The sequence below is a fragment of the Solea senegalensis genome, linkage group LG13, assembly GCF_019176455.1.
Source record: "Solea senegalensis isolate Sse05_10M linkage group LG13, IFAPA_SoseM_1, whole genome shotgun sequence".
NCBI lineage: Eukaryota > Metazoa > Chordata > Actinopteri > Pleuronectiformes > Soleidae > Solea > Solea senegalensis.
The window spans coordinates 9,476,545-9,599,734 of record NC_058033.1 but is presented as its reverse complement, the minus strand read 5'-3'; the positions used below and the strand labels follow the sequence as shown (position 1 = coordinate 9,599,734).

General features: G+C 40.9%; 6 protein-coding genes and 2 long non-coding RNA genes across 14 annotated transcripts; 5 read left to right on the top strand and 3 right to left on the bottom strand.

The window, feature by feature from the left end:
• Positions 1-6,472: 6,472 nt before the first annotated feature.
• mark4a (MAP/microtubule affinity-regulating kinase 4a) lies at positions 6,473-30,612 on the top strand. 4 transcript variants are annotated; one of them, XM_044042219.1, is made up of 18 exons: positions 6,473-7,386; positions 11,881-12,078; positions 14,243-14,296; positions 18,908-18,956; positions 19,380-19,445; positions 20,651-20,721; positions 20,812-20,868; positions 21,402-21,638; positions 23,258-23,377; positions 23,482-23,581; positions 23,689-23,798; positions 24,477-24,663; positions 25,058-25,269; positions 25,489-25,592; positions 26,317-26,601; positions 29,495-29,577; positions 30,059-30,103; positions 30,201-30,589. In XM_044042219.1, exons 1-18 carry the CDS (start codon positions 7,333-7,335, stop codon positions 30,263-30,265), a joined length of 2,097 nt encoding a protein of 698 aa, XP_043898154.1. In that variant the 5' UTR covers positions 6,473-7,332; the 3' UTR covers positions 30,266-30,589. The 4 variants fall into 4 exon arrangements, with proteins under 4 accessions (XP_043898154.1, XP_043898153.1, XP_043898152.1 ...); XM_044042218.1 differs by having other exon boundaries at positions 6,474-7,386; positions 25,043-25,269; XM_044042217.1 differs by lacking the exon at positions 29,495-29,577 and having other exon boundaries at positions 6,475-7,386; positions 30,201-30,612.
• Positions 30,613-35,133: 4,521 nt separating this feature from the next.
• On the bottom strand, positions 35,134-38,369 carry ckma (creatine kinase, muscle a). The gene is made up of 8 exons (XM_044042890.1): positions 38,281-38,369; positions 37,040-37,247; positions 36,775-36,929; positions 36,532-36,664; positions 36,224-36,395; positions 35,994-36,117; positions 35,715-35,904; positions 35,134-35,632 (listed from the first exon to the last, which is right to left on the bottom strand). Exons 2-8 carry the CDS (start codon positions 37,230-37,232, stop codon positions 35,454-35,456), a joined length of 1,146 nt encoding a protein of 381 aa, XP_043898825.1. The 5' UTR covers positions 37,233-37,247; positions 38,281-38,369; the 3' UTR covers positions 35,134-35,453.
• A 10,552-nt stretch (positions 38,370-48,921) lies between these two features.
• nccrp1 (P1, F-box associated domain containing) lies at positions 48,922-52,760 on the top strand. Its single transcript, XM_044041315.1, has 6 exons — positions 48,922-49,167; positions 50,805-50,885; positions 51,142-51,238; positions 51,335-51,430; positions 52,157-52,295; positions 52,378-52,760. Exons 1-6 carry the CDS (start codon positions 49,032-49,034, stop codon positions 52,522-52,524), a joined length of 696 nt encoding a protein of 231 aa, XP_043897250.1. The 5' UTR covers positions 48,922-49,031; the 3' UTR covers positions 52,525-52,760.
• Positions 52,761-54,074: 1,314 nt separating this feature from the next.
• slc8a2a (solute carrier family 8 member 2a) lies at positions 54,075-83,280 on the top strand. 2 transcript variants are annotated; one of them, XM_044042913.1, is made up of 13 exons: positions 54,075-54,209; positions 56,474-56,570; positions 69,644-70,062; positions 70,365-70,502; positions 72,024-72,251; positions 72,338-72,595; positions 74,014-74,448; positions 75,606-75,967; positions 77,696-77,799; positions 78,773-78,885; positions 79,880-79,979; positions 80,783-81,055; positions 81,446-83,280. In XM_044042913.1, exons 3-13 carry the CDS (start codon positions 69,712-69,714, stop codon positions 81,820-81,822), a joined length of 2,739 nt encoding a protein of 912 aa, XP_043898848.1. In that variant the 5' UTR covers positions 54,075-54,209; positions 56,474-56,570; positions 69,644-69,711; the 3' UTR covers positions 81,823-83,280. The 2 variants fall into 2 exon arrangements, with proteins under 2 accessions (XP_043898848.1, XP_043898847.1); XM_044042912.1 differs by lacking the exon at positions 56,474-56,570.
• A 1,517-nt stretch (positions 83,281-84,797) lies between these two features.
• On the top strand, positions 84,798-94,806 carry hnrnpl (heterogeneous nuclear ribonucleoprotein L). Of its 2 annotated transcripts, none has more exons than XM_044041475.1 (14): positions 84,798-84,915; positions 85,822-85,940; positions 86,172-86,409; positions 86,813-86,898; positions 87,018-87,114; positions 87,219-87,291; positions 91,619-91,654; positions 91,871-91,939; positions 92,030-92,280; positions 92,809-92,930; positions 93,049-93,250; positions 93,343-93,400; positions 93,993-94,088; positions 94,197-94,806. In XM_044041475.1, exons 1-14 carry the CDS (start codon positions 84,802-84,804, stop codon positions 94,253-94,255), a joined length of 1,620 nt encoding a protein of 539 aa, XP_043897410.1. In that variant the 5' UTR covers positions 84,798-84,801; the 3' UTR covers positions 94,256-94,806. The 2 variants fall into 2 exon arrangements, with proteins under 2 accessions (XP_043897410.1, XP_043897409.1); XM_044041474.1 differs by having other exon boundaries at positions 93,972-94,088.
• An 874-nt stretch (positions 94,807-95,680) lies between these two features.
• Positions 95,681-99,570, top strand: LOC122779296 (interferon regulatory factor 2-binding protein 1-like). The gene is made up of 2 exons (XM_044041473.1): positions 95,681-97,745; positions 98,690-99,570. The coding sequence occupies exon 1, from the start codon at positions 95,930-95,932 to the stop codon at positions 97,718-97,720; it is 1,791 nt and encodes a 596-aa protein (XP_043897408.1). The 5' UTR covers positions 95,681-95,929; the 3' UTR covers positions 97,721-97,745; positions 98,690-99,570.
• A 66-nt stretch (positions 99,571-99,636) lies between these two features.
• LOC122779299 lies at positions 99,637-111,671 on the bottom strand. The gene is made up of 2 exons (XR_006361552.1): positions 111,639-111,671; positions 99,637-100,074 (listed from the first exon to the last, which is right to left on the bottom strand). It is a non-coding gene; the product is annotated as an uncharacterized LOC122779299 (long non-coding RNA).
• Positions 111,672-114,836: 3,165 nt separating this feature from the next.
• On the bottom strand, positions 114,837-116,051 carry LOC122779990. 2 transcript variants are annotated; one of them, XR_006361634.1, is made up of 3 exons: positions 115,913-116,051; positions 115,295-115,404; positions 114,837-114,904 (listed from the first exon to the last, which is right to left on the bottom strand). It is a non-coding gene; the product is annotated as an uncharacterized LOC122779990 (long non-coding RNA). The 2 variants fall into 2 exon arrangements; XR_006361635.1 differs by having other exon boundaries at positions 115,295-115,385; positions 115,913-116,045.
• Positions 116,052-123,190: the final 7,139 nt, after the last annotated feature.

The window sequence follows — 123,190 nt, the reverse complement described above, 5'->3', positions numbered from 1 at the left end:
AAAATTTGTATATAGTATAGTCCTTTTATTGTCATTGTAACCTGTACAACGAAATTTAAAAAGTGCCAGACAGTAAATAATAAATAAATAATGATTTGCATCGTATCTGATTGTTAAAGCCAGTACTTACAAATAGTGGGGTGGGCCCCCCTGGGAGGGGGGGGCACCGTGAGCTGTCAGGGGGGCTGTGAGAGGCAGGGCAGGACAACTAAAATAAAATGATCAGGTTCTCAATACTATTTCAATTTGTCCTCAGAAATATTTTCATGCCCCCATGCTACAATATATTAGGTACCAACTGTACTTTAAATTCCCAAACTTAAGTTTTGAAAATGTCCATCTCATTCCTGTTAGTTCCCACAAATTTCCCATGGAAAGTTTCCAATTTTTTTTTGCGAACAACTGTTTTATTAGTATACCTTTACACATCAAGGCCAAACATTACCAACAGTACAAACAAGTTGCAACCCCAACTTTACCAAATACAGTCTTTCTAGTGTTTATTTGGGTCAATTTAAATATGCAATTTTAACATGGAGTATTAACACTTGCTTTGGACTGGATTTCAATGTGACAGACACGATCACCACATGAAACTGCTTAATGTGTTTGGGTTGTTTTCCTTCCAAAAGAAGACGCCACTTGAAACCATAATGGCTAAAAAAAAAATAAAAAATACAGAGATTGACAACTAGCAGTGTTTTTCCCTGCTGTGTCTCATCTTGATGCCGTAAATGTCCTGGGATATCGTCCATGACAACATGTTGTTTTCTGCTGTTGAACAAAGGTGATGCACTGTTTGAGTCACATCAGCTCCAGTCTTCATGACTTTTTTTTTTTTCTTCTTTCCTTCTTTGTCATGTTCTCCTCTACCTGCCAGTAAGCTGTCTGTTCCCTCCTGGTAACAAGAAATTTACTGTCTCAGGCCATTAACAGAGAACGGAAACTACTTTGCATCGCAACAAATGGTACTGACGCTAAACAATGGTTCCAGTTGTGAAATATTGCAAGAGGGTCTCACCTTTGGCTCCATGTGCCTTCTCCCCCCCGGCTTATTTACGTAAGCAAATTGTGTTCTCTACTTTAGGAAGGGTTAGGGTGTTGCAGGAAAACCAAGTCTGTGGTAGGATTTGGAGGGAACTCATAACATTAGACCCCAAAAGAGAGCTTATCTGATGTCTGAGCGAGGTGAGGGAAAGGCCAAACACAAGTGTGACCTGTGCTACCAAAGATTCACTCGAGTGAATTTTGATTGCAGGTTTTTGTTGTTTCCCTCATTGTTGAGAGGTTGTGCTGACCTGCAGGACAACCTGTTTATGATGTGTTGAATTCCAGATATACCAATTATCACCAATCTGTCTTTTGAAGACTTACGTGGCAAAGATAATCTCCTGTAAATGTATTTTCTGATTTAAAAAAAAAGGTTTTTTTCTACATAAATGAGGACATTTGCATTTGATTTAAATTATGTAAGAGGCTAAAGTAAATGTTCATAATTGCCCCTATATTTATGAAGAAATTCATCAATAATCCTAGAGATGGCTCATGGTTTTGTGGAGTGTGGTTGTGTGAGGTTTTGCCACATTATCAACTTTGATTTTACACTAATATTTAATGATAAAATGTTAATAAAATGTGTATATATATATATATACTATATATATAGAGACTGATTGTTTCACAACATTTTCAGTCAGGACACACTGTCTAATGGTGAGGTAAAGCAGCAAACATATAAAATAAAACACTTGATGACCCTTTTGTTAAGTAGCCAAATATCTGTTTAACCTTCTGTCTCTTTTGGCGGCCATGTTGCCATGAGCGAACATTCATGGAATCAGCAACACACGCTGCAGTGAGATTGTCAAAAACCGTGCATGCGCTCTGATCTACTCTTACTTCTTGGGCCCCTTTTAAAGCAGAGGTTCTCAATTTTGCTCTCACATACAAGAAAATAAAACAATTTGACAATATTCTGTTAGACTTGAGAGTGTTTTCTGAGCTGTTTCCTCTTTCACATACAGTGTACGCCTCGCTGCATAAGATTTATATAACCTCTGCCTGTATTTATTTTCTTTGTTATTCATCTTCATCTGACCTGGAAGAGATATTAAGTGACTGATAATTAGATTGTAGAAACATAAGTATTGTTCTTGCAGTAGCCCCAAATGAGTTTGAATGTTTTCTGAGCGATAAACACTAGCAAACAAACTGTGAAGGCAGCACAAGGCCACAATGCACCCGCTCACCCCTTTATGAACCCTCCATCCATCTTTCAGCAGCACAGAGTCCAAGTTTGAGTTTAATGACTCCACACATCCTCTCCGGCCTCCTGCTGACTCTGCTCTGCAAACCTGCCCTCTCACACTTTACAATTGGCCTGTTTCACCTTTGGCACATGAACCACCTCCGCATCTCGCTTCACATTCTTCAATGCGTTCTCAAGAATACATCTCTCCCGTCTGCGTTACGCAACCGGTCACAAGTACTGAGTGGTGTGGAGCATGAAATCAACTCCAGGATAGTGGAACACCTGTGATGCAGAAACACTCTGGAGGCTCAGTAGTTTGTTTTAGTTGATTTATAGAAGTCTAGAGATCTGTAGCATAACAAGGTAGCATGACAACAATTGTCCATACTATATTTATTTTTGTGTATTGTGTCTCATCAATAGGAATGTATATACCATATTTACTAAGTGCTTAAACTCGCAGTTTACATGTGTGTTCAAGTGAGTGAATACAGGCATCAGGTAAAACCTATAATCAAATGTGTAACCCAAAACTCAATAGGTGTATTGTTCCATTCAATTTGACTTATGTTTAAAGGTGAGAAACAATATTAGTTGCACATTGCTTCCCTCTAGTGGCTTGGGTGGTGTATCACAGGTCATAAAACCTGCAGTGACGATGCACGGCAACTTTGACCTGCAGATGTTTAATGCAGTTATGGTTAAGCTGTATGGCGTAATACGTTGTAAAATGATTTAAATCTAAGAAGTTGTGGTCGTGAAGTCATTTAAATCTGATACTCCATGGATCCAGTCATATATATCTGTAACTGTCTGGTCTCCCTGTGACTTTTGGCATTTGGACGGTTAGGCTGACAATGAAAGATGGAAGACGAGGACATTGGAGAGTGGAAAGAAAGACACCAAACACTAGTTGGTATTGCTGTTTCCCATCATATGTGACTGTAAAGGGAGAAGCAAAAGGTTTTTTGACTTTATAGGGCTGTTTATTGATTGTAACATTGTAAGGGAACGTATTGGATGTGATGGATTCAACCAAGCATTGATGCTTAGGAAAATAAATGGATTTCATTTCTCCGTTCAAGTTCACATGTAAACAAATCAGTGTCGGCTATAAGCTGCAGTGAGTAATTATTTTATTATTGAGTTTGGTCTGGGGTATATGAAGTGATAGTCTGTCTAAAATCAAGCTGTTTTAGTTGGACTAACATACCTGGATAATGTGATTCATAATCTGATTACTCCTGCGTGCCTGTTCTGCGCATGCACCGACATTTCCTCCCCAGTCTCTGACCCAGAAGTAGAAGGAGAAGATGTATAAACTGCAGTTCTCAAACAATAAAATGTTTTGCTTGTTAAATTTGAAATGTGAACAGTACAAAACATGTTTAAAGTAACATATATTTGCGTTTTTGTCTCAATGTCCAAAATCTAACGACGTGATGTCTGTCATCATCGCCTGAAACTTGACGTCTGTGTCTATAAGGAGATGCCACTTTCTGTCAGTCAAATCTGTAACACTCCTTTTGGACAACTTTTCTTGTAGTCTAGCACCATCATCAGGTCAGTTTTTTTATAATGATAAATTCACTATCCTCAGCTGATAAGCATTATAGCATGTTAGCATTGTCACTGGTAGGCAAATAATACACTACAGAAAACACAAGATGGACCTAGGCTGCAGCATCTAACCACACAACGTTTACTGACTCATTTCCTTCTAAAGTAAAGGAATCCTGCAGACAGGGTGAAAAGGATGTGCTTGGCAGGAAGATCACAGTAGCTATTAGAACGTCAGTGGAAATTAGAGACTACAGGGTTTCTTGGGAATGTGTGGGGGAGTGTAGGTGTAGGAAACACAGAAGTAGACTAAACGGCATCTGAAAGTCTGCGAAATGGCATCAACCGAGGGGGAAAAAAAAAAAAAAAAGCCTTCATCCCCTGAAAACAAGAAATGACCAGTAAAGGTGTGTACGTGGAGACCAAAGTAAAACCTGGCCCCTGACACGATCTTAGACAGAGTTGTGAGAGGATTATCGGATGTAAAGTTGTACAATGAACAGTAAAAAAAGTATAAGGGGTTGGAGGAAGATGTGAAATGGCCTCTGGTCAAAGAAGGTCTTTTTTTCTTCTTCTGCTCCAACTGGTCTTTTGCTTGGTCTTGAGCTAAATCGGCTGGTGGAAGATCAAGTGCTCTATCTTTTCTTGGCATAGGGTTTTCTCTCACATGGTTAGAGGTTTCCAACCATGGTGTCATTGCATAAAAATCTTCTGGGTTGCCAAACAAATTCCTTGCACCATTGTGGGTGATGGTGGCTCAGTGGTAGAGCAAATCGTCTTTCAACTGGAAGGTTGTGGGTTTCATTATCTGCCCTGCTCGTCTACATGTCCTTGGGCAAGACACACGTTGCCTCCTGTGGCTGACGACCATTTACCAATAACTCCATTGGCTGATGATATAAATCAAGTGAGATTTATTTTCCCATAGACTTCTGTTCAAATGGAAATCTTTTTGCTTCCATCCTGTTATTCACTTTATCAAACCAGAAGACTACATCAGTTTCTATATACAGTCGATGAGTCATTGCAGTCCCCTGTACGCAGCTGATAATAACATTTACTTACAAAATCATCTTGCTGTAGACTGATAATGTGTTCTCGGGTTGCCCAAGTACTCGGGCCTTAGGCAGTCGCCTGATTTGCTGGCCAGAAGCAGACATGATGTTAAGACAATAAAAGCAAACTGAACATGTCTCTCGTCTATATGTCAGGTCCAAACCTGAACAATGAGTGCTCGCTCTGGATGAATGTTATCAAATGTGGCTGCCCCCAGAGCAGAGCTTCTAATCGCCACGTTGGAAAACTCCCGGAACAGGCTGTATTTTGTCCAAAATTAAGCTTTTACAAATCAAGCGCCTCATGAATCTTGTGTGGTCCAATAACAAACGACCACTTCATCACAACTACACCGTCTGTCCCCATTTTCTCTCTGCCAAATCCCAGAGCGGACCCCTGGAAGTTAGAGTGGGTCATCACATGACCCCCACCGGCCAGAACTACAAGGACAGAGTGAAGACGACAGTATCTGTAGGAAAATGATCACTCCTGGAGATGTTGAAGCAGGGATTTGATTTGTATCATGAGCCCCAAAGCTTCATTGTGCAGTTTTCAGGATGTGGAGGAAATGATTACTATAAACCAGAGGTCTCAAACATCACTTAACATCAAGTTATGAGTTACCTCTGTTTGTATTGTGAACTGTACATTGTTCCATGTGTTGTTATGGCAATATCATTAAGGAATATTGTGACGCAATTTTCAACTCATATCGCCCACTACTATTGAACGGTTGCTTTTCCCCAAAAAGTTGGACTTGTTTTCACTTGACCAGCCGCCTACTGACCCGAGTAGACGCTCAGTGGCCCCCAGGGTTATTTGAGATTGAGACCCCTGCTATAAAACCCTTGAAGTTGCAATAATTTCTTAATTATTAGGACTAGATGGTAACATAACAGTGTTATACAATCCATCTCATACTGTTTTGAGCATTTTTGCAGTGTTTCTGTACAGTTTCAGAAGACTAAAGCGTCACAGAAATGCTGTATAAATGATTTGCTTCATATGAGAGAACAACCTTGGCAGCCACGGTGTATACCTCTTCTGTCAGTGTAGGCATGTCACAAAAAAACCCAAAACACTCTTGTGAGTCTCTGCGCTTCAGCCATTTTTGGAGACTTTATGATCTTTTACGCACAGACTTACGCTGGTGGAAACGGCAGCAGTGGAGCTGTGTTGTGTTGGACCTGTCAGCACATCTCTGATGTGACGCATCTCAACTGCGTCAAGTGAAACTGGGCTAGACTGCTCGGACAGGAAGTGAGAAGATGTCGTCTCCAAAATAAAATGGTAATACTAGGGGGGTAATACTTTGTGCTTGTGCAAAATATGATAATTATAATAATGTACTTGCATGTGTGACATTCTTTTTTATAAACTTTGCATTTTATTTGCATAGTTTAAATAACATTTTATTTTATTCAAACTATTTAGACCTGTGTAAAATATTAACAACAATAAATTAAAGCCACAGACAACAAGTAAGACACAATTTAAGTTGTGATTGCACAGACAGACTGCCTTGGGAAAATTCCAGTATCTAGTGACTCACAAATAAAACATAAAAGAAATTCAATAAATGAACAATGAATACCAAAGACCTTGGAAAAAAAACAGGACTTAGAGTCACTGAAAACATGTTCAAATACATTATATGCATTATATAATTTAATGAGAAAATAAAATAAATCCAAACTAAATTGTGATATTTATATTTAGATAATTTATTGTTAATGATGCGGTCCCCCCATTGACATTGAGGCTTTTACTTTGGAACTGACCACCGGAAGTGCTGTTCCGGCGTCTCCTCGCTGACCTGACGCTGGTGCGCATCTCACCGACCGGGAACACCGATCAGTGAACACTCGGGCCTTTTTCCTCCGCTGCGCCGTCAGCTGTGTTTTCCTGCTGCCGCCGCTTCCACCACTGCCGCCGCCGCCGCTGCAGAGGCGACTACCGCCGGTGACACCATATTTGCAGCCCCTCGCTCAGTGTAATGTCACACGGAGATGACACGCATCCAGGAGGAGCCCTGTTTGTTTTGCACGGAGAAATGAGGCAGGGGGAGGAGAGTCGCCACAGAGACGCTACTGGGCTGCGGCCAAACGTCGCCGCATTTTAGCGCTTATTCCCATGCTCGGCCTTTGCATTGCACTGCACTTGCTGCATCGTTGATTGGTCGTATATTCTGCAAAAAGTGCATGGTGGAAATGCAGCTTGTTTGAGGACAACCCCCCCCCTCCCCTCCTTCCCCCCATCCTCCAGATGTCCATTGCTGCCATGATAGGCAGAGGTCTCCTCTCGAGCGCGGCTCAGCCGGTTGGAGAAGAGGCAGATTGATTCGGGACGGTGGGTCGCATCTGCGTCTGCGGAGGCTGATAAATATCATCCGCGCGCACACGCTGTGGTGATTCTCACTCAGGGAAATAAAAAAAAGGAAGAGGGGAGAAGGAAAGAAAAGCAACATGTCATCTCGGTCTGCATTACCGTCTGGAAACGACAGGAGCACCGGAGACCATGTAAGTGCAATTACAGCCTATAGCCTCTATATATATGTGTGTGTGTGTGCGCGCGCGCATGTGTGTGTGTGCAGAAGATGAATGTGCATCCCTTAAATAACACAGGAGCTCCTCATCATATATGTGCGCCCTGTGGCATTCATTCATTCATTCATTCATTCAGTCAGTCATTCATGCACTGGCTTTATTCTCAGTGCGCACCGGGGTCACACACACATGGTGCTGTTATTCCTCATTAGGAGAAAGGACTGTGGGGATTATTATGAGGGAGGGAGGGAGGGAGGGATGTTTTAGCAGAACAGCCTCTCAGGCTAAACGGGCTAACCTTGAGTGTGTGCGCAGGGAATGTGCCGATGGCAGGCGCACAGCCCGGGACTGTAATAACACTCAGCGGATATGCGCAGAAACCCTGAAAACCAGCCGTCACCTCTTATTATAAGACTGTGGAGAGAGAGAGAGGGAGCGAGTGATGTCACATTATAGCTACACCTTACTGCTGCTGCTTCAGTGTGTGTGCGTGTGTGCGTGCGTGCGTGCACGCCCCCCCCCCTCCGAAATCTGATGGGTGGCACAGACGAGCACCAGAAGGCCGACATAAATGCACAGAGACGGCGGGGAATATGTGGGTTGTTGTTCGCATGTAGCGAGAGGATTACTGCGTAAAAAATGATGTGCAGTCCATTGCTGCGCAGTCTACAAAGCGCCCAACCCCAGAGCCAGTGGGTGTCAGACAGCAGCGTACATTGCACAGAGGCAGGCCTGCAGAAAAGGAAGGAATCCAAGAGGGTTTATTCACTGGAGACGGACAGAATAATAAGATCCACACATTATCTAATATGTCTGTCTATCTTATGAATATGTATCAGAAATGTTTTTTGGAGTGATTGACATTGCATTCTGTCATTTCTCTGCCTTAAACACTTCTGGCTCGATTCCCTCCATCTGTTTGTTAGCAGAGCTCTCAGCACAGAGGGGATGGTTAAGCCACAATATTTCTGTGTGTGTTTGTGTTTTGCATCTTTGCTCATGTTGTGAAGACCCAAATCTGTTTACACACTTGCATTAGTGCATGTTAGAGCATGATAGGGACGTGTCACCCCAATAATAATTGACATTTTTCAAATTTTAAGAGGTTAGGTTTGAGTAACTCACCGTAAATAAAATCTTCCAGGAAATGAGTGTCATGTGAAGTTACACAGACGAGGCTGTGTGTGTGTGTGTGTGTCTTTGTGTGTTATTTTTTTCTTCTATTGCATGATTGATTCTGAATACTTCCATTAGAGTGGACCTCGACGTGCTGTCACCGCTCAACAATTAAGCCACGATGACAGACGCGTGAATTGACTTGGCCTGAATATTGTGTTGCCATATTGGCACAGGTGAGGTCTGGCCTGACGAGCGCTGTACAGTCGGTGGATTAATGTACTCGGCCGCACACTGTGAGAGCCTTCAGCACTCTGGGCTGGGACAACCGTTGATGTGTTGAGTGGATGGTAGAGAGAGGGAGAGAGAGAGTGTGAGTCCAAATTGGCTGTAGGTGGGGCGTGGGAACAGGAATGGAAGCGGCGTCTGAAGGTGGGGCCTAGGACTGTGTGGTTGTGTTTGCATTTGTGTGTGTGTGTGAAGTTGAGAGCAAAATGGCATGCTGGGGGGATGGAAGTGTAATGCCTCAGGGCGAGGTACTGGCCAGGGACCACTGTGCCAGCATCTGCTCCTTTTTACGCTTCCCTTCTACATTGCTCTTTACACTATTTGTTTTTTCCCTTCTTTTTTTTTCTCCCCGCTTCTCCATCTTGGTTCCTCCATCTCCTGGTGTCGTCTCATGTTTTCACTCCCTCCCTTCACCATGTATCCTCTCCGTCTTTCCTCCTCTATCCCTGTTTTGTCACATGACAGGTCGCTGCTTCAATACTGCAATACATCAAGCTTTGTTTGTGTAAACGCACATTGTTGTCCTCCTTTTTCTCTCCTGCTCTGCTTCCCTGGCTGAAAATGATATGTGACTCAAGCTTTAGACTCCATCATGGCTGCACAACAATTCTCTGAAGCACTGGCCTCCAGATTTAAGCAGCTGCGGTGCTGTGCAAAAAAAATCTTAAAGCACCAGCAGATTTGTTGTTTTTGTGTCTGTCAAATTCAAAACCTGGTGTAAGAGCCCTTTTTTCACAAGCAGGTATTTGACATGAAAAAGTAGAACAAATACCGGTTATATACCAATTACATTAATTAGGGTTCCAGTCCAGTTTAATAAAGGGTTGTGCTATTGTTCCAAGTGTAAGGACACGTTAACCTTTGAAGAACAGTATTGTACCTCACGTTGCAGTGAAATAGCTACTGTTATATTGTGGTATAGTGCATGGGGATACTTTTAAACGGCTCAGTCAGCATTCTCATTTTTTTTCTCAGGCTGACAGTAGATTATACTGTGTATAATCTGGGCTGCTCGTTGTAGGTCTGCTCTTGTGAGACACGACACAGACATGACACAGTACAATAAGAAGTTCTCTGCATCTGTGTCTTAGTTGTTTTCCCTGAAATCATCATGTTGATGGGAAAAGTAGAGGTACACAATGTTTAATGATCATCATGCACTTAGTTTCAGTCTTATACCTTCTATATAGTCATGTTTATGAAGTAAAGTCAAGTTTATTTATATGGCATATATATGTGTATATATATATGTGTGTGTATATATATGTGTGTGTATATATATATGTATATATATATATATGTATGTATATATATATATATATTTATCAATCAATGGTAATTGCTCTAAGACAGCAAGGGAAGCTCAGCTCATTCCAATATTAACACGATTAGAACGATTATTCCCGTAGCAGCCTCCGCGTTAAAACCACTTGAAGCTCAGCTTCAGCTGTTCTCTATGGGAAAAATTGTCACTTCCAGGGAAGCTCAGCTTCTCTCGGAAACCATTGGAGCAGTGGGCGGGCGTGGACGCTGGGACTTCTGCATGGTGATAGGAGGAACTGTCTGAAAGGCTGGGAGAACCCATTTTTGATGGACAGCGTTGCATAAATGTGTATTAAAAGACCAGTCTAAGGGGTCTTAAGAAATGCCTTGGAAAAGCCTTAGGGGACAAGAAAAGCATTGTGCATTGCTCTTGCTTTGCCTTCGTATTCTGATTGTCCCTGCGCCTTCATTTGGGGGTCATAGGTTAGAGGTCTTATTTAAAAATTAAGGAATCTATACAGATTTCCGCACCAGCATCACTGTATAATAGCTGCGTGCTCATGGACAGGCGTCATGTGAGTGCTGCACAGACACACCCATTGCCATCAGCAAACTGCAGAGACTGGCAGAGTAGTTCTTCTAAAATAATTTTCCACAGGCTGTACGCTGAGAGGTGTAATGTTGCCCTCCGTGGTTCAAAGTTCTTAATTCACAGTGCAAAATCCTTTCAAACTCGCAATCTTTGTAGGCTATAATGGCCTTGAAGATTTGAAGTAAGATCAGAACACAATTTTTTTTTGAAAAGTGCAGTCTCCTCAGAACTGGCTGGCCAGGATCATTTGTTCCATAGAAAACAGTGTGTTCTTGAAGTCCTTCACCTCAAATTAATTACCTCACGACTCCTCGTGGCCATGGTTCTCACCAAAATGAAGATTACGTGAACAGAACTAGATGATGAAGTCGACAATGTTTTAATGTCGGATACAGCAGTGGAGTGATAGTAACTCCTTGAAACCCTGTATTTTATCTTCTTATTGTATTCTTCAATTAAGCCTGCCCCACACGCTGAGAGAAGAGGAAGATCTTTCCACACGCGTTTAATCAAAACATTTCAGGGAGGAGATTCCAGGGATTTGGGGTCTCACAGAAACTTGCGTGATTTAGCTTGACTTCAGAATATAATCGGACTGTTGGCAGTGTCAGTTAATAGCTGTTGTGTGTGTGTGTGTATGTGATGTTTTGTGTTGAGAAATGCAAAAAACTGGATGAAGTCATGGCCGAGAAGACGGAATCAACTTGGCTTGTACAAGTTACGGTTCTAAGTAAAAGTGTGCAACATCATTTCCCAGTCGACTCGCTCTTATTGGTCATTGCGGGGTCCAGTCACTGTTCCGCCGTAAAAATATCAAACGCACGTTTTGAAATCGGGAAGACATTGATGCATCCGATGTTGTTAAAGTCACGCCTGTTAATCCCTCACACAACAGGATAATTTGGCCAGATAATCTGTTCAAATCATGATTTAGAAAAATCTGGCCAATTGTCCTCCAGTGTCGGGCAGACTTTAGACAGATATTGCAAGTGTCTGTTAATAACCTTGTAATATGTTGATTATCGCAGGATGGCTGTATTGCGATTTTATCCGTATTTTGAGATATTCATCGCGTTGTATCAACATTTCTCAACCCTTGTGCAGAGAGCCAAATCAGTTCGTAGAAACAGAAGTGGCTCATATTTTGCCTCATGTGGACCATCCGAGCTGCTGCTCTCTTTAACTCCCTGCTTCTCGTTTTCTTTCAGCATGTGTCGCTTGGGGCCAGCCGCTCAGACAAGGCCACCAGCCAGTCCAGCCGCTCACTGGGCGCCCGGTGCAGGAACTCCATCGCCTCCTGCTCCGATGAGCAGCCGCACATCGGCAACTACCGTCTGCTGAAGACCATTGGCAAAGGAAACTTTGCCAAGGTCAAGCTGGCCCGCCACGTTCTAACGGGCAGGGAGGTGAGACACAGACACAGAGACTGATGTGTGGATGAATAATGACAAGGTGATGTTTAAAGAAGGGCGATAGAAGAGCAAGAATCAGCTGATGGTTCTGGTGTCTTTGAGATCTAATTATCTGACCTCCTAATTAAACTATTTGCTTGTAATTTGTTTTTTTTGTAATGTTTGGTAATTGTTGGAATGCTGAATCAGCAATTCCCAGCTTTTCTCTTCCTGTTTATTTATAATTCTGTTGATATATTATCTTCCACCTTTCTGTGGTCGGGATATTATATTCCTCGTTCTTCATGTGCCATTGATCTGTTCATAAGTACAGTTTTATGCCAAATGCACGAGGGTTCCATCTTTCTTCTTCTTCCTCTTTTATGGGGTATAACGGCAGCTTGCATCCATGATATTGCATTACTGCCATCTTCAGGAGTTCGAGGACTCCAACACTACCCAGTGCTTTATATTCTTTTTTTCAGTCCTGGTACCCCAAGCCGCTGTATTTGATCTGGCCTCAGACAATGGTTGATATTTAAAAAGGTATAAATAGCAGGAAGTATGTAATATGATAGCATGAATTTAAAGGACAAGAACTGACTTAATCCCCAAATCTGCATGTCTTTGGACTGTGGGAGGAACCTGGAGAAAACCCACGCACACACACACACACACACAGAGAACATGCTAACATTTTAAATAGCTTGTTTCTTACAAGGTCACAATTAAATGGTCATTTGTTACAAGTCGAGACAAATTTATTTACATAGCCTAACATCACAAACCCCGTGATAAAAGAGTTCAGACTTGAGTGATATGATCATGCACGCAATGCGTCTTGACACAGGTTTGAGGGCGCATTTGTCCACATCCTTGATCTGAATCATCAATCAATCAATCAAGTTATCATCCCTTCAAAGACAAAAAAATTAAAATATAATGCAAATGTAGCAGAGGAAACTAAAATTAGGAAACAAGGAAGTGAGGAAATCCTATGTTTGATCACACCTCTGTTGCCTTAGGGCCCTCTAAATTGACCAGAAGTGTGTGAATGGTTGTCTGTCTCTGTGTGTTGTCCCTGCGATGGACTGGTAACCTGTCCGGGGTGTTAACTCACCTTTTGGAATTGGCTCCACCTCCCTCCTGTGACCCTCATGTGGAGGATAATGAATATACAAAAACACTGGGAGACTAAAAGACTAATGAATTACCAAAAACTGCATGAATAATAGAGAGATGGATGAAAATGAATACATATATTAATACATTATCGTAATACAGTACAAAGTTAAATTAAGAAAGCTAATCAAAGGGTAAACTGATGGGGCAAAATAGATGTAAGTACAAGGCAAGGCAAATTTATTTTACATATATTATTATTTCAACAACAAGATATTTTAAAGTGCCTTACAATACAAATAAATAGAAATACAGCAGCAGAACATATTATGTTATATGGTAAAACACAACAAAAACATGTATATACAGAGGTAAGAGAGAGAAAGGGAAAAAAAGGCATTGAAATAATAATTCAATTTGTATTTAAACGCAGTGGCAAACATGTAGGTTTTCAGGCTTGAATTAAAAGAACTGATTTTGCAGACCTGCACTCTTCTGGGAGTTTGTTTAGTCCTGGTTCTGGGGACACAGAACAAACCTGACCCAGATGACCTCAGTGGTCTGGATGGTTCATAGTGAACCAGCAGGTCAGACATGTAATTTGGGCCTAAACCACTCCACAGTGTGTTATAGACAAACAGCAAACACAGTTTTGTTTTTGGAATAAATGAGCCATAGGGATATACTGATTTATCAGCTGTACATTTTAATGTCACAAGTTAGAAGTTAATTTATAATTATGAATTAATTTAGAGTATTCATCTTTAAAGAGTTTGGTTATTTCATACTGATTTATTTTGGTCCCTGCAGCAAAAATAAAAACTAAAGAACAAGTCAGTATCGGCTATTGACCAAATTGTCCAGCCCAGAATTTCATAATCAGTGCATTATCAGTATATTTTATGTTTTACTTTGAGCTGGGATTGTTACAGTCTTAAATAGACTCAGTAAAGTTCAGTTTTGTTTTGTTTTTTTGACTCAGTCACACTGTGTAGGGAAGTGATTATTCAGAATGGTGATGTGTGTTCATGACAGTCTTGTTTGATGTCTCTTCCAGGTTGCAATAAAAATCATTGACAAAACTCAGTTGAACCCAACCAGCCTGGTAAAGGTAAGTTCTTCCTTTTTTTTTTATTCTGAGTCATACTGTGTGTACAAAATGTTCAACATGAAACACGTGCAGCATTCTCTGAACCTCCCGAAAAACACTGATATAATGCAGATGATCTGGTCACAATAATGTAATTCTGTAGAGCATTAGTGCGCTGCTTTTGTGAGGTACAGATTTAAGCCTGGGGTGGGTGAGAGATGTGCTTGTGGGATGAGATGCTGTTTGGCAGGTGTGAGGCTCTGGATGGCAGCAAGAGAAGAGAACCCTTCTCCAGAGACTAATCACTGTCCAGAGAGTATAGAGTGACACGTGTTGGGAGTCGTCCAGTCCATCCTTTCATGTGCAATTTATGTTTTTAATTTCCATTCCACGTTTCTGTAATTGTTTTAGTGTGTAAAATTGAGCGATGTTCATTGGTGGAGTTACTTCTCTTCCAAGTGTTGAAGAACCTACAGTACAGTATGTAGACTTTAGTTAACCCTTAGAACCAAGAGCTTTTTTTCCATTATGTTAAAACGTGTAGTCAATACAGAGGCTGCAAGAATGTGCAAGTGTTTTATATCCTTTACTATATAAACACACCTGAGCAAAAAGTACGCAAAATGTTAAAAAATCGGATTGAATTTGAGACTTTTGGAAATACATCATGGAAAAAAGTGATGTATTTTGTGATGTCTGCACAATTATCGCTATGTTATATCACCACCTAAAATATGATACAAAATGAATCATAACATTGACTCAATAACACATAAGAAGATGAAAATAAAAAAAGCCTGAATATGTGACCTATAAAGACACCCCCAGGACGTCCATATAAGGAGTTGTGTATTATTCCCACGGCAATTTACCCTGGGGTGCACCTGTGGCACGTGAATACTAAGGGTTAACCCTAAAAATTTAACCCTATTCAGTTTTGTCCATTGTCTGCTATTGTAAAAAAAAACATGGTTGTCCAAAACAAAAAAAATTATTTGAACAAAATTTTAGTAGTACTTAGAAATTACACAATGTTGATTATTTCTCAGTAGAATGGGGTTTAAATTTCAGGTCATGCAACGTGGTTCCAAAATCTGGGCTGCACTCACAGCCTGCGTGTTAATGACGCATTTCGCGCCATGCACACATGCGCACAAGTATACCTGTGCCTTTATAAGTCAAGAAAGATGGTAGCAACATCGTGCTGGTAGAGCGAGATAGCTGCTAATAGATTGAAGTATAAAATGTCAGAAGTACCGTTTGACTGGACAAACACTTCCTGCCCCCACCCGCCCCTGTGTCGCTGGTATCTACACAAACACACCCTCACTCAGGCTTGACAAAGCCCATTTTCAATTGAAGGACACCGCTTACAAATCATGTTCCCGTCATAGCATCATTAACAAATATCACCAAAAAGTTATGCACCACAGCCATTTTTAGTGGTTTGTGTACAGTAAACCACAAGGAGGGCTTTCTGATGGGCTGGCTTCTTCTTTTCTGCTGGTCAGCAGCAGCAGCAGAGTGTTGAGCCTGAGTGGTGGACACTGGAGGTTTGTTGTGCATGAAGGTCAGTGACAGGTACAACAACAACAATAGTGGACACGTCGGCTTTAGCAGCCGTCAAGCACAACCTCGGAGAGGTGCAGACACACTTGACTCAGATACAGAACATGGTATTTAAGAAGACATCTAAAGCAGGAGACTGGGGGATGTTTAATATGCAGGGACACAACATGGCTGACACCCGATCACATGCAACACACATCTCCATCTTAGCTGCCATCTATAGGAGTCAACTTTTCTGCCTTGTCATGTTTGTCAGAGGTGAAGAAGCAGGTTGTGGGTGAAGAATGACATGAGTGCAGATATGTGCCTTTAATGCTGCTTATATACATATATATGTATACATGTTGGCCAAAGTGACTCCCTCTTTGAGCCATATGTCTGTCTCTCTCGCTCTCTCGCTCTCTCTCTCGCTCTCTCTCTCTACTCTTTCGACCTCGCTCGGCCTGCCTGAGCTGCTCTGCCTCTGGGCAAGAAGTGAACAGACCAGAAGAATCAAATCAGAGCTTTATATGTGTATAGTGTGCGTGCATGCGTACATATATGTGTGTGTGTGTGTGTTTGACCATAAGATGTCTATATATGCTGTTACATGTGGTTAAAACTTTTTTTTAGAATTAAAGCCGCAGTGTTCTATATATAAACAAAATAATAATAATTAAAGAGAATCTTCCTTTTTAATATATTTTTTTTCTTTCTGGTTACTTATGTTTTGCTTACTGTCTGTAGCAATAGCAGAGTTCTTCACAGTATTAAGTTTTTTTTTTTTTGGACCATAAAAGCGAGATCTCATTGTTTCCTTTTTCCCAGAGCCATCCGCTGCCATTTTGATCCCTTCCTTCCTGTAATCCTCATACTTGACTCATCATGTGCTTCTAGTGATTTTATCGCGACATAAAATAATTGAATTAAACCCCACTTGGTCTGATTATTGGATACTCTAGCAGAAGCTATACATTCAACATGTACATGGTGCTCTTCTTGGACTGGACTTTGATCTAGGACGGAGAATTGATGAGGAAGATGAAGGGATTGGCCACTGATTGGAGAGAATACCGTACAATTGCCGGTGATGATCGCAGTTGTGAAAAAGCCCATGTTAGCATAATCCAGGGTGGTGAGGTATGTAGAGGGTTTTGTATAGGGTTGGATAAAAGGAAGAGGATGGAAGGGAGAAGAAGAAGGATGTGATTTCAAACCTCCATCATCCACGAGGAACAAGATTACCCAGAGGAACATTCTGAGAAAAGACTACACTGTCCTCTGTGTTGGTGCAGGACACATGAAAGCAAAACACGTGTTTAATTGTATCATATTGTATATAATTGTGATGGAAGCCAGGAACAGTAAAGCCTCAGTGCATCATCATGCGTTTCCCTTGTCGGCTTCATCACAGGCAGTCGTTAACAATGGCCGTGGTCGAACATGTTGTCTGGGGAGGATTGTGTGTTGTTTTGACGGGTCGGGCCACTCGGTGCTGCCGGAACAAGCAGAGAATTAATGGGACGCCGGGACGGCGATGATGATCATGAGCTGTTTCAGCCGTACGCATGTATCCCAAGATTCCCTCTAGCACCGCTGGAGAAGCGGGGAGAGAGAGCCCGGTCTTAATACCTGGGTCGCTATGGCAACAGTGACGTTGGGGCACTGCTAGAGGAGAAGACTGCCAGAGCAGTTGAATGAAGGAGGAGGGAATAGGGGGAGACGCATCAGAAAATAGGAGAGGGGGAGGATTGAGAAAAGAGGATAGAAAAGCTTATCGCACCATCTTTCTTTTTTTTTTTTTCCCCCCAGTTGGAGTTGAGGACGTGGAGGAGAGGCACTGGTTTGTCAGCAATGGCTTTTTTTACTGAGGGACCGTTAACTGTTATTTACAGGAAAGCAAGGGAGCTGGCTCATATTTAGCTTCCTGTACAGAAATATCACACGCAGCGAGACGTGCTCGGACAGAGTGGAAGTTGGGTCTCGCTTTGGCTGCTGATTCACACATTTTGTGCGTGGGCCGTTTGTCGTTTTTAACTGGTCGTTGTCACCCTCGGTGATTCTCACAGACACGGAGGAAGTGATACAGAAGTATAAATTGTATCAGTTAATTCTGCCGTTTGGACCGGTCTGCCTCAAGTGTCTCTTAGTGTCAGCAGTAGGACAGTTCAATAATGGACAGTTTAAAAAAGAATGTATTTAAGTCTTTCTTAAATTTCCCTCAGTCCAACAGTTTAGTCAGACATGAAGTGGTAAAACTGGTGAATTTACCCTTAAATATGCACATTTCTGTGATTAATAAGTATTTCTACCTGGGTGATGATCACAGTTAGGGCTGCAACGATTATCCAATAAATCATTTATTAATCGATTCATAAATTAATCGTCAACTGTTTTGATAATTAATAGGTTTAAAGTGTTTTTTTCAATAATTGAAACAAGCTTTTGGATTGTTCAGCTTCTTAAATATGAATATTTTCTGGTTTCTTTGCTCTGTATAACAAAGAAAGCACTAAAACTGAATCATTTTGGTTTGTGGACAACAGGAGACACCATCACATTTTCTGACATTTTATGGACCAAACACGATTAATCAAGAAAATGATTAATCGATTATGAAAATAATCGTTATTTGCAGCTATTATCACAATATTATTTTCCTAATATGGCAATTATACATATTGTGTGAACACCTTGAAACATGACTCATTATTTAAGATTTTGTCTCACTGATGTTTTCTGTTTATTTACAAATTTTTATGTACAAATAAAATGTTGTTTTTTTTTCTTTCATCTGATATTTATGATAATTCATAATGTTTAATGACCCGGCCCCAGCAGTATGTACGTACATTCCTAATGCTAATTTATTTTTTGGCGTATGCGCTGTTGAGCAACTCCAACCAGGCGGGTGGTGCTCTATCGTTCAGTTCTTATAATATATCCATGTTCCTACATCACTACGAGTCACAGCGCAGATTTACTGCAGTGGAGATAATGTTCAACAATCAAAGGCATTAATTGCAGTTTATTTTCTAAGTATTATGTCACTAATAACATGCTTCTTCCTCTTCGTCTTTGCAGCTCTTTCGGGAGGTACGAATAATGAAAACCTTAAATCACCCGAACATAGGTAAGGAACATACATGCATATAAGTCCACCACGTGTTGTTGTGAGTTTATTTGTGACCTCCTTTTCTGGCACAAACACTGACCGTGACCGTCTAATGAGGCAGAACGTAATTTAAGGTGAAGATTTGTGTTGTGTGTGTGTGTGTGTGAGATTTGCCTCCATGTGTGACCCAGTAGTGTCCTGAAAACGCTTGACAGCAGTCGCTGACTGAAGTGCGTCTCAGGCTTCATACAGAGGTCACGAGGTTGGATTTTCTAAAGCTGAAATGTCATATGGATCAAAAACCCCCCACAGAACTAACAGCAGGTTCCTCTGTACGCAGAGTGACAGGCAGCCAGCTGTGCTATTATTTATAGTGTGAGCAGGATTTGTTTATCTATATTTGAATTTAATCTGTGTCTAATTCTGTTTTCCGTGTTACAGTGAGGCTGTTTGAGGTGATAGAGACAGAAAAGACCCTTTACCTAATAATGGAGTACGCCAGTGGAGGTGGGTACATGTGCCGTCAAATTCATTGTTTTAATTGTTTGCTTTATTTTTGAATTATGCATGGAACATTTTGAGCATGTGATTGGTTTCTGAATTATGATGCAGTTGAGTTGTTCCATGTGGGGATGCATAGTGAAACATGATGTGTCTAGTGTTGCTTCATTTTAGTTGCTTCTAATAACACTTTATTTTGGGATGTAATAAATTTCCAACATCACTCCGGTACATTAAAGTTAGATTCTCGTAGCTGAGGAAAAACAACTAGTTCCGTATCTACTAGGGCTGAAAAAATCGTAACACAGCATACAGCTATTTCCAAATCGCAGGAGGTGCAATCTTTGTTAAAGCCGAACTGTGTGTCAAATGATTCCGTTTCAATGACTTCTTTATTGTACGACACCAGAAAGTATTCAGCCGAAAAATCAGAGAACTTATTTATTTAATAATCGATTAATGGTCGCTCAAGGGATTAATTGTGGCTGATGAAAGACGGGATGAATTAAAAATGACGGCAGCCTCTTCTTTTAATAGACCTCATACAGGAGGATTATGTTTATAGATTATGGAACCACAGCATAAATAACTGAGCAGTCCCTCTGCTGTGGTGGTGCAGCTTTTTAAACAGATGTTTAACACACACTCAGGCGTAAAAAGCAGCTCACTGCATGTAGAGTTTACACCTGTCCATTTTTCTATATTTTCTGTGGACAAGACAGTTAGTTTTAGGGAAAACAGGGTCTTTGGTTTAATGTTACGTTTTTTTTTTATTTAGCTACACTTTGACATGTTGGAAAATACACGTATCGGCCGTCTTTCTCAGAGTTATGTGAAATGAATGACATTGCTCTGGTCAATTAGCATAGCTTAGCATTATTGCAGGAAAATGTTGTTTATCTGTAATGCTATGGCGCACAGTCCTTTCTCTGATTCTGACAGGTATGAGAGTGGTATTGATCGTGTCGTGTCTAGGCAAGAGAGAGAGAGAATGAGTGTATTTCCCAAAATGTCAAACTATTCCTTTAAGTCTTTCCTCTTGAGAATAAAGTTGAAGCTGACACCTTGATAGCACTCATAGCCTCGCCTTTATAAATATTAAAAACTCAATTGATGTGAATGAAATCGATTGTGTGTATCGGTGATATATAATTAAACAAGCAAACGACTGTAATGCCTCGTGCTTCTCTGCCGCGCTCGCTCGCTCTCAGGTGAAGTGTTCGACTACCTCGTGTCTCATGGAAGAATGAAGGAGGTTGAAGCCAGAGCCAAATTTCGACAGGTACGAGTTCACCGCCCTCACCATGAACACACTTACACCGCACATTGAGTTGTCAGTCCTTAACGTTTGTCTGTGTCCGCGTGTTCACAGATAGTCTCTGCTGTCCACTACTGCCACACCAAGAACATTGTCCACAGAGATTTGAAGGTGAGGAAAAATCTCAGAAGATGTTTTTGGGGTTGCTTTTAGAGAGGAGGGAATTACGGGCTCGTCCAATACTAGCGCGTTTCTTTTGTTGCTGACAGATTACACTAAATGGAAAGTTATAATCTGGGACTAGTCCTAATCTGTGCCTCAGTGTAAAGGGCCCTTTGGTGCATGAAGCCTTCTTTTTTATTATTATTATCAAGCTGGGAAGATTTCTGGCTTTTATAGATTACAACATGAAATGTGATCACATGTAGTGACATATATACAGTATGAGTCATGTCCAGTATTTATGATGTTGGAAAACATGCAAACACCCCCCCATCTGTCCCTGAATCTCACTCTTTTTTTCCCCCCACTCTTTTCCTTCATTACAATCCCTGTTATTGTGTCCTCCTACTCTCATTCCTCTTTCCTCTCCCCTCCTACCATTTTCTCCACTGCTCTCCCGTTCCTTCCTTCCCTCATTGTGTTGTTCTCTCCCTTTCCCTTCTGCGCATCCCTGCCTCTGCATCAACGTATGAATGATTCAGGCGGAGAACCTTCTGCTGGATGCCGACGCCAACATAAAGATTGCCGACTTCGGCTTCAGCAACGAGTTCACGCTGGGGAACAAGCTGGACACGTTCTGTGGCTCGCCACCCTACGCTGCCCCCGAGCTTTTCCAGGGCAAGAAGTATGACGGGCCTGAGGTGGACGTCTGGAGTCTGGGAGTAATCCTCTACACACTGGTCAGCGGCTCGCTGCCCTTTGACGGGCAGAACCTGAAGGCAAGTGGGTGGGAGCAGTGTTTGTCTGTCTGTCTGTCTGTCTGTCTGTGATGTTATTGCAAAAAAAAAAGTAAAAATAGTACCTTTATCCATAATCCAGCAGATGGCAATGGAAGCCCCTGAGAGCTCGAGCAGAGGGTGGAGACAAATGTGTGTTTAACCGCTCACGTCTACACAGACTCATTCAGTTTTATTTATACAGCACCAAATGACAGTATGCGTCAATTCAAGGCACAAAGTTTGAGGAAAAACTGTCACATCACACTGATGAATCCAACAAAAAAATGTAAGAGTGGACGTGTTGTTACTGTAGTGAGTAACACGTACAGTGATGGACCAGTCTGCCAGTTGTCAAAGTTATCAGAATTTCCTCTACACAGTTGAATTATTACTTGCTGTGACTGTTGCCTGTTGAAGTACTGCACTGCCACTAGGGGTGCAACGGTTCTCCAAGCCCACAGTTCGGTTTGTTTTGAGGTTTTCAGTTGCACATTAAGGAGAGGAAAAACATTTGAAATGGTCAGTCTCGTTGTATATACTTCCAGAGCAAAATAAATTCAGCCAGTCGTGGCACTACATGTAAATAAAAAAGTCACATTGTTTATGGTTTCATAGCAATCAAAAATACTTCCAGTACGGATACATTTTTCTCTATAAACTATACATTCTGTCTTTAGTGGCTTTACTTGAACTGTATATGAAATTGAATCTCTGCTAATCTCCTTAAATTTGGCTATGAACAGGCTTACAGCGTTTGTTATTTCTTTGTTTTTGTCTGAATTTGAGTTTCACTGTGGAAAAAAACGTATAAACACAGTTGCACACACAATCCAGAATGCAAGCAGACTCTTTTTATAGAGTGTAGACATACACACATTTAATGTACTTAAATATTGCACTTTACACCTCCTAACCGAATCGTGGCTTGTGCTTTTGAGCAGTTCAGCTTTTCGTCCCTGAGTGCTACACACATTTACACACACATAACAGATAATCAAATGATTGTGTTATTACTTTAAATAAAACCAGACTTTTTAAGTGCATTACCTTCATTTGGACCTGAGTTGGACTTGAGCCTTCTGCTCATGCGCCACAGTTCTCACCCCTTGGTTTAAACATGGAAGAACCCGGTACACAGCAGAATAAGACATTAGTGACAAAAGCTGGTGCAAGGAGACCAATTTTTTATGCTCTGACAGCCTTAAGGACTTGATGTTTTTAAGTTAATGGATTGTAGGCAGTCTTGGAATGATACTCATCTTGCTAACGGAAACTGTCTAATGCTTACAGGCTGAAGGGGGGTGGGGCGTTTTGCCCCCGAGCAAAGAGGAAGCAGACATACATCACTCAATATGTCAATACCCTGCCAGTGCTTTTATACTGGGACAAAGGCAGTAGTGGTGTAGTGGAACTACAACTGTAGCTTCACTTAGTAGTAAATCGAAACGTACACACATTGTGCATGGTGTCTGTGTGGGGGCAGTATTACGATCTGGGGTTACTTTAATTCGTCCAATTTTTGCGATTAAATATTTTAATCGTTTGACAGCACTAATATAAATGTGACATGTGCATTGTGTTTCGTCATCAAATATGTTTCACACTGACGTGGCCAACAGGAGCTGAGGGAGCGTGTGCTGCGGGGAAAGTATCGCGTGCCCTTCTACATGTCTACAGACTGCGAGGGGATCCTCCGCCGATTCCTGGTGCTCAACCCCACCAAGCGCTGCACCCTAGATGTGAGAAGTCACAAAGAGCATGCAAATTAAACATTTCACATTGAATTTGGAAATGGCCGCAGCTTCTTCTTCTTCTTCTTCTTTTTCCTTTTTTGTGACTACAGCAAGTTATGAAGGACAAGTGGATAAATGCAGGGTACGACAACGAAGATCTGAAGCCCCACATAGAACCTGTCGAGGACTTCAGTGATCCGGCTCGCATAGGTGGGGGACACAACCATGTCACAAGGCACAACACTGTCGTCAAGATACAACACAATGTGTTTTGTCACTGTCTCTTTCTTACCTTGGATTGTGTGTGTGGTCTTCAGAGGTGATGGTTGGAATGGGCTTCACTTCAGAGGAAATCAAGGACTCTCTGCTCAATCAGAAATACAACGAGGTCACAGCCACCTATTTACTGCTGGGCCGCAAAGGAGATGTGAGTTACATATATAAATCTGCTTGATATGGTATATTACAGGAACTAGGAATGCGCCAATAGTGACACCAGATTCGGGGTCCAATGCTTCTCTCGTGTACTCATACTTGTATTCGTAAAAAATACTCCGACACTGCACCTGATACTACTTTACGCATCTTCAAGTGAGCCGAGCAGGTGTGAGGTGATAAGCGGATGTGTCGCATTGTCAGCAGTTTGGAAATATTTTAAGATAAGCGATGATGACAAAAGTAGAGCGGACTGTAACCGGTGTTCTGCTAGACTGTCAAGAGGAGGAGGAGCGAAAAGTAGCTCCTTCAACCCAAGTCATTTGATCAAATTTATACTAGTTCAAGTCTACAAACGAACTTATCTTCTAAATTGTTTAACATACCTGGATATAAAAGCTGTAATACTGATCTCTTATATTCCAACCTAAATATTTTAAGTGTACAGCGAAAATCTAGGAATTGGCTTCACTCTTCCAATACTGTCACCATCAACTGGTGCTCATTGTATTTACTTGTAAGAAAAACAAAGAAACGACAAGGGTATGCAGAGAGGAGGAAATTATTATTATTTGTTAAAAGGGTGTTGCCCCCATGAAATAATGATTCTAATCTAATTCTCCAAAAAATTTGACTTTCTGACACGTTTCTGTCCACTATGACATCACAGGAGGGCAGCGAGGCTCGTTCAGCCAGTAGCCTGTCTCTGGCAAGGGTAAGACCCAGCCCCATTACCAACGGGACCAACAAGCACTCGTCAGCCACCGGCTCCTCTTCCTCTTCCACCTCCTCCTCACACAGCAAGACCCAGCGCAGTGCCTCCACTTACCACAGGCAGCGACGGCACAGTGACTTCTGTGAGTCTCTATTCTAACATGGTCATTCCCAGAGACTGGGTCAGAAACCCACAGACGGGTTTCAAGGAGTTTTTGGAGCTAAGATGCTTATCACTTATACCAGATGTCACACTCTGTCATTTTATCTTTCTTATATAACAAATTTCTTGAATTAGCTGTGAATAATACATTAACGCTGCATTGGTTCACAGTAGCTTATCCATACTGTAAAATATCCAGGAAACACTGCTGTAACCTCTTCATTTTTGGCTTGCACAGATCTATCAGGGCGACACTACTGCAAAATATGCAAATCACTGCAGGGTTCATCGTGCACTGCACGTGCAAACTCTCTGCAGAATACTCCTTATATGAGTTTCTGTGTTTCTTTGCTCTGCTGTCCTCCACAACAAAGGTGGGCCTTCCATGCCCGTCATGCACCCCAAGCGGAGCCCGACCAGCACGGGCGAGCGGGAGCTGCGCGAGGGACGGATGCCCTCTCGTAAAGCCAGCTGCAGCGTGATGGGGAGCCACAGCCTCCCTCCCTCCAGCCCGATGGTCAGCAGTGCCAACAACCCCAACAAGTCTGAGATCCCTGACCGCCGCAAAGACATGACTGCCACCACAGTAGGTCCTTCTCAAGTAGTGAAGGGAGACAGTGTCTCAGGATCAGTCAACAAATATCACGCAGTTCTGATCTGTTTTTATCCTGATATTAAATAGGAGTCATAGATAGATACCTGTATGAATCAGAGAAGGCAATGTATATTTATTGCGGATTTCCCTGCACTGAAAGCCAAAGTAATCTTATCTAATCTGCCTCTGACTTAATTCCACTTTCTGTAGAATAACATCCCTGGAAGCGCCATGACACGCCGGAATACATACGTGTGCACAGACCGTTCCGGAACTGACAGACACTCTCTTCTGCAGAACGGCAAAGATAACAGGTATGGCTTTGCATTCAGATATTTTGAATGTTTTAATTGACAAAAGTGGAGCTGCATCTGAAGAAATCATCAACACAAATCACACTCAGACGAGTGCACAATCTCTCTCCTCGCCACCAGCTTATTTATTCTTTGGAGTAGTAATTCCAAATTTAGGAATGCCATTTTGACTTTTTTTGAAAATCATCTGAAGTATTATTTCCATCCATAGATTATTTATTGTAGGAACAAGCAGAAAATAACTTTTGAATCAGGCCCTTACAGATCTAGAAGATCTAGAGCGGCTCTATGACTTATCCCTAAATTGGCCATTATAATCGTTGCACATGGACATTATAATTGGCACCAGCAACCCTCATGTGGAGGATAAAGCGGTAGAAGATGAGTTAACTGAAGCAACCATTCTATTTGCTCTTTTATGACTGCACACCTGCAGTACCTCCATGATCCACAAGGTGGATGCAGCTCAGACTTGTATCACCGTGTAATGCTGAGGTTGAGGACTAGAGTTAGGGTGTCAGGACCCGTCGGCCACAAAAATGAATCATTTCATACCATGTAGTGTGTCTCAGTGAACAAGGACAGACGTTGACCAGTGAGAGCACAGAACACGCTGTCATATATTATGTAGTACCCTTTAAAGCTGACGACTAACTGTTACAGAACATCTGACTCGGGGTTATCTGGAATCTAAAAACATGGCTTTCTTTTCCCTTTTTTGCAGCTCCTTGAGCCACCGCATGCCCGCCGCTTCTCCCTCCACGCTCAGCATCACTGGGGCCGGAGCAGCCTCCTCCTCGTCTTCTTCAGACAGATGCCGCCTGACCCGAGGCTCCACGATCCGCAGCACCTTTCACGGGGGACAGCTGAGGGACCGCGGGCCTCCGGTTTACTCGGCCCCACCCACTTCACCCACTCTGTCCCACCATGAAGCTAGTCCCCTGCCCCACGCCCGCACCAGGGCAACATCCAACCTCTTTTCCAAGCTGACCTCGAAACTCACTCGCAGGTAGATGTCTACACTTCATGTCATATGTCTTGTGGACAGGCCCAGGTCATGTTTGTGAACAGGACACTGTTCTCGGCCTCCAAACACCAGAAGGACATCAGTGTTTGACGCGGTTATTATTGTGTACTTATGTAGAATCTATTCACACTCCAAAAAGTACTGACAGATGCAGTGAATATCGAGCTGAATCCAACAATTTTCGGCATTTATTTCATATTTAAAAAATGCAGATGCAATTGATTGGGGGGGGGGAAACTCGGCAGATTTTTTGTGCATCTTTAACAATGTCGTGGGAGCACCCTCGATAAGATAAAGAATCGATCTGGCAGGACAACATGAGGAAGTGGCCTAACACACAAGGATATTTTAAATTATGTTGTGCCGTGTGCGGACAGTTGAATGAAATAATGAATTAATAAAACTAGGCAATATAACTCGGTTTTAATTACACAAGCTGTAATTAAGACTTTGCTTTGGAAGTTTTACCGGTGGCGTTTCATAGCCCGGCTGATCATCTGTAGGCTTATGGTCAACAAAGTGAAACAAATACATCACGCCACAGCATGTGTCCTCGTTCCTTGGCGGCGCTTTCATCCGCATTCCCGTCTTGTTGTGCGGCCGATGATCAAAAGATTCCTGTTACATTAAAGCCATAAACCAACTGTTATAGGACACACAGTACTTTTCTTTAGTTGTTTTTCGAGCCTGCTGTGTGAAGCTGGCCAACTTCTGACCGGTAGTTTGTTTGTTCTGGTCCAAATCAGTCTACAGACCAAAACCACATGAGAACGTTAACTCTGCTTATTACTGAGGATACACAGGACACATCCTTGTCCTCGTCCATGATTCTGTGACAGAAACGCTGCTGCTACTTCTTTATGTCTGCCCAGAATGTTCAGGCTGATTCACCTGGTAACTGGATCAGAGTTCTCACCTAACAAGACTTTGTTTAGGAAGAAACCAGAACCACTTACTGGTTCCAGAGGGAAAAAGAGGTCAGGTGTCGACCTTCTTATCTGACTCTCAATAAGACGGGTTAGGGTTAGGACTTAGAAGACGGGGAATATGGGGCTGAAATTGCCAAAATTACATTAGATAGATTACATACATACATAAAGAAGTATATGAGATAGCCTTTTCCATTACTACTCTGTATTTATTTATTTATTTATTTATTTTACCTACTGGGGCGTTTTGTTAATTTATTTGTTTGTTTCGACGTTTGGCTGTTTTTGGACACGTGATGTCCTGCGCCCCTGGCGCTTTTAAAATCTACAAGGACACGTCAAAGCTCGCCCCCTCGTGTTGTGTCCCTCATTTATCCATGAAGAACGACACTTTGTGGACTAGTTGGCGACATTCTGACACGATGCCTCATTTTGATCCGCGGCGTCTGTTCTGTGACACAAACACACACACACTTATGCAAGTACTGCTGTTGCAGTGGTGACTGCGCCATACGCACACACGATGGGTGGCACCAACTCGCCTTTACAATAATGATGTCTGTCTGTCTGTCTGTCTGTCTGTCTTTTGTTTTTTGTGTCTCTAAACCCTTCACATGTGTTTCCATTGCCACAGTATTGAGTTGATACTTTTATCTCCTTGTGCACAGTTTTGTACGGAGGCCCTAAAGCCCTGGAAAGAGTTTTTTTTTCAAATATATTCAAATATCTCTTGCACACTTTATGAAGTCTATAGGTGTCCTTTGATGTGTGTGTCTGGTGTGTGTGCAGGGTTCTTCTGTATGTGTAAGGTGTGAGGTGATCTTAATGCACGGGGCTCTTGTGACTGTCCGAGGCAAAACAAACAGATGGACTTGAATAAAAAAATGTATTATCTGCTGTATTTATTATTAAATCTTAGGCCTCAGATTTTGAACTTTTGTTTTTTTACACTTGTTTTTTTATAATTTTGTAAAGATTCTACTGCAAGCGGCTGCTTTTAAAGGTCACTTCTTTCTAGCTTTGCGGCTCCAACTGTTGACAATCTACACACGTTTTTCCCTTTGAATTACCAAATAAATGTTTTCTAATTCCCGATCAATGACCTGAAATAGTAAAAATGAGCATATATGATGGGATTGTGGTCGTTAAAATGTATGAGAAATCACTGGATTTGGGCTTTTATGGCCAAAAAATGGCGCTGCTAAAAACAAATCGTAAAGGAAACACTGTAACATGAATATATCTTCTAATTATAACGTACCAACATCAGGAGTTTAACACCATTTTTCAAACCATTGATTTTCCTAGGGAGCATGTGTTCTTTCTATGCACTGGAATTTAACATTATTCAAAAGGATTAACCCTGTCCCCCCCCTTTTTCTTCCGACAGTATACTAATCCATAAAGGTAACTCAGTTGTTACAAACTCTGTAAACAGTATAATTTTTATTTCATGTCTGTATGAACATTAACATTTTCAGGCTTGTTTCAGACTTGGGAGTGAGATTAAGATTCACTTTAAATAAAACAAAATAATCTAATAAATGTATATGAAATCATTTGGCACTGTCATTATCACTTCCTGCCTTTCAGCTTGGGGGCACAAGCCCATGTATGGACCCGTGCTTATCAGATCATTTTAATTCACCAAGGGCTTTTTGGCCAGCCCTTCTGTAGCCCTGGATTATCCTCTGCTCCTCTCTCTCTCCCCTCCCTCCCTCAGTCGTCATAATCACACATGTCTAATCTTATCAAACCTCAGCTTTATCCTTGCCAATCAGCTGCTGTGCTGCGCTCTTTCTCACCACTTGCTCTCCTGTGATTCAATTATCTTCTCTCTTACTCCCCCCCCCTCCCCCCCGCTCTTACCCTGTGTTCCCTCTTCTTCTTTTTTTTCTCTCCATCTCTATCTTGTTCCGTTTTTTCCCCCCCTGTCATGGCATCAGGGTCAACCTTGACCCGTCCAAGCGCCAGGGCTCAAACAAATCAGTCTCGGGTTGTACTCTTCCACAAGGATCAAAAACAGTTAGTAAGTTCCCATGACTCTTGCTTCTTTCTTGTCTTACCTGTGCCGCCCGCCCCAGTCTGTCTGCCTGCCTCCTCAAGCGGGGAATTTGCTCTGGTCCATATGAATGCCTGCCTGACACGTCCATACTTCTGTCTATAAGGGATTGCTCGTCTGCATGTTTTGTCATCGTCGCATACTTAGTTGTAAGCATGGTTACAGTCGAGGACAATTCATTTGTCTCATTTCCAGTGTGAAATCATCCCAAATGTTCTCAAGCCGACTTGTAGGGAAAAAATAAACGGAATGGAAAGGAGGACGTTACGTCTGCATGCTTTGAAAGTTGTGAGTGAGGATACAGAAGCGTGGAGTGGTGGGAGACACTCTTGCTACACATCACATGCTTCTTGTTGTTGATGTTGCTTGGTGTCCACCGCTGAATGCCACCTCATTTGCGAGTTATGGGAAAAAAACCACCTCTTAACCGAGTGTGTTTGTCTTGCAGGGTCACAAATGAATCTGAGGGAATCAGGAGATTTGCGCTCACAAGGTCTGTCCTACTTGTACTTGTACTCATATTTGATTTTATAGTGTGATCCAAGCATCTGAACCTCCCCCCCCCCGGTTTGCTTCACCTCTCCCTATAGTTGCCATTTACCTGGGTATCAAAAAGCGTCCGAGCCCTGGTCCATCGGACGTGGCTGGGATCTGAGAGGCGGCGGGCGGCGGGACCCTGCGGAGGTGGTACTGGCTCTGCGGGAGGCAGCGCTCGGGTGTGGCTGCCAGGTCCACCATGCCGGCCCTTTTCTGCTCTCCTGTACCCACGGCGTGGCAGGGGGTCGTGTGGCTTTCGAGGCCGAGGTGTGCCATCTTTCTACAGGCAACTCAGAGACTTCTAATGGGGTGCGCTACACGCGACTCTGGGGGGCGCCGTTAGCTTTTCGGGACATTGCCACCCAAATCTCAAAGGATCTCGAACTTTGAACAGATAGAGGGTGTGTTTGCATAATATGAGTGTGTGTTTTTTTGTGTCGAAGCGTGTGTCTGTCCGTGTGTGTTTGTGTGTATGTGTGTGCAAATGGGGGAGGAGGAGATCACTGAAGGCAAAAAAAAAATCCCAGAAGGGGTGAGGGGCTGGACCCAAGAGAAAAGACTTCTCTTTCTGTCTCTTTCATGACATACACCCCTCTTGTGTGTACACACACACACACACACACACACACACATACACATTTCTCACGCACGTACACACACACACACAGACAATCTCACCCATAAAGTCACATAGACTGAGGCACCTACACTCACCACACTTATCACCCAGCTCACTGAGCTGCTGCACCCACTGGACCTGGATCAGATGGAATCTAGCATATTTTTATCGCTACTCTAGCCATAATGACTCTTAATTTTCTTATTTATTTCTCTGATATAATATGTTTTTAAACCCACTGTCACTTTCGCCACCGCAGAAAAACTCAATGTCTCGTGTGGCGAATGTCATTGACAAGCTAGTCTTTTTTTTCTTTTTTTAATTATTCTTTTGTATTTCACATTCAGGTATGCCGGGTTTTTTTTGGTTTTTTGGGGTTTTTTTTCTCATTGCCTGGGGACAATAACGTGCACAAGTGTGGGAAACGGTCCAGTTTTAGTGAGGAGACTATAGCAGCTGACGTGGATTTGATTCATGTATTTACAGTAGGGACGAGGATTAAGGTCAGTGGGAGCAGAGTTGACAGGCATTTGAAATGTCCAATCAGAGGCCGACTCTGAACCGGTGTTGTCAACGTCACTGTGTCCCAATGAGACTGGAAAATAAAAAATATAGATGAAGTTTACTGTAAAACAAAACTGAAATGTCACGATGTGGCATCGATAATTGGTTCAGTAATGTATAAATGTACTACATGCTTCTCCCTGATTGGCTGGATTCACTGCCTGTCCTCATTGTTTTGGCGACCGTAAAGCTTTTCTGAGCGTTTGGACTTTCCAACCTTTTTCGCCTTTTTCCCGCACCTTAACCTTTTCATCGAGAGCATTGTGCTGAAAACACAACAGTCTTAAAGCCCTCGAGTGTTAAAGGATCTTTCGAGGGAGCGCTTAAAGCGAGAGGGTCAGATGTAGTCAGTTGTCCCGCCACAGAATAAGAGACGCTGTGAAGGTTTTTTGGGTTTTTTTCCCAGTGCAGTGCAAAAAATTCCGTTTTGTGCCATGTGATTTTTTGCCTCAGTCACCATGTTAGTATATTGACAGGACCCCCAAAAAAAAGTGAATGAGCCAACCAGTGAAACCTCTGAGATTACACACTCACAGAGAAACACACACACTCCTGAGTATCCTCCTTCCTCTTTTTTGTGGCACAGTACATTATATAAACTGGTCTGTCCATGACTGATGACTGTAAGGACCTGGGGGGGGATGTTCTGAATTTGAAAAAGGCACAGTGAAGGCAGTGTGGATGGGATTTTCTTCTGTTTTCGTCCGTTGCCTTCAAAGTGACCAACCCCCCCCCTCCCCGGCACCTTCTTACAGTGTGCAAAGTGTAATGTGAAAAGAAACTGAGAAAGCTTTCTATTCTCCCTCCCTGTTTTTAGTGAGTAACATACTGTGGTATTTATGTCGGCTCTACAGCTCACATTGTTTGGCTGCTAATTTACTGTTAATACGATCAGTTGTGGATCACAGTGACCCGAAAACACCCCACACACCCTACTGCAACCCCATTTCCTTTCCCACCCAGTGGTAAACCCCTCCATCTCTTAAAAATCTTAAAGGGACATGATTTTTTTAGCATAACTGTACGTCCCTCCCAACTTTACTTGTGTCGTCACATCGAGCGAAAAACGGTCGTCCTCTGCTTTGTTCGGAGGTCGTCTTTTCTCACAGGGAAACACTCTCATCGTCCACACTCTCTCACATTGTCAACCCATGTATGGCATCTGCTCACTTCCTGTTTGGTGTGCGGTGCTTCGTGAAGCCCAGTGGGGGAGGGAGGGGAGGGCGGCACTGACCTGTCCTCCCCCCTCAGGGTGAGAAGCAGAAAACAATGTGGGTCTGTCGTTGTCCTCTCTCTGGACATTTCTCATTGTGGTGTATATTGGCATCAGGTAATATAGACCTCAATGCACTTTGCTTTGACTTGAATCAGCTCCTTCCAGTGTACCTGTATAGGTAATACCCAGATTTAGCCACTGGAGGGCGCCAATGTCTTAAATGTGAAACACTTCAATTTGTGGATATTTGCACAGTTACTTTATTTATTTTTTAGAATAATATCATTAAAAAAAATAACAGGATTTATATCAGTCAGTTGATGGCTGTATATAAAATATATGAATATAGTATATATCTTAGAGCTCAAGGTTTATTTATAGCTAGAGCAAGGGGAAGTAAATCTAGTCTAAAGCAGTTTCTGTCGGTGACAATGGGGGAACAAAACCAACCTGCAATCCTGCATGACTTCAGAGTTTGGGTTTAAGGGTAAAAAATAAATAAATAAAAATAAACAAAATGCACACCTAGGATCAGAAGCTTTGTCAGATGCAGATTCAGTTTTTAGATATGAGTTGATACAAAGAAAACGGTGCTAAATGTAGCACCATATCGCCCTCCCCCCCTCCCTTTTACAAAAACAGACGAAGTACAATGACTTCACTCCACCTGGTGGGCTGAAGGATCCATTAGGTACGGGCTTCTAAGCTCCGAGAAGTATTTAAATATGCCATAAGATATGCCACAACATACAGTGTGTAAGGTAAAAAAAAGTTTTTAGTGACAACACTTGGGAAGAAACAGTGCAATCATCATTGCCAGTTCTGCAGTATATATATCGAATTGAATTTTACAGTAAGTCTCTGAAAACACATTGAAAGCCCTGGGTTGCATTCAAGCCATAGATATATGACGCGGCTGTCTCCTGATTGCAAATATAAATCAGGTCTGCAAACATTTCAGTGGAGATTATTGATGTGAAACGGGCTGAAATGCAAAATAGCTTTGTGTAAAGACAACTCGGTTTTAGCATTAAGAGGGATTAATATTGTCCTAAGGTGAATTCTACTGTGAAAAATTCTTGAAAAGAGTTGTTTGTTTGTTTTTTTTTGTTTGTTTTTTTAAACTGCGTGTTGAGTAAATGCTTGTATACCTGCTTAGAGACAGTGTGTCATGTCACTGGTCTGGTTCAATTGGTGAATGGTACAGTATAATGATCCCAGGGGGCTCAGTATTTAACCTGCACCTGTATGAGTAATTTTACCCTGCTCTACTGGTTACTCCCTCCCCTCAGAAAGAAACTGTAAACTGAGATTGTGTCATTCTCGTATTCTGGTTAAGGGAGAATATGGAGCTGAAGATAAATAAAATTCACTGATGTTGGCATCCCCCCCCCTTTCATTTTGTTGTCCTGGTTTCACAGTTAAAGCACAAGATCGTAATATTTGTTAGATTTTAGTGCACATCATGATAAAAAAAAAAGTTTTCATTTTCAGTTTAATTGTGAATTAGGGAAACTGTCAATTTCCATATTATTGACTAGATATGTACTGAAGTCCAGAGTAGGGCTGCAACAATTATTGGATTAATAAATCAATCGTCAAATATTTTGATAATTGATTAATTGGCTTAAGTGGTTTTTTTTTTCAATAATTAAAACAAGTTGGGTTTTTTTTCCAGCTTCGTAAATGTGAATATTTTCTGTTTCAATTAGTTCTCATCAGCCAGACTTGATGTTAGAACATGGCTTTACATGTTCAGGATATCTTGATAATCCTAGAGTGGCAATATGGGATTATAAAGATCACTCATGGCAGAATGAGCCCGATGGAAGCAACAAAAACTTTAAGATCCTGACCATGTACATCCTAAATAACACTAAGGTCATTTAGTGACATGTTTAAAATGCCCTGCAGGTGATACTAGGAGCACATTATTTATAATTATCTTACTTAAGGAATACTTCACAATTTGTATTTCTAGAATAGGGGTAGTATTTTTGAGAAATTGCGCTTCCCAACCTCAGTTTCTCCTGAGTCGAGAAATCTCTTGTCCTGTTTGCGTAACTGTTAGCAAAGATGGCAGACACTGTTTACATTCTGGGAATGTGGTCCCTCCCCCCTACAAGTGGGTCTAAAAAGTGCAGAATTAGCGTTGCTGTTTCAAGCCTCGAACCAAGTGTCACTGGTGGGCACATACAAAAAAAAAGAATGAAGATATTTCTCGACTCGGGGGAAACTGAGGTCGGGAAGCCCAATTTTTAAAAAATACTACCCCTATTCTTGTAATACAAAGCTAAATGCAAATCGGTGAAGTATCCCTTTAAGAAAAATGTTTTTCACTTTAAAATCTTAACTATATGTATCTTACCCGTGACACAAACATATTTCTGTCTTATCTAAATAGTACAGTATAATTATATCCGTTCATTGTAGTTTTTAATATTATTTAAGTTGTTGCAATTATTGCAATGGTATTGTGAATTTCAAATATTTTAGTTAGCACAATAATGCCCAGTGAGTATTAACATGTGACGAGTATACCGTACTAAATTACAGTTGTGTTGCAACATAAAAGACCAGAATGAGCTTGTTTCATGGGGCACTTTTTATTGAGCAGTATGAACAGCTTCCATAGTCGTCACTCTTAATAATAAAAAGTGGGTGATGCCACGTCTGCCGGGCAAAGCCCAGCTCAGTGGAGGCTGATCCCAGGATGTTACCAACCAACACAGAAGAACGTGAAAAAAAAGGACAAAGGACAGAGAAAAGAAAAAAAACTGGAAGAAGGAAAAAAAGAGGCCAGCAGAGGTAAGAGTCTCTAGGTGAGCAGCTGCTCCCTCTGCATGCCCTTCAGCTGGCTCGATTGCACATGAATGGTCACAAGGAAAAAAAAAAGATTGTCCCTCTTTACTTCTGGGCAGGGATCATGCTGTCAATGGCCTCTCCCTTCTCCAGCTTCTTCTCCATCTCAACCATGAGCTTGACACCGTCAACCACCAGCTGGACCTGCTCCACTTCGGAGGAGCCCAAACGGTCAGCGTTGGAGATGTCAAACACTCCGCCCACGGAGGCAGTGTCCACACCACCTAAAGAGGACCGAGGACGGGGGTCATTACCAGCCCTGATCTACAGGTGTACAATTTAAAAAAAGTGTTCATGAGCATATACCTGTGCCACGCTTCTGCAGACGCAGCCTGGTGAGGATCTCCTCAAACTTGGCGTGTGTGCTCAGCTTGGGCAGCTTGACGTGGACGCCACCACGCAGACCGGTTCCCAGGTTGGAGGGGCAGGTCAGGATGTAGCCGAGATGCTCGTTCCACATGAAGCCGCGGTTGTGCTGCTTGAAGATTTCCTCAATCTGGCCAGAGGAAGGAGGTGAGTTAGAGGGACACCCAGCAGCACTCACACCACTTTGACAGAGTCAAATCATTGCTTGCTTTGACTTACCCTCTTCAGGCCAACGCAGAAACGTCTGAAGACCTCCCTCATGTTGCCGCCCAGCTGCATGGAGATGACACGCAGGTGATCCTCCTCATTCACCCAGACCAGGAAGGTCTTGTTCTCGTTGTGCCTTGGGAGATGGGTGCAAAGCGTTAACATGGAGCAACACAGGTAACACAGATACACAATGAAAGCATGTATTCATACTGATGCCTGTCACGCCGGGTCATTCTCACCAGATGCCTCTGGCATCGGGCCAGTCACGGGCCATTCCGGCGCAGGTCAGCAGGGGGGAGACGGGCTTGTCAAACAGGAAGTGATCATTGATCAGCTGCTCCTGCTCGGCATCAGTCATAGACTTCAGGGGGTAGTACTTGCCCTTGAACTCGCCATCCAGGCTGTTCAGAGCTACAGGGATAGATGTACCGTTAGGAAACCACACGTTCTTCTGTGATTGAATAGTTTTTAAATCTTTTCTTTTGGACAGCCCATAGTTGAGGATTAGCGTATAAGTGCAACTATATTCAAGTTTTTTAATTCTCACCCTCAATGGACAGCTTCTCAATGGCTCTGCGCTCGCCACGGCTGTTGTGGGGAGGCAGGGTGAATCCCTTGATGCTGCGGCCAGTACGGACGCGGCTGGACAGAACGTAGTTGGGGTCCAGGTCATCACCACCCTATTGAGAAAAATATCACACAGTTGAAGACAATCCTTAATTTTTTTTTACCAAAGACCTCTAGGCTCTTTGTTTAAGAACCCCCCGAGTATAAGCACGGAGTACTGCACCTTCAGGTTCTCGAAGTTCAGGTCGGTCCTGTGCTTGTCGGTTGGCTTGTATCCACCATGACGGTCGGAGATGACGGGGTCCAGCAGATCCTTGAAGACCTCATAAGACTCCTCATCACCAGCGACGCAGCCAACAGTCATGATGAAGGGGTGACCTGAAGGCGAGCAGCACATAAGGATGCGGATATTAGAAGATGTACACCTAAATGTATGCAGATTTTACAAATCCAAATTTGTCTAAATTGGGAGTATCTCAGGGACTTACCAGGGTTGTCAATACCAGTCTGGATGACGTCATCCAGGGTATAGCCGCTAGGTGTTTGCTTGTCTCTCAACTTGCCATAGATCTCCTTGGTCAGGACCTTGGCCATATGGTTGTTGTGCTTCCTCAGGTCGGGAAACTCCTCCTCAACCTTGTAGTTGAGTTTGTAGTTGTTGTGGGTGTTTCCGAAAGGCATCTTTGCTTTCTAACACTGCAGAGAGAGGAAAAACACAGTTAAGCTGAGGCTCAGAGGCGTCATAAATCAATTCACTCCAATTTAATTAATATTTCTTTTTCCGGGATATTCTGCAAGACAGGTGCAGATTTGAGGCCGTGTCAGGCACAGGAATCTTGGTAACAAGTGTCGCTCAATTCTCAAAAGCTTAAATGTCCGACTGAAATAGAGAAGGGGTGGAGGAATGCGTGTTTGCTGTTTATTTTTAGCACCAGGACATCTGACTTTAAAGCCTTTCTTTAAAGTGTCCCCAGCATGTACAATTAACACATCAATCCTCTTCACACACACACGCATTATGCCCCCCGTCTCTGGCTTTCAAGTTAGCATGGATACTAACGTCTTTTACACACTCTTTTCAAAACACTCTGCAGTCTTTATATCACACTTGTACGCCCAGTTACTCCGTCAATGAAATTGCCACTGATCTCCGTGGAATCCCTTACTTACATCAATGCATATGAGCGAGAAAAGGAAGCGCACATGCAACAACACACGTAATACATTACATGATGTGAAATGGATTAAACCTTAAAAATCTATCATAAATGTGAATCTTCAATGGCTAAAATTAGTATCACGACATTCAGAGCCTCCTCCGGCTGTTGGTCTCCCTTACATGTGTCAAAGTGAGAACCACCTGTCAACATTAATCACTGTCCATTTCCACAGAGCAAGAATATATGTATAAAAGTTTACAATGTAGCTACTGCTACCCCGAAACAGCACACTCGGGCCACTTAATCTGACAAAATAATGTAATGTATTTGGATCATTGGATTTCACAGGACTGTGGATCCAAAGCCATTTATTCCAAAAATCCAAAAATTTGATGTTTCACAAATTCCAAATCCTCCATAGGTTAAATTATAAAGTTTCCGTAAATACATATACATATGTATATATATATATGTATATATATATATATATATATATATATATCTATATATATATATACATATATCCTCCTATTTATTCAATTGTGTCATTTGCTGTGATAATTCTTTACCTTTCACACCAGACAAGAACAGAGGTAACAGTCCTTGGGATCAGATCCTGTTCACCACAGCCAAAATAGGGGTCACCCAACTCTGCCAGTGTCTGCCCCATGTTTATATACCAGGCAAGCGCTCAGCCATTGGCCCGACCATTTTAGTGCCTGCTGTGCCCCCATTGGCCAGAGCCTCTGTTCTGACATGTTGAACAGTTTATGAAAGGGACACATTTACATCTCGGTCATTCAAGACGGACACTGCGGCTATACCCTTGCAACCCCTCACCCACCCTTGGCCCATACATAGCTCCAGTTGGACTCGGAGGGGGGTGGAGGGTCATGAAGGTGGGTGAGGGGTGTGTCCAGGGTGGGTGGTGAGTCGAAGCAAATGGAAAAAGACTGAGCTTCCCTTCTGCTTAACACACCATAGAGCTCAGGAGTCTCTTGGAAATGGTTGGTCATTTTACCACTGATCAAATATGCCTGCCATGTGGAAACAGGGGACTTGGGTAGAATTTGATGGATGCCTCAGTCAGACTCATAACCAGGTCCAACAGGAGCGAACACATCTTACTGGTCTTAAGATCACTACACTGGCTCCCGGTCTTAGATAACCTACTGACCATTGAGCTGAGATCTGGGGTGGCAGATCGTCTTCTTTTAGAAAGATTCCCTATTCCAGGAGAGCATGTGCAGATGTTTGTGCTTATTCACCATGCAATGTTGCAATGTTGACCCCCCCACCAACCTGCAGAGGAAAGTGAATCAAACCGGCCATGACACTTCCAAACTGATATACCAATGATCAGACACGGAATCATCACTGGTAAAACTGATAGTGAAATCGAACGTTGAGGACGTAATGTGATGCCATGTTTGACATTAGCTTCGATAGGGCAGTTCTTTGACACCACAGCGTCTCAACTTTCATGACACCGTGTCACTGGTGTCTTGTGCTCCGCAACCACTTTTTACATACACGTGAAAGAATGTGTCTGAAAGAATTGAGGGATCGTAATCCATGCAAGTTGTGCTATTTCTTTCTGGGGGTTGTCTTTTTTTTAGTTAAGCTAAAATCAACATTTGAAATACCATGCCATGTCTCTTAAATTGTTATCATCTGATTAACATTCTATTTCCCTTTTACATATTTTCTGTTATGGTAAGTGAACAAAAACACAAAGTGTTCACTCAGCATTTGCGACCAACTATTAAAGGAACGAGCCACACCACCAGTAGGAACAGTCAATGGATGTAAGCAGTCTGATGGTACATTACATTACATGTCATTTAGCAGACGCTTTTATCCAAAGCGACTTACAATGGAATCAAGTACAATTAGCCAGGGGTGGAATCGAACTTGCGACCATGATGTCTTTGGTACCCAAGGCAGGGTCTTAACCACTGAGCCACTCCACCCCCACACACTTTATATGACATTATTACATCACATACTGTATGTGCAACACATAAACAGCTACAAATGGCTCGAGATTTTGTACATTTTGTACAAGTACATTTTTATTATACAGTATGACCGAATTTAAAACTTATTTGTGTGGTACTCTATTGTAAAAAAAATGATGGATTAGTCTCTCCGTAATGAAACAATAACAGCTTTTTATCTCCCTTAGAAGAGGACTGTTCTCCAACCCGTCAATATTGCTCAGGAATCCATGTCTGCAGAATCTTTGAGATAAGTTTCATCACGCCCACACATTTCAGGAACTAAAATGTGTTTATATCAGGTCTCAAACTTGCGGCCCACTGCTTAATATCAAGTTATCATATAGGTAGCTTTAATATGTGTAACTATAATAATATAGTTTTTTTTAAGTTCATAGATTTATCATGGATTTTATTATGAAATACATATTGGTCCATATCAATACAGCCACTTTTTTGAAATTGTGTGAAATATCATCACAGATATTGTTCATGAGATAAACTCACATCGCCCACCCCTACTGGACAGTTGCTTTCTCCCAAAAATGTGGACTATTTTTTACTTGACCGCCCTCCTCCTGACCAGACTTGATGCTCCGTGGCCCCCAGGACCTTTGAGTTTGAGACCCCTGGTTTGGACACTTGATGATGATGTTGCCATTAATGTGTGAGAGATTCTTTAGGTGTATCAACATGTTAAATATTGCCTCAAAGGTCGGTTAACATAGGCACCATTCCAAAAGAGGTCGAGGTTGGAGTTGGGGGTGGGGCATACCAACATGCATTCGTGTCTGTGGGATGTCCCGGCCAACTCTGCCTCACACCTGCTCCTTCCAGTCCTACATATCATTACCTTCCCTCTGTCATTACAAACAGCCTGTAAAACAACCCCTCCACCTCACAATCTTCACGCCTCCCGTTTTCTATGCTCATATTCACTATTGTTGTGATTTGCTCGTCTCGCTCCTATTTTGCATTTGCCAATGAAAGTCAAAGTGCGAAGATATTGGAGTGAGGTGTGTCCGTTGGTCACAGTGCCCTTGCCCCCGAATTGAAATCATGTCTCCTGTTACACAGCTGTCTGCTGCCTGTCCTCCCCCGAGTGGGAGGTTACCAAATTAGTCTCTGTGCAAGTTCCCACATTTCATTCTCATTTTATTTTCGTTTTCCTGGGGTTTTTATTATGTCAGACAATCAAAACATAGAAAACAAGATGGAAACAAATGCACAGAAATTAAAGCAGGCTGATAACTGAATTATACTGCATATACGCTGAATTTGCATTGGAAAAGACTCAATTTTCTAGTTCATTATCCATCCATTTTCCACCACTTTATCCTCCACAAGAGGGTTGCAGGTCACTGGAGCGAAGCCCAGCTCACACAGGGCAAAAGGCGGGGTCACACCCTGGACAGGTCGCTGGTCCATGGCAGGGCCAACCCACAGCTCCACGGGCGTGAGTGTTCAATTAACCTCTACTTGTTTTTGGACTGTGGGAGGAAACCAGAGACTCTGTAGAAAACCCACGCACACGTGGAGAACATTCCAGTCTTTTTGCTGGAAGGCAACAGTGCTAACCACTACTCCACCTCATCGCAATTAATTGCAAAACCTGACAGACTAAATATCTTCTAATCCCCCCCAGGTGCTTGTCACCATGGAAAGACCTGCAGTAACCTGACATTCTCAACTTTCTGATAACCTTTTCCTCATCCTGCTCCAGAGGACGGTTAGACATTGCAACAATGCTCGTAGCATAAACAAGCCTATTAGCGTTGCAGTCTGTAAGCGATATGAAGCGATCGCTACACATGGGATCTTTAGAGATCAGATAAAATCCTCTTCTCTTTGCTTGTCCATGATTGTTTTGTCCTCCCAGGGCTCAACAGCTATCTGCATCTTCACCGTTTATCGATACAGAATGGCTTCCTGCCAAAATGGTGTTGTTTTGACGGGATTGCATGACATCAGTGACCAGAGCTCTATAGGCTTGGCTACCTTTTATTCTCTAGATGGGACGTGTATCACTCACTAGTCTGACACCAGATAGGTCTTCTGTCGTTTCCTGCTGCCATTTCACATAGAGTGGTTCAATGCCAGTGTGGAACAGTTATGCAACAGGGATGGTGCATGGTGATGCACCCACTGTTTGCCAGTGTCGCCAACTGGCTTCCTCAGGCTTTATAAGATCCTGAAACCCCATTCACACACACACACATAAGGGTATTCACGGCTTGGGCATTTGTTGAATGTGGATGTGTCTGTTTGTGTAAAAGTTTGCATCTTGAGTGATAAATATTTGTGAGATAGATATGGTGTCAGCGTGCTGTGTCTATTTTTGAAGATGAACTCGAACAATTTCTGTCCTCTTGTCTCTGCATTTGTAAAAAGCAGTGATTGTGTATGTGTGACTAAACCCTTGCAGGACATTTTCCCCACCCCCATCTTAAAAGTAGCGTGGCTGCATATTTGGATGTATTTTAATTTCTTAATTCCTCAAACCTTCCTGCGTTTAAAATGTTGCTTGTCTGTTTTATGACGACCCCGATGGTGCCTATAAGTCACTGGCTGCAGTATTGATGTCTCAGACCACTTTCCTGAAACGTATAAAGCTTAACCCTTGGCAAGGAGTCCATGTCAGCTGCAGTGACCTGTGTCAGAATAGCTCCATGTCAACCTGCGGCAGTGTGTTTCAGTTTCAGGTTTGAGCAAATTATTGGTCGAGAGAGAGAGTGGAAATGTGCAATTTCAATACCTCTGCCAGTGTGAGTGCGAGTCAGCCAAACCAAAACTATTTCACTGATTGGAAAAGTCACATTATGTACTTGGCAACTAAATACAATGACGCTGTGAGCCTCTATAAATAACACCTTTATGGCAGACTATTTAAAACTTGTCTCCCACATTAAATTCTACACCTGCCCTTAGAGAATTTGCAAGGGGATATAGATTTTTGCACTGAATATGAGTGAAAAGCAAAATTAAGTTCTTAAAGATTTGTTTTGAGGGTACAAATGAAACAATATGTGTTGTCTACTCACTGCCCAAAAACCCTTAAAACCCTGAATGTGTGCTTAAGAGAAACCCTTTGAATGATAATATTGCAGATGACAAATTAATTATTGAATATTATGCTAGATTAAGTGCAGGTCTCTGGTGGCAAAGTGGTTGCAGAGCTTGTGGAAGCACTGCTGGTGTAGGTCTTACTCCATTGGCACTGAGGCCACGAGTGTCATGTGTACATAGTGTGATCAGGGGGGAAGGCTAAAATTATACCACACTGGCTGGTCCCTGTCAAACAGGAGTCCCCGCCCCAACTGAGACCCTGATTCAATTTCAATGAGTCAGTTTTCCATAAATCTCAGACTTGACCACACATCTCTAGGCTTTGGTGAAACCTGCCATTTACACGACCTTGCATGAATACTTTATCACAGAAATTGTGTTGTGTTACTCAACAAAGTATGTTTTCTTTTTTTACAACAGCTTGAAATTTTATTTTATTAAATTGAAACAAAGCATCAGTAGCTATCAAAATGTGAACGTGCATCGTTGACATTTGCAGCAGACCTACGTTTTAAACAGAAAATGGTGGCGCTAACTGAGGATAAAGGATGTGGCATTTGTCCTTCAGTTTATCCCTTCGCCACACAAGTGAGTCATTCAGGTGCTGTTGCCAAGCAAATACAGTAGGTCTGGCCCTCTCAATAGGATTAACTGGACCAAAATAAATCAACACAGTGTGCTCTATTTGGAAAATGTTCATTTGAGTGTATTAAATATGTTTCAGTGCACCTGAATGAATGAAGGGTAGATGCTTTGAGTACAGTATGTGACCGTGGGTAGATGCACATGTGATGTGACTGCAAATAACATGCATCTACACCTGGCACTGAGCCATGACCGTGGAAGGGAAAATACACGTATTGTAAATCTAGTGCTAAGTTCAAGTTTCACATTGATAGGTTTGCCCTCAGTTTGTATTACATTTTAGTTGCTTGCACATTTGTCTGTTTGCGTGAGTGATTATCCATTAAAAAAAAGGTGGTTTGATCAAAGTAATGAGCAGGTTTACAATAGGGTCTTTCAGACTTTATGTCCGGGCTTCCATTATGAGGACACAAAAAGAACAGGAGGTGTGGTCGTGGCCATGTTCCAGGGCCCGCAGCATGTGACGAGCTCGCAAAGTGATTGGTGGGGCATACAGAGGAATTTCCATTTCCTGTGATCGTTGTGAGACATGTAGACAAACACTTGCATGTATTTTACCTCACTTTAACCCAGTGTTTCTCAATCCTAGTCCTGTGGACCAATGTTTTAGATGTTTCCCTGCTCCAGCACACCTGATATAAATGGTGAGCTCGTCAAAAAAGCTCTGCAAAAGTCTGGTAGCAAGCCAAGCCAAGCAGGGAAACATCTGAAGCAGGGGTGTCAAACTCAAAGGACCTGGGGGCCAATGGGCATCTAGTCTGGTCAAGAGGGGGCCGGTCTACAGGAAAAAAGGTGGGTAAAACCAACTGTTCAGTAGTGGGTGGACAATATGAGCTTAAAATGGTTACACAATATTCCATCTCGATATCACAATAGAGATTTTTAGCATGATATTTTAGAGAATTTCAAAGTAAAAGTGCTTGTTTTAATATAGAAGGATGCATACGTGAGGTATGCATGCATAAATAAAACTACCTAGCTACCTGGACAGCTGTAAATTAGGACACTTTAGTATTACATTCTGTCTAAAACATGCATGGCAGTGTGTCCTCAGGACCAGGATTTTAGAAAAAAACTGCTTTAACCTTAAAGGAATACTATTACTATTCACAAATACTACAGCTATTCTAGTAATACAAAGCTAAATGCAAATTTCCTTTAAGGTTATCCCCAGCTGTTACAATTATTATTCCAAGAGAAACACAGCAACAACATGCACAAACAGTGCATAAATGGACAATCTCATTCTTGCTGTGTTGCCAGTATCAGAGGATGTAGTCACAATCAAACTCAAAATCAGTAGAAGCCAGCCTTGATATCCTGGCTTCATCCCCTGCATGCTTCTAAAATACTGAAAACTACAATTCCAACAATGTAACTTCTCTTGGTGAACTCTGACCTACAGATTTACACCACTGACAAATATTTCGCCCTCCAGACAACGCTGACCTTTTAGGTGACAAAGATGATTAATTGAGATCTGCCACATTTCCTCTGGCAGATTCAATCTGTATAAAATCACTGGAGCTCCACTTTAAAGCTGCACACTACTACTATTATTATCATCATCCTCTGAGAGCAAAGCTAATGTGTGTGTCACCTCTCCGAACTATTTTTTTCAACTGCTTTACCACTTGACTGGATTAATTTGAGAATTACAAGCAGCCAGAGCGCACCTCTAATACACAGCGGCCAGTAAGCCCACAGTGGACAGCAGCACAAGGGTGGACAACAGGTGTCGCACATTTTTTTGGGTCTAAGTGTATTGCTTGATTGCCTGAGTTTTGCAGACGCAACATACAAATAAAGCAACGTCATTTCTGTTCATGAAAAAAGAGAAGCAGAATAATAACATCAACGGGTGCATTGAGACCAGCCCTTCTTGTATGTACAACCAAACTCTGATGTGCACCAAAGAAGCGAACTCTGGTCGGCCTAAAGATGTAGGTCTTGGTTCGCTTCAAGTCAATCAAATGAACCCAGGGAACAACGTTACGTCACTTCCAGCACTGGCACCCACCACAGCCCTCTGAAAAATCTGTGATCCGATAGCCGGCTGAGCCCATTGTTGCAACATATATGTTCAGTATGTGTTTCGCATAAAACAAATAAAAAAAAACCGAGACAGTCAAGATTTGATGCTGCTCTTATGTGGCAGAAACCAAAGTTGTCCTGCATTAACAAATAGATGACCGAGTTTTCTTGTTCATCGTTTGTCTTGTATTCTCCTTCAGTAATTCTTGATCCAGCGCCACCTCAGGCGAAGAGGGGAATATGTTATTCAAAAGGTTTGGTTCGTTTCACCAAAGTGCAAAAGTGTGAAAGCAAACTTGGGCCGGCTGAATGTCGCAACCCCCAATCGTACCGAATCTAGTGGATTATTATAATATATATTCTTATTATAACGACCAACAATAACACTAAAAAAACACTATACTTTGCAGTGCACTGCAGCTTTAAGCTACCAACAGACAGCTGAGTCAGACTGTAGAGGCTTTCATACGAGACACCTGTCATTACAGTAACACATGTCCAATCACTGATCGTTGTGCTCACGTTACTAAATGTCTGTTACATAACCTTACTCCGTACTCCTGTCCTGCTTTTCCAGCACAGCCTGTGACTTCAATCGAAGAACAGACAGACACTGAAACATTTCATTACTTCGATGCACCAGTGCTTGAATAAGCGCATCATTTGGGACTGTTTCACCACAGCAGAGCATGTCGTGCCACAGCTGCTCTGTCTTCAGACACTGTGTCTGCTTCCCCATGTCGCTTCTCTGGCTCATGAACCCTGCTGGCTCTGGGTGCTTCTTCTTACGTCATCATCAGCTGAACTGTAAATTAACCTCCATGGCATAAGATCAAGTTATATCTGCTGCTTTTACTTGATGTGTTTCAAGGATATACAATTGCCTGAAATTGGCTTATATTCTTTATGGCTCCTAAAAATGTACAACATAGAAATATTCTAATATCTTAAATACACTATTTTACAAGTTCAGTCCATAGATGTTGTGATAACAAATTATAAATGCCTTCATATTTATACACATATAAACAAGAAAACTTGGAAAAGGACATATTTACATTGAGATATGATACTAAAATATTTTTGTTAACATCATGACAGGAAGTGAGGTTGTTTATTTTACATATAATTAATTAATAGAAATGTATGCTTATTTGCATTCTAGTCAAAGGTATGTCTGTACAACAGGTGGGGGTTAGTTGTGATTAGATTAGCACAGAGACTGGGAACAGGGCCCATCTGTGGTCCTCCAGGCCTAAACTAAATTTGCTGCCATCTAGTGGTGACCACTCCAAATCACGTTTCTGCCCCATCCTCCAACTTATACATGTTATAAATTATTTATATTTTATTTCATATTGTCTCTCTTTTACAATTATTATTTTTCTTTACTTAATTTGCTTTAAATATTTTAAACATACAAAACTCGAACTTCATGAAAATGTAATACAAAATTGCTGAAATAACCCTTTTGGTATTTCCCTATAACTATATATGACAATAACAACAAAACAAAAAGCTTTTAGGCTTAAAAAAAATCTGGAAAATGTACTGTGTAACTTTTGTGGTTGAAACAGTATGGACTGTATACTACTGCATATATGACGTTGACTTTTCTGCTGAGTGCAACATCAATCCACAAGGTGGAGACATTTGTGAAGAATTGAGCTCATTCACAGTATCAACATACACTGAAAAGGAAAGGCTCACAAAGACAAGACCTTTTCACAATAAAAATCAATTACCAACGATAGACACAAGTAATATCTTGTTAATTACAATATAGTAGAAAATGTGTCAAAAGCCTTTAAAACAATTTGTCTATTGTTCGTTGAAAAGACATGACCCAGACTAATGTTTACTTTAACTAAACTGGCAATACAAGTATTTAGGTTCGATAGTCATCAGTAATCAATGACACAATAAATAAATGTCATCGAGTCAGTGGCCCTGAGGCTTCTCCACACCTTGAGAAATCCATCAATCAGTGCTGTGGCAGGATGTTTGTTCGTTGGTTTTGCCAAACCGTCAAACCTCATCCACAGAGATACAGGAAAACTGTCGAAACACGACAATGGCACTAGACATTAGACATTGGACTTCTTACATAAGCATATGCATACGTTTACAAGGCAGAGCTGACTCTTTATGCTTTTATTATATTATATGGAACTCTGATATGAATCAGACTGAAAGTTTTTCACTTTGATACAAACATTTAAATAAGTGCCTGCTTTCTTCTTATGCTGGGAAAAGACTATTAACTTGTTTTTTTTATTATTATTTTATTATTCTACAACCCTCTGTTGCGTGACAACTGATCTGTCAGCTGCCAGGGACAGAAAAAAACTGAAAGTTCTGGTGTTTGCCAATTGCTTCAGGGCTTTCCAGAGTTTAGCAACAAGTCCGTGTTAATATGATATTGCAACTCAAATGTGTTGAGTCATTTATGTTGCAATATCATATTAACAGAGACTTTTTTTCACGGGAATCTAAAATGTCAATAAACCACATGACAGTTTTCAGTTATTCCTGAGAAATACAGGATCTCAGACATGACACCTTCTGTCCTCTCTTGTCTTGTCCTCTGTCCTCCTCTTTTGCTGCTGCTGTCATGGGGGCTCAAGCAGCCGCTTTCATATTTGCTTATATGAAAAATTATACGTATGTTATATAATTTTATTTAATTTTATTTGAGTACCTCGTTTAGTGCTTCTATTGTTACTGTCACTCAGAGCAGGCTCTAGGCATAGGCGACCATCTAGGGCACCATCTACTGGAGGGGCGCCGGAAAACCAAAATGTCATATTAAAATAATCTGTAATGTAACAGTGTTTTTTTTTACTTACTTTTATTGTACTTCTTGTAATAGAAGTAGACTGTAGTTGGCCGCCATACAATGTAGTGAATCATAACTTGTTTGTGAATGTGTTAGTTTCATTGTGTTGAGCAGACATGTCTGACATTCATACTGTACAGTATATATACGGAATTTGGTTTGTGTCCATATTTTCAAACAACACTTTTGTGAAGCCGATGATTCTGATCATGGGCGGGACTTAGGAAGCTGCCTGCTGATTGGCTACTGAGTTTTGTAGAGCGACAGCGAAGTGGACTGGAAGTAGTCACAGGCTTGGAGTCGCTGTCCGACAAAATAATTGTAAATATTACAATTATAATTGTAAGTATCTAACGTTTTGGAAGATAATTATAAAACTAAATAATTGTAAGTATCTAACGTTTATTATTTGACAAATGTTAGATACGGATGTCGACGTGGAAAACTTGGGGATCAAGTTCCAGACGGACTACTTCCGGTCCACTGAGCTGTCGCTAGGGCACCAACCAAAATGCATAAGGCCGGCCCTGCCTGCTGTCAATGGTTGTCACCTGGTGTGAAAGCTTCATCTGTTGGAAACAGTTTTAATAGTTTACTGTGACTTTAAGAGGGAGCAGCATGCAGATTACAACAGAGGGGTGTGGCGCTGGCTCAGGCCCACAATGACACACGAACCCCCTTCTGTAGCCTTCACTTCAGTTTCTGGAAGAGTCGGAGGTAGATCAAGACCGCCGTCATGTCAGATTGGAAGAACAAATGTGAGGCTGAGTGGAGTTTACAGGGTGCACCGATGCCCGACAGCCTGGACTGGAAGTCCATCTACGAGGCGAAGCCGCTCAACAGGAATCTACTGAAGAACACTTCGCCTTTCGGTACTTCACAGCTTTCTCTTTATGTGCTTTCTTTTTTCTTATAGAGCTTATCCAGAGAACAGATCTGCACTGTGTTGATGAAACTTATACTAGTCTAACTTGCTGTGTAGTGTAGTAGTTTCTGTCGGAAATGTCTTGACCAGAACGTTTGTTTTGATTCATTGTTCATCACAAAGCAGGTCAGACATGAGCTGTGTCAGAACTGCTCATGGTCAGTAACACTGACTACTGACTAACTCGTGGTTACACGTGAGCCAATAAGGCACAGACTTCCTCTTACAGATGTTTGAAACCATAGTTTTACACCATTTGATCCTTCAAGTTCAATTCCAAGTCCTCACTGGTTCATGACTCGAATGTGGGGGCGTGTCGATTTCTTCCCTTTTTTTATTGTAAATGGAAAAAAAAAGAAAGAAAATAATGCAAACTGGCAATAAGTACCATTGTACAAAGTCTACAAAAGCATTAAGAGCAGACATAAATGAAAGAAGAAAGAGGAATCTTGCACAGGTAAATGCACTTAGAAATAATTTCCTTGTCCTCTTCACTTGAAAACCACCTTGCTGTTAAATAATTCCATGTGATTTCTTAGGTTCTGTGCCTCTTGGTTTCCTATCAGAGTCCTATCAGCAGTGGAGAACAGCAACCGCATCATTATGTACACACCTCAATATGATAAGGGGCCAACGGAAAAAAAAAAGATCCTTTGTGTCTTTAATGCACTGAACCTGTAAATTCAAGCCGTATCTTTTTAGGAAGTAATTAGTAACCTTGGTGATGAAGTGCACTGATGACATGTTTCTACCAAATGTCTGTATGTAAAATGGATTCCTGTTAGGTAATCCGTTTTCCTCTATGATGTGTCAATGCAACGGGTAGTTGCAAGGTTTGTGGGTGGGTGTGTACGAGGCACTTGTGCAGTCAGTGTTATGTGCAGTGTCTGTTGGGACAACCTGAGCAGTTTCTGTAGCAGCAAGGCACCAGCTGAAAAAACATCCACCGCAGTCTGACTCTTCAGTATATTAGAAGTACATCATGTGGTTTACCACACTGTCACACGTATGCACTCTCTCCAAATGTTATCTAGTGTATATATATACTTTACTAAATCTGTGAAAATACAACCTCTGCGCCATCTGGACACCTATGAGTAAAATCCGATACAATCCAAAAGTCCCTTTTATATCACATGCTTCAGTATGCGCAGACTGTAAAAAAAACATTTAAGTTAAGTCATGTTTGGGCTGTATATTTCTTCTTTTTCGGGGGGGACCAATATGTGTTACCCAGTTGGAGAATGATGTCTTTGAAATGACAAATGTTGTTAACAGTCTTAGAATGACTGTATCAACATCGGTATCGGTAGAGTTTTTGATATCGATATCGGACACATCCCTTACTAAGACTATAACTGTGTTTCCATAGGGTTTATAATGAGGGAACTGGTGTTTGTTTTAAGGTAAAACAGAATGCAAACTGAGCGGTTGAGTAATGCTTAAGGTGTGTGTAACACCCAATGACCCTGTAAGAAAGATTACTGTTTTTCTTAGGCTCTGTCATATTTACTGAGTTACTATGGTGGCTTCAGTAGGTGTGGTGCCTTTTTACAGCTCCCCTTTGTCTCTCCCCTGTCACAGGTCTGAGTAAAGACATCCCTCCACCTGAACCTGAGTTGGCTGATATGCCGTCTCATGGACCTCCACGTTTTACACCCGAAGGTAAGAAGACGTAGCAACACTGTCCCTATTAATGGGACAGTGTTGAAACTGTCAACAGCTTCTTCAGCCAGTTAAGTCAGTCAACCTCATTCCTATGATAAGTGCCAACATGTGGAGTCAAATGCTGATGAGGAAATTTGTTTAGAGCGCCATATTTTTTTCAAATGAAAATGTTGATATTTATTCATGCATATATAGCACAATATCAATATTTTGTCCCACACAATAGAAATCTAGGTCTTCTCTTCTGTCATAGGTGACTTTGGTGGCTGGACCACGAACACAGAGGTCCTCCCCTATGACATGAGTGGCATCCCACCTAATGTCGTGGTCTGTCACATGCCTCAGTTCAGGTGGGTGCTGCTGAAAGTCAAGTGTTTGGTTTTAATGCAGATGTCCAGACACACAGTCCAGAATCTGGAGACATTTTTCTCCTTTGTTGTCCTCAGCTGGTTCTCAATGGAGCAGATTGTGGACCTGAAAGCAGAGGGACTGTGGGAGGAGCTGCTGGACGACTTTCAGCCTAAAATTGTCATCAATGACTGGTGGGTTACTGAGCAACACTGCTCACCTCCACGCCTTTTACAAGAGGCAGTGTAATTGGTTATCAATGCTGTGACCTGTGGCCAAAAGTGGAACATTTCCATGGGAATTATAGGAAATTAACTGGACATTTTCAGGTTGGGAATTTAATTATAGCTGGTAAAAAGTATATTGTAGAATAATCTTGGCTATAATATATAACCACTACACCAACCATGTGGCCCCACTTCTAAATCCATTCATCCATCTTCTACCGCTTTATCCTCCACATGAGCATTGCAGGGGTGCACCATAGACAGATCACCGTGTAAACAACCAGTTAGTTTTATAGATAGATAGATAGATGAAAACAGAGTTTTACATTTACATCTCATCACGTTTGAAAAGGAGTAGGCAGAAGTTTAAACTTATGTACCTACCTCCATTCCTATTACACACAACTCAGTTTATGAACTACTTTATCCCATCACCAAATATTTACATAGTTACAGTATTTTATACAATGTTCTTAATGTTCTCAGTACAACACAAGAATACGTCTCGCTTTAAACGCGACCATTTCCAGCACATCCTGGATTAAACTGCTGTTCTTCATGCCTATATTTATTTAAAATGTGTATTTGTATAGTTTAATGTGACAGTGTCAAAGGATAACATTTCTTTGTGTCACTGCCTCAAAAGACAAAAACGAAACATCGGTAGCTTAAACTGACGCGTTACTTTATCAGGTATGAGGAGAGTCAGTTGCACGACTTCATCTACGAGCTGCATGTGAAGTTACTGGGAGTGGACAAAAGCACGGTGATCGCCGAGCACTCCGTCAGCCCCAAGGACGACCGCAGCAATTACTCACACACCTGGAAAGAGGCAAGTCTCTGATTCCTCCTGTCGTCTTGTTTTGCCACGTGTGTGCAAACCATTCATTGCATGTCTCTGTGTCGGCCTGCAGGTGTCGCACGTGTTCTCCGGGTACGGACCTGGGGTGAGATATGTCCACTTCACGCACCGCCTGAAGAATTCTTTCATGATGGAGTTCTTTTCCACAAAGTTCACTGGCAGCTCAGTGATGGTCGAACCGGTCAAAACCAGCTCGTAGGCTCGAGAGCTGTGTAACACAGTCAGAGCGGCTGACATGCTTAATCTAATCAACACACATTTGCTGTTAAACGAGTTCCTCTCGCTTTGATTTGAATGCACTATCAATTTTTAAAGGGTGAATTAATTGGTTTTGCTTTATTGTTTTTAAACAAGGGGCACACTTGATTTGTTGTAAGGAATAAGGAATTATACATTGTCCTAAAATAAAAGTTTTATATTTAAAAATGGAAAAAAGTTTGTGTGAATTATGTGACCTTTAGAAGGAGTCACATTCTTCTATTTTATCCCAGAAATGTTGATGATGTTGGGATGAGAGTTTCCTAGTAGTTTGTCATTTAAATGACTATTGATTGGAAAAAAACATCACTTAGTTTAGTATTATTTTAAAATTTTAGTTGAGCTTTAAATGTAGACAGGGTTTTTATTCTTCTTGTTCCAAATGAGAGGAGCCTGGACATTGAAGGCTCTGCCTCTCATTTTGCTCCTGGAGAGCACAATTGGCAACATATGATATAGATTAAGAGGTCAATCAGGATGATACCTTTCCATCAGCCTTTGAGGTATGATGGATTCTGATCAACAAGTGCAACAAGATGCATTTATCCAGTCAAACTGCTGAATGCTTTTTTTTTTTCTTTTTTGAGCAGTAGAATTCACCTCTGACGATTTTCATGGGCACTTCTTTGCGCTTTTCACTGACTCCATCTCGCACTGTTATACTGCTATAACGGCACAAAGTTGAGAAACAGAGAAAATCGTTTGGAGCTGTTTGGGGTATATACTGTATGCTTAAATACTACCCCACTGTATTCTCAATAGCATTTCACTATTAGTCTTTATGTGAACTGAGGTATCATTCATTATTCATTATTTTTTATTTACTTATTTATTGTTTGAGTTGTATGTAAGGTGACCTTGAGTATTGAGAAAGGTGGCAACAAATAAAATGGATTATTATTATTATTGTTCAGAAGCCTTCAGTGCCCTCTCCTCTGGATTGTGGTGGCTAGTTAGTTATAAGTTTTAGTTTATAGAAGTTTTACATTTTATAATCGGTAGTTGTAGTCGTAAAACAGTGTTTCATAATAATATCTAATCTGAATGTTCCCAGTTCTTATTGGAAACTGGGAGTAATTCATCCAAGCACGTTACACTGCGTGTGCTGCGTTCAAAATCAATGGGAACTACTCACCCCCCTGCATGTTGCTGGCACATACTCTAGTACTACTGGTTACCTGACTGGTTCCACGTCATGTTTGGTGGCTATTATAACAATTATGTCTTCATTTATAGAAATACATGTGTTAATCTTGCTCTTAAAAAAATATACCAAATCACTAGGAACTTCACATCAACAGACAGGTCACACGATATCAGCAAAGTAATAAAACATTTTTTTAAAGGAACGCGTGTAGGCAGAAATAAAGAACTACAAGAATTAAAACCCACCACAAGTCACTTGTTAATTAAAGCAACGAGGAGACCGTGAAGGCAGCACTCCCCCCTCCCCACGTGAGCTCGTGGCATCTCTGCTTCAGGTTAACGGTGATGGTTAAACTGGCGTTACAGTCCAGCTGTGTGTCACCGAGAGGAGAGACCGTGAGAGACGGAGACAGAGAGATAATTCCACACACTTTGAGAAGCGATGTCAGTCTGTGGTGGAGCTGTGTCATAAAGCTGAAGGTAAGAGACCAGGGGGGAAAAGGGTGAAGTGGCTCACTTTTTGGCAACTAACAACTACTGATCCATGTGTAGTTTTGTTTGATGATGTCAGTTCAGTGCTGCAGCGGTTCATAAATTAATTCTCAACTAATTTTATAGTCGATAAATTGGTTTCAATATTTTGTTGATAATTAAAACAAGTTTCTTAAATGTGAATATTTTCTGGTTTCTTTGCTCCATATGACAAAGAAATCATTAAAACTGAATCATTTTTGCTCGAGGAGAAACAACCCCCCAAAAACAAAAATGAGTCCGTAACTCATTTCTTCCAGGCCATATTCCACATAGATATAATTTAGTTAGACTCCTCACAAATTTTCATACGTCTTCATGTTATTATTCTATTTTACAGTTAGGCATCCCAGTCATGATAATCCTGTTTTATTTCAATGACTGAAAAAATATAATTTTTTTTTTAAAAGAAAAGGACTCTATGCTGGTAAGGGTAGGGACAGGATTTTCATGTTTTTCGTGGTTTTCCCCATTCACAAAAAGTGTGTTTTTTTTTATCACAATGAGTGATAATATCCTATATTGTCCCATCTCTATATACAGTGAATATTGAACTAAAGATGGACCTGATTCACCATCACATCTCTACCTGTCCTAATATTGATCAGTGTGTACTCCTAATGTCCCATCTGTATACTGTATGCTGAAACATTTGTTTGATGCTTGAAAAACACAGATGAAGCTGTACAGTGTATAGTGGTTGTTTTGTTTGACACCAGTGTTCAGCTTCTTCAGAATATATTAAGGAATTAAAAATTACGACTCTTATTTTAGAGCCAGTCTATTCAAATAACTGAAGAAATAACAAGAGAAACTCTTTTCACTGTCCCTCAAAGATTCCTACATAGATTCCTACATTAGTCTGATAGCAGTGTTAGTTCTTTTGTAGTCTGTTTGAGAGGTCTGTGGGTCCAAACATATGTTTGTCTTATTTCAAAGAGAAACTAATGCTAATATTGTGCAACTTTTTGATTTTATGCACCTAAGATGACAAAAACTCATTTATTTTTTTATTTAAAATAGTTACCGCTACTACTGTGCACCTTTTTTAGGCACTTTGAGGTGTGGAAAGGACAGGCATCACCAAATAAACTTTGTTGCTAGTTCTTCTTATTTTTTATCTGGATGACTTATACCTAGTGAGATCACCCTTACTTTGTTCTTTTTTTTTTGCATGGCATTTTCTGATAATGCCTTGAACTTCAAAGTTGACATATAATCCACATCAAAGGATTGTTCATTTAGCAGATTGGCTGCAGAGCCACGCGATGCATCCCGTGTGTCCTTCTCTCATGTCCATGACAGTGCGGGGCTGCATGGGAGCTGCGTGTGTTGAGTGTTGGTGATGTGTGAGGAAACAGGCGTTGAGTGCAGATATATACACCGCCAGGCCCACTTCATTATTTGTGAGTGTGAACGTGTCGCTCATATCACTTTTCACTAAAATCACTTGCATTTTCATCTTTCCCTCGTGGCAAAACAATGCTGTCAGTGCAATGTTTATCATATTATAGAGATATTTGTAGGGCTGAAACTAATTCTTATTATTGGTCAACAGCATTTTGAATGTTTTACTGGTTAAACATTTTGTTGTGTGATCCATAAAAAGTCAAAACCTCAAAAACAATGACGACCTATAATGGTTTAAAGTCATAAAAGAGCAAAGAAACCAGAAAAAAATCTCACAATAATTTGATTTTATTAGGAAAAAATATTTATTTATTTATTTATATTTAGTTATTGGAATGCCTGATTCATTTGTAGTTAATCAGGTTCAGCTTTAGCCCAGTTTTTTATTGTATTATATAAGATTTCTACGGGACTTTGTTATTCTATTTTATGGGGAAATAAGAACATTATTCAGCATGTATGTCTGTATGTATAAAAGTGGGTTGCAGGTTTATTTACAGTTTTGCGGGTTAATAAGCCAAATCTAAATGCTACATGCTGAAATGCAACCGTCCCTCCCGCTTATGTGACTGAAGTAAACCAATGCTGTAGCTTTGTATGCAGGCAGCAGTAATGCTCACTAGCTGCAGGTGCCACAGCACAAAGGGCCACGTTACACCTCACGTTTCACTCACGTTTTCCCCCGACAAGCTGCCACTGGGACCTGTGCAGCTGGTGATCAGACTCCCTCACTTTAAACCCTCTCCCCTTCTCTCTATCCCTCCATGTTTGTGTGTGTGTGTGTGTGTGTGTGCATGATTTAGACCTTTTCTGGAATAAACACTGACCTTGTCAGGACCTCATGGAGACCGAAGCCTAGCTGAAGTGAGGCAGAACCTCATTTCTTAGTCTCTTGTTAAGGTAAGGGTTAAGATGATCGTCGTGTCAGTTGTGGTTAATGTTCGGGTTAGGCATGAACTTCATTAACTGGTAATGGTTAATGTTTATTATTTGATTTTTAAAGTATGTTTTCTTTAATGTCTGAACTGTGCGCACAGCATTTACATTTTTTTGTACGCTAAATGCAAATGTGAAAAGACCTGGTTTTAGGGTTATGCATCTTTTTTGGCATAAACACTGACCTTGTCAGGTCCTCAGACTTAAACCTGGTTCCAATGAGGCAGGTTATGGTTCGGGTTTGTCCAGGACTGTTTACAGTTAAGATTAGGGATAATTCTTTATTTAGGATATCTGAATTAACTGAATTAATGCAGCGTCCAAAAAGTGCAACTTTGTGTGTGTAGTGTTAGAGCCTGTCCTGTGGGGGTCTGTTTTGTTTTCACTCTTCTGTTGTGCGCTCAGGCCTGCCGGGTGCCTCTGCACATTTTCTTAACATTTGTCAGTCCAAACTAGACTGTTGCCCATGGTGACGACTAAAAGGCACCACTACATCTGGGTCGGCCACGTTAAAAAATGCATGACGTGGATATTTTTCAGTCCGTGGTTTTTATTTACTTCCTCTCACTGTCATTTTATGTTGTGCTTTGAGGTTGCTTAACCACGTTGTGTCGTCCAGTCTAACTGTCACATGCAGTCTGTTAACTCAGACTGGGTAATAAGTACAAGTGTTTTTCTTAATGTGTCACATCTGGAAAAGAAAACACTGTTTAAGCGATTAGAGATTACAGATTGCTCACAGGGCTCCGGTAGTGATGGTATGTGCCAACTGGAGTTTGAGCAGTATTCGTGTATGTGCCTCTGCATTTTTACCACATCTGCATTTTTTATAATACTTGTCATAAACCGATTTGTGCATGTAATTGGGTAGTTTGTATTTATATATCGCTTTTCTAGTCTTGATGACCCATTCACAGCTGCTTTGCACTACTGTTTTGACATTCACCCATTCACACTCATTCACTCACACTTTAATACCGCACATTTATGAGCAGCACATTTTCTGTCACTCATCTTTCATACGCAGTCAAACGCTGCCGACACAAGAGCAAAGTGGGGTTAAGTGTCTTGCCAAAGGACACACTGGCATGTAGACTAGTGGAGGTGGGAATCATACCCACAACCCCAACGTCGCCCACGTGTGCAAAGTGTAAATACTTCTTGTTATAACTATTTACAGCGGGTTCAGGGACTTTAAATAAAATACTGTAAAATAAAATAAAAATACACGTATTTAATATTTTGATTTAGTAGTTATATGAATGAAATGTCTTTCATTTCAGCATTTAGAAGATAAAACACACATTTTATGTCATCTTTAATTTTATTAGTTATTCTTATCAGAAAAATGCACATGCTTTTTTTTTATGTTATCTTTTATTTCTCCATCATCTTTGGTTTTATCAGTGTAACCGTGGGGTTATGTTCACCTTTGCTGCGCAGCTAAAAACAAAAGAGACACAGAGGATCCTCGCACTAACCAGTTTTTTTTCTTCATACACACAATCATCATTTAGCCAATATTACGTAGCGCCGTTTCCTTTCAACCTGGCTTCCAAAATAAGAGCCACTGAGTTTGTCTTTTTACTACTTCTCATATCAATTGTGGCTATATATCGGTTTGAAGCTTTTTTTCATGATTGACACAAGACTTCTGAATGTTTTTAGCTTCTTAAATGTGAATATTTTCTCGTTTATTTGCTCCATATAACAAAAAAATTTTGGTTTGTGGACAAAACAAGACATGTGAGAACATCAACAGGTTTGACAAACGTTTTTAAAGGTTTTATGACATTTTATGGACCAAACGATTACTCGTTCATCGTGAAAATAATCAAAAGATTAATCAATTATGAAAATAATCGTTAGTTGCAGCTCTTGTTAGCACTCTTGCCATAGCAGCAAGAAGACCGCAACCCGTTTGGAACAAGGGCCTTTCTGTTTGGAGTTTGCATCTTCTCCCTGTGTGTGCGTGGGTTTTCTCTGGGTTCTCCCGTTTCCTCCCACATTTCAAAGACATGCAGGTTTGGGGATTAGATAAATTGGCCGTGAGTGGGAGAGTGGATGGTTGTTTGTCTCTATATGTGGCCTTGTGATGGACCCCCTGTATCGCCCTATGTCAGCTGAGACAGTGCCCCCCTGCGACCCTCATGTGGAGGATGAAGCGATAGAAGATGGATGGATGGATGATAAATTAGCAGACGTACAACTTCGTACGGTATATAAAGAATAGCTTATGCTTAATAAATGGACGAGCATTGTGCTGAGCTAGCTCCATCCTTCTCATCATAAACGTTTCACTGCATATGATATTGTCATGTCATGTGTTTGTATAGTCCGTCAGTTGCTGACATTTGTGACAATATCTTGAATATTGCATCACAGGTGTCCCTGTCTGGGTTCATGCTGAAGTTGAGAATGCTGTTCCTTCTAAGGTGACAGGGCTACCAGTGGCTGGGCAGTGGGCAGGGTGTCTCAGGTAATGGAAACCTCAGGAGCTGCTGTCTGCTGGCTGTCAGTCGCATTTCTGACAACCCCACGCAGCCTCTCTCTCTCCGTCCACCTGCCTCCTTCATCCCTCACCGTGACCCCTGCCTGCCTGCCTGCCTGACGCGTGCAGATAGAGAAATCTTACGAAGAGGAAGCTCATGGCGTTTCTAGCAGAGAAACGAGAGATGTGACTGCCTTAGTGATGTCAAATGGATTGTTTCCCTCAGAGTCAAACTGATGAGCGCAGCAGGGAGATGCTGATTTCCTAATCAGTACTGAGATCTCAACTCGCCTCATCCGCAACAGTGCAGGATTGAATTTAGTTTAACCTGAAATCACCCTCTGAAGCACGGCGTCGGGTTTGATGACATGACCAAAGAGTAAAGTGAGGATATTTTCATAGTGCCATGAATAGTTTTTTATTATTATTTTACTTCATGCACAAGTAGATCTGATCACTCCCTCCAGTTCTTCTCAGTTCCACTGCACAGTTTGTCTTGGCAAGAAGTTTGTTTCTAGTATTATGGAGAAGGTATTCTGTTGATTTAGTCTCCGTTTTGTCACTCTCCTGATATGAACTTGGACCGAGGAGCTGCAACAAGCCATTACAAACTAGACCAAGCTTTTTATACCGAGTACCACCTGAGAAAATACTGAGCTCTCGAAGTAACACCAATGTTAAAATACAGTGGTTTGAATAGGCCGAGCACAGTCAGCTACGGACTCTTCACAGGAGGCAGATTTATTCCCAATGTATAATATATCATTTGCCCTCTTATCATCCTCCTCATCCTCACATATACTTTAGACCATGCATGTCCAAAGTCCGGCCCTCGGTCAGATGTTGTACGGCCCGCAGCTCTGGTTTTATATTTCATTCATCTCATATTAAGTAAGTTAAGTTAAGTTATTTGACTCCAGATGTGAAAGAAAGGCAGATTTATTTTTGATTTTTTTAATAAATAAAACAGGTCTGAAATCTTAAAATCTGGCCCTTGTTAAAACACGTTTGGACACCCCTGCTTTAGACACTCGTGAAATTAGATTAAGATGGAGCGAGGGATAAGGTTAACGCTAATTATTATTTCATTTATTATTATTATTATTATTATTATTATATGTTATTTGTTTAATTTTCTTCTCAGTCTGGCCAAAATTGCTCAGCTCCACTCCTCTATCTACCCCCAGAGGAAGCTCGCATAGGTACACGTACCACAGTTTGAGAACCAATGGGACTAGACCATCTCACCCTTGCTCTTCCCAGTTCTGATGACACTTCTCAGAGAAGTTGCCGCATGCAGTCGTTCTGCGGATTTCGTTTCAGACTCCTTATGTGATCCCCGACTGACTCCGTGATGCCGAGGTCAGAGCTCTGTGGGGATCAGAAGACTTGTTCTCTTTCACTGCTGCGTCAGACTTGCGCTCAGTCTCAGGCGAGGGCCACGCACTCCAAAAGAGTCGCCCTGCAAAATTTATTTGGAAGCCATCAGACACTTTGATGATGGTTAAAAACCACACATATTCTGTTCCCATTAACAGTCTAGTCTACTTTACAATGTAGGAAAAAGAATGAACAAATCCTGCCAGTAATGGAGGAAGGTGGGGAGAATGTGGGACATTTTCAAACCTGCTTTTGCTTGAGAAATAGGTGGGAAAAAAGCCGGTGATTGTGTTTCCACTGATTCTCGAATTAATCATCTGATCATTTCAAACTAGCTGATTTTGTCAGTATAGCAACAACAAAAAAATCCCGCCTTTCTTTGCACTTTCATCCACTTTTTTCTGTCCTGAGAATCTGCCACTGACGTGAACACGGGGGAGAGAAACGTTGCTGAACTGTGGTGACTGAGAGTGACTGAACAGTGTGGCAGCGCACTCGTCCTGCTGTAAACTAAAACTCCTGCTCAGTCAAGCTTTCACTGTCACTGTCCAGATTGATGCTGATTTTGACCCACTCGTCACAGAGGGAACAGACAGCTGCGTATGAGCTGGCTTATATTTCCCCTCACTGTGTACACAATACACTGTACTCTCAAAAACCAATTGATTCCTCTGGGGGTACTGATTGAGCTGGGCAAGTCAATTTTAACCTGACCCTGAGTGACTTAACGGAGCTCAGGGATACTGTAGCGCTAAAGTACTTTGAAAAGGAGCTGCCACCTTATGGTAACGAGTTAATAAGTTACTAGAGCTGCAACTAACGATTATTTTCATAATCGATTAATCTGACGATTTTTTTTTTCAATTCATCGAGTAATCGCTTGGTCCATAAGATGTCAGGAAACGTATTTCAGTGTTCATTAAACCTGGAAAGGATGATGTTCTCGAATGTCTTGTTTTGTCCATAAAACAAAATGATGTCTTTGTTATCTGGAGCAAAGAAACCAGAGACTATGCACATTTAAGGAGCAAAAACAATCACGAAAAAAGCTTCAATCGATAATAAAAATAGTTGACAATGAATTTAGTAATCGATAAATGGTTGATTGTTTCAGCTCCATAAGTTATGTTTGTTCACTTTTGTGTTGTATAGTGCATATAAGGCTAAGCAGTTATTTTGCAGTTAAACTGCCTCTGAGATTATTTGATAAATTGGAAAAATGTCCTGTCTATGGAGACTATTTTGATGCGTTGATCTAGTGGTGGGCGATATGGGCTAAAAATAATATATCTATATTATCTGGAATTTTTTGACAATAATGTCAATTAAAGTCAATATTGTCCAATATTTGGATAACAAAGAATACTTTACAAATATCAATCATCCTATCCAAACCTTGTCACCAGTGTAGGTTTTGTTGTGGTATGTCACTTAAATGAGTCCAGCTTGCAGCAAGACCAAAAGTTCCGCCTGCTACACTTTAGTTAGGAAAAAACAGAACTCATGCCCCCCCAGGGGGGCCCGCCCCCCAGTTTGAAAAAGGTTGAATTTACACGATGCTTTCTTTTAACGTAAGCATTCAAGTAAAAAATGTATAGCATCATAATTGGTTCAAATCCATCAAGTGGATATGCACATCCGGAGAAATACTAGTATTTCTCATTTCTCATTCAATCGAGACTGGATTGTGCAAAAGACACAGTATGAAAGTTTGAAGGGAAATTAAATGTTTCTCCTCAGACATATTTTAGTGTACTTCACAGAAAAGCACGACAATTCAGTTTAAACTGAAATTGATTTTGCATCCTTTTGGCAGCCGTGTTCAAGAAATGAAGGTGCAATAAACATACAGTTACACAATGTATGACAAGATATGTGAAACAATTCTGTGATAAAAAGACAGCAGATGTTGGTTTAGCACTCGTGAGGCTTCTGAAGAGACGCTGTTCCAGAGTCTGAGTTCGCTGATGCTGCAGGCAGCTTGAAAGAAGAGTGCCTTCACTTGGTTAGTCTTTGCACACACCTGAATTTAATTATAAAGTGCAGTATTGATTTTCAGAGACACCAGGGCTCTACTACAGAATAACCTGACATTTAGGCCAGGAGCAGTGGACATGGAGTTCTGTCATCATAGTATTGACTTTCCAAAATCAGACTGGTGCGCTTGTTTTATTACCTCTGCCAGAAAGGTTATGTTGTTACTCATGTTTGTCTGTGAGCACTGAGCAGCATAATTTAGTGAAAATAAAGAAAAGATTTTGATGACATATTCTGGGAATATAGTGTTAGTTTCTCATCCAGATAGGGAAACTGAGTGGTGGTTTGCGTCGTCAGGGTGCTTTCACTAGTTTTGTAAAAAGTCATGAAAAGTGAAGCGATGACTCTGAGGTCCTGAGTGGATCCGTGTCTGGAATGTAACCCGATTTGCAAACCTCCTCGGTTTCTTCAGTCTTGTCAAATTGGCGGGTGCATTCTTACACCCGGTCCTGTATCCAGTGACTAGCAGGACTGAACTTGAGGGGGAAGAAATGTTTTAAATTTGTTTAAACATTTGCAGAGGAGACTGTGCTGTGGAAAGTTTTTCTTTTTTTTTTTTTAAATGGAAATGACGGAAACAGATAACAACCTACGTTGTTTTGCATATGCTCACCATATATACGGTTTTGAGTTTGTGTGCAACACTATGGAACATCCGGAATCGACCTGAAATGAGGCTTCTAATTCACACAGACATTAAAAGTTCGTAATTTTTCTGAGACCACAGATTATATAAATATATTGTTCATTTAATTCAACAAAAACAAGTAGAATTTTAGACATAAAATATTGTTTTTTTAGAGTGCAGGTCATTTGTATGTTTACAATGAGGGCAAATCACTATGGATTTACTTTATCTTATACACAATATCAGCGATGTCACATCTGTTGTCTGGCTCAGTCCTTGACTGACTGACTGACTGACTGACTGTGTGACCCAGTGGATTATCTTACACTCTGATTCATATGCTTCATTAAAAAGCCCATAGCAGCAAGCCAAAGGCCTGTGTTACTTATTAAAGGGACGGATCCCTTTTCTTTTCTTTACTTTAACTGCAAACGGAGAGACTGCCTGAACCGCTTTGATATGTGTGTGTAACTCGAACGGATGTTATTGTACTTTAATGGATGTGTTTTATACTGTGCCGCTCAAATCCAAGGCTAAATTGTCCGTAGGGAGGTTGGTATGGAAGTGCACTTGTCCCTTAAGTTATTTATTTTACCTTGATGTGTATTCCTAAGTGGTCTTACCATAGTTTGAAATTTAAAATGACTACATCAATAGACAAAGATAAAGGCACCTGCTACAAAATGCAAACTAAAATGTCATTTGCCTTGTTTGCACTAAGGCTAGGTGCAATATTTGTTAAAGCCAAAATGTGTGCCAAAAGTATTGCTATAGATGAATTACTGTCTTGTCCTATTCACGTCTTATTCTCCAGACTGAAGAGAACGTCGTTGTCTCTCACAGACGTGCACAAATATCGCACAGTGATCATTTTAGATGTTTTTTTGAAAGAAGATGAGAATAATGATGTAAAAATTACCCTCGCGATTCAGCCCTAGTTTGCACACACACACAAAAAGGAAACATGCAGAGAACGCCCAAATACACATGAGCGGCCATGAACAGGAGACTGCAGTGACCCTGTGGTTTGAAATCCAACCTAACTAGCCCCAATGTCATGTGATTAGGCTCAATATAGGGCCCCCGGCTCCCCAAAATCTGTAGACACACACCTGTGTCTCAGTGCATGTCTGAAAGCAGCTTGAATGGGGCTTCGTGAGGTGAGTGCCTGTTTAAGATTAAATACAAAGACAGTTTCACGGACGCCTGCTGTGTTATTGGTTTACCTGTGCACATCATGGAATGGTAATCTTTGTCAGTCTGCATGCAGGTTAATGTTCAAACTGCATGGCCACTTGTTTTTCCATGTGGTAATGGGTTGATGATGAGTTGGGAATTAGCTCGCAAAGGAAATAGATTGCACTTTTTTTTTCTACGTGATGCTTCTTGTACAATTGTTCATCAGACAGTGGTGACACAGTCGTGAGCAAGAAACCCGATTTCTTGAGTCAGCGGTCGCCTATCTGTTCTGTTGTGCATGTTCCCAGAGGAGCATCCTTCATCTGGCTGGACCCCACCGTCGGGACACGTGCAGGAAATAATAAACTGTTACAGGTGCTAACTCCCCTTTTTGGTGGCACTCCTCTATCGGTGTAAGATAACACCAGGCAATCACTTATCGCAGGTGCTGACTGACAGCGCCTGTGTCAGAGGCAGTAAGCGGAGATGATGCTGTCACCCAGCCCTGTGTGTGCCTGTGTGAGAAATGGACGAGGAGACCACAGACGTGTCAACACTTCATGCCCCCCAGGAAGTTGGGAAAAACCTGTGTCATTCTGCTCCCAGAAACCTTAATTCTTAATTTCAATTTTAATTCATTGTTTATTCATTTACTCTCGGGCTGGACGGTTGGTGTAGTGGTTGGCACTCTTGCCTTTGACCCAGGTTCGTAACCAAACAACAAACAACAAAGGCCTTTCTGCATGTGTTTGCAAGTTCTCCCTGTGTGTACGCGTTTCTCAGGGTTCTCTGGTTTCCTCCCACAGTCCAAAAACGATGCAGATTTGGGGATTTGGCAAATTAGACACACTAAATTGCAAACTGTGCAGGGTGTACCCCGCCTTTTGCCCCATGTTAGCTGGGATTGGCACCAGCCCCACACACACACACACACACACACACCATATGTGGAGGCTAAAGCAATAGAAGATGAATGATGAATGATTTACACTCTTGATAGGGTATGTTAGTCAAGTCAGTATATTAAAAGTACTTTAACTGTTGAAACGGTTGCATTGAAGCGGTCCTCTGTGTTCTGGCCATTGTCATGTTTAGGATTTGATTTAATTTTGCGATCTATGGGCAGAAGGTGCTGCCTAACATCGTGAATCCAACTCTCTGTGCCATTGTGAGTCGCTATGAGCTACCACTACAGTAAAGGTGGTTCTGAGGGTGGACCACAAATTGGTTTCTAGATTTGTCTCTGCTCTTCCTTTGCCTAGGGCTGCAATGATTATTTGATGATTAATAGATTATTAAATTAATCCTCAACTCTTTTGATAGTTAATTAGTCAATCTGAGTGTTTTTTTCTGACATTTTGTGGACCAAACAAGCACTCGATTAATCGAGAAAATAATCGACAGATTAATTAGTTATGAAAATACTCATATACTAATTTGCCTTGACTTCCACTTCAACATCTTCCAGGCTTTTCATGTGAAATATGACAGCGCTATTTGTGGGTAACGTGAAAGGATAAAAATACACAGCTATATTTAGGTGAATGCATCAATAAATAATGCATCCGTCTCTTTCAGCGTCTTAATTAGCTACCCTTCGTGTACTGTATTGGCCACCTTTGACTTGCTGCACTCTGCAGAATCACCACTTAGCAGACAGAGCGTATCAGCGTTTAGCTCTCATGCATTCTGTTGTGCATGTGGTCAAACTGTATAAATGTTACTAATTCTGCTTGTTTGGTACCTTTGGTGGAGTGTATGTATCTCTGTGTGAAAGTTTCATGATAGAGGTGTTACATTTAGACGGGTTTATTGAACATATTATCCATACGTTTGTTTGAGTGTGTAATCAAAGTTTGTTTTTTGTTTTCATAGCCTTAGAGTGAGCTTTTTCAAACTTATGTACTTTAATTTTTTCTACAGCAGCAGGACGGCCCTTACCTTACATGCAAGTAAGAGTATTATAATAAGCCAACATTTTTTTTAATTCTAAAGTTAGCTCTATGTTCTATTTCTGCCAAATTCACGCTCTAAATGGTGCACACTGCAAACTTGTCACACCTTTGGCAAATTTGAATCAGAAAGATGGAAGATGTATTTCATTATTACTATGACGATAAATTTGACACACAACTGTTCTCTGCACTCTCGTTTTGCAAGTATGACTGTCAATGATGCGATAATGTATATGGAAGTTATTTTGCGGCGAGTTTAGCCCCCCCATCGGCAAGCGCAGGTGTAAGATGGCCCTCCGTCTGAGGTCGTGGTAACCATAGCAGGCCTTGGAAAGTGAAATGTGATGCCGCGGGCCCTTTGGACTGTGCTTCTGAATCACAACTCCATAATGAGCTGGCAGAGCTCGCACTGCATCAAAGATGCAGCAGCCAAGTATCTGTTTCAACTCACAGTGCACAAAGGTGCAGTGTCACCTGGACGGGTGCAGAGAAAGAGTTGCAGGCTCTGGAGGCCACATCCACATGTCCTCAGAGGAGATGACATTGTAAAAAATACCTGCCTCTCTTGAGTCTGCCTGCAAATATTAGTGGACTGATGCTTTGAAGCGTGGGTGTGCAACATATTGTTGGTTCTATTGATCATTTCATTCTTAATAACCTTTCAGTATAATGTAAATCAAGTGTTTTGAGTTAGAAATTATGTAAACCTGTGCACCTTTGTTTCCGTCCTTGGAGAAATCTGGCCACAGGACAGTTCAGAGACAGGTGGCGCTGCTATCTACGAAGCATTTGTTTATACACATGCCTTCAGTGGAAAGGAAGAGAAAGAGTTGAAAAAACGAAGCTTTGTGTCTGTCCGTCCATACTCGTCTCTCTAGAGTAGATTAGGACAGAGAGGCTGAAAACCTTTGGAGTGAGACTCAAAAATCATCTCTTTCTAGTTATACTTCAATGCAGTGACGGCACATAACTGATTATAGCGGCACATTGATTTTCCCAATTGTTAGATCCTGCAGCATTTGCATTTAATTTGTAAAGAAATGCTTGAATTCCGATTTAAAAATGTAAAATATGTATAACAGCGACCGTTGGCAGTTGCTGCATGAGCGTGGTTCAACTATAGGTTGCCAGAATAGACGAATAACTCAAATACCACGCTGCACTGATACAACACAGTGTTACACGGAGTTCACGCACCACCACATCCACAAACATAATTATCTATCCAATTGCTTTATTCATTTTTATAAACATTCAACCTATTTGGTTCATTTTAGCAACAGGAGGAGATTGAAAGTGAAAGAGTGTTTACTTTAGAGTGGCAAAACTTAATTTATGTCAGATATCCACTGACAAAGTCAAAGAGGGAGGGCTTAAGTTCCCCGTATTGCTTCCCTATCCTGGAGAAAAGTAACCGCCTCTCTGACACGGTCCATCTTCAACTTTCTCCCCTTTTTTTCAGTTTTAACGCATCTCCATTTTTCTCCTCTGCTCAATGTTTTTTTGAAAATGTGAGTGGGGCATTTAATGTTACCCTTGGCTGAAGTTCACCCTGTGCAGGAGAAAAATATACACAACATCAGAGTATTTCATCAGCTTCCTCTTCATCGTCAGCCATCTATATTTGGACGCATCCACACTGCAAACCCTGTTTTTTCTTCTCCCCTGGTCGAGACATTGTTTTAAAAAGGTTTGGAGGCTTTTTATCGTTCAGTATTTCTGATGCTTAGCAGCTCTATCTGCTGGCATCCTGTGTGTAGAAGGGCAACAAAACCAAAACGTAAACACAAGTTGTGGCCTGATTATCCAAATTTAATTTTGTTTCCCTAAGTCTTTTATTACACATTGGGTCTTGATATAAGACATTTCTTTCCTTGGACATTAATATAGGAAATTAAAGATGCAATGCAGTGTGCGATTGTTGAGATAATAATTGTAATTGAATCGAATCCATGATTTGTATTTATTCTTCAGTGACAACTCAATGGGGCAATTTGGGTCTCTTACCAAAGGACACTTAGGTCACATGTCCATGCTTTCATGTTTTCCACATAGAAAACTTGCCTGTAAAGTAAAAGCACTGACACATTTTTTGTTTTATTGTCAAATGTTGGCAGATGACCAACAGATGTGTGGCTTAATTAAGTTAAGAACTGAGAGGTGTGTTTAGAGTTTATGAAAGTAAATTCTTATGATTTTTTTAAAGCTAAAACCTCATGTCAAACATGCCCGAAGCTCCACAGGAGATCCACAACAGATCAGCTCAAGATGCAGGAGCTTCACAGCCGAAGCTAGAGACGCCAGGGTTCTAACTTAACTCCCAACCTTCTGCTCAGAAGATGACACAATCTACCCACTGAGCCGCTGGGAAAAAGTCAGTGTGATGCGTCTTTGAAATCAGTATATGTAGTAACGTGACCCGCTGATTAGTCATAAGACCCCTAATGGCCAATAAATAACTTATGTTAGCACACACAAGGATTACTCATGCAACTTGCCAGTAATTGTGTCAATAATTGATAATAATTTGAATAAAAAAAGGTAAATAATGATTTTGAAAAATGATGACTTTTAATCGTGTTTCACAGCAGCCAAAACACAGGTGCTGGCACAGAGCTGATGACACGTGAATTATTTCCTAGTCATTCTTACCACCAAGGTTCAGTGATTAGTGGCAGATAATGTGAACCATGGGAGCTGCGCAGCTTAACAACCGGGCTTTAGTTTCTCACAGGTCATTTTGATATGCTGTTAAGATGGAGTCAGTTTACTGTAAACTTCTAATGCCAAGCCTTTGTGCTTGTAGTGATGACAAAATAAACCAAACGTCCTGTGTCCTGGGTCTGAGTCTGCTGCATGGTACATTAGACATATGTGAAACAGAATGCATGGCCATGTTTTGCTTTACGTTGAATTCTCAAAATAATCACAGAACTGAAATAACACAATTATGTAAGAGATTATGTTTTGGATTTTACTCAAGATCAAGGGTTGACATTCAGTGCTTCAAAGCATCAAAGTATTTTTTCATGTTCTGGCACTTAGAGTATACTGACCGGTAAATGGATGGACACACGGACAAGCGGGTGGACAAATAGACAGACAGACATGCTTCCTGTGTGAACAGATGATAATTGGACAGACAGGAGGACAGATGAGAGGGAAGGACAGACTCATTGATGAACAGGTGGATGATTGGACGCACAAATGAGCGTCCAATCCTCTAAATTAGCAGTAGGTTCATGTTTTATTAATAATTTTTTAATCCCTATCCTTCTATAAAATAAAGAAAAAACAGATAGAAATGATCTAAAGTGTGTGCTACACCTCTGTTTTTAAAATAACCTGGTTCCCTCTGTGTCTTCAGGAGAGTCTGTGGAACTCAACTTCTCCCCCGTGCGACCACTGCCCCCATCCTGAGTCAGGAGGAACACCATGGGATCCCTCCCAGCTCACCTTCCCCAGCTCCTCCTCCTCCTCCTCGCCTCCCTGCTCCTCCTTTCCCACCCCTGCACTTCCTACAGGGTACAGCTTATCGAGCGAGCCTCTGGCCTCGAGCAGCCGCAGCTCACGGGCAACTCCACAGAGCCCGTGAAGAAGAAATGTGCGGGCACCGTGGTGTGTAAGCCTGGTGTCCTGCTGCCAGTGTGGCTGCCGCTCAACCCTCCACTGGGGGAGCAGGTGGGGAGGGCCATCATCTACTTCGTGTGTCTCATGTACATATTCCTCGGTGTGTCGATCATCGCAGACCGCTTCATGGCATCCATCGAGGTCATCACCTCACAGGTACTGAACTCGGTGCTTTGGTCCTATTCTGTTAGTCACTACCAAGCAACCAAAACCTGGTAGCTGCTGAGATGGCTGTAGTTCCTGCACGGAATCAATGAATGCATAAACTAACAAGGGGGAAAAGACAATAGATTACCAGCATCACTTTTACCTCACCCAAGCTTTGCTGTTCAATACTTGTTTGGGGGAAAAAAAAGAAAAAAAAAAAATGTGTCTCATTCAGAAAATACGATACTAGAAAGTTAGAATTTATATAAGGTCAGCATCTCTGACATGTTCACAAATGTGTGCACCCGCAGGAGAGGGAGGTCACCATCACTAAACCCAACGGTGAAAAGACCGTAAGGTCAGTGAGAATCTGGAATGAGACGGTGTCCAACCTCACCCTCATGGCCCTGGGCTCCTCCGCACCTGAGATCCTGCTCTCTGTTATTGAGGTACTCCGATGTTTTGTCCACATACAGGCCCCTTTACACCTGGCATTGACATGTGTTTTCTGTGATTGTATCACACCTGACCACTTGTAAGTCGTGATAGGCTCGTGACACATGGCGGACGGGTTGTTTTCCATTCCACCAAACCACTTCAGGAGGTGGTCGGAGGCACATTGTGACCACATTGAACATAGGTGTAAATGCAATCGGTCTCTGATGCGTCTCCGCTCCACCCACAACAACAACAAGGTGAATGGAAATACGTTGGTGGCTCAGAACACAGCAACAAAACGCTGTGACGCTGTAGTCTGCCCCTGGAAATCTTTGTTTAAGAAGAGGGGGAGGTGACGTAAGGGGAGGGGGATGAACCGTTGTCGAATTGGATCTTGATGTGGACACCAGAGACGGATGTTAATACCGGGTGTAAATGCATGTGGTGAGGCGCTATCCGGTCACAAATGCATTCTAACGCTCCTCACATGAGTAGTGAGAAGAAAAGAGTGAATTATTTAATCTAGAAGTTCTCATAATGTCAGCACAAGCTATAGTCAGCAGTTGTGTGGCGAAATATCGGCATGAAGAATGTGGAAATTGAGGTTAAATTGATAGTTTTGTTAAGTGTGTGGTTGTAGGAGGTACATACACATGGTTAGTATCTTACATGCAGCTGACTGCCCTCAGGGAAAACATATCCACTGTAGGGCATCATTTTCAAACATAAACAAATATGTGTTACATTTAAGCCTATCGTCTCCACACATCTTTGTGTTTTGATCTCATGTGGTGGTGTTTAGATCTCATGTTGCCTGGCAACATTCCCGTATTGCACACAGGAAGTGATTTGTTTCATGTCAAGACACACTGAGGCAACGGCAACATTGCATTAGTAAAGCGAGACGAGTGCAGAAAGATTGTATGACGCAAAGAGGTGCTCGTGAAAAGTGAATTCTCCTGCTCAAATACCAGATGACAGAGCCTGTTTTCAGATAAAGGACACAGCATACAAATATTATGTGCTATTGTTTGCAAAGACTAAATAGAGGCATAAAAAATCACTTCAACGTAAGCACTATAGCTTTAACTAAAGGTAAAGTTACGTAAGTCAAATAAGACAAGTACAAAATAAGTAAGTACAAAATGTAACGTCAGCAGTGATCATTAACTCACAACTTGATTTAAAATGGCTGATTTTGATGTGAACAGTTAACTTAGCAAAACAAACTTTGCAAGTTTAAAAGTAGATGCTCTCTTGCATTTTGGTCCCTGAATCTATTTCCTTTTTTTTCAAAATGGGGTAAAGTACGTATTAATGGCTGCTTTTTAATGGCAAACCTTATGTAAAACATAGCAACAGACGTGTAAAAGAAACAGCAAAAAAAGGTTGAATATTCTGTTCTCAGTACAGTTATTTTCCTTTTATGTGCATTTATTTTAGTATAGAAACTGAATGTCGCTTCTAAATGCAACGGATTCAATGCCAGTCTGTCTCATTAAAAACTGTCTTGTGATGTTTCACTTTGACAGGTGTGTGGGCACAACTTCAGCGCAGGTGAACTCGGCCCGAGCACCATCGTGGGCAGTGCCGCCTTCAACATGTTTGTGATCATCGGTTATTGTGTGTCGGTGATCCCTGATGGAGAGGTCCGCAAAATCAAACACTTGCGTGTGTTTTTTATCACGTCCTTCTGGAGTATTTTCGCCTACATCTGGCTCTACCTCATACTGGCTGTCATCTCACCTGGGGTTGTACAGGTGTGTTTCTCATTTCATCCCTCTGTATGTTTGGCTGCAATACATTAAAGGAAATAATAAGTCAATCATATTTCCTGTCGTGCCAGGTGTGGGAGGCCATAGTGACGCTACTTTTCTTTCCGGTGTGTGTGCTGTTGGCCTGGATTGCGGACCGCCGCCTTCTCTTCTACAAATACATGCACAAGCGTTACCGCGCGGACAAGCGGCATGGCATCGTGGTGGAGATGGAAGGTGACCTCGAGCCCAAAGGCATCGACATGATCATGGATGGAAAGCCTGGAAACTCGTCCTGTGCGACGGTCTCTGTGCAGACGGGCAATGACCTGGGCCAAAACAAAGATGAGGTAAGACTGAGGTACAACTTTTAAGACTGAAAAGTGTTAATAATGATTACTGATTTGGAAAATAACAGTCCCACATTATTCTATCTCATCTGGACTGAGGTTATTATAGTTTTGTATTGTTAATTATTTTTATTTTTTTTTGTAAATGCTTAGTTTTAGTTTAGTTTTTATTAGTTTAAGTGTTAGTTTTTGTAATATGGAGTATGCGCCATGCAAAAAGGTCATGATGAGTATTGTGTGTCATTAAAAACCCAACAGAAGATGCCATTTTAAAAATTTATTAGGACAGATGAACAACCATCAAGTGCCAAATTAAGAATTTAAGAATTTTAAGAATTTTTATTTTATTAATCCCCTTAGGGAAAGTATTCCTCTGCATTTGACCCGTCCTAGAATTAGGAGCAGTGGGCTGCCACACTGAGTGGCGCCCGGGGAGCATTGGGGGTTGGGTACCTTGCTCATGGGTACCCCAGCCCAAATGTACATCATAGTGCTGAGGTTGGATGCAGTTAGTGTGACAGGTAAAAATCAAATAGCCAACAGACTAAAGACACATGAACATAACAACATAAATAATAATAATAAATGAGACACATTATATTGCTTGTGAGGCAGGAGTCTCAGGAAGCTCAATCTCAACGATCAACCCAATAAAAGACAAGAAGTTCGATTCATTAGATGAGCCAACTCAACTTAACTTTAATGTTTAACTTTCACAGCCTTATGTCCCACATTGCAAACAAAAACAATTTTTCTCTACTTTTTATTTTTGATTTTTCAATTTTAGTTTTCTTTATTTTGTTAGTTTTCGTTATCAATAATAACCTTGATAATTAAACTACTGGGGGTTTAAGGTTTTTATAACTTTGAAGATGTATGATGGATATTTTAGGGCTATGTCAGGTTTCCTGACTGAGATCCTAATGACAAGAAACGATGCTCAGTCTCCTGCTGATTAACTTTCTTTTTGTTAGAATCCCAACATTAGTCTGAAACATTATTCTCCAAGAAACTCCACTGCTTTTATTTATTATTACCTACTCTCATTCTGCTGTTGACTCCCATTGAAACCTTTGCATGGCAGTTACTGCTTGTGTAATCATAGTTGTATACCTCATTCTGTCTTTTAATTGTTTGATTTATGAATACAGCTATTCTACAACTAAGGTGATTAGCACTGGTGGGAGAGGCCTCAGTTTAAATGTACTGAAACTTTAAACTGTCAGTAGTACTGTGGCTTCATCCCACTACTGTCCAAAGATCTGCAGATTGGGGTTAGTTTAACTGGAGACTCTAAGAGACTCTTGTTTGTCTTTGCCTCTCACCCAATGTCAGCTAGGTTCAGTCCAGCTCCACTTGGAGCCATCAAAGAATTAGCCGGATGGATGGATAGACTTTTACAAGTGTTTCCCTTTCAGGTGGTTCGCATCCTCAAAGACCTCAAAGAGAAACATCCGGACAAAGACTTGGACCAGCTGATTGAAATGGCCAACTACTCCGCTCTGGTCCATAAGAAGAAGAGCCGCGCCTTCTACCGTGTCCAGGTGACGCGCATGATGATTGGCGCAGGTAACATATTGAGGAAACATGCTGCTGAGCACGCACGCCGCACAGGGGCCCAGCACGCCGACAAGGCCACATGCTCGCATATTTGCTTTGAAAATGCCCAGTACCAGTGCACCGAGAACTGTGGCTCCCTGAGCCTCGGTGTGGTCCTTGACGGGGGCACGGGTCAGAACACTTTCTATGTGGACTACTGCACCGAGAATGGGTCCGCCAATGCTGGGGCAGACTATGAATTCACTGAGGGAACTCTGGTGTTTAAGCCAGGGGAGACCCGCAAGGAGATCAAGGTGAGCAAACAAAAAGGTTTGTCTCAATTTCAGCTTTTGTTTGTGTAACAAAACTTATTTTGTGTGGGTCCCATCTTTACTCTACACATTATGTGGTTTCTGTTAATATTCATTGTCAACTGTCAAAATAAGAGATTAGATTTCCCACCCTTGGTTGCCTCTGCCTAATATCATGATAATGGCCAAAATATAATGGCCATAGTTGGATTCAATTTGACCAGATCAGATCTTTTACTCATAAAACTTGTTATAATTGACCGAAACACAGTAAAGAGCAGTGTAGGGCTTTTATTTTCTTTGAAAGCAGTCACTTTTTTCTTTCTTTCAATCCCAACTTCCTCTGTTGTTGTGGGAATGAGCCATGTCTCTCAGATCCATTTCTGGAAATTAGTAAACTATTTTATGGGTGAAGTAGCCCTTTAATAATTCTGTTAGTTGTATGTAATGAAATGAAAGTATTTGGGTATATTGCATTCATAAGGGTGAGGTCACTCTGACATATGACAACTAAGTTCAAACATACAGCAATTCCACAAACAATTGTGATCAATGTGTAGGTTTTTCCCTAAAAGGTCTTATGAGATATTGTATTTTAAGTATTGTTTTTTTTTTTTTTTTGCAAGGGCACAGTGGAAAAAGGATGTCTTCATTGTGTTCACAAGACAAAAAATGTGTTTCTGCTGTTATCGTGACCGTGAGTCCAAGTGAGCGAGTCAAATTTGAAAGGTTCCCCCATTAAATTCAGATATCATGTTCACAGGAATGAAAAAACACCACGGTTCTCAAACTGTGGTACGTGTACCACCAGTGGTACATGAGCTGAGCCTTCTCAGGTGGTACTTGGAGGAAAATCTGAAATAACTGTTTTACTGTATATACCAGGGTATGTGATCGGAGTGGAGCTAGAGAATTTTGACCGGAGTGTGTAGAAAATAAAATGAATATAACTTGGTTCAAGGTGTTACTTTGGGTGCCCAATATTTTCTCAGAAACACTGAAATAACATATTAGCAACCTGAAAATGTTGAAAGTAACACTGTAAAGCTGACTTGATTTTTAAATTAAGTAGAGAGAACATTTCAGGGTGGTATTTCTCTGAATTGTGAAAGTTGTGTTGAAGTGAATTCCATGACTCTGACTGTGACTCCTCTTCCTAGGTTACCATCTTGGACGACGACATCTTTGAAGAGGACGAGCATTTCTTTGTGCGTCTTCAGAAGCTGAGAACAGAAGAGGGTGGAAGTGAAGGCACAGGAAATCCGCCCCTGGGCAGACTCGTGGAGCCGATGACTGCCACCATCACCATCTTGGACGACGACCATGCCGGTATCTTTACTTTTGGTCAGCAGGTGCTGCGAGTGAGCGAGAGCTCGGGCTTGCTGACAGTGACGGTGGTGAGGAACTCGGGCTCCAGAGGTACTGTTGCTGTGCCGTACCGCACACAGGATGGCAGTGCCAAGGCCGGGGTGGACTATGAGGAGAAGATAGGGGAGCTGGAATTCATTAATGAACAGACCAGGTGAGGCAGCCTCTGACTCTGAGCGATGGGAGGTTATTTCCAGGAGGGAGGCGGTGGTTCACTCTTTCAGGGAGAGTTCAGGTTTTATACAAAGTGAAATAGATCTTTATTTAATGGATTATGGCGTGGAAGTGGGACTCTTTTTCATTGCACGGGAATACTTTGAGAAGTGTGTAATTTAAAGGGACTATATGTAGGCCTACCCTTGTGTTGATCATTTTCATTTCATTGAGTGCCAATTAATGAACTGGTCATGGCATTACATTAAAAAATGAGACCTTCTGCATCCTCCTCATCTATGGCCTACAAATATCTTTAGACTGTCTCATAGAAATTCATAAAAACATAAAAATCAACATATGTTGCCAAAAAGTGAGCTAGGGTTAAGTGTGTTTTGTAGGATTTAAAGGTTAACAGTTAAATGATGTTCCACTATAACATTTGTTCATCCTTGTTTTTGTCATTTATCGATTTATAACCAGAAAGATATAAAGATAAAGACTTGGCTTTGAAATTAGATTTCACAGGAATCTGACATTTAGAATGAAACTGTAAATTTTTTCAATTCAATTTTATTCATATAGTGCCAAATCACAATTATCACATTATCTCAAGGCACTGTTGATAGTAAGGCAGAAACCTTTAAAAATGTTATACAGAGAAGAGAAACCCAACAATTCACATGAGCAATGAGCAAGGACTAAACATCATTTTAAGATAAATGTGCAGCATCTGCCTCAATGGGTTGAGGTGAAAGGAAAAATGGGGGAGAGAAAGGCAAGCAGATATATAACAGTTGCATTAAGCTGTAGGTTTAGACAGGACCGTTCTGAATCGGTTATGACATGTTTATAGTACTACAACATTATTTATACACACAGTAGCATAGATTGTTGATGAAAATTAAACGTTTGCATTTTCTTATTTAGTCCTATGTATTGTGAGCTGTATACCAGATAAAGCTCTCTCAGTTATTGCCATAAACACATGACTATAAAGACTGCTGCACTCTTTTCCAAACCAATAGTCTCCCAAAACACGGCTCCTTCAGTGCTTTTAGAATTTCTTTTCTGCTTTGTGTCGCCAGTGTTTTTAGGCAGAATTACCTGATGACTTGACACCCAAAGATAATCCTAGCCCTGATCAGGTGTGGGAACCTTCAGCCACCCCATGTAACAGGACAGATCCTTTTCCCATTAAATTTTCAGCCCATATAAGCTGTGTTTGCACGTGCACTAAGTGTACAGTTAGTGAAAGACTGTTATGTAAGGGCAACCGTCGACAGAAGCGACAGAGAAACACAAATACACAAAGCGAGCCGTGGATCACCGTTAACGTGCAGGTGTGGGAGCGTCTGGTCGCATCATTTCGTTTCTCTTTCGGCTTACACTTCCAGAGAGTTATTTTGTTTTCCACAAACTGACTCTGCAAACACTGATTAACGATTATCTGTTACAAGACATTTAGTTTAGTTATTCCCTTTGCAAACTGAGGAGCAAGTGCATGGCAGTGTTTGGACCTGAATTATTCACCCGTCCAGTGGAATGAATTATTTAGGTCACTTCACTGATGTGATTTAGATAGTAGCATCGTTTAAGATGGGAAGGTCTCATGTTTTCATTGCATGTCCCCTCATCTGTAATTCAAATTGAATACTTAATTTAATACTGAATTTAACCTGATCTTTTTGTCATCGCAATTAAATATTTGTGTGCTTTGTGTATCCAGTCAGACCTTACAGGTGCGCATCATAAATGTGACGGAATATGAGAAGCAGGAAAACTTCTTTATTGTGCTCGAGGACCCCAAATGGCTAAAGCGAGGGATCTCTGGTGAGTGTGGATGTTTTTTTAAATGTTATCATTGACGTTTTTTGTCTGATCATGGCGACAGTCAATAAGGAAGCAGTAGGTATGAGATGAAAAGTCAAAGAAGAATAAGTTCTTCTGCCTCATATACATATACATATATATATATATATATATATATCGAAACCGATCAAGCATGATGGCAGCAGTATCCATGATCAAGAATCAAAACAATAACAGTGGCAGCACTGCCAGCTCAGTGGCAGGCGCGTGCGTCAGAGCCAGTAACCGAAGATTAAACACTTGTCATTCACTGCTGTCTCTGTTTCACTGTGGCCTCAGAGCCGCAGTCAGATATTAAATTAGGATCCTTTAGTTGCCCTTTCCCTGTAACTTCAGTGGGTCAATAGAATGATGCAGGAATTAGATATGTGCTTGTTATAGTGGGGGCCAACAGAATCATTACATTACAGTTTGTAATGAGTAGTAGTTTGTTTAATGGTGTGGGGTAATGGTGGATACTTTTGGTCACAATGCAAATTGAAATTTCAGGTTGGGACTTCAAAAGCTTTGGTTTCACTTGAAAAATGATACTTTGACAATGTATCCTCTATGCTGATGATGCCACGCTAAACTTTGAATGTGAACTCTGTGAGTTTATTGTCGGTATTGACTCATAGTCTGTCTTTCTTCACAGCATTGCTGCTAAACCAAGGTAATGTTTGGTTGTTAAAGGTGCAGTGTGCAACATTTTTAAATATCGCTCTCAATTTGTTACAACAGGAAGTAGATCTAATAATGATTGATGCACACGGCACCTTTAAACTGTGCTTAATTCAATGTGTGTGCAGAGAGTGAAATTCTTCATTTTTCATCTTGATTCTTTAGGGTTGGGCCTGCTGTGTACCTTTGGCTCAGGTTTAGGACGCATGCTTTTTGTGCGTGTGTGATACTACAGTAAAGACATGAGAATTAATTGTCTGTGCTCTACTGACAGGAAACCCCAGCCCCGAGGAGGAAGAGGCCAGGAGGATCTCCGAGATGGGCAAACCCATTCTGGGAGAGCACAGCAGGCTAGAGGTCATCATAGAGGAGTCCTGTGAGTTCAAGGTGTGTGAGTGGCTAACAGACAGACAGACTAGCAGTTGAGCTGTGAATTCGTCTGAAAAGGAAGCTTGGGAAAATCGACCATGACTTTTGTAGCCATAGAATAACCCCTGTATATGTACTTTAGTATATGTTTCTACAGCAGCCTGAATAACAAAGCAGACAGAGCAAAGCAAAGGCTTTTATTACACAAATGAAGAATAGTTCCCTTTACCGTATAAACCATTAGGTGTCACTACGTCTTACACACTGGACTTGTGACTTTTGATTCGGTAGGAAAAGTCTCTCCATTGTTTCATGATAACAAAGAGGATCCCCTTTTGGTGGGGTTCTGGTTCCTAGAGTGAATTAAAAAAGTTGTGGTATACTGTAAAAGTTCCTTTTAGATTTAGTGTCAGAGCCCTGAGACTTTAACAAAGGTTTAAACTAGCTTTAAATATGCTGTTATATATTAAAAAATATATGGGTTTTCATAAAACCAAAGTAGAGTTTTGGACTTTTGCTGTGTGGAGGAGTTTTAAATCATGCTTTATCTCATTAACCACCTGCTGCCCTCTCACACATCAGACTCCCAATGGAGTACTAGACCAGGTACAGTTACTGCCAGCAGCATGTTGTTTGTTTTTCCTCCTCCTCATCATACTCTTGTCATTATGAACATCATGTATGCTCACTTCTGCTTTATTTCATTTCTGAACTTTTCTTATCGTGTCTTATGCATTTTGATTTGAGATGCACTGAGGCAAAGTTTGGGTGTCACTGTGTGTGTAAGCAATGTAACGGTCAATTCATTCTGAATGTATTTAAAATGCTCAGCAGAGCAGGGTCTCACAGTGATTTGTGTGAGTGTTGTGTTTTGTGTTTTTGTGAAACCGGGCCATGTCTGCATCAACCTAGCCTGTGCCAAAAAGCTCACAATAAACCTGAAGTGATAGACGTGTGTGGCGTCATATGTTCTGTTTGCGCCTAATTACTGACCTATTTAATTTTGCTCCAGGAAACTGTGGACAAACTGATAAAGGACACCGACATGGCTGGAGTGATTGGGACTCATTCATGGAAAGAGCAGTTCATTGAAGCAGTCACAGTCAGTGCAGGTGAGTGACAAGTAGATGTGTTTCTGTACATGGTAATTACATTGCATTTATATGGCACTTTTTCATTCCTAACTGAAAGAGTTTGTGTAAATTAAAAGCCACTTACACTACATTAGTCACCTTAAGTATCGTGGGACACTTGTTCAACCTCTTGAGCCACAGTTTGTGTGTGTGATTCTTCCATACAGTATTTTAATATTTGTCACAATAAAGAGGTCCATTTCACCTGTGTTTTTCTTGTGTTGTCTGTAAACACTATCACAGATTTTTAAGTTATACAAATTGTGCATGCTAACACTTATTGAGCATAAGCTTGAAGTCATTTGTACTCGTGCAAAAAACTGTACATCTACTTGCAGAATTGTCCAAATAATGTTCCTTTGACACCTACTACCTACCTAACCAGTGTTGTAGACCAGTTGTTTTGTTGCTGATGCCTGAGTAGCTATCATTTCACAGAGGGGATCTGTATGCAGAGTAGCTGCAGTGAAACAGCTAATCGTCCCATCCGTCCTCTCTGAACTGCCCTGCTATTGGTCAAAGCCGCAAATGAAAAGATAGAATTGGCAAAGTCTGTAAACAATGCCTAGCGGTACAGAGGTAATCTGAAAGGTTATTATTGAATTATTGATCCGCATAAATTAGAAAGTTCTCCCTACTGTATATATAATGTTATGACTGTCTTCCAGTTTACAGCTCAACTATGACACTATAGGCCAACTGGCCTGAAATGTAAGGGCATCAATTGTGGCTGCCCTCTGTTTGTTATGTTGATTTATTGTCCCTGTTTGTTCTATGTTTAGGTGATGGGGATGAAGAGGAGGGACAAGAGCAGCGAATGCCGAACTGCTGTGACTATTTCATGCACATAGTGTGTATTTTTTGGAAGATTTTGTTCGCTTTTGTTCCGCCCACCGGGTACTGGAATGGTTGGGCGTGCTTCATTGTGTCCATCTCTGTCATTGGCTTCCTCACTGCCATTATTGGAGACCTCGCCTCCCATTTTGGCTGCACTGTAGGGCTGCGAGATGCTGTCACTGCAGTTGTCTTTGTGGCACTGGGAACTTCACTCCCTGGTGAGTTGGTTCTACGAATGGACCTCAGGTTTTTATTTATTGAAACAAATGCAATTAGGTCATGTTAGGTTGAGGTATATTGTCCACAATGTAGAAAATTGTCTCCACATAAAAACACAATATACGTTATTACAGCGTTTTGGTATGTGTTTTTGAAGAACTTTAATGTCCTACAAGAGACAAGACACAACTCAAATTAATTAATACTCATAATCGACATCTGCATCCAAAATCCATGTGGCTGCCTCCCTTTGTTCATTTGGGTTATTGCCATGGGAAAAAATTTGCTTTATGGCTTGATGAGTGTTAATTTTATGATATCAGTAACTCCAACCAGAGGCCAGTTTTTTAGCTTGGACACAACTCTGAAACTTAATTTCCTTCCTGCAGATACCTTTGCCAGTAAAGTGGCTGCCACTCAAGATCAGTATGCAGATGCATCTGTGGGGAATGTGACAGGAAGTAATGCAGTTAATGTGTTTCTGGGCATTGGAGTGGCCTGGTCCGTGGCTGCTGTATACTGGGAAGTCAAAGGTGAGGTCTTCCACGTGGAACCTGGCTCGCTGGCCTTCTCCGTCACACTCTTCACCATTTTTGCCTTTTTCACTGTGGGAGTGCTGATGGTACGCCGGAGGCCGTCTGTAGGAGGTGAACTGGGAGGCCCAAAAGTTCCCAAAGTCGTCACTTCACTGCTTTTATTTGGACTTTGGTTTCTCTATATCCTTTTCTCCAGCTTGGAGGTCTACTGCCATATACCAGGCTTCTAAGATTGGACACTCATTCACACACACACACACACACACACAAACACACTACTCAGACACCGATCTGGTCAGTTAACAACCATTGAAAAGACCTGTCACCACTTGATTACTGCTGCCATGGTTCATGAAGAACATTTGCATACTACACATGCAGATCTGTGCGTTTCCTCAACCCCAGGAAACCTCCAATTGTCAGCGAATGTGACTAAACTGATGACTTTTATGAAATAACACGGAGCGGACATTTTTGATTAGGGGAGCAAACGGTCAGCATATCTGTGAAGACACTGGACTTTGCTTCATCATGACTCTAACCTGGACTCATGCTTTTATAGGCTGGATGTATACATTAGATGCTGTAACCCAGTATTTGAGTTAGAAACATAATGACAGAGAGGAGCAATGTTTTACATGACTCTGCTTTGCATTATAGCAGTGGAACCTACTTTTATCTTTACACCTTATAAGCATATCATCAAGTTTATACCATGGCCACTTGTCATAGGCAAATAAGGACCTGCGTTCAAAGTGCAGCAATAAACATGGATCTGAGCATGATTAATCCACATTTGACTATTTACAGATGATTGGTAACATAGCTCTCCAGCTTTTGTGCATCAGTTTATAACAACTGTAACCCTGACTCTCGATCGGTAGTGTCCTCAGGGCTGTAGGTGATACGCGGGTTACAGTTCATACACAGACATAATTACCGACACTTGCAGGACAGTTCCAATGTTCTACTATTTATTCACACATGTACATCGCACAGCACTGACAACACAGGCAGGTAGGAACCAAAAACATGAGGGGTGTAAATAAAATGTAAATTCACATTAAAATAATCACCCATATTATACACATATACATATATGTTCTATATAATATGCAGTGCACAGAACTATTATATTTAATAGCCTACAGGAAGTTAATTTGTAATTATGTGCAACTGAAAAAAAGGGCATCATTAATATAAATACAAAACAATATGCACTCAGCTATTTAGATTTAGAACTGTTGGACTTATAAATGGAACCCTGCCAGCCAATCAGAAACAGGTAAGCATCAGTGGCCATTGTATAAAAAAAACACAAGCACAATTTGGTTACAAATGCAAACGGATACAAATTTGTTGTATTGCACTGCACCTACTGAAGTTGATCCCACTCTGAATATTGACAGTATAATTGTAATGATGATGCACACTACACAGACCCAATTTTGAAATGTATGGATTAAAAAAAAAAACAGAATTAATTTATAATAAGCCGTGTAATTTATATATAAAAGGAGAAATAGGTACCTAATGTCTGCCATTTAGTTTGACTGTTTGAAAGTGATGATTCATACACCACAGAAGTCCTAAGTGTTTATTTATCAATGATGTATTTCAATGTCTTTATAATTGAATGTATTTTGAGCTCATATAATGATAAATATATGACTATAATTTATTGTAAATTGTCACATACATTTTGACTGTGTGTGTCTGCATTGGCTCCATCATCCACACTTAATTACTGCATTATTTTCCCCTGAGTGAAGAGGAGGACGTGGATTTTGTGTAGGATTGCGGCATTTCATTGGGACCATGAAGTAAATATGCACAATCGCAGGGTTTTCAACCTTGTGACACATATTTGACAGAATACATTTAGTAACCGAAGGATAATTTAGGCATTTTGGAAGATTTTATGTTTTAATAATGTTCATATTAAAATACCACATGATATTAGCCCCAAACATGATATATGTCAGACAATCCAAGTCCAAGTGAAGGGGGTCCATGACAACACAATAACACCTTCCGTGCTCTGTAAGATATAAATTTGGTTTGTAAACAGTACCTGAGATTCCATTACAAATCTTATAAGCAGGAAAAGATAAGGATGATATCTAGTGCTAAGCTATGAATGAAAAGCGCTACAACCTGGGAATGTCCTTGAATTTGTGATTAACACCCTGATGAAAGCTGGCTCCATGCTGTAGATCCAACTTGTCTGAGACCAGTTTTCATATTTTTACTCGGTTATAGTCACACAGTTTTAAAGGACAATCATTTCAGAGGGGATATTGGTTTGTAATTTGAAAAATTAGACTACATGCTTATGGTGCAAATAAAGGGGCACATTTATTTTTATGTACATGTAAACTCATGATTGAGTGACTCTGTGCTCTGGGAATAATAGTATAAAAGACACTGATGCACCAAAGGACAAAAAGGCACTTTTTTTTTTTTTTTCTGTCTTAATGTAGCTTTCAATTAATTCTTAAAACTGTTAAGTAATAAAAAAAACACCCAAGGACATAGTGTATAAAGTCAAACCATCTCGGAATGGCATTAGGCTCTTTTAATCTGTGTTTGTAAAAAAAAGTTGTTTTTTAACTGGGATATGGTAGGTTTTCTTTCACTCTATTTACATTTGACTTTTCATATAAAATAAGACTAAAAGCTTTCAAAACTATAAAAATCCCTAACATATGTTTACTGTTAAAACATATGTTGTAAAATATATCTAGCAATATTCTAAAGCAATCCATAATTTAACATGAATACATTTATAGAATAAATGTAGAGTTGTTTCTGTGCCAGTAAAAATGTTTAGATTAAATGATAAAAAAAAAGAGTTACACACCTCGTCTTCCATGACAGCAGAATTGTGTCCGTTTGAACGATATTGAATCTGTATTTAGCAAAAAATAAATAAAATATAAGTTTATAGCACCATTTACAGTCATACAACTGGATGCACTATATGTGATAACTCAGTTATCTGTGTATGGCTGTGTATAACAGTCTGAAAATGTCCTGTAGCAAAAAACACTCATTGAATTAATATCTACTAGGGTGACTTGCAAACAAGCGAATGACCTCTTGTGAATTTGTGAATTTCTTGACGTTTGCTGCAGCGCCACCGAAAGGAAATAACGAGCATCCCTAATCGCCTGCCAGATAGTGCTCAAATTTCCCACACACCTTGAATGCAGCAGTTGTGTGTCAGACAGGACAACATGGCTGCTGCTGCGGGCCGATACTACGGAGAAGGAGGCAGAGCGACGAAAAGACAGAAAACGGAGGAAGGAGGGATGACAACGGTGAGGGGTGTCATTACGTATTCACAGTCGGTGCTGTAAATGTTGTTAAGTGTGCAAGCTTTTACTTTTTAATATAATATCAGCTTGTTAACGCTGTGCCTATGTCGCCGCTAGCTAAAATGAAGAAGCTAACTAGCCATGTTGCCCCCAAGAAAACCAGTTAAGTGCTCGCTCAGGTTTAGAATTGGACACATTTAAGTGGTCAAAAGTAGTTTTCGAATTATAATAGCCAGTCAACATTACTGTTGCAAGCAATAGTTGAACATAAGATGAAGAAATGACCCCCTTCCCCGCTGAAATCCGTAAACGCTCACGTTGATGATGGCTAAGGCTAATCTGGAACGCTCTCACTGGTCACTTTAAAAGATACATCGGTTTAACGCTTATGTCTGACCCGGCAGTCGCATAGTAGAAACTCAATGTATTTAGGCATGAATGCATGATCGAGGCGACCTATTGAAAGGGGATTTCGTGTATTTAAATCATGGCGTGGCAGTTCATCTTCTAGGGATATTCACCTATAAATATTTCTACGGAATAAGTGGTCGAAAAAATTCTCGTCTGAAAATGCCCAGTTGATGTCAGAGGAGAATGGCATGACTGGTTCAAAATGATAGAAAAGCTATAGTAACACAAACAAGCAACGTATGGAGAAGAACATCACTAAAAGCAAAGCATGTAGCACCGTGAAGCAGGTTGAGGACATCTGATAAAGTGACAGGAGTGGTCTTATGTAGAATAATATAAATAATATGTAGAATAATATAAATAATATAAAATATATTTCCTTCCCGTGTGGCTAGGAAATATATTTTGTGGGACTGCCATTCACTAATATTAAGCTGTCCACCAGTGGTGCAAATATTTAATCATTTATCTAAAAAAAACTTTCTCTTTTTTTTGTAGGAGAGCTACGAAGACCCTCACAAACCACTGCCCTCCCAGGTGGTGCACATCAGGGGTTTGGTGGATGGTATTATGGAGGCTGACCTGGTTGAGGCTCTACAGGAGTTTGGAGCCATCAGGTAACACCAAGCGTGTGCTTGGTCACCTATTAATTTTAGAATTGATTTTATCGATTGCTTTTAATGTACTTCAGTGCTTAGCTCCCATCTATATTGCTGATTTGCTGATCGTCATGAGCCTGAGCACAGCCTTAAATCCTTGAACAGGGCTTGGTTAATGGTTTCTGATTCCCAGATAAAGCTTCATTGATTTTTGCCCTTAGATTCTGATTCTGATTAATTTATTGACAGTTATGTGGTTATGATGCCCAAGAAGCGCCAGGCCCTGGTTGAGTATGAGGACATGAATGGCTCCTGCAATGCTGTTACTTATGCCGCTGAGAACCAGGTGTACATCGCAGGCCACCCTGCCTTCATCAACTACTCCACCAGCCAAAAGATTTCTAGGCCAGGAGACTCGGATGACACACGGAGCGTCAACAATGTGCTGCTACTCACCATCATAAACCCTATATATCCTATCACTACGGTAATGTGATTATAAAAACATGTTTTGTGTGAAGTGACGTGTCACATCAGTATATGTAGTATTGTGTTGACTGCAGTTGTAAAATATTACCGTGTTGGTGCGTCCTGAAATAAGCGCTAAACAAATAGTTGGTGCAGCCATATAAATTAATATGTGCATGTGGTTTCAGGTGATGACAGAGTAGTCTTGTGCATTAGTCTTGAAAGCTTATTATGTCAACAACGCACCTTGATATTGATGTTGTTGTAGAATTTGTGTCCTCTGCTGGAGTTCTACTAAAATAAATGTGTTATATTTTATTGTGTATAAATTCTGTTTTGTTGAATTTACTTTTTTGCTTAATTGCAATTTTTGTGTGTGTTGTGAAGAGCACACATTTACTTGTGTTTTTGTGCTTTTACAGGATGTGCTCTACACCATTTGCAACAACTGTGGTCCTGTACAGAGGATTGTCATCTTCAGAAAGAATGGCGTTCAGGCCATGGTTGAATATCCTTCAGAAGATTCTTACATTTTTATTGAACATGCATTTGGACAGACACATGTTGAATCATAGTTGGCAACTTAGAAATCTATAGTCAGAACTCACCTTAACTGATTGTTGCCACATTCGATACTGTCCAAAGTGCCCAGAGGGCTAAAGCTTCCTTGAATGGGGCAGACATCTATTCCGGTTGTTGCACTCTCAAGATAGAATATGCCAAGGTGAGTGTATGACAGTATTTAATCGTTTTTTGTACCTGGAGAATTGGTTTTAGATTTTAATGAAAAGAAACATTTTTATTCAAATAATGCAATCCTTTCCACAGCCAGCACGCCTTAATGTCTTCAAGAACGACCAAGACACGTGGGACTACACAAACCCCACTTTGAGTGGCCAAGGTAATATGCAGTCCCCAGCCTTTCTTTCGTCCATTTTTACTTCTTCTTTTCCTCTCATGCTGCTGTATGGGATGGTTAGATTTCGCTGCCTCCGGGAGTATTGCCTTTGGTCACAAATGAATGCTTTACGAACTCGTTGTTCACTGGCAGTATTCCTGTGATGCCTTCACAGTCTTCATGCATTTTTCCTCGCCACAGTGCAGGCACTTGGTAAGGGCATGAGGAGCAACCTCAATGGCAGCCAACCCCAATGACAGGCTTATGCATGTAAAACGCCCAGTGCATCCATCACTGTAGGCACACTATTCTACCCACCAGTTCACATTCCCCATAGAGCATGTCACAGCTGCACAACCACAACTCACTGCCTGGTCTGATGCAGTAATTACTAGAGACTGTTACACCTGTCGGCATTCTTTCAAACATAGTGGAGATTTTATATTAGGTTTATAATAGACACTGTATTTGCTTGACTAAATAGACTCAATAGACCAATAAACATGTCTGTGGTTAAAGGTCCCATGAGATCTGAAATGTTTCTTAGATTTTCATACACTGTATGTTTAGTCTGGGATTTAGTGGCTTTGGAGCTGCAGCAGAACATATACTGTCAAGAGCTACTGACAATGGAGCTAAAGATATATACTTTAGGCCACAAGGATATTGTGCTTCTCATGGAACCTTTAATGTTGTACATTAGAAACACACTTTATGCCATCTACAATGTTGAGCCTTCAGTTTAATTTTTAAAGAAATTAATTATACCCTCAATTACTAAATGTGTTTTATTGATATAAACAATGGTCATGGCTTTCCTAATAACTCTAGGAGAAGACGTCTTCTCATTCACTTTTGTCCATCAAAAGACGTTAATATACAGAATACTACTTTCTGATGTCAGGTTTGCTGGAGAAAAAAAACTCAAATGTTATGTGCATCCAGATGAACAATGCTAATTGATGGAACACATTTGCCATTGAATTTTTGTGGACAGCAGTACAACTTTGTGGTACATTAGACCTAACTTAATTTTATTCTTCTTTTTTTATTAGACACTGTAAAAGATGTAATTGTTTCTCCTGTACACAACCAGTACACTGCAGCTTTCATACAGATGTTTGACATCTTGTCCGCTCCGGACATATCTTGATATTGTGGTCTGTGCTGCCTTTATGAATCAGAGGTACTCCTTGTGTCCTCACTGTGCAAACTCACACAAGCTTACCTCAACCTCTAAGCAGACACATGCTGCACAGACGCAGTGCCTTCTACAGCTACCGCACAACAGCACCCACAGCTAATTAATGAGCTGTGTGGCATACATCGGACACAGTGGGGCAACAAACACCGGGACACAACCTCAACTCAGTCCATCATCACCCTTATTGCCACCACCTGACATGGGAATCCATTTTATTTTGGTGGTGGACTGTAGCCACCATTTCAGTATGAGGGACAGAGATATTCCAATGCCATGCGAACAGACACCTCGCATATCCACCACAGACTGAACATAGACTGATAAGCATCTACGGCCACCTCTTTACCAGTACATCACATCTGCAGAGTCCTGAGGAGTCACCAGTTTTGATACAAATCATTGATGATGAGGGGCGGGAGTCAGGTGTATGGTCGTTGCGGCCGTGCCTCCTCGCCTTTGGGATGTGCCTGCCATAACACAGCCACAGGGAGCAACAGAGGAGATTTCAGACACACTCAGCCCGTCCAGGGAACAGATGACACCACATACTGGGGCAGTAAACAAAAAAAGAGGCCAGTTCTCTTTTTCAGACGTAACACCACTCATCTCTGCCATGCTGCGCCGAACACAACATGACAACACAACGAGCCGAATATCCACGACAACACTGCCATGACAGCACATCTTCATGCAGATATTCCCGATGACTTATTGTCAAGCGCTAGATGCCTTTTCACTTTGCAAGTGGCCGCTTTTAAAACCCAAATAAGCAAGCATCATGTGAACGCCCATTTTTACACGAGAAGAAACATCCACAGGGGGGCCCATGAAGACACAAGCATCAAACACCATCAAGCATATATGCACAGAGGCAAACAGTAAAAAATCCTTTCCAAACTTTTCTACATTTATGGACTCTGGTATTCTGTTTTTCCCCCTGTGCCTTCCTTCCCATTTCCCTCCTCTCTGTGCTGTTCTTGTGTTGTTTCTGCGTTATTTCATTTACCCTTTTTGGCCTATAGTGATGCCTTTAACGCCTCCCGTGTGATGCAGGTTTGGCTCAGTGAGTCTGTGGACTGACAGCGTACTCTGAATTGGTGCAAATGTCCTGCTTTGTGGTCAGATCAGCTGGAAATGAGCCTCTCATAGCAACTTTGAAAACAAACTGGCAGCAAATCAAAACCAAGCATGGACCCATGGATGCACTTTTCTCTCTCTGGTGGTGGGGAGACAAAGACGCAAAGAAGATGTAAAAAGGAGAATGAGTTGAGGCTGGAGTCAGAGGTTGCCTGGTAGCATCGTTGCTGAAGACTGCCCCCTACCTACCCACTGTGTCCCATGCTTCATGTGTGGTGCTGTAAGTATTTATAAGAAATGAATGAGTAATCTGACTATATGGTTAGAACGAAAATGTTTTAGCCTCCATGGCAATACTTGCATACACTACACATGTATAATAGTGGATCCTTCGTAAGAACCCCACATATGGACAAAATTAGTTTTCTCAACTTTCTGTTCTGTCTAAACTAGGACTATATGTAAATTTAAGTTTGGGATGGACATCGTGCTGGTTTAATGCAAACATCACAATGGCCTGTCTGAGCTGTCGGAATTGAAATTATCCACCCGACTCTTCGTTAGAGGTGAAGCTAAGAAGTAAATAAACCAACAATGACTAGAATAGAATAACGTGTTTACGATTGATTGGTATTATTAGAGAATGATATTTCAGAATAAAAATACATTAGCTCATATTCAACACAATGTTATATGTAATGTATACAGTAATGTGCAAAGGTTTCAGGCAGTTGTGAAAAACTGCTGTAAAGTAAGAACGCTTTCACAAATATAAATTGTATTTACAATTTACAAAATGCAAGCTTTTTTGTGAAGGTTTGGCTCACTTCTTTTAAGTGATTAGAATTTTATTTTCAAAGCATTCTTTACAGCATTTTTTTCCACAATTGCCCTAAAACTTTGGCAAAGTATTGTATACGCAAGGATTCAAGATTTGATCCTCCCAAGATTTGATTTAGTTTTTGTCTGTTATATTTATAATGATTTTTTTTTTATTTTCATATAGTTTACTCTATATCATTACATATTGAAACAGAGACGCATATTTGTTAATTTATTGCGAGTGACATTGTCTTTGCGATATTCCACAAATTTATGGAGTGGAGCGTTCCAGTGGTGAAGTAAGAACCACGACAACGACAGTTGTACATGGATTTCACTATGTAGAAGAACTACACAACTAAGTAGCTGCAAAATGTTCTAGTTCTCGGTCTCAATCAACATGTAGGCTTTTATTCTACAAAATTGGGTTATGCTTTTAGTAGTGTGTTGTTGGTGACACACAGTAATGATGTGTAATGACTGGAGGTTTAGCTTGCTGTGTGTGGGTGAGGGCGTGGGCATGTGTTTATATTCTAGAAGGGATTTCAATCTAGACACACAAGCGTCAACTCTAATCAAGAAATGATTTCAATATGCACTGTAAAATTTAGTTTTACTCAATTTAGGTTTTTTTTAAAAAAAAGCTACTGTCTATTATATAAGTTAAAGTGTGTTAAATGGCTTCATTCTGATAGTTATCACTGATGGTGGAGAGGTTGGTCAGTGATAATTGTGATAAAGGTAGCATTCACATTTGAGTCCGCACAATACCTTGACTTTGTTACCTTTTTTTTTTATCCGAGAGCAACTTGTTTTGTTACTGGTTTTGTGATAAGAAAGCATTTAGTTTGTGAAACAATTAAGTGCCCCACACGGTTGATAATGATGCAGAGACTTCACTATGGGTTTTGTTAAGTATCGAAAATATTTTGTAATTACAAACGGGACTGTCATGAATGATGTCAGGTTTTTTTCTTTCCTCAAGAGTTTAAGATGCTTTCATGGTATAATGTCTGTCACTTCTGATGTTAAACCTGTGTCTTATTCTGGTTTGTTAGTTTCCAATAAAATGTACGTAGACTACAAGTGCCGCTCACATCACTGACACACATTCTAACCTCTTACTTTGTATTTGAATGTTTGTGTTATAACTTAAAGATGTTAGCATGCACATTTCCACTTGATTGTAATTTTGGATTTGACACTTATATATGTGTACTTGCACAGATGCTGATGGTGAAGGCAATTGGAACAGTTCGCAAGGTGTGTGTACATGTTTGTATGGGGGTGGCAGATAAATAAGTGCTTAAAAACATTCTTAAATCTCCATTATGTCACATAGTAAACAACATAGAGCCTGAAACCTTTTTTTTTTTTACACTTAATGATGTCCTGTTTTGCATGTCAGTCACAGTCCCTTAGCACTTATTACTAATATAGTTACATTTTCATTGGCAACATTTTATTGTACCATATTAGATCCCAATGCCAATCCCAACAAACGTCAGAGGCAGCCTGCTCTGCTAGGAGATCACCCACCAGATTATGGTAAGTATGCAACAACGGAAGTGCTACAGTGTTGGGATCCATTATTTTAATGTATCTGTTCCTTTTTATTTTTATTTTATTGTAATTAAGGTGGGCCTCAAGGAGGATACCATAGCTACAATGATGACGGCTATGGGCCCCCTCCTCACCATCGCATGGGACCAGGAATAGGCGGGCGCGGTCGTGGTAGCCAGCGATATGGCCCCGGATATGGACCGCCACCTCCCGAGTATGGTCCTCATGCAGACTCCCCAGTTCTTATGCTGTATGGTCTTGAGCCAGCCAAGATTAATGCCGACAAGGTCTTCAACATCTTCTGCCTCTATGGGAATGTAGAGAGGGTGAGTAAGCCAAACACTATATACAGTATTTTGCTTGTTTCAAACTCATCGTAAACTCAAGTCATAAAAAAATACTGTGTTAATACTCCTCTGTTCTCAACTATATTCTTAAGTATTAGGCCCAGCATTTGCCTGGCCTGTACATGTTTCACAATAAAGCAAGAATTGAAATACTAGAGTGCTTTTACTTTGAAATGGGAACAAAATGTGCTGTGCTTGACATACGAGACAGATATAGACGGGGGAAATTGTGACGAAAGAAGATTTTCACTATATATTCTGTTCTATGAGTTGCTGTTGCCATTTTCATCAGTTAAAATGTATGCCTACTTTGAATGTAGAGACACCTCACATGCATACAATATGAAACTTACCTTCGTAATGTAATTTCAGTGGTAATGACTACTGGAGTTGCTATGGTTACAAATTACACTGCAACGCCTGCAACTGAGTCTAATTATTCAAGGAAAGTTAGTATGTGATTTATTACTTTATATAATCATGTTTGTGTGTAATGTATGTGTTTAGGTGAAGTTCATGAAGAGTAAGCCTGGAGCAGCAATGGTGGAGATGGGGGATTGTTACTCTGTGGACAGAGCTATCTCTCACCTCAACAACAACTTCCTTTTTGGACAGAAACTCAGTGTTTGGTAAGAAGAGCTGTTCAAAATCATTAAAACAAATACAGTATTTAAAAATGCCATCAAAGTTGAGATAAAGTGTACACATGTACATATGGATGATCTCTGTCTGTCGTTTCCTGGCTAGTGTGTCCAAGCAGCAAGCGATTGTGCCCGGACAGTGTTACCAGTTAGAGGACAACACAAGCAGCTTTAAAGATTTCCACGGCTCCCGCAACAATCGCTTCACCTCCCCAGAGCAGGCGGCTAAAAACCGAATCCAGCACCCCAGTAATGTCCTGCACTTCTTTAATGCACAGCCCGACATCTCTGAGGAGATATTCAATCAGGTATGTATTCAGCCCAAACCTCCATGGGTCATACCAGGTTTTTTGCAAACCACCTTACCAAATGTTTCTCGCAATCTGGTGTCTCCTTCCAGGTCTGTGATGAACTGGGGATTAAGAGTCCCACAAGTGTGAAGCTTTTCACTGGAAAAAGTGAGTAATATTGATTGACATTTTAAGATTTGAACAGGGTTAAGTAATGAGTTAGTTAGAACACAACCTGTCTGACCTGTTTTACACTGGCATGTACACAATGTACTCTACTATCCAGAATGTGGTGACTTGCCATAGTCTAATTTACCTCACCCACAGTTTCATGATACATCAAAAATAAATGTAACTTTGTTTAGGCTGCTGAAATGAATGAAAAGCCAATGCAGTCTCTTAAGAATACTTGCACAAAACTGTGTGTGTACTCAATTATGAAAACCAAGCCCCTGCAATTTAGATTTTTTAAAGTGGATACAATTACTTTATTACATTAAAATCTTGATTTTGTCAAGGAAATGTCAGATTATACGGCCCACGGTCTGAAAAAGTGTTTTCCAGTTACTTAAATTTGAGTTCTAGTTTTACATTTTGAATTGCACATTGTATGTAGGTGTATTTTGGTTCTGCTGCAGCTGTTGCATGTCTCATTTCAAGTATATTAATGACGATGATTAATGTTTTTAGTATAATGCAGCCACACACAATTGAACATTATCCATAATAATCTTATTAGTTGTCTTGTGTGACACGAAAGGTGAGCGAAGTTCATCCGGTCTGCTGGAGTGGGAGTCCATCAATGACGCTATGGAAGCCCTCGCTCTGATGAATCATTTCCAGATGAAAAATCCCAGTAAGTTCTCGTTAGTGGATTAATATAAACACGGATTACTTATGTAGTGTGTGTACTATAATAGTTTACCTTTTTTAATCTGTACATCTTGACTATCTTCTGTTATAGGTGGGCCTTACCCTTACACACTGAAGCTGTGTTTCTCAACTACACACCATACCAACTAAATATCACCCCCTTTATACATTTGTAATGTTTTGTGTCTTTGCTTAGTATCACACAGGTTTTGTGTGTGTGTGTGTCGTTGCATCTGATCATGAAAAATTCAGCCAGTGTTGACAAAACCTAGTGTGCTTGAGAACATGTTATGGCTTTGTATAATTTTATTTCAATGTTACCATGGTTTTTTTCCCCCATTTCTTTTGTATTTTTGACACATTGAATTTGAAAGATTTCACACTACCCTGAAATAACATTTGTGTTTTTAAATAAAGCTAACATTCACCATTAGGTGAAGACCAGTCACTGTCTTTAAATAAACTGTACTGACGATATTGAAAGGTTTATTATTATTTATTCAATTTTGAGATCACACATTCATTTTTCCAGTAGTAGTAGGAGAACACTTAAGTCTGCATCAGACAGAGCCCCCTTCAGACTGAACCACAATCTTACAATTACACACATCAATATTTGCTCTACATTCAATTCAATATTGAGGTGTAGATTTTTGTGTTTGGTTGATTAATAAAGTTACAATGTGCTGTTGCTCCTTTTACGTACTGATATTTTTGTTATTTAAATAGTTTTGAGTTAATCACTGAATTGTTTTACTTGGGTAACACTGTCTGCTGCATACATTATGTATTGTTTGCTACATCACTCTAAGAACAGTTATAAGATATATTCACAAGGGAACCTTTTAGTAATAGCAGTAACATCGCATCATCTGTTAAAGCTTATTCTTTAGCTTCATTAGCAGTTGGTCAAATCCTGGTTCCTAGTATTAAGAGTTTGACTACTTCTCTCACAGGATGCAGTGACGGCTTTATAATACAACTGTTGTAATTGCATGTATTTGTGGATGTAACCTGAGCACGTATACAGTAAGTAAACCATGTTTGTAATAGTCCAGACACTAATTTGTGTGTATCCCAAATTATGCGGCACTTGCATTACAACAACTTGTACTGATTCCAAAAATAAGGGTAAACCAACCTGACTAGTTTGATGTGCAATCATCCACCTTTTGTTTTATTCTTTGACAATGGACATCTTGACCAGTGCAACTAATGGTTCTTTTTAGTTAATGTAAATCAGGACAGGGTCACAGTAAGCCATCATGCACACTGACGTTGAGCAGGCTAAATGTAAAGCAGCCGTCATTTTACACCGGTGAATTTGCCGTTGTAATCTGTTAACGTGAACCCAGACCGCACTGATATTCAGTGGAGCACACAATTCCAGCGATTTTAAAATGGAAAGAAACCCCTGGAGCCGTATTAAAAGCAGCCCCTTCTGGACCCTTGTCCCATCCACAGTAGAGGTTAGTGTAAATTGTTACACATATACAAACAAATACGTAAGGAGAAAGAACATTGTGATAAAATGTAAAACTACAACTCCCATGCGCCCCAGTCGCGTAGGTGTTTCCGGTGTCTCATAACATATTACTTCCTTCCACACAGACCGACACGAACAAACCGAGAAAGGAGACGTTGCTAACTTTCAAATGCCGTCACCCGCGCTTGCGTATCGCTAGTTAAGTTTTTGTTTAATTTTCCGCCGTAAAATCCGCGGTATGTGGTGGCTCGAGTGCGAGAACTGAACACGCGCCGATAAACGTAGAGCGTTACGTGTAGGCCTTCGAAGAAAGTTTGGTCGAGGGGCCTGTAAACAACATGTCCTCCGCCTCGCAGTCTTCCTCCAGACGGCAATGGTGCTACCTCTGCGATCTGCCCAAGATGCCGTGGGCCATGCTGTGGGAGTTCAGCGAAGCTGTGTGCCGCGGCTGTGTCAACTACGACGGCGCAGACAGAATAGAGCTCCTCATTGAAACTGCCAGGCAACTGAAAAGCACGCACGGAGTCTTAGACGGCAGGTCCCCCGGTCCACAGCAGAGCAAACCCAGCTCTGCCGGGCCCATTGAAGCAGCAGGGCGGCAGCATGGAGAGCGTGTAGACAGGGGGAGGGGGGAGTACGGGGTGTCCTCTCGCCTCCCTAACGGCCTGCACAGAGCTGAGGATGCGGCTCTGTCTGAGGGCAGTCGGCAGAGCCCTAATACACGTCGAGCTATAGTAGGTGCAGTTCCCAGTCTTCATGGCGCTATACCCCATGCACTGATAGCTCAGGGGTTAGTTGCAGCCCCCCATGGGCTTTTGGCCCCATTATCCAGCTCCAGGGCTGGGGCCACGGCCACATCTATTGCTGTCTCAGCTGGCCCAATAATGGGTGATGGTGGAAGAAGACAGGCTGTGCCACTGGGTGTGGGAGCTAGTACGTCTGCTCTGGTGGGTATAGATCCTGCAATGTGGAGGAACAATGAAGTGATGAGTGAACTAAATGAGATTTCTCGCAGTAGGGTCGAAGGCTGGCCAAACCGCCCTAAAGCTGTGCGGGATGTACTTGTCTCTCTCAGCAGCTGTGTTCCATTTAATGTGCGTTTCAGGAAAGACCACAATCTGATGGGTCGTGTTCTGGCCTTTGATGCCAGTGCCACCCCAGAGTTTGAGCTCAAGGTGTTTGTGGAGTATCCTGCCGGGTCTGGGATGATCTTCTCAGGAGTCCCAGACCTGGTCAGGCAAATGTTTCGTGACTCGGCAAAAGATGCAGGTAAAGCAGTGAACTCTGGTCTGCGATATGTGGAATATGAGAAGCGCCATGGCACAGGAGACTGGCGTGGGCTGTCTGAGCTGTTGAATGAGGGTGTGCGTATGTTTAAAGAGCCCCCAATTCCAGAGGTGCTGCCACAGCCTGATGCAATGTTACCCATGGCAGCTGCTGGACGCCCTGTACAAATGAAGAGCACAACTCGTCGCCGCAAGGCTTCTCCAGGCTCGGAGAATGGAGATAGTGAAGGGAGACCCGATCAACCAGCAAGAGAGCCCTGGCCCCGAGGTGTTTACTCAGGCATGGAACCGCTTTCTGCCATGGTTGTCCCTCAAGAAGGCCCACCTCGATTACACAGCCAGCCCTCACCAATCTCAGCACTCATGGGAGTCGCAGACAGTCTGAGCACTAGTCAGATGTCCAGAGATAGCCCCAGCATGTCCACAGCCCACTCCTCCTCAGCTGGGCGTCCCACCAGCAGCAGCCCCTCCACCGCTGCCACCTCAGTCTCCCAGGCATCTATGGTGCAGGGTTTAAATGCAGTTGGGCCTGGCAGTAACACCACTGCTGGGGAGTCTTCAAGCAGTGCTCAGGGCACCCTGCTCTGCTGCAGCCTCTGCAGAGAGCGCTTGGAGGACACTCATTTTGTCCAGTGTCCCTCTGTCATGCACCACAAGTTCTGCTTCCCCTGTACAAGGGGATTCATCCGCAGCCAAGGTCAAGGAGGGGAGGTGTACTGTCCTAGTGGAGAGCGTTGCCCCCTGGCTGGATCCACCGTGCCTTGGGCCTTCATGCAGGGAGAAATCTCAACCATCCTGGCTGGAGACGGCGACGTGACCGTAAAGAAGGAGAGTGACCCTTGACGTCGCCTTCCTGATGTGGTGAATGGTAAGAAGGAGAGAAAATCTGCTTTGTTTTTGTTTTTATTAACCTATAAATATCTTCCTTTGTCAAATGAGTACAGGGAATGCAGCTGTCCTGAGTGGGCTGGGCACAATGTCACCATTTAATCATTTAAAAAATTAAAATGAACATATCAAATCCTTAATCTGGATATTTAACGAACAATAGTGTCCTCTTAAAAGGAGCTGCTATGTTGCCGTTTTTGGTTAATTTGTGTAACGGGTCCAATATTTCAGAGGATATTTTAATTTTAATACTCATCAATGTTGTACTATGTTACCCATCTGCAATACATGTCTCAGGTAATTCATCAATAACATACACATCAAGGAAAGTCTTAAAGCTTTTGTCTGAGTAGCCATGTATACAGTCACTAAACGGTGTAGGATTTGGGTAATTGTTTATAAACAACTGTTATCATACTTTCGGCACTGGATTGCAGATACACAGGCTCCTGCTAAAATGAGATCAGTGGATTAAAAAAAAAGATTAATGAGCGTAAACTAATTTTTTTTTTTTTCTTAAAATTGAACTGCGTTGTAGGCTTTTTACATGACAAGCATTTTTATAATTATCTCACTTTTGCCATGAAATATTGTGAAATATTAAGAATTCTCTGGGACTTAAGGTTTTAAACTTTGGGCTGTTAGACTTAACAAACAGGAACTTTAATACATGTCAGCATGAACATTTTTTTTTTAAAGTAATTTGCCCATTGAAGCAGTGGAAAGTGATATTTACAGTTACTATGTGGAGACAGACTTCATTTTCTACTCTTATTACTCTTACTATAACAGTGTTAATGGTCAGGCATGACAGCTGCCATACGTTCTTAGGCAACATGAACTTTAATGTAAAATAAATTTTACTACTCTGTTGTTTTTAAAATGTTCTTAAATCCTTTTCTTCTTCTTCTCCTCCTTCCACAGTGGATCAAACACTTTGAAAGCACTTCCCTGATATCTCAAGCAGAGGTCCTCTTTGGCTGCAGTTCATCATTTGTGCCTCTGAGAACAGAAACACTCTGAGCTTCAGAAGGACAAACACTCACACACGCACACACACACTCACTCGTGAGAGGAGGGACATGTCTCTGCTCACCTGTGAAGGATGAGCTGCTACATCACAACCGTATGTCGAGTCCTGACCACATTTCTCCTCTCGTCTGTCCCGCACCGCAGCGGAAGCCGCTCATCAGGCCTCGTTTTCAATGCCCGGGGATTGAAAGCACACGCTTGTTTTTAAGAATGACAATCTCTCTTGTTCTTTCATTTGTGTTGTTATATATGTTGCATACTGTCCTATACAGGTGGATGACAGATATAACTGATATATGGTTTCACAGAATCATGCAATTCAACGGAAAAACAAATGAATGTCCAAAATGTGGCAAAAACCATTGGGTCCTTAAAGCCAAGGATTAAAAAAAATGTAATCCCATACTATGTCTCTTAGGTATTCTCTCTATATTGTTTGTCAAAAATGTGAATTTACTTTCAATATGGCTATGTAATTTCTATTTTTGATACAATACAAATTTATATGTATTTGTTTATAGTGATGAGAAGACCAAAGATGGCTTCATGCGCAATGTAATTTTATTGTATTGTAGCTGTGTACGCTGTATTCACTGATAACCTTGGCATCAGTCACTAATTTGTTCATCTATCTCAGACGTAAGCTTGTCTTGTCTATTTACTTTTCTTGAATTGTATGTATGGTATAATAATTAGCACCACAATCTTCAATGGTTAACCCCACATATTCGTGATCTTCACAGGTCAATTCTACAATAAACTACAAAACAGTTCTTAGTTCTCTCTTTGTCTCGCTACTCATGAACATAGCGAAAGTGCAGCACGTCATTGAATTTGAATTCATTTTTAAGTAAAACTTTATTTGAATAAAAAACCCACACCACATGCTGACAATATGAATACAATTAGCCCATAAAAGCACTTGGATGTACAAACAAGTGCCAGAGTGCACAATTGATTTGAAAATCATTGGCCACTGGAATAATATAATAATAAACACTATTAACAACACACCCACATTTAGCTGAATATATAGACAACATAAAAAGCTGCTATAAATCATTAGTTTCTTTACATGTGGTTACATTTATAATCAGTCTCACGCCACTCAGTGAGTGTAAAACACCAGGATTATATATTATAATTTATTGTCCGTCAGACATTTCTTTAAGCACTCAGATGGGACAGCCTGTGTCTCCCAGAGCTTCCCAAGCTCCCTTCAGTGTCCCTTGTTTCACACATGTCCAGTAGCCAGAGAAGCCATTCTGTGGCTGCACCTGAGGGCAGAACAGATCTGTTCAACAACATATCCAGCAACAGTGCAATTCACACACTCTGTCATGCAATAACTACCAGGCTCATCACTGAAGTGTGAACACATGCATACACTCACATACATTTGTTATGTATAATATATATATATGTATATATATATATATACATATATATATATATATACATACATATATATATGTAATCCTATTCATGTTCTTATAACCATACATAAGGAAAGTCATGTGGATCAGCTCTGCTGTCACTCGAAACTGTGCAAATATTAATTATCAAACCACAACCTGCTGGATCCCATTCAGTTTCATTTGACTTTGCGCACCTGTGCTTTCCTCACAAATTACGCATCATGTCACTCACCCACAACCCACCCACTTTTCATTTGAAGCATTAGTTTAAACGACCCATTCTGCAGGTTTAAATCATGCTACTGAGTACAGATGAAGGTCACGCATGCTTCTGTTCAGAGTGTAGTTTTCACAACAAGTTGGAGAAGCAGATATTTGCAGCTCAAAAAAAAAACATGAACTTGTGACAATTAGCAATTATTAAATAATTAGATTTGTTACCAAAAACAAACAAACATACAGGTGTACTAAATGTCCCCAAATGTATAACAAAGTATTAGGGCCAAACTGAAGCCTTTCACTTTTTAAATCTTTCGAAAATAAATTTGTAATATGATGAGTGGACGACAGATTTTGGACGACATACTATAATCTGACTTTTTTGACTGATTTTGGACGACGTACTATAATATGACTTTTGAGACGCCCTCTCTCCCCTAAAACAGTAGTGTACTTCTGTGTACTTCTCTTTTCAGATTCCTGTCTGTTTAAGAAGGCGGGGCTGGGAGCGTCATTGACACTGATGGGGCACACCTGCCATGTGTGTCCCAAGTATGAATTGCATGCTGCCCAGTCGTTTCTCTCTTGCTCGCATAATCCTGCTTCCACCTCTCCACAGGCAGCCAGACTTCTTGTTTGTTGGTTTGACACACCTTACAACATTCACCACACCGACAGTGGCACACACACTAAAACTCACCTTCATTTTCATATTATCGTATCGTTTATTGGCATCTCTGTCCCATTTTTGTTGCATCCCTGAGCCAGGGTTTGAATTTTTTTGGACTGAAATTCGATGATATACTATAGTATGACTTTTTGGACCGATTTTGGACGACATACTATACTATGATTATTTACACTGATTTTTGACGACTTATTATAGTATGACTTTTTGGATGGATTTTTGACGACATACTATAGTATGACTTTTTGGATGGATTTTGGACAACATACTATAGTATGACTTTTTTGACTGATTTTGGACGACATACTATAGTATGACTTTTTGACTGATTTTGGACGACATACTATACTATGACTTTTGGACCGATTTTGGGCGACATACTATAGTATGACTTTTTTGACCGATTTTGGACGACGTTCTATAGTATGACTTTTTGGACCGATTTTGGACGACATGCTATAGTACGACTTTTTTGACTGATTTTCGACGACATATTACAGTATGACTTTTTGGAGGGATTTTGGACGACATACTATAGTATGACTTTTTTGACCGATTTTGGATGACATACTTTACTATGACAACATACTATACTATGACAATTTTTTTACTGATTTTTGATGACATACTATACTATGACTTTTTGGACAGGTTTTGTACACCAAGTTAGTTATTGTCAGAATGAATAACTCACACCATTAGAAAGAGTCTTGGGCAGGTAGTGAGAGGAGAGGAGAGGAGGGGCATGGCATGACTTTTTTGACTGCTTTCTGACAACATACTATAGTATGACTTTTTGGATGGATTTTGGACGACATACAGTAGTATGACTTTTTTGACTGATTTTGGACGACATACTATGACCGATTTTGGACGACATGCTATAATATGACTTTGACCAATTTCGGAAGACAAACTATAGTATGACTTTTTGAAGTGATTTTGGTGATTTTGGACCACATACTATAATATGACTTTTTTGACCGATTTTGGACGACATACTATACTATGACTTTTTGACCGATTTTGGATGACATACTATACTATGACTTTGGACTTATTTTTATCTACATACTATAATAATATGATTCTTGGACTGATTTTGGATCTACACACTGCAGTACTACTTTGACTGATTTGGATGACACACATTATAGTACTACTTGACCATTTTGGATCTAATTTAGTATAGTATGATTTTTTGATCGCATTTTGGGACTTACATACTATAGTAGGACTTTTCAACCATTTTGGACGGCATACTATAATATGACTTTTTTGACCGATTTTGGACGACATACTTTACTATGACAACATACTATACTATGACAATTTTTTACTGATTTTTGATGACATACTATACTATGACTTTTAGGACAGGTTTTGTACACCAAGTTAGTTATTGTCAGAATGAATAACTCACACCATTAGAAAGAGTCTTGGGCAGGTAGTGAGAGGAGAGGAGAGGAGGGGCATGGCAGGTCGTGAGGTAAGGTGAGGAGGGGTAGTGCAGGTTGCAAGAGGTGAGGTGAGGTTAGAGCAGGGGCAAGGCAGGTAGCGAGAGGAGGGGCAGGTCACGTAGTAGAAGAAGAGGAGGGGCAGGGAAAGGTCAAAGGTCAAATACTTTATATTACACTGTGCAGCAAAAGGTAACCGCATTAAGCCACTTAGCTGGTGGTGACTGATTTTGGACAACATACTATAGTATGACGTTTTTGACAGAGATCTGTGAAGTCATGAGTTCTATTATTGAAAGACTTCCAAATTGGCCAAAAAAGCAAATAAGAACAACTAGCTCACATGTTTCAGGCACGGACTGTCGTTCCTATGGTCAGGGGTTCGAATCTTACCTGAAGTGAATGTTTAAGTGGAAATTTACCTCATCACTGTATTGCATGTTTTGAATGGACTGGCCAACAGTGCAGGGTGAACCCCGCCTATCACCCTATGACAGCTGAGCTTGGCACAGCAGCCCCCACAACCCTCCAGTGGAGGACATAGTGGTGGATGATTGATGGAGTGTGGGAGGAGGCCAGAGAACCCGGAGAACCTACAGACACACGGGTGAACATGAAAAACTCCAGAAAGATGCTTGTTCCATATGGGTCTCGAACCGAGGTCTTCTCGTTTCAAAGGCAAGAGCACTAACGACTACGCCAACTAGGATGTCCATGATGAGGGACAGATGTTGTTAAATAGTTCATAAGGCAGAGATCTGTGAAGTCATATGTTCTATTATTGAAAGGCTTCAAAATTGGCCAGAAAAGCATACAAGAACGACTAGCTCACATGGTTCGGACAAGGACTGTCATTCCTATGGTCGGGGGTTCGAATCTTCTATGAAGTGGAAATTTACCTCATCACTGTATTGCATGTTTTGAATGGACTGGCCAACAGTCCAGGGTGAACCCCGCCTATGACCCTATGACAGCTGAGCTTGGCACAGCAGCCCCCATTACCCTCCAGTGGAGGACACAGTGGTAGATGATTGATGGAGTCTGGGAGGAGGCCAGAGAACCCGGGGGAGAACATGAAAAACTGCAGAAAGATGCTTGTTCCATATGGGTCTCGAACCGAAATCTTCTTGTTCCAAAGTCAAGAGCATTAACCACTACACCAACCATGCTGTCCATGATGAGGGACAGATGTTTTTAAATAGTTCATAAGGCTGAGATCTGTGAAGCCATGAGTGCTATTATTGAAAGCCTTCAAAATTGGCCGACGAAGCATACAAAGACAACTAGCTCACATGGTTCAGGCAAGGACAGTCGTTCCTATGGTCATGGGTTCGAATCTTACGTGAAGTGAATGTTTAAGTGCAAATTTACTGTATTGCATGTTTTGAATGGACTGGCCAACAGTCCAGGGTGAACCCCGCCTATGACCCTATGACAGCTGAGCTTGGCACAGCAGCCCCCATGGCCCTCCAGTGGAGGACACAGTGGTAGATGATTGATGGAGTGTGGGAGGAGGCCAGAGAACCCGGGGGAGGACATGAAAAACTGCAGAAAGATGCTTGTTCCATATGGGTCTCGAACCAAGGTCTTCTTGTTCCAAAGTCAAGAGCATTAACCACTACGCCAACCATGCTGTCCGTGAAGAGGGACAGATGTTTTTAAATAGTTCATAAGGCTGAGATCTGTGAAGCCATGAGTGCTATTATTGAAAGCCTTCAAAATTGGCCGACGAAGCATACAAGGACAACTAGCTCACGTGGTTCAGGCAAGGACTGTCGTTCCTATGGTCATGGGTTTGAATCTGACGTGAAGTGAATGTTTAAGTGCAAATTTACTGTATTGCATGTTTTGAATGGACTGGCCAACAGTGCAGGGTGAACCCCGCCTATGACCCTATGACAGCTGAGCTTGGCACAGCAGCCCCCATGGCCCTCCAGTGGAGGACACAGTGGTAGATGATTGATGGAGTGTGGGAGGAGGCCAGAGAACCCGGGGGAGAACATGAAAAACTGCAGAAAGATGCTTGTTCCAAATGGGTATCGAACCGAGGTCTCCTTGTTCTTAAGTCAAGAGCATTAACCACTAGACCAACCAAGCTGTCCATGATGAGGGACAGATGTTTTTAAATAGTTCATAAGGCTGAGATCTGTGTAGTCATGAGTTCTATTATTGAAAGGCTTCAAAATTGGCCGACGAAGCATACAAGGACAACTAGCTCACGTGGTTCAGGCAAGGACTGTCGTTCCTATGGTCATGGGTTCGAATCTTACATGAAGTGAATGTTTAAGTGCAAATTTACTCTATCGCATGTTTTGAATGGACTGGCCAACAGTCCAGGGTGAACCCCGCCTATGACCCTATGACAGCTGAGCTTGGCACAGCAGCCCCCATGGCCCTCCAGTGGAGGACACAGTGGTAGATGATTGATGGAGTGTGGGAGGAGGTCAGAGAACGCGGGGGAGAACATGAAAAACTGCAGAAAGATGCTTGTTCCATATGGGTCTCGAACCAAGGTCTTCTTGTTCCAAAGTCAAGAGCATTAACCACTACGCCAACCATGCTGTCCGTGAAGAGGGACAGATGTTTTTAAATAGTTCATAAGGCTGAGATCTGTGAAGCCATGAGTGCTATTATTGAAAGCCTTCAAAATTGGCCGACGAAGCATACAAGGACAACTAGCTCACGTGGTTCAGGCAAGGACTGTCGTTCCTATGGTCATGGGTTCGAATCTGACGTGAAGTGAATGTTTAAGTGCAGATTTACTGTATTGCATGTTTTGAATGGACTGGCCAACAGTGCAGGGTGAACCCCGCCTATGACCCTATGACAGCTGAGCTTGGCACAGCAGCCCCCATGGCCCTCCAGTGGAGGACACAGTGGTAGATGATTGATGGAGTGTGGGAGGAGGCCAGAGAACCCGGGGGAGAACATGAAAAACTGCAGAAAGATGCTTGTTCCAAATGGGTATCGAACCGAGGTCTTCTTGTTCTTAAGTCAAGAGCATTAACCACTACGCCAACCATGCTGTCCGTGAAGAGGGACAGATGTTTTTAAATAGTTCATAAGGCTGAGATCTGTGAAGCCATGAGTGCTATTATTGAAAGCCTTCAAAATTGGCCGACGAAGCATACAAAGACAACTAGCTCACATGGTTCAGGCAAGGACTGTCGTTCCTATGGTCATGGGTTCGAATCTGACGTGAAGTGAATGTTTAAGTGCAGATTTACTGTATTGCATGTTTCGAATGGACTGGCCAACAGTGCAGGGTGAACCCCGCCTATGACCCTATGACAGCTGAGCTTGGCACAGCAGCCGCCATGGCCCTCCAGTGGAGGACACAGTGGTAGATGATTGATGGAGTGTGGGAGGAGGCCAGAGAACCCGGGGGAGAACATGAAAAACTGCAGAAAGATGCTTGTTCCAAATGGGTATCGAACCGAGGTCTTCTTGTTCTTAAGTCAAGAGCATTAACCACTAGACCAACCAAGCTGTCCATGATGAGGGACAGATGTTTTTAAATAGTTCATAAGGCTGAGATCTGTGTAGTCATGAGTTCTATTATTGAAAGGCTTCAAAATTGGCCAACGAAGCATACAAAGACAACTAGCTCACATGGTTCAGGCAAGGACTGTCGTTCCTATGGTCATGGGTTCGAATCTGACGTGAAGTGAATGTTTAAGTGCAAATTTACTCTATCGCATGTTTTGAATGGACTGGCCAACAGTCCAGGGTGAACCCCGCCTATGACCCTATGACAGCTGAGCTTGGCACAGCAGCCCCCATGGCCCTCCAGTGGAGGACACAGTGGTAGATGATTGATGGAGTGTGGGAGGAGGTCAGAGAACCCAGGGGAGAACATGAAAAACTGCAGAAAGATGCTTGTTCCATATGGGTCTCGAACCGAGGTCTTCTTGTTCCAAAGTCAAGAGCATTAACCACTACACCAACCATGCTGTCCATGATGAGGGACAGATGTTTTTAAATAGTTCATAAGGCTGAGATCTGTGAAGCCATGAGTGCTATTATTGAAAGCCTTCAAAATTGGCCGACGAAGCATACAAAGACAACTAGCTCACATGGTTCAGGCAAGGACTGTTGTTCCTATGGTCATGGGTTCGAATCTTACGTGAAGTGAATGTTTAAGTGCAAATTTAATGTATTGCATGTTTTGAATGGACTGGCCAACAGTCCAGGGTGAACCCCGCCTATGACCCTATGACAGCTGAGCTTGGCACAGCAGCCCCCATGGCCCTCCAGTGGAGGACACAGTGGTAGATGATTGATGGAGTGTGGGAGGAGGCCAGAGAACCCGGGGGAGGACATGAAAAACTGCAGAAAGATGCTTGTTCCATATGGGTCTCGAACCAAGGTCTTCTTGTTCCAAAGTGAAGAGCATTAACCACTACGCCAACCATGCTGTCCGTGAAGAGGGACAGATGTTTTTAAATAGTTCATAAGGCTGAGATCTGTGAAGCCATGAGTGCTATTATTGAAAGCCTTCAAAATTGGCCGACGAAGCATACAAGGACAACTAGCTCACGTGGTTCAGGCAAGGACTGTCGTTCCTATGGTCATGGGTTCGAATCTGACGTGAAGTGAATGTTTAAGTGCAAATTTACTGTATTGCATGTTTTGAATGGACTGGCCAACAGTGCAGGGTGAACCCCGCCTATGACCCTATGACAGCTGAGCTTGGCACAGCAGCCCCCATGGCCCTCCAGTGGAGGACACAGTGGTAGATGATTGATGGAGTGTGGGAGGAGGTCAGAGAACGCGGGGGAGAACATGAAAAACTGCAGAAAGATGCTTGTTCCATATGGGTCTCGAACCAAGGTCTTCTTGTTCCAAAGTCAAGAGCATTAACCACTACGCCAACCATGCTGTCCGTGAAGAGGGACAGATGTTTTTAAATAGTTCATAAGGCTGAGATCTGTGAAGCCATGAGTGCTATTATTGAAAGCCTTCAAAATTGGCCAACGAAGCATACAAGGACAACTAGCTCACGTGGTTCAGGCAAGGACTGTCGTTCCTATGGTCATGGGTTCGAATCTGACGTGAAGTGAATGTTTAAGTGCAAATTTACTGTATTGCATGTTTTGAATGGACTGGCCAACAGTGCAGGGTGAACCCCGCCTATGACCCTATGACAGCTGAGCTTGGCACAGCAGCCGCCATGGCCCTCCAGTGGAGGACACAGTGGTAGATGATTGATGGAGTGTGGGAGGAGGCCAGAGAACCCGGGGGAGAACATGAAAAACTGCAGAAAGATGCTTGTTCCAAATGGGTATCGAACCGAGGTCTTCTTGTTCTTAAGTCAAGAGCATTAACCACTAGACCAACCAAGCTGTCCATGATGAGGGACAGATGTTATTAAATAGTTCATAAGGCTGAGATCTGTGAAGTCATGAGTTCTATTATTGAAAGGCTTCAAAATTGGCCGACGAAGCATACAAGGACAACTAGCTCACGTGGTTCAGGCAAGGACTGTCGTTCCTATGGTCAGGGGTTCGAGTCTTGCGTGAAGTGAATGTTTAAGTGCAAATTTACTGTATTGCATGTTTTGAATGGACTGGCCAACAGTGCAGGGTGAACCCCGCCTATGACCCTATGACAGCTGAGCTTGGCACAGCAGCCCCCATGGCCCTCCAGTGGAGGACACAGTGGTAGATGATTGATGGAGTGTGGGAGGAGGCCAGAGAACCCGGGGGAGAACATGAAAAACTGCAGAAAGATGCTTGTTCCATATGGGTCTCGAACCAAGGTCTTCTTGTTCCAAAGTCAAGAGCATTAACCACTACACCAACCATGCTGTCCATGAAGAGGGACAGATGTTTTTAAATAGTTCATAAGGCTGAGATCTGTGAAGTCATGAGTTCTATTATTGAAAGGCTTCAAAATTGGCCGACGAAGCATACAAGGACAACTAGCTCACATGGTTCAGGCAAGGACTGTCGTTCCTATGGTCATGGGTTCGAATCTTACGTGAAGCAACATTTTAAGCCCAATATTCTACACAGAGAGTGAATAAGTGTGAGAAAACCAAGAGGAACAGCATGGACAGTTAGCTCAGCTGGTTAGAGAGTGGCCTTTCAGTCCGGATGTTGGCGGTTCGATTCCCTTATAGGTCAAAGTTTAAGGTTTCACAGCCAAAGTGAAGACTCAAAAACGCCCGGAGCTCCGTCCCAAATGTCAAAAGGGTTCGTGGCGTGAAGGGTTGGTTCGCAACCGCAAGGTTGTGCCAGTCCGGCTGTGGCTGGTTCAAATCCAGCACGGTGCGAACACTTGGCCCCGGCGCCGGGGTCTAACTACGCGCGCTCTCACTGCGATTGTAGTGGTGGGAGGTTGGGGCTGGGCTGTGCTCCCCCGGCCACCCGCACAGATGACAGCAGGGGGTTATACCATTTTATTTCACATTTTTTGCCAAAAAAAAGCCTTAAAAAAACAAAAAATTACAAAAAAAAAATGATAGGGGTTCACTCCCTGGACTGTTGACCACACAGTTGGGTCCAGGTGTCCAGTAACTGCTGCTTAAAAATGATGAGCACATGAATGAGACTTCTGTGTGATTAACGTGTTCACATCCTATTTACATGGTTAACAAGTGAAAACTGTGGACGAGTCAAAGTGGCAACATTCAATCAATAAATACACCATTAAATAATGACTCACATGTGTCTCACATTCATTCATTCATTCATTCACATTGGAATTAAATACATAAATGTCTCATTATTAAATGTGTCATTCATTCATTCCAATACCAAATTCATTTGATGTAAAAACAACATACAACACACACATGTGAGTCATTATTTAATGGTGTATTTATTGATTGAATGATGCCACTTTGACTCGTCCACAGTTTTCACTGGTTAATAATGTAAAAATGATGTGAACACATTAAACTCTGTTGACAAGTGCTGTTAACGTCCGTGTGAGGGGATGAAATCACAGGTGAAAGAGTGATGGTTTGCTCCAGAAAGTGTGCTAAACGCAAGTTTAAATGCGACGAGTCTCTGATGTGACTCCAGTGTCTGACGTGAAACTGCGATACAATCGTGCGACTTTTCCAGCTAACGTTGTTGTGGTTGCTACGGTTACACACAGGATGTGACACTGTTTGAGAGAATTATTAGTAGGAAAACTAATACAGTGAAATATGGCGTATTCTTTTTTTTAGTGTATAGTTTTTTTTTTAACAGACGTTACAAATAAACGTCATTAAAAATTAACTAAATAAATGAACATTTCAGTCCACTAGGTGGTGCCAAGTGCTCACTTTCACGAGCGCTGTTGTCTAAGTATATCTCATGGTGTCTTTGATGATTATTTAAAAAAATATAGTATATTATAATATATAAGTAGAGATGCAACAATAACTGCATAATTTAAATCATTACTAAATTAATTGTCAAATACTTTAATAATCGACGAATTGTTTTTTGTTTCATTACAAATGTTGAACATTTTCCGGTTTCTTTGTTCCTTTTAATAAAGGAAGTGAAATGAATGGTGTGTGTGTTTACATGTGGAGCAGTGACGTCACATTAGCATTAGCATTAGCAGGTGTAATCTGAACACCTGTGATCGGATCCCTCACGTCGGATGTGAACAGCAGGTGTGAACAGAGCGTCAACAGAACATCTAAGAAATGTGCGGATCATTTTTAAGCAGCAGTTACCACACACCTGTCCCCGCTGCTCCCCGTCCTCCTCCTGGTCCTGGTCCTGATCCTGGCTCCGGCTCCTGGTCCTGCTCCAAACAAAGTTGTAGATCAATTACAAAGACTTTAAAAGTCCTGAAAACATTTGTAAAATCTCAATATTTAACAGAGGATTCTGACGTATTTAGCGACGGCTGTGAATGGAATCACTAGAAAACACATGAACTGTGCCTTTAACGGCAGCTGTTTGCAGGTCTTCAGTCAGAGGACACGATGAGACAAAGCAGTGTCCACTTTAAAATGTTCAGATGTGCTCAGTGCAGTAAATGAGTGAAGAAATGTGAGGAAAACACAGGAAAACCTTTATATTGTCAACTATATATTGATCCATATCAACACGGACACTTTTATTTTGAAATTCTGCTAAACCACTGCTCGTCAACAGTTTTTTTTACTTAATCTGCCCCCTACTGGCCAGACTAGATACTCATTCTAAACAGTTTTAATGGTATAGTGAATTTTTTTTGTTGATGTACTATATTTGGACATTTTTGACAGTTTACTAATAATGAAGATATATTTTTTTAGAACATACTATACTAAGACACTTTTAGACAGTTCATAGTTTAACCTTTTACACCACTATAAATACATGAGTAACTTTTTGGATCTTTTTGTAATTTTTTTTTTGAGTAGTTTTATTGCAACGTACTTTTATTTTTTCTTGAGTATATATTTGAAGAAAGAACGTTACTTTTACGCTGTTCCATTTGGCTAAGCGACGGTCGTTACGTCATTTTTTAAAAATCTTTTTTTATTACATGCGCAATCTATTTCTCTTCCTATTTTAAAGGCCGTATTTATTGTTTTATTTAAAATATTATTATTTAACATTTGAACATTGTTGTTTTATATTATGTTGTGTCTATCTTGTACTATCTGTGTTGGTTTGAATATTTCAAAAATAAATCTGGAGAAACTCAGTACTTGAGTACTTGAGTTGTCTTTCACACTTTTTTACTTTTAAAGTATTTTTATTTCATTTTTACTTCTACTTGAGTAATTATTATCTTACAGTAACAGTAATTTTACTTGAGTCATTTTTTGGCTTCTCTACCCACCTCTGCATATTATACGAGGACATTTTGGACAGTTGTTGACAGTATGACGTCATACTACATAATGACATATTTGACACTAAGTCACTTTTTTGAAAACGTGTACGTGTGTTTACATGTGGAGCAGTGACGTCACATTAGCATTAGCATTAGCAGGTGTAATCTGAACACCTGTGATCGGATCCCTCAGGTCGGATGTGAACAGCAGGTGTGAACAGAGCGTCAACAGAACATCTAAGAAATGTGCGGATCAATTTTAAGCAGCAGTTACCACACACCTGTCCCCGCTGCTCCCCGTCCTCCTCCTGGTCCTGGTCCTGATCCTGGCTCCGGCTCCTGGTCCTGCTCCAAACAAAGTTGTAGATCAATTACAAAGACTTTAAAAGTCCTGAAAACATTTGTAAAATCTCAATATTTAACAGAGGATTCTGACGTATTTAGCGACGGCTGTGAATGGAATCACTTGAAAACACATGAACTGTGCCTTTAACGGCAGCTGTTTGCAGGTCTTCAGTCAGAGGACATGATGAGACAAAGCAGTGTCCACTTTAAAGTGTTCAAATGTGCTCAGTGCAGTAAATGAGTGAAGAAATGTGAGGAAAACACAGGAAAACCTTTTTATTGTCAACTATATATTGATCCATATCAACACGGACACTTTTATTTTGAAATTCTGCTATACCACTGCTCAACAACAGTTTTTTTTACTTAATCTGCCCCCTACTGGCCAGACTAGATACTCATTCTAAACAGTTTTAATGGTATAGTGAATTTTTTTTGTTGATGTACTACATTTGGACATTTTTGACAGTTTACTAATAATGAAGATATTTTTTTTTAGGACATACTATACTAGGACACTTTTAGACCGTTCATAGTTTAACCTTTTACACCACTATAAATACATGAGTAACTTTTTGGATCTTTTTGTAATGTACTTTTACTTTTTCTTGAGTATATATTTGAAGAAAGAACGTTACTTTTACACCGTTCCATTTGGCTAAGTGACGGTCGTTACGTCATTTTTTAAAAATCTTTTTTTATTACATGCGCGATCTATTTCTCTTCCTATTTTAAAGGCCGTCTTTATTGTTTTATTTAGAATATTATTATTTAACATTTGAACATTGTTGTTTTATATTATGTTGTGTCTATTTTGTACTATTTGTGTTGCGCTGAATATTTCAAAAATGAATCCGGAGAAACTCAGTACTTGAGTACTTGAGTCGTCTTTTCACACTTTTCACACTTTTCATACTTTTTTACTCTTAGAGTATTTTTATTTTATTTTTACTTCTACTTGAGTAATTCTTATCTTACAGTAACAGTCATTTTACTTGAGTCATTTTTTGGCTTCTCTACCCACCTCTGCATATTATACGAGGAAATTACGGACAGTTGTTGACAGTAAGACGTCATACGACATAGTGACATATTTGACACTAAGTCACTTTTTTGAAAACATGTACGTGTGTTTACTGCGGAGCAGTGACGTCACATTAGCAGCAGCTAACCTGCTACAGGCCAGACGAGATACTCATTCTGAACAGTTTGGATGGTCTATTGACAGTTTGTGTTGAGGACATTCTTTGACATATGTGGACAATTTATATTTAAACGTTTTTGAGGACATACTACACTGGGAAAGTTCATATTTGGACAGTTTTGACGACATACTGTCACATTGACAACACACGTGTGTTTGCTGTGGAGCAGTGACGTCACGTTAGCATTAGCAGGTGTAACCTGAACACCTGTGGTCGGATGTGAACAGCAGGTGTGAACAGAGCGTCAACAGAGATTCTAAGAAATGTGTGGATCATTGTAAACAGCAGTTACCACGTTTGTTCACATGATTGTACACATGTTACTTCCCGCCGCTCCTCGTCCTCTCGCTGTTTCTGTCTCTGCGCAGAAGAAGCTCCGCCTCCAACAAAGGAAGTGGAACATTCCAAATAGATCGACACAGAGGGGAGGAGTGGAATGTACCAAGTCACGGAAACTACATAAAGGCTTTTAAATCAGTGTGTGTTTGTGCAGGAGCAGCTCCACCTGTACTTATTCAACGTTCATGTCCTCGCTGGACAAATAAAAGAAAAATAGCAGCTGAAATTGTGAGAAGGGTCCAGCTGCAGACCCACAGACCGCTCCACGACTCACCCCCGACTACAGGTCACAGAAGAGAGTGCGTCTGAAACGTGATGACGTTTACGTTGGTGAAGAAGTATGAAGAGAGAGAACCCGAGAGAACCCGAAACAACGCGGGAAAATCTAAAACAACATGTTGTACTTAGAAAATGACGGAGGGAAGGGTAAGAATGCATTAAAAAAAAAAAAACAAATGTTGATATTGTATGAATAGTCATTATTTGTATACATTAAATCAATTAAGTGTGGTTTATTAACCAGTCATGTCTGTACACTGTAATGATAGCGTTATTTATATGTACAGGTTATACCATTGAGACAGGGCGTCTCATTTTCAACCAACAAACGTATAAGATAAACTATATGCTCTTTATATATTAGTATTTATCTGTTTGTTTAATCTTTAAATTACTCTGAGAAGTTGCGCACAGCTTTGCTAATTTGAAAAACATGAAAAACTCAGTTCTACAATTGTTAAGATAAAAGATTTGATGATGAATAATATTATTTCATGTTTAGAAACCACGGTCAACAGTGTTATTTGATTTGATTCCTTTCAAATCAAGCCGTCAAGAATGTCATACTATAGTATGTCTTCCGATATTGGTCAAAAAAGTCCTACTACAGTATGTCGACCAAAATCGGTCAAAAAAGTCATACTATAGTATGTCGTCCAAAATCGGTCAAAAACGTCATAGTATAGTATGTCGTCCAAAATCAGTCACTGACCTGCATGTTTTAGATGTTTCCCTGCTCCAACACACCTGATTCAAATAAATGGGTCGTTATCAGGTTTCAGCAGAGCTTCCTGACGAGCTGACCATTGGAAGGTGTGTTTGAGCAGGAAAACATCTAAAACATGCAAGACAGTGGCTCCCCAGGACCAGGAGTGAGAAACCCTGTACTATACTATGACTTTTTTCAGACAACATACTATCATATTACTTTTTTGACTGATTTATGGACGACTACTATAGCACATCTTTTTTGGCTGTTATTGGATAACATACTATAGTATGACTTTTTTGACAGATTTTGGACAACATACTTAAGTATAACTTGTTTTAATGATTTTGGATGACATACTATAGTATGACTTTTTTGACCGATTTTGGATGACATACTATACTACAGACATGAGAGGAGAGGACATGAGTGGAGAGGACACGAGTGCAGAGGACACGAGTGCAGAGGACACGAGTGCAGAGGAGAAGGAGACGACAGGAGTGCAGAGTCACGGTGGACACTGGAGAGGACGCTGGAGTCACGGTGGACACTGGAGAGGACGCTGGAGTCACGGTGGACACTGGAGAGGACGCTGGAGTCACATTTTTCACTAAGCCACAGTGATAATGGCTTTGCACACAGTCAAGGTGGCATTTGTAGACACTGTATCCTAAAAGACAGACAGACAGGAAAAGTGATTCAGAAGTTTCAAGAAACAAACAAAACAAAACATTTCTTCATGAAGAGGTTCAAAGAACAATCACTATTATCAGGGGCATATTTAAAAATGCAGGAATCTTGCAACTTTTTCTCAACAACAGTGAAAATAAAATACACATGGACTAAAGTAAAGCATAAATGACATGGTTCAGCATTAGTTTACTTTACTTATTGTGAGTGTCTGATGCTCAAAGGGATGAGTTGAACATATGTAATGGTCACACTTATCCATGGTCAGGACAGAAGTAACACCATGTTTCATAACATGTGAGGCTCATGGGGAAATGAAGGCCTTTCAGCATTGAAATGAACAAATATTAGATAATATAGACGGACTTACCACCGTCCTCTGTCCCTGCACATGAGACACAAGCTTTGCGTAGCTCCCCTTTGTTTGGCAAATGTTGCATCTCTTCAGCTCAGGGCTCCATCTGTAAAAGTAGTGTTGCTCTATAAGAGAATGTTAACATTTAAAATGAAATTGTATTTCGTTTAGTTTACCCAGAATCAAGTAGTAATGACCTGGATTGCATTTCCCTGTCCTAAAATATATGCAGGCTAACTGAAAGGAATCAAATCAAATAACACTGTTGACCGTGGTTTCTAAACATGAAATAATATTATTCATCATCAAATCTTTTATCTTAACAATTGTAGAACTGAGTTTTTCATGTTTTTCAAATTAGCAAAGCTGTGCGCAACTTCTCAGAGTCATTTAAAGATTAAACAAACAGATAAATACTAATATATAAAGAGCATATAGTTTATCTTATACGTTTGTTGGTTGAAAATGAGACGCCCTGTCTCAATGGTATAACCTGTACATATAAATAACGCTATCATTACAGTGTACAGACATGACTGGTTAATAAACCACACTTAATTGATTTAATGTATACAAATAATGACTATTCATACAATATCAACATTTGTTTTTTTTTTTTTAATGCATTCTTACCCTTCCCTCCGTCATTTTCTAAGTACAACATGTTGTTTTAGATTTTCCCGCGTTGTTTCGGGTTCTCTCGGGTTCTCTCTCTTCATACTTCTTCACCAACGTAAACGTCATCACGTTTCAGACGCACTCTCTTCTGTGACCTGTAGTCGGGGGTGAGTCGTGGAGCGGTCTGTGGGTCTGCAGCTGGACCCTTCTCACAATTTCAGCTGCTATTTTTCTTTTATTTGTCCAGCGAGGACATGAACGTTGAATAAGTACAGGTGGAGCTGCTCCTGCACAAACACACACTGATTTAAAAGCCTTTATGTAGTTTCCGTGACTTGGTACATTCCACTCCTCCCCTCTGTGTCGATCTATTTGGAATGTTCCACTTCCTTTGTTGGAGGCGGAGCTTCTTCTGCGCAGAGACAGAAACAGCGAGAGGACGAGCAGCAGTGGGAACTAACATGTGGACAATCATGTGAACAAACGTGGTAACTGCTGTTTAAAATGATCCACACATTTCTTAGATTCTCTGTTGACGCTCTGTTCACACCTGCTGTTCACATCCGACCACAGGTGTTCAGGTTACACCTGCTAATGCTAACGTGACGTCACTGCTCCACAGCAAACACACGTGTGTTGTCAATGTGACAGTATGTCGTCAAAACTGTCCAAATATGAACTTTCCCAGTGTAGTATGTCCTCAAAAACGTTTAAATATAAATTGTCCACATATGTCAAAGAATGTCCTCAACACAAACTGTCAATAGACCATCCAAACTGTTCAGAATGAGTATCTCGTCTGGCCTGTAGCAGGTTAGCTGCTGCTAATGTGACGTCACTGCTCCGCAGTAAACACACGTACATGTTTTCAAAAAAGTGACTTAGTGTCAAATATGTCACTATGTCGTATGACGTCTTACTGTCAACAACTGTCCGTAATTTCCTCGTATAATATGCAGAGGTGGGTAGAGAAGCCAAAAAATGACTCAAGTAAAATGACTGTTACTGTAAGATAAGAATTACTCAAGTAGAAGTAAAAATAAAATAAAAATACTCTTAGAGTAAAAAAGTATGAAAAGTGTGAAAAGTGTGAAAAGACGACTCAAGTACTCAAGTACTGAGTTTCTCCGGATTCATTTTTGAAATATTCAGCGCAACACAAATAGTACAAAATAGACACAACATAATATAAAACAACAATGTTCAAATGTTAAATAATAATATTCTAAATAAAACAATAAAGACGGCCTTTAAAATAGGAAGAGAAATAGATCGCGCATGTAATAAAAAAAGATTTTTAAAAAATGACGTAACGACCGTCACTTAGCCAAATGGAACGGTGTAAAAGTAACGTTCTTTCTTCAAATATATACTCAAGAAAAAGTAAAAGTACATTACAAAAAGATCCAAAAAGTTACTCATGTATTTATAGTGGTGTAAAAGGTTAAACTATGAACGGTCTAAAAGTGTCCTAGTATAGTATGTCCTAAAAAAAAATATCTTCATTATTAGTAAACTGTCAAAAATGTCCAAATATAGTACATCAACAAAAAAAATTCACTATACCATTAAAACTGTTTAGAATGAGTATCTAGTCTGGCCAGTAGGGGGCAGATTAAGTAAAAAAAAACTGTTGACGAGCAGTGGTTTAGTAGAATTTCAAAATAAAAGTGTCCCTGTTGATATGGATCAATATATAGTTGACAATAAAAAGGTTTTCCTGTGTTTTCCTCACATTTCTTCACTCATTTACTGCACTGAGCACATTTGAACACTTTAAAGTGGACACTGCTTTGTCTCATCATGTCCTCTGACTGAAGACCTGCAAACAGCTGCCGTTAAAGGCACAGTTCATGTGTTTTTAAGTGATTCCATTCACAGCCGTCGCTAAATACGTCAGAATCCTCTGTTAAATATTGAGATTTTACAAATGTTTTCAGGACTTTTAAAGTCTTTGTAACTGATCTACAACTTTGTTTGGAGCAGGACCAGGAGTCGGAGCCAGGATCAGGACCAGGAGAAGGACGGGGAGCTGCGGGGACAGGTGTGTGGTAACTGCTGCCTAAAATTGATCCGCACATTTCTTAGATGTTCTGTTGACGCTCTGTTCACACCTACTGTTCACATCCGACCTGAGGGATCCGATCACAGGTGTTCAGATTACACCTGCTAATGCTAATGCTAATGTGACGTCACTGCTCCACATGTAAACACACGTACACGTTTTCAAACAAGTGACTTAGTGTCAAATATGTCATTATGTAGTATGACGTCATACTGTCAACAACTGTCCAAAATGTCCTTGTATAATATGCAGAGGTGGGTAGAGAAGCCAAAAAATGACTCAAGTAAAATTACTGTTACTGTAAGATAATAATTACTCAAGTAGAAGTAAAAATGAAATAAAAATACTTTAAAAGTAAAAAAGTATGAAAAGTGTGAAAGACAACTCAAGTACTCAAGTACTGAGTTTCTCCGGATTTATTTTTGAAATATTCAGAGCAACACAGATAGTACAAAATAGACACAACATAATATAAAACAACAATGTTCAAATGTTAAATAATGATATTCTAAATAAAACAATAAATACAGCCTTTAAAATAGGAAGAGAAATAGATCGCGCATGTAATAAAAAAAGATTTTTAAAAAATGACGTAACGACCGTCACTTAGCCAAATGGAACGGTGTAAAAGTAACGTTCTTTCTTCAAATATATACTCAAGAAAAAGTAAAAGTACATTGCAATAAAACTACTCAAAAAAAAAATTACAAAAAGATCCAAAAAGTTACTCATGTATTTATAGTGGTGTAAAAGGTTAAACTATGAACTGTCTAAAAGTGTTTTAGTATAGTATGTCCTAAAAAAAAAATCTTCATTATTAGTAAACTGTCAAAAATGTCCAAATATAGTACATCAACAAAAAAAAATCACTATACCATTAAAACTGTTTAGAATGAGTATCTAGTCTGGCCAGTAGGGGGCAGATTAAGTAAAAAAAACTGTTGACGAGCAGTGGTTTAGCAGAATTTCAAAATAAAAGTGTCCGTGTTGATATGGATCAATATATAGTTGACAATAAAAAGGTTTTCCTGTGTTTTCCTCACATTTCTTCACTCATTTACTGCACTGAGCACATTTGAACACTTTAAAGTGGACACTGCTTTGTCTCATCATGTCCTCTGACTGAAGACCTGCAAACAGCTGCCGTTAAAGGCACAGTTCATGTGTTTTCAAGTGATTCCATTCACAGCCGTCGCTAAATACGTCAGAATCCTCTGTTAAATATTGAGATTTTACAAATGTTTTCAGGATTTTTTAAAGTCTTTGTAACTGATCTCCAACTTTGTTTGGAGCAGGACCAGGAGCCGGAGCCGGAGCCAGGATCAGGACCAGGACCAGGAGGAGGACGGGGAGCAGCGGGGACAGGTGTGTGGTAACTGCTGCTTAAAATTGATCCGCACATTTCTTAGATGTTCTGTTGACGCTCTGTTCACACCTGCTGTTCACATCCGACCTGAGGGATCCGATCACAGGTGTTCAGATTACACCTGCTAATGCTAATGCTAATGTGACGTCACTGCTCCACATGTAAACACACGTACACGTTTTCAAAAAAGTGACTTAGTGTCAAATATGTCATTATGTAGTATGACGTCATACTGTCAACAACTGTCCAAAATGTCCTCGTATAATATGCAGAGGTGGGTAGAGAAGCCAAAAAATGACTCAAGTAAAATTACTGTTACTGTAAGATAATAATTACTCAAGTAGAAGTAAAAATGAAATAAAAATACTTTAAAAGTAAAAAAGTATGAAAAGTGTGAAAGACAACTCAAGTACTCAAGTACTGAGTTTCTCCGGATTTAGTTTTGAAATATTCAGAGCAACACAAATAGTACAAAATAGACACAACATAATATAAAACAACAATGTTCAAATGTTAAATAATAATATTCTAAATAAAACAATAAAGACGGCCTTTAAAATAGGAAGAGAAATAGATCGCGCATGTAATAAAAAAAGATTTTTAAAAAATGACGTAACGACCGTCACTTAGCCAAATGGAACGGTGTAAAAGTAACGTTCTTTCTTCAAATATATACTCAAGAAAAAGTACAAGTACATTGCAATAAAACTACTCAAAAAAAAATTACAAAAAGATCCAAAAAGTTACTCATGTATTTATAGTGGTGTAAAAGGTTAAACTATGAACTGTCTAAAAGTGTCCTAGTATAGTATGTCCTAAAAAAAAAACTTCATTATTAGTAAACTGTCAAAAATGTCCAAATATAGTACATCAACAAAAAAAATTCACTATACCATTAAAACTGTTTAGAATGAGTATCTAGTCTGGCCAGTAGGGGGCAGATTAAGTAAAAAAAACTGTTGACGAGCAGTGGTTTAGCAGAATTTCAAAATAAAAGTGTCCGTGTTGATATGGATCAATATATAGTTGACAATAAAAAGGTTTTCCTGTGTTTTCCTCACATTTCTTCACTCATTTACTGCACTGAGCACATTTGAACACTTTAAAGTGGACACTGCTTTGTCTCATCATGTCCTCTTGACTGAAGACCTGCAAACAGCTGCCGTTAAAGGCGCAGTTCATGTGTTTTCAAGTGATTCCATTCACAGCCGTCGCTAAATACGTCAGAATCCTCTGTTAAATATTGAGATTTTACAAATGTTTTCAGGATTTTTTAAAGTCTTTGTAACTGATCTACAACTTTGTTTGGAGCAGGACCAGGAGCCGGAGCCAGGATCAGGACTAGGACCAGGACCAGGAGGAGGACGGGGAGCAGCGGGGACAGGTGTGTGGTAACTGCTGCTTAAAATTGATCCGCACATTTCTTAGATGTTCTGTTGACGCTCTGTTCACACCTGCTGTTCACATCCGACCTGAGGGATCCGATCACAGGTGTTCAGATTACACCTGCTAATGCTAATGCTAATGTGACGTCACTGCTCCACATGTAAACACACGTACACGTTTTCAAACAAGTGACTTAGTGTCAAATATGTCATTATGTAGTATAATGTCATACTGTCAACAACTGTCCAAAATGTCCTCGTATAATATGCAGAGGTGGGTAGAGAAGCCAAAAAATGACTCAAGTAAAATTACTGTTACTGTAAGATAATAATTACTCAAGTAGAAGTAAAAATGAAATAAAAATACTTTAAAAGTAAAAAAGTGTGAAAGACAACTCAAGTACTCAAGTACTGAGTTTCTCCAGATTTATTTTTGAAATATTCAAAGCAACACAGATAGTACAAGATAGACACAACATAATATAAAACAACAATGTTCAAATGTTAAATAATAATATTTTAAATAAAACAATAAATACGGCCTTTAAAATAGGAAGAGAAATAGATTGCGCATGTAATAAAAAAAGATTTTTAAAAAATGACGTAACGACCGTCTCTTAGCCAAATGGAACAGCGTAAAAGTAACGTTCTTTCTTCAAATATATACTCAAGAAAAAATAAAAGTACGTTGCAATAAAACTACTCAAAAAAAAAATTACAAAAAGATCCAAAAAGTTACTCATGTATTTATAGTGGTGTAAAAGGTTAAACTATGAACTGTCTAAAAGTGTTTTAGTATAGTATGTCCTAAAAAAATATATCTTCATTATTAGTAAACTTTTTTTTTTTTAAAGTCTTTGTAACTGATCTCCAACTTTGTTTGGACCAGGACCAGGAGCCGGAGCCAGGAGCCGGAGCCAGGATCAGGACCAGGACCAGGAGGAGGACGAGGAGCAGCGGGGACAGGTGTGGTAACTGCTGCTTAAAAATGATCCGCACATTTCTTAGATGTTCTGTTGACGCTCTGTTCACACCTGCTGTTCACATCCGACGTGAGGGATCCAATCACAGGTGTTCAGATTACACCTGCAAATGCTAATGCTAATGTGAAGTCACTGCTCCACATGTAAACACACACACCATTCATTTCACTTCCTTTATTAAAAGGAACAAAGAAACCGGAAAATGTTCAACATTTGTAATGAAACAAAAAACAATTAGTCGATTATTAAAGTATTTGACAATTAATTGAGTAATGATTTAAATTATGCAGTTATTGTTGCATCTCTACTTATATATTATAATATACTATATTTTTTTAAATAATCATCAAAGACACCATGAGATATACTTAGACAACAGCGCTCGTGAAAGTGAGCACTTGGCACCACCTAGTGGACTGAAATGTTCATTTATTTAGTTAATTTTTAATGACGTTTATTTGTAACGTCTGTTAAAAAAAAAAAACATGCCATATTTCACTGTATTAGTTTTCCTACTAATAATTCTCTCAAACAGCGTCACATCCTGTGTGTAACCGTAGCAACTACAACAACGTTAGCTGGAAAAGTCGCACGATTGTATCGCAGTTTCACGTCAGACACTGGAGTCACATCAGAGACTCGTCGCTTTAAACTTGCGTTTAGCACACTTTCTGGAGCAAACCATCACTCTTTCACCTGTGATTTCATCCCCTCACACGGACGTTAACAGCACTTGTCAACAGAGTTTAATGTGTTCACATCATTTTTACATTGTTAACCAGTGAAAACTGTGGACGAGTCAAAGTGGCATCATTCAATCAATAAATACACCATTAAATAATGACTCACGTGTGTGTTGTATGTTGTTTTTACATCAAATGAATTTGGTATTGGAATGAATGAATGACACATTTAATAATGAGACATTTATGTATTTAATTCCAATGTGAATGAATGAATGAATGAATGTGAGACACATGTGAGTCATTATTTAATGGTGTATTTATTGATTGAATGTTGCCACTTTGACTCGTCCACAGTTTTCACTTGTTAACGATGTAAATAGGATGTGAACACGTTAATCACACAGAAGTCTCATTCATGTGCTCATCATTTTTAAGCAGCAGTTACTGGACACCTGGACCCAACTGTGTGGTCAACAGTCCAGGGAGTGAACCCCTATCATTTTTTTTTTGTAATTTTTTGTTTTTTTTAAGGCTTTTTTTTGGCAAAAAATGTGAAATAAAATGGTATAACCCCCTGCTGTCATCTGTGCGGGTGGCCGGGGGAGCACAGCCCAGCCCCAACCTCCCACCACTACAATCGCAGTGAGAGCGCGCGTAGTTAGACCCCGGCGCCGGGGCCAAGTGTTCGCACCGTGCTGGATTTGAACCAGCCACAGCCGGACTGGCACAACCTTGCGGTTGCGAACCAACCCTTCACGCCACGAACCCTTTTGACATTTGAGACGGAGCTCCGGGCGTTTTTGAGTCT

Bases quoted from the DNA above. Each gene is read 5' to 3' on its own strand.
- mark4a (XM_044042216.1), top strand. From the start codon at position 7,333: ATGTCATCTCGGTCTGCATTACCGTCTGGAAACGACAGGAGCACCGGA. The intron at 14,297-18,907 runs GTAAGTTCTTCC...TCGTCTTTGCAG, and splicing joins ACCCAACCAGCCTGGTAAAG to CTCTTTCGGGAGGTACGAAT. The intron at 23,799-24,476 runs GTGAGTTACATA...ATGACATCACAG, and splicing joins TGCTGGGCCGCAAAGGAGAT to GAGGGCAGCGAGGCTCGTTC.
- ckma (XM_044042890.1), bottom strand. From the start codon at position 37,232: ATGCCTTTCGGAAACACCCACAACAACTACAAACTCAACTACAAGGTT. The intron at 36,118-36,223 runs GTGAGAATGACC...CCATCTCCCAAG, and splicing joins CCCGATGCCAGAGGCATCTG to GCACAACGAGAACAAGACCT. The intron at 35,905-35,993 runs GTAAGTCAAAGC...TCCTCTGGCCAG, and splicing joins TCTGCGTTGGCCTGAAGAGG to ATTGAGGAAATCTTCAAGCA.
- nccrp1 (XM_044041315.1), top strand. From the start codon at position 49,032: ATGTCAGATTGGAAGAACAAATGTGAGGCTGAGTGGAGTTTACAGGGT. The intron at 51,431-52,156 runs GTGGGTTACTGA...TTACTTTATCAG, and splicing joins AAAATTGTCATCAATGACTG to GTATGAGGAGAGTCAGTTGC. The intron at 52,296-52,377 runs GCAAGTCTCTGA...GTCGGCCTGCAG, and splicing joins ACTCACACACCTGGAAAGAG to GTGTCGCACGTGTTCTCCGG.
- slc8a2a (XM_044042912.1), top strand. From the start codon at position 69,712: ATGGGATCCCTCCCAGCTCACCTTCCCCAGCTCCTCCTCCTCCTCCTC. The intron at 70,503-72,023 runs GTACTCCGATGT...TCACTTTGACAG, and splicing joins TCCTGCTCTCTGTTATTGAG to GTGTGTGGGCACAACTTCAG. The intron at 72,252-72,337 runs GTGTGTTTCTCA...CTGTCGTGCCAG, and splicing joins TCTCACCTGGGGTTGTACAG to GTGTGGGAGGCCATAGTGAC.
- hnrnpl (XM_044041474.1), top strand. From the start codon at position 84,802: ATGCAGCAGTTGTGTGTCAGACAGGACAACATGGCTGCTGCTGCGGGC. The intron at 86,899-87,017 runs ATATCCTTCAGA...GATTGTTGCCAC, and splicing joins GGCGTTCAGGCCATGGTTGA to ATTCGATACTGTCCAAAGTG. The intron at 92,281-92,808 runs GTGAGTAAGCCA...GTATGTGTTTAG, and splicing joins TCTATGGGAATGTAGAGAGG to GTGAAGTTCATGAAGAGTAA.
- LOC122779296 (XM_044041473.1), top strand. From the start codon at position 95,930: ATGTCCTCCGCCTCGCAGTCTTCCTCCAGACGGCAATGGTGCTACCTC.